The following is a 106,167-nucleotide window of genomic DNA, read 5'->3' as shown; positions in this document are numbered from 1 at the left end:
AGACTGAGAAATGGGGCCCTTGTCTGCCCACCCTGACTGTGTCCTCTCTTCAGGCTGGCCACTGTTTGGGGACCGCCCTGAGCTCCTGGGGGCTGCACTTCATGGAGGAGCATTCCCAGTCCACCATGGTAATCTCTGTGGGCTGCCCAGGGGGTGGGCCCTGATAAGCTTGCGGCTGTGTTCAGCCTCGCTGACACTTGTGTTATCTCCCATCCTGTGTAGCTGATGGGCATTGGAATCGGCGCCCTCCTTACGCTGGCCTTCGTTGGTCTCGCCGCCTTTTTCGTGTACAGAAAAGTGAGCAGATTCCGTGAGTACCTTGGTTTGGACTCTGGCTGAGCAGTGGGGATTCTGCTGCATTTGTGTCCTATGAGGTATTTAGAGCTTGTTGAAGCTTCCCTCGAATCCTTGTTGGAAAATGCTCACCTACTGGGGCCAGGTTGGTGATCCTAGTCTGTCATAGATCTTTTCTGTTCTCTCCAAAGCCAGGATCCAGTGAGAACAGAAGAAATTCCTTTGAAGCTGAGTCTCCTATGTTACTGCTTTCCCGACTGTCTGAGCAGTAGCCAGGGATAGGGTAGAGCGTGACTTGCTGTCAGCACCATCACATTCAGGGCCTGTTTTGTACTTGCACTCTATTGTAGTTGCAGCCATGTTCACCACACAACCATTCAAGGCTAGTTGCCCATATCCCTGTCATCTCACATGCTTCCTCTCTCCTTTCACAGGACGAGCAGAACCCACTCCTCAGTACAGATTCCGGAAGAGAGACAAAGTTATGTTTTATGGCCGGAAGATCATGAGGAAGGTAACTTGTATGGAAGCCCTGTGTTGCACAAGGTGGTGGTGAGTCTGTTCTAAACAGGCCTTTGTGGAGTGGGGATCTGCTGTCTGCCAGGCCCTCAAGCCCTTGCTCTCTGCAGCTCCTGACACATGCTGTCATCTGCTCTGGTCCCAGGGCTTCTGCTGCTGGACATAGGATTTAGGAGATGGTTTAAGTCATGCTGAATGTTATTTACCTCCCCTAAGAACCAATGCATTTACCTAGAGACACCTCACGTGCCCTGGAGGTGGCCAGGGAGGCATGGTGTTGATGGGTGTATATCTCTGGCTTTAAAATATGTGAACTGCTTTGATAACTGCTAAGGACGGGCACTTGGGCTTTCTAAAGTGCTGGTTTATGTTAATAAGAAATAGCAGGGGTTGGGGATTTAGCTCAGTGGTAGAGCGCTTGCCTAGCAAGTACAAGGCCCTGGGTTCAGTCCCCAGCTCCGAAAAAAAGAAAAAAAAAAAAAAAGAAATAGGATAGGAAACTGCTTTTCAGAAATATTCCTGGATACAGAATGGACAGGCACAGAGGGCATGGGTTTGCCCCAAGGTGGGTGGTCACTGAACGATTGGGAAAGGTGAGCCAAAGAAGGACCTAGCTCCCGGGAACGCTGGTAGGATGGTACGGTTCCCCAATGACCACATTTACTCTAAGGTAAAAACGTGTGGCTTCTTTTCTGTTTGTGGGAGTTGCAGATCATAACTCCTGCACTGAGGGTCAGTGGCTAGGGATAAGCAGGCTGGTCTGAATCCTTGTTCACCTCTGGTTAGTTGCTATAGCTGGTTCCGTCTGCTTTCTCCCTCTTCCCTCAGGCTTGGCCACTTGAGGGCAGTGAGGACTCTTCTGTGGGGTTTATGGGACTGTGTGGTGTGCTCTCGTCCAAATAGTATCCCTTTGTCCTTGATTGCTATATCTCTTTCAAGAAACCAGGTGGGTGGGGGTTGGCGAGTGCAGCCCCTAGTAGCTCAGGTCAGGGAGGTAGCAAATCATAGCCAGGTCCAGGGGACAGACTCTGAGGCTGAAAGCTTTCTCTTGGTTCTGCAGGTGACCACACTCCCCCATACCTTGGTTGGGAATACCGCTGCACCCCGGCAGCGAGTAAGGAAGAGGACCAAAGTGCTCTCTTTGGCCAAGAGGTACTGAGGATTTCCTTAAGGTCCCTACCACTGCTATGGCTCCTCCCATGTCGGGACACACCAAGGCAGAAGCTTCTTCAGGCCTCGAAGTGCCCATAGTGCTGGGTTTGCGCGCTGTGATTTCTTACTTAAATGTCTCTGCTTTGCAGGATTCTGCGCTTTAAGAAAGAATATCCTACTTTGCAGCCAAAAGAGCCCCCACCCTCCCTGCTCGAGGCTGACCTCACCGAGTTTGATGTGAAGAACTCTCATCTGCCGTCTGAAGTTTTGTACATGTTGAAGAATGTTCGGTAAGTCAGCGGATGGGCAGCCCGAGGGTCCATCTAGGGCGTGTGTCTGGAGACGTCTGCTTTCCTTCCTTGGATTGTGTCTGACGTAGCTTTCCTACATCAGGGATTGTTGGCAAAGCCTGTTTTCTTCCCACCTCGAGACTGGCTTCCATGCTTCATGGTAGCAGAAACGTTCAGCAGAGTCCGGGGTGCTTCCGGTGTGTGGAATCACCTTCTGAGCTGTTCCTTCCTGTTCTACTTACCAGTTGGCAGCATTTCTATCCCCCATGGCAAACTCCAGAATAAGGACGAGAAGTTGTGCATGGGTCAGAAGCTGCAAGCTGGCTTCCACACCCCACCCCATCACTCTCTCCCCCTTCCTGACAGGATTTTGCTGTGTAGCCTAAGCTGCCCTTCGCTTGCGATCCCATACCGTATCCTACTGAATGCTGACATCCATGTACCGTCTGTCAGCTCTCTTTTTTTAAGAGTACATTATTTTTAACTTTTGAAATGTATTATTGCTATTGTGGGGCAGGGTGTATAAGTGAGGCTGTGTACACATGTGTCACAGCACATGTGTGGAAACCGGGATAATTTTATGGAGTTAGTTCTCCTCTCACCATCTTTATGTGGTGTGGTGTGAATAAGAATGGTCCCAACAGGCTCATGTATTTGAATGCATAGTCATAAGGGAGTGGCACTATTTCAGAAGGATTGGGGGTGTGGCCTTGTTGGAGAGAGTGTGTCACTGGGGATGGACTTTGAGGTTTCAAAAGCCCCCCCCCCCATACATGTCTGTGGACCAGGATGAAGCTCTCAGCTCCTGCTCCTGCATCATGCATGTCACCATGCTTCCTACCATGATAATGCTATAAACCTTGGAAACTAAGCAAGCTCACAAATTATGTTATAAGAGTTGCCAGGGTAATGATGTCTCTTCATAGCCTTAGAACAGTGACTGACCTATGTGAGCTTTGAGGGTTGAACTTGAGGTTGTCAGGCTTGTGGGGCAAGTGCTTTCTTTCCCTGCTGAGCCCCTCAGAGTCCACTTCCCTTTCTTACACTTGTACATCATTGGTGGTGGGCATTGCCTTCTGTTTTCTGTTTGACTTACATTATTACTCACAGATTGAAAAGTTTTTGAGCTGATAATCATCTCAGAGGTTTAAAATTCTGATAGCCTAGAAGACTAGATAAGCTGAATCAGCCTTATAGAGGTCTAGGCCTCTATAATCATAACCAGGCCAAGGGACAGACTCTGAGGCCGAGAGCTTAGACCACTGTACAAAATGGCCTATGTCTTCCTCCCTGGAGAGCATATGTTCTGTTTGTTGCAGGGTTCTAGGCCACTTTGAGAAGCCACTATTCTTGGAACTTTGTAAACACATGGTCTTTGTGCAACTGCAAGAGGGGGAGCATGTATTCCAACCTGGGGAGCCTGACATCAGCATCTATGTGGTTCAGGATGGACGGCTGGAGGTCTGCATCCAAGATGCTGTGAGTCAGTGGCCAGGGTGGGGCAGGGTCCTGGGCTCTCACTTAGCTGTCTATCACTTTAAGGCTGTGAAAAGCTTGCTGTCAAGAAGTTAGTGTAATGGAGCTGAAAAGATTGCTCAATGGTCAAGAGCACTGGCTGCTCTTTCAGGAGGCCCAGGTTCAATTTGCAGCACCCACATGGCAGCTCACGACTGTAACTCCTGTCGGGGGATCCGACACTTTCACATAGACACACATGCAGTCAAATCACCAATGTACGTAAAATAAAAATTAAAAAAATTTTTAAAAAGTTAGTGTAGGGCTGGAGGGTTAAGAGCACCAACTGCTCTTCCAGAGGTCCTGAGGTCAATTCCCAACAACCACATGGTGGCTCACAACCATCTGTAAAGAGATCTGATGCCCCCTTCTGGTGTGTCTGAAGACAGCTACAGTGTACTCACATATAATAAATGAATAAATACTTAAAAAAAAAAGCTAGTGTAGAATTTTAACCTTAGTTGTTCAGAAAAAAAAAAATGAACGCTATCCCAGCGTTCAAACAGAGCTGCCATCCTTATTTTGGCAACACAATACACACACACACATTGAGGCACTTTCATTCATAGTCCAAGGACAACCTGGAACTCACTCCATAGCCCAGCTGTCCTTGAGCGCTGGGATTACAGCCCTAAACCAGCACACCTGACATGCCATCGTCACTGTTAGACCCATACACGTCTCTGACTCAAAGAATTATAAGTTTTATTGATAATAAAACTAAATTTGGTTACAGTTTTCTACAGTGGCCTCCTTTGTAGTCAGTCTCATTACTCCAGGTTTGGAGGACATAAGCAGTGTATTGGGAAGCCGTGGCTGGATTTGGCAGGATTATTTCCATTGGTCCTCGTGTGTGTGTGTGTGTGTGTGTGTGTGTGTGTGTGTGTGTGTGTGTGTGTGTGTGTGTGTACGTGCATGAGTGTGTGTGTTAACACTATGACTAAAAGCAACTTGGGAAGAAACGGTTTATTTTAGCTTATAGTTCCATATCACAGTCTGTCATCAAAGAAAGTCAGGACAGGAACTCAAGGCAGAAACCTAGAGGCAGGAACTGAGGCAGGAGCCATGGAGTAGTGCTGCTTACTGGTGTGTCTGAAGACAGCAACAGGGTACTTATATAACAAATTAATAAATCTTTAGAGAGAGAGAGAGAGAGAGAGAGACATTAGAACTTGTAGGCAGAGTTAATATACTGTGAGGTGACTTAAGACATTACTGATACCCTACTGTGCACGCGGCCTGTTTGTTTAGCCTACCTTTAAGAGAACAATGTTATAGCCAACCTTACTTGCCTTGGATTTACCATGTATTAACTTTTATAGACTAAGCTAATATATAGGTGCATTTTTCCAAATCTCTGACCCACAAATAATGCTAGTATGTATAAATAAATATCATGTGTTCAGGCCAATATGTAACCCCGGCTGGCTTGGAACTCACTATACAGACCAGGCAGACCTGTGATTCTCATAGATCTGCCTGCCTCTGCCTCCCAAGTGCTGGGGTTGAAGGCATGTGCTGCCACCACTACCCACCGTTCGTTATTTATTCACTGACTGCCTATGGGAAAAAGTCACCACAAAGGATGGTCAGTGCTCTTAACCACAGTGCCATCTCTTCGCCCCAAGTTCTAGTCTCTTAAAAGTAACATTTATTTTTATAATATTGAATTGCCACACATAGTAAGACTGTCCCCAGCTCAATTCTCCCCAAATGTCAAGTATGGCTCAGTGAGATGGCTCAGCAGTTAAAGGTTCTGCTCTGCAAGACTGACAACCTACCCCTGCAAGACTGACAACCTACCCCTGCAAGACTGACGACCTACCCCTGCAAGACTGAAAACCTACCCCTGGAGCCCCACAGAGAGAGGGCAAATTTCCAATCCAGCCTTTACACGTGCACACCATGGCACACACACACAGGAGTAATTGAAAATATTAAATGTCAGGTCTGTCAGTGTGGATCTGTGATGCAGTGTTGGTGACATGATGACAGTCAGATGTGTGGTGCTCACTGACAAGTCAGACTGGCACACTTGGGGAGTTCAGAAACCCTGTCTCAAAAAAACAAGGTAACCAGGCATGGTGGTGCCTGCATTTAATTGCAGCACATGGGAAGCAGAGGCAGCCGGATCTCTGGGTGTTCAAGACCAGTCTGGTCTACATAGTGAGATCCTGTCTCAAACTAAACTAAAATCAAAAAGGTGGACAGCCTCTGAAGAACAACATACACACACAAACACACAAGCAGAGTGTTGGTAGTCAAACGCCAACTTGACAACAAGCTAGAGTCACTCGGGAAGAGGGAGATTCAACTGAGCAAAAATTCTCCCACCAGATTGGCTGGTGGGCAATGCCTGAGAGGCACTTTCTTGATTGATGATTGATCGGAGAGGGCCCAGCTCACTGCTGCCAGTAGCCCTGGACAGGTAGTTTGAGATACTATTAAAAACACAAAACAAACAAAAGAACCGAAAAGGTTGAGCAAGCCATGAGGATCATTTATTCATTTATTTAAACATTTATCATCTTCTTTCAAGCTTATGGTATCTCTTTTAAAAAAATTACTTTGTATATTGGTGCATGTGTTACATGCATTCGAGGGTAGAGGTCCCCTGAACTGAGCAGGTAATTGTGAGCCCCCTGAAGTGGGTGCTGGGAGCCCAGCTTGGATCCTGCAGACGCTCAGCAGGTTCTGTGCTGTTGAGCATTTCTGCAGCCCTGTGTGTGGTATCTCTCAATCCTGCCGACTTGAGCAAGGATCCTGTGCTCTTGTCTGATGCCTGCTTTATAGCAGCTCAGAGATGAAATCTTGCCAACTGTCCCGGGTGCCGGCTGGGCCTCTCTGCTCTGTACTGACACCTGTTGTTCTGTTCTCTAAGCGCAGGATGGCACCGAGGTGGTGGTCAAAGAGGTCCTGCCAGGGGACAGTGTCCACAGTCTCCTCAGCATTTTGGATGTGATCACTGTGAGTACCCCCACTCTCTCCTTGCCATAAGTGTGCAGGCATCTCTGGCTAGCCCTCTGTGCTTCAGGTCTTGCTAGACCATGAGTCCTGTATCTACAAAGGTGAGAGGGGCTGTCTAGGATGAGAAGGGCCCTCTCATCCTAGTTAAGGAGGTGTCTGTGGGAACAACTTAGACATTGTGCTTAAAATAGAATGCATTTGGGGTTGGGGATTTGGCTCAGTGGTAGAGCGCTTGCCTGGGAAGTGCAAGGTCCTGGGTTGATTCCCCAGCCCCAGAAAAAAAAAAAAAAAAAACAAAATAGAATGCATTTAGTCAGGCTTTGGTGGTCCTTTCGATTTCTTCTTTGTCTATCTGTCTTTCTCTGGTTCTTGGACCTTATTGTGGATAGCCCAGGCTTGCCTCACACTCTTGTTCCTCCTGTCTCTGCCTCCTGAGTCCTGGGATTACAAGTATGTTACTGCCCCCAACATCCACATCCTCATCCTCTCCCTCCTCCTCCTCCTCTTCTTCTTGTTCTTGTTCTTCTTGTTCTTGTTCTTCTTGTTGTTCTTATTCTTCTCCTCCTCCTCCTCCTCCTTCTTCTAAGATTTATTTATTTTGTACTGTGTAGCTGTCTTCAGACACACCAGAAAAAGGCATCATCAGATCCCATTACAGATGGTTGTGAGCCACCATGTGGTTGCTGGGAATTGAACTCAGGTCCTCTGGAAGAGCAGTCGGTGCTCTTAACTGCTGAGCCATCTCTTTATTCTTTTGGTTTTTTTTTTCTTTTTCTATTTTTCAGAGCTGGGGACCGAACCCAGGGCCTTGCGTTTGCTAGGCAAGCACTCTACCACTGAGCTAAATCCCCAGCCCCATCTCCTTATTCTTTATGCCTTATTGTATCTGTTCACATACAGAAGTGAACAGAACAAGTCACCTCAGCCTGTATCTCTCTCATCTGCTGGGCCCGAAGGCTTAGGCCTCCACACCTGGCTAGTTACCTACCTACCTACCTTTCTTTCTTTCTTTCTTCCTTCCTTCCTTCCTTCCTTCCTTCCTTCCTTCCTTTCTTTCTTTCAAAGATTTATTTATTTATTTTATGTATGTGAGTACACTGTTGCTGTCTTCAGACACACCAGAAAAGGGCATCAGATCTTGTTACAGGTGCTTGTGAGCCCATGTGGTTGGTGGGATTTGAACTCAGGACTTTTGGAAGAGCAGTCAGTGCTTTAAACTGCTGAGCCATCTCTCCAGCCCCGTAGTTATATTTCTTGTTGCTAATGACAGAAAACCTGACAAAGGCAATTAAGGAAGGCAGGGCTCATTTCAGCTCACAGTTTAAAGGTATGGCCTATTGTGGAGGAGAAGGAATGATAGCAGAGTTGTGAGATCGAACCCCTGGCATAGCCCCACATTCAAGGTGGGGCTTCCCTCTTAGTTAAAACCTTTCTACACACCGTAGAGTGTGTTTCAATAGTGATGCCAAATCTATCCAAGTTCACAATGAAGGTTAACCCTCACACCTCTATTCTAGACCGTGCAGTGCAGAGAAGTTGAATCGAGCCTTATGTGGGGTATTCAGACATGTTGAACCCAGTAGCCCAAGCATGCATGAAGATATGCTGGGGTGTCTTGTGTGTCTACACTGCTGCCTATCAGATAGGCAAAGAATGCTTAGTCTTGTTTGGTGGCCTAGAGGCATAAATGGGACCTCTGTGTCTTACTGTGCCCCACTTGACCTGAGTTGGGGAGGTTGCTTGCCCAAGGGTTTTCCCCTTTTTAGACATCCATCTTTGAGTGTCTTTCAATTGTCTTTGAAAGACTGATGCTTGGCCTTGAAGAAGCTACTAACATGGGCTGATGGGGTTGACCAAGAGTTAGTGGTCATGTGTTCTTGGTGCTGGAGCTTGCTCTGAGGATGCTTCAGGTGTGTAGAAGGATGCTGGTCTATGTGGGGTAGGTAGACCAGGTAGCCACTTGGTATTTGCATCCTTCCTCCTAACCCTAACCCTAACCTTCAACTTTATTTTTAGATGTTTATTTTTAGCTAGTTTTTCTTTTAGCAAAAAATGTCATGTAAACTGTGGCACGGACCTTTCTTTGTTACTTGTTTTTGATCCTGGCCTCGTTGTGATTTTTAAACTGAATGTCATGTATTAAGCCTGCAATGACTATGGCAGGAAGTAGGTCATGGCTGTGGCCAGGGCCAGGGTTTCTCTTTAATTGACTATCCCACTGTGTACATATCAGGCTGGCCCACTTCCCTAAAGGAACAGTCCATCTTTCAAGACTGGACGAGGTAGGAAAGATAGAGGGATGGCACTGAAGAGAAGATGGCCACTGTAAGGCTATCACCTGGTCAGAGGTAGGAAAGATAGAGGGATGACACTGAAGAGAAGATGGCCACTGTAAGGCTATCACCTGGTCAGAGGTAGGAAGGATAGAGGGTGACACTGAAGAGAAGATGGCCACTGTAAGGCTATCACCTGGTCAGAGGTAGGAAAGATAGAGGGATGACACTGAAGAGAAGATGACCACTGTAAGGCTATCACCTGGTCAGAGGTAGGAAAGATAGAGGGATGACACTGAAGAGAAGATGACCACTGTAAGGCTATCACCTGGTCAGAGGTAGGAAAGATAGAGGGATGACACTGAAGAGAAGATGACCACTGTAAGGCTATCACCTGGTCAGAGGTAGGAAAGATAGAGGGATGACACTGAAGAGAAGATGGCCACTGTAAGGCTATCACCTGGTCAGAGGTAGGAAAGATAGAGGGATGACACTGAAGAGAAGATGACCACTATAAGGCTATCACCTGGTCAGAGGTAGGAAGGATAGAGGGATGACACTGAAGAGAAGATGACCACTATAAGGCTATCACCTGGTCAGAGGTAGGAAGGATAGAGGGGTGACACTGAAGAGAAGTTGGCCACTGTAAGGCTATCACCTGGTCAGAGGTAGGAACGATAGAGGGATGACACTGAAGAGAAGATGGCCACTGTAAGGCTATCACCTGGTCAGAGGTAGGAAAGATAGAGGGGTGACACTGAAGAGAAGATGGCCACTGTAAGGCTATCACCTGGTCAGAGGTAGGAAAGATAGAGGGGTGACACTGAAGAGAAGATGGCCACTGTAAGGCTATCACCTGGTCAGAGGTAGGAAAGATAGAGGGATGACACTGAAGAGAAGATGGCCACTGTAAGGCTATCACCTGGTCAGAGGTAGGAAGGATAGAGGGATGACACTGAAGAGAAGATGACCACTGTAAGGCTATCACCTGGTCAGAGGTAGGAAGGATAGAGGGGTGACACTGAAGAGAAGATGGCCACTGTAAGGCTATCACCTGGTCAGAGGTAGGAAAGATAGAGGGGTGACACTGAAGAGAAGATGACCACTGTAAGGCTATCACCTGGTCAGAGGTAGGAAGGATAGAGGGGTGACACTGAAGAGAAGATGGCCACTGTAAGGCTATCACCTGGTCAGAGGTAGGAAAGATAGAGGGATGACACTGAAGAGAAGATGACCACTGTAAGGCTATCACCTGGTCAGAGGTAGGAAGGATAGAGGGATGACACTGAAGAGAAGATGACCACTGTAAGGCTATCACCTGGTCAGAGGTAGGAAAGATAGAGGGGTGACACTGAAGAGAAGATGGCCACTGTAAGGCTATCACCTGGTCAGAGGTAGGAAGGATAGAGGGATGACACTGAAGAGAAGATGGCCACTGTAAGGCTATCACCTGGTCAGAGGTAGGAAAGATAGAGGGATGACACTGAAGAGAAGATGACCACTGTAAGGCTATCACCTGGTCAGAGGTAGGAAAGATAGAGGGATGACACTGAAGAGAAGATGGCCACTGTAAGGCTATCACCTGGTCAGAGGTAGGAAAGATAGAGGGATGACACTGAAGAGAAGATGACCACTGTAAGGCTATCACCTGGTCAGAGGTAGGAAGGATAGAGGGATGACACTGAAGAGAAGATGGCCACTGTAAGGCTATCACCTGGTCAGAGGTAGGAACGATAGAGGGATGACACTGAAGAGAAGATGACCACTGTAAGGCTATCACCTGGTCAGAGGTAGGAAGGATAGAGGGATGACACTGAAGAGAAGATGGCCACTGTAAGGCTATCACCTGGTCAGAAGTAGGAAAGATAGAGGGGTGACACTGAAGAGAAGATGGCCACTGTAAGGCTATCACCTGGTCAGAGGTAGGAAGGATAGAGGGATGACACTGAAGAGAAGATGACCACTGTAAGGCTATCACCTGGTCAGAGGTAGGAAGGATAGAGGGGTGACACTGAAGAGAAGATGGCCACTGTAAGGCTATCACCTGGTCAGAGGTAGGAAAGATAGAGGGATGACACTGAAAAGAAGATGACCACTGTAAGGCTATCACCTGGTCAGAGGTAGGAAGGATAGAGGGATGACACTGAAGAGAAGATGACCACTGTAAGGCTATCACCTGGTCAGAGGTAGGAAGGATAGAGGGATGACACTGAAGAGAAGATGGCCACTGTAAGGCTATCACCTGGTCAGAAGTAGGAAGGATAGAGGGGTGACACTGAAGAGAAGATGGCCACTGTAAGGCTATCACCTGGTCAGAGGTAGGAAAGATAGAGGGGTGACACTGAAGAGAAGATGGCCACTGTAAGGCTATCACCTGGTCAGAGGTAGGAAGGATAGAGGGGTGACACTGAAGGGAAGATGGCCACTGTAAGGCTATCACCTGGTCAGAGGTAGGAAAGATAGAGGGGTGACACTGAAGAGAAGATGGCCACTGTAAGGCTATCACCTGGTCAGAGGTAGGAAAGATAGAGGGGTGACACTGAAGAGAAGATGGCCACTGTAAGGCTATCACCTGGTCATCTTCAGCCTCACTGAATGTTTGTAGTTATTTCATTTTACAATTACAATTTTTTATTTATTTATTTATTTTGTTTTGTTTTTGTTTTTTGGGGGCAGTCTCCCTACTTAGCCCTGGCCATCCTGGAACTCACTGGCCTCCAACTCGCAGAGAACCCCTCTCACATGCCCATCATACTCTCACTGCTTCTCCCATCCCCTTGTTTCTAACCACAGGGCTTAAGCTAAGACTCCATGCATGTCTTTCACAGCTGAGATGCAGAGTGTCTGAGGGGAACTGGCTGCTTGTCAGGTTTTGTTCTCTTGCAGTTAACATTACAGAGGTTTGCCCTGGCTTGTGCTCCATGAAGAGCACTTTTCTCTGGGAAACTGTCCTCCCCCCATTCCCCTGCCTCTCCCATTCCCCCGCCTTCCCCATCCCGTCTCTCATGCTCCCTGGGATTTCCTGTACTCTGCTGGAGGGGCCTCTTGCTCCCTCCTCCTCCTCCTCCGTGTCCGTCCCCTTTCTCGTTTTGGTGAAGCAAACTCTCTGTTAGCTTCCTGAAGAAGCTGCAGGAGACACATATTTTTGAGATCCAACAAATATAGAACTAGTCCAGGCTGGAGAGATGGCTCAGCAGTTAAGAGCACTAACTGCTCTTCCAGAGGTCCAGAGTTCAAATCCCAGCAACTGCATGGTGGCTCACAACCATCTGTAATGGGAACTGATGCCCTCTTCTGGTGTGTCTGAAGACAGCTACAGTGTACTCATGTACACAAAATAAATAAAATAAATTTAAAAACAAATCAAATGAAACAAAAACAAAAAAATATAGAACTAGTCCAACTTATCTTTCTTTTAAACCTACTACTATATGTAATTTAGTATATGTAATTTCAATGTAATTTGTGTGTATGTGTATTTGTATGTATGTGTGTCAGACTTAGCCTGGTTTTCCATTGTCTTCCATCGAATTGCTTATTTTTCTTTTTAGTGTGTGCGCAATGTTTATGCCTGCAAGTATGTTTATGTGTGTGCCTGAGAGTATTTTTGTGTGCCACACATGTGCAGGATCCCATAAAGTTCAGAAGAGGGTTCCCATGGAACTGTTATAAGCAGTTGTTAGTGGCCATGTGAGTGACAGGATCCGAACCCAGGTCTTCAGCAAGAGCAGTAAGAGCGCCGAACCTTTTCTTTAGTCTCCTTTCATTGAGTTTGTAATTGTTTATTTCAACTTTATTTTTAGATGCTTATTTTTTGCATTTATGAGCATTTTTCTGCATGTATACACCTTGTATGCCTGGTCACTGTGGAGGCCAGGAGAGTCCTGAGTCTCATGGAACTCAGAGTACAGACAGGTCTGAGCCATCACGGGGATTGAACCCAGCAAGAGCAGCAAGTTCTCTTAAGCTCTTCATCATTTCTCTTGAACCTTCTTTTTAATGAAAGAAATTGATGTGTGCAATGTAGCGTATATGACCTTTTAATGTGGGTGTGTGTACATATCCTTTTTTTAAATTAAAATTACGGCATTGGCATGTGTGATGTTTGTCACAGCAAAGGGCAGATGCTAGGAGCCTTTTTCAATTCCTTTCTATCTTTAGTTCTGAGACAAGATTTCTCAGCCTAAGCTTACCAGTTACTTATTTCAGCTGGTTCCACTAGCTGACCAGTAAGCTTAGAGATCTGCCCATTTCTGCCCCTCACCTCCACCTCCATACCCTTTAAAAAAAAAAAAGATTTATTTAATGTATATAAGTACACTGTAGCTGTCTTCAGACACACCAGAAGAGGGCATCAGATCCCATTACAGATGGTTGTGAGCCACCATGTGGTTGCTGGGAATTGAACTCAGGACCTCTGGGAGAGCAGTCAGTGCTCTTAACCACTGAGCCATCTCTCCAGCCCCTCCACATTCTTTTTGTTAGAGTCAAGGTTGACCTGAAACTTGCCATATAACTCAGACTAGCTTCATACATGTCAATTCTCCTGCATCTGCCTCCCAAATATTAGAATTGTAGGTGTGTGGTGCCATACTTGGTTATAAGAGCTTACTCTGTTGTCCTCTGAATATGGATAACAGAGATGTCGCCAGCCTTCCTGAGTCCCCCGCACCTCTGTATACTTTTGCTCTGTCCTTGAGGTCAGGAGCTTCCCCGTCTCTTGCTGTCCATTTGTGTGAGACCGCAGATGGTGTTATAGGTGCGTTGTAGAACCACTCTCCAGACCTCGGGAGGACGTACTGTTATCTGTGTACACAATTCAAGTGAGTGCTAGAGAGCAGAGCTCAGCCTTCCCCCGAAAGGCTCATTGATAGATAGTTTAGCTGTATGATCTATCGACAGTACGTAATTAATGAGTGACACTGTGCTCAAAACACTCTTTTTTCTTCTCTTGCCCTTTTTTTTTTGTTGAGGCAGGGTTCCTGTGTGCAGCACTGACTCTCCTGGAGCTTGCTCTGTAGACCAGACTGGCCTTGAGCTCAGAGATCCACCTGCCCCATGGGCTGCCTCTAAAATATTGTTTTCAAACCCGGTGATGGGAGATTTGAGCCCAGGCTGCTTGTACTAGCTCTGTGGTTGAGATCAGATCAGTGGTGGCATGTCACAGGTTTGTGCTGGGTATTGACTTGGGGTGTCACAAGACACTCTGATTGCTAAAACTTGACTCAACTAGTAATTACATGGATTAATTATCAAAGAAAGAAGCCACTTAAAGACAGAGTACAGTAGGTATGATAGCACACCCTTTAATCTCAGCAGTCTAGAGGCAGATGGATCCTTGTGAGCTCGAGGCCGGCCTGGTCTACAGATGCCTGAGATGGGAAGCAGAGGCAGAAGAGGCTAGAAGCAGAGGCAAAGCAAGGTGCAGTGAAAGAGCTGCCCTGCACACTCACACTGCACCATTTGTGCTCTTGTGCTCACATGTGTGTGTTTGTCTATACACACTCACACATTGAAAAAAGACAAACTCATGGTTATGGTCCCAGTTGTCACCTGGGGAATCTGTGCAGGAAACAGGACAGTAAACTAAAAGATTCTTCCTTCAGGGGTTGAGAGCCCTAGACTACCGGTGTTTGTAGGCCCTTTGTATGTCTTTGTAGGCTCTTGTGGGTAGATAAGGATGAACCCAGTCCTCGCGTGCTAGGCAAGGGCTCTACTGTAGAGATAACATCTCCAGACTCTGTTTTGAGACAGTATTGCTCTGAATCCTCCTGCCTCTACTTCCACATACTGAGATGACTGTGTCCACCATACCTAACTGGATTTTTCTCCCAAGACAGAGTTTCTCATGCCCAGCTCTAGCTTTTGTCTTAACCCATGGGATCGTGACTATTTATATCTCTTAAGAGAGCAGAGACATCAGAAACAAAGACCCACCAATTCTGCCCATGAACCTCTTTAAATCTCAGGATAAGCCATAAGCAGCAGAACAAAGGAAATGAGAATTAGAATAATATTCAGACTTTAGCCTAGATCTCAGGCTAATTCCTGAGCAATATTTGGTAGTGGAGCAAAACATGAGACCTGAGGCTTTGGAGATTAGAACCCACAGCCCACAGATACATGCCATTGTGTGGACCCTACCCAGTTTGATATTCTACAATGTAACAGCTAAAAACCCAGCCTTCTAGAGAAGACCTACAAGGTGTAAGCACAACAGTAAGAGAAAGATTATAATGTTCTATGAATGTGGGGAAGCATCGTCAGACATCTTGTTAGCTCAGATAGGGTACCAATTATGGAATATATTCTACACAACCAGTGAGTTTATCTGGCTTATGTACGGGAGCCTGGAGCACCTTTCCTGACAAACTTAGTTACTTTTCTCACTGGTGTGATACAGTCCTTGGAAGGGAGGACGGCTGTATTTGGATTACATAATGGTAGAGAAAGCGTGATGACATGAAGGGGAGGTAGCTGGTCACATTGCATCCACAAAAGAGCGCAGAAGAAATGGGACCTATAAAATTTCAAGGCTCTGCCTCCTAAAATATCTTCAGCCTTTTTTGCTTCTTCTTGTTGTTGTCATTGTCGTTGTTGTCATTGTCGTCGTCGCTGTTGTTGTCTGGGAATTGCCACACAAACCACTCAAACACTGATCTCAGTCAAACAGGGATGGTTTATTGAATGCCATACCCCAAGACAGATCGATCGGGGCCACAGACCAGACTTGGGAGCTAGCTGTGACATTGAGTTAAGATTCTACAGAGGTTTTTAAGCCTAAAATCCACAAATAACTGTGCCAAGTTATCCCACCAATCAGGATTTAGGGATGGGGGTTTCCTTAGAAACATGCCTCTGTTGTACATTATCCTGTTTCCATTGGTTGGAGTATCCACCTGTGGCAGGGGACTTGCCTTGTTTAATATTCATGTCTTAACTTGCCAACCAGGTTGTCAGTTCCCATAGAGGTCTCGGGAATTAAACTTTGTTCAACTCCTACTCAAAGTGGAAGTCTTATTCCAAATGGCTTCTTATATTGGTACAGATGTCTTTCTCATTTTGGGGTTCATCCCAGGGGCAGCTTATAAAAGCAAAAACCAGAAAATCTTACCCATAGGTGCAGGAGGCGCTGCTTGACAGGTGCCTCAGGTCCAAGCTTATTGTAGCTAGTTGTACAAAGCAGCTCTAACAGACTTCTGTTGGCTTGGTTTCCAAGGACACCAAAGCACAGAACATAACAGAACCTGCAATTAACTAGAACGTGAGAAAGTTTCCTTATACCCTTAGCAACAGCATAAAACAGCAAGTTAGACAGGTAACAGGCAGGGTTTCTCTGTGTAGCCCTTGCCGTCCTGGAACTAGCTCTGTAGCTCTGTAACTCACAGAGATCCACCTGCCTCTGCCTCTTGAGTGCTGGGATTAAAGGCATGGACACCATACCCAGCCTCTTGAACCTTTCCTAATCTGCCATGAGGTATTTCGGTTATGCAGGAAGTTCTAAAGGTCTCCAAGCACTAGGGGCGGCTGCACTCTGTAATTCTGATAGTCGTAATATTGTAAGGACACAGGAGCAGGGACTCAACTCACTGCTGGTGGGAATTCAAAATGGCGGTCACTATGGAAGATAATTTGGTGTGGTTTTTGTTGGTGGTTTTGTTATCTGGTAGAAATTTGGCTCGGCTTTGTTTTGATTTTTACAGAGTTAAGAATGTAGATACCATGTGACCTAGGACACCCCTTCCCCCAATATTTAGCAAAAATAGGAACCTGGATGTGTGCATTACAGCATCCGTGCATGTGCTGTGTTCTGGAAGCAACGCCGTGGCTCCATGGGGACACCAGGACATGCATGGCGGCTCCAGCGAGTGTATGACAACTATTGTGTGACTATTTGATGGTGATGCTGTCTACTCTTGGTGACCTTTTCAGACAGCATATACATGGGTTGGGTCTTTTGTACCCTTTTGGCAAGGGTTTATAGCCAGGGTTGGATGTTGAAGAGCCAGGCCTTGTGAGTCTCAGGAGAGAGCATGAGAAGCATTACCCAGTAAACATGGAGGTCAGTGGGCCTGACCTACAACTCTTGTCAGCCAAACCTTCGCTACGTTTTGCTGTGACAGAGTTTGGCTTACATTAAAATTACCAGTGTTGAGGTTGGGGATTTAGCTCAGTGGTAAGGCCCTGGGTTCAGTCCCCAGCTCCAAAAAAAAAAGAAAAGAAAAGAAAATTACCAGTGTCCACAGCATGCCTGGTAAGGACACAGCTATATGAGTAGAAGCTAGACAGGACCTTAGAAACCTCTACGGTTGTAGAGATTCCCCGGGAGCTTTCTAGGTCCCTCATGAAGGGCTAACCAAGTCATTGTTACAGGGTCACACGGCACCGTACAAAACAGTTTCTGCCCGTGCAGCCGTTGCATCCACTGTCCTCTGGCTTCCTGCGGCAGCTTTTCAAGGAGTTTTTGAGAAATATCCTGAAACTCTGGTGAGGGTTGTGCAGGTGAGTTTCTTTGTAGCTGGCTTTTCTGCCTACCATTGCCATCTCAGGAGCTAGTGCTGATCCTGGCATGGAACCCATTGGGACTGAACACAGTCAGCATTGTAGGTGACCAGAGGATGCAGAACTGGCTTCGCTGGCAGGACTTACTGTTGTGCATGTGAATACTTGGGAGTGCTGCTTTAGAAAATTGTCAAAAAGCTAAAGGCACATGTCCTAAGGCCATGTTGGCCATCAGTGAGTTCCAGGTCTCAGGGAGAGACCCTGCCTTAAAACAAATGTAATGGCTGACTCCTAAGGAGCAATATCTGGGCCCTCCATGTGCATGTACACACATCTGTCTCTTGTTCTCACACACACCCACATGTGCACCCACACACGTGCATACTTGTACACACATGTGCATACATGCACTGCACATGTGCATACATGCACACACATGCATACATGCATAGTCACATGTGCACACATATGTGCATACATGCACACACATGTGTGTGCACACACACATGCACACACACTCACATTAATATGAATAACTGTGCAGATGCAAACCTCACATTCTCCCAAAAGAGATTTTTTTTAATTTGTAAGTATTTCATTTTAATTTTAGATTTATAGAAAAATTTCTATACTTGTGTCCCATTGTTCCTCATGTTAGCACCCTGCTCTACAAATGGTGGGTTGCTGGGCCCTGGAAAAGGTGAGCTGTGGCCTGTGCTGTGGGGCCCAGCAGGCATTTCAGGTGGCACTGCTGGTGCCCGGCCTAGACGTCTCACAGCCCAATGTCTCTTCCAGATCATCATGGTACGGTTGCAGCGGGTGACTTTCCTGGCTCTGCACAACTACCTGGGGCTGACTACCGAGCTCTTCAACCCTGTGAGTGCAGGCCTCGTGCATAGCCCACTGTCAGGATGGTAGATGTCTCACCATTCAGCACAGCCATCCTGCAAGTGGTCCTAGTTATGGAACTAGATGTTGAGAAGTGGTGGTGGGCTGGCTTCACATTCTCGCTTAAGTATTTGCACACTGGTGCACTGCATATGCTACTGACAGGACGTGGGGCGTGTAGACTTGCCAAACACTAGTGAGATTAGCCCGCTTTGTTGCCTGCCAGTAGTCCTGAAGTGCCTCTAAGGCCATAATTCTGGGTGAATCTGGTGCCCCCAGGTACTGAGACTGTGGGCTGGGTCATCAGTCCTTTCCCCATGTCCCTCTTGCCTTATCCTCTTGTCCTTGGCTCTGTTTGTGTGACTTAGAAGGATTTGGACGTTGCCAAGGTCTTGAATCTCCGATTTTGTACCTCCTGTTAAAATTGAAGCCAGTCATAGCCTGTGAAATGGGGCAAAACTGGTTCCCCTCTAGAAGGGCTTAGTAAGAAGGGAGCCAGTGGCTTCATTTACTGCTCTGTTCCTGTCCCTGAAGCCAGGGCAGAGGAAGTTACTGTGAAACACACAAGTAAAGCTGCAACAGAACTCCTCCCAGTTGGTAAGAAATGCTTGGTACCCATGAGTACCTATGACAGTCTCTAGTCATGCAAATTGCTGGTATCTTAGGGAATAGTCCTATGTTACACGATTCCCTACTAGTGAAGAGTTGAGGTTCTGACTGCATGAGGTTCCGGTGGCTGTATGAAGAGTTAGAGCCAAAAGGACACAACGAACCTTAGCCAGTTCGCCCATTGAGCTCAAGCATGCCAAGTGCCTGTCTTCTTCTGATAGCATGCTTCTAAGGAACCCAGGGGATTCCTCGAGCAGATCAAATGTTCTTCTCATCCATCAGGAGAGCCAAGCCATCCCTCTCTTGTCAGTAGCAAGTGTGGCAGGACGAGCCAAGAGACAGATGTCATATGGTCCAGAGGAGCAGCTTGAGAGGTCCCCAAGGCTGTCGGAGTTCAGCAGCTCAGGTACTGCTGCAGTTTAGGACCTCTCACTCCTCTGTCCAGGTCTCCCCCTGTCTCCAGGTCTCCCCCCTGTCTCCAGGTCTCCTCACTGTCTCCAGGTCTCCTCACTGTCTCCAGGTCTCCCCCCTGTCCCCAGGTCTCCCCCCTGTCCCCAGGTCTCCCCCCTGTCCCCAGGTCTCCCCCCTGTCCCCAGGTCTCCCCCCTGTCCCCAGGTCTCCTCACTGTCCCCAGGTCTCCCCCCTGTCCCCAGGTCTCCTCACTGTCCCCAGGTCTCCTCACTGTCTCCCAGGTCTCCTCACTGTCCCCAGGTCTCCTCACTGTCCCCCAGGTCTCCCTCCACTGTCCCCAGGTCTCCCCCTGTCCAGGTCTCCCCCTGTCCCCAGGTCTCCTCACTGTCCCCAGGTCTCCCCCCCTGTCCCCAAGTCTCCTCACTGTCCCCAGGTCCCCCCTGTCCCCAGGTCTCCTCCACTGTCCCCAGGTCTCCCCCTGTCCCCAGGTCTCCTCACTGTCCCCAGGTCTCCCCCCTGTCCCCAGGTCTCCTCACTGTCCCCAGGTCTCCTCACTGTCCCCAGGTCTCCCCCCTGTCCCCAGGTCTCCTCACTGTCCCCAGGTCCCCAGGTCTCCTCACTGTCCCCAGGTCTCCCCCCTGTCCCCAGGTCTCCTCACTGTCCCCTCCCCCACTGTCCCCAGGTCTCCCCCTCCAGGTCTCCTCACTGTCCCCAGGTCTCCTCACTGTCCCCAGGTCTCCCCCCTGTCCCCAGGTCTCCCCCCTGTCCCCAGGTCTCCCCCCTGCCCCCATCTCTCCCCCCTGTCCCCAGGTCTCCCCCCTGTCTCCAGGTCTCCCCCTGTCCCCAGGTCTCCCTCACTGTCCCCAGGTCTCCCCCTGTCCCCAGGTCTCCTCACTGTCCCCAGGTCTCCCCTGTCCCCAGGTCCCCCTGTCCCCAGGTCTCCCCCTGTCTCCAGGTCTCCCCTCACTGTCCCCAGGTCTCCTCACTGTCCCCAGGTCTCCCCACTGTCCCCAGGTCTCCCTCACTGTCCCCAGGTCTCCTCACTGTCCCCAGGTCTCCTGTCACTGTCCCCAGGTCTCCCCCCTGTCCCCAGGTCTCCCCCCTGTCCCCAGGTCTCCCCCCTGTCCCCAGGTCTCCCCCCTGTCCCCAGGTCTCCCCCCTGTCCCCAGGTCTCCCCCCTGTCCCCAGGTCTCCTCCCTGTCCCCAGGTCTCCTCCCTGTCCCCAGGTCTCCCCCCTGTCCCCAGGTCTCCCCCCTGTCCCCAGGTCTCCTCACTGTGTCTCCTCTCCAGGTCCCCAGGTCTCCTCACTGTCCCCAGGTCTCCTCACTGTCCCCAGGTCTCCTCACTGTCCCCAGGTCTCCCCAGGTCTCCTCACTGTCCCCAGGTCTCCCCCCTGTCCCCAGGTCTCCTCACTGTCCCCAGGTCTCCTCACTGTCCCCAGGTCTCCTCACTGTCCCCAGGTCTCCTCACTGTCCCCAGGTCTCCCCACTGTCCCCAGGTCTCCCCACTGTCCCCAGGTCTCCCCACTGTCCCCAGGTCTCCCCCCTGTCCCCAGGTCTCCCTCATTGTCTCCTGGTCTCCTCACTGTCTCCAGGTCTCCTCACTGTCAGGTCTCCTCACTGTCCCCAGGTCTCCCCCCTGTCCCCAGGTCTCCTCACTGTCTCCAGGTCTCCTCACTGTCCCCAGGTCTCCTCACTGTCCCCAGGTCTCCTCACTGTCCCCACTGTCTCCAGGTCTCCTCACTGTCCCCAGGTCTCCCCCCTGTCCCCAGGTCTCCCCACTGTCCCCAGGTCTCCTCACTGTCCCCAGGTCTCCTTTCCCCAGGTCTCCCCACTGTCTCCAGGTCTCCCTCACTCTCTCCAGGTCTCCTCACTGTCTCCAGGTCCCCCACTGTCCCCAGGTCTCCCCCCTGTCCCCAGGTCTCCCCCTGTCCCCAGGTCCCCCCTGTCCCCAGGTCTCCTCACTGTCTCCAGGTCTCCTCACTGTCTCCAGGTCTCCTCACTGTCTACAGGTCACCCCCCTGTCCCCAGGTCTCCCCCCTGTCCCCAGGTCTCCCCCCTGTCCCCAGGTCTCCTCACTGTCCCCAGGTCTCCTCACTGTCCCCAGGTCTCCTCACTGTCCCCAGGTCTCCCCACTGTCTCCAGGTCTCCCCCCTGTCTCCAGGTCTCCTCACTGTCCCCAGGTCTCCTCACTGTCCCCAGGTCTCCTCACTGTCCCCAGGTCTCCTCACTGTCCCAGGTCCCCACTGTCTCCAGGTCTCCCCCTGTCTCCAGGTCTCCCCCCTGTCTCCAGGTCTCCTCACTGTCCCCAGGTCTCCCCCCTGTCCCCAGGTCTCCCCCCTGTCCCCAGGTCTCCCCCCTGTCCCCAGGTCTCCCCCCTGTCCCCAGGTCTCCCCCCTGTCCCCAGGTCTCCCCCCTGTCTCCAGGTCCCCAGGTCTCCTCCCTGTCCCCAGGTCTCCCCCCTGTCCCCAGGTCTCCTCACTGTCCCCAGGTCTCCTCACTGTCCCCAGGTCTCCCCCCTGTCCCCAGGTCTCCTCACTGTCCCCAGGTCTCCTCACTGTCTCCAGGTCTCCCCACTGTGTCCCCAGGTCTCCTCACTGTCTCCAGGTCTCCCCACCTCCACTGTCCCCAGGTCTCCTCACTGTCCCCAGGTCTCCTCACTGTCCCCAGGTCTCCTCACTGTCCCCAGGTCTCCCCCCTGTCTCCAGGTCTCCTCACTGTCCCCAGGTCTCCTCACTGTCCCCAGGTCTCCTCACTGTCCCCAGGTCTCCCCCCTGTCCCCAGGTCTCCCCCCTGTCCCCAGGTCTCCTCACTGTCCCCAGGTCTCCCCACTGTCCCCAGGTCTCCTCACTGTCCCCAGGTCTCCTCACTGTCTCCAGGTCTCCTCACTGTCTCCAGGTCTCCTCACTGTCTCCAGGTCTCCTCACTGTCACTGTCTCCAGGTCTCCTCACTGTCTCCAGGTCTCCCCCCTGTCTCCAGGTCTCCTCACTGTCTCCAGGTCTCCTCACTGTCTCCAGGTCTCCTCACTGTCTCCTGGTCTCCTCACATGCCTCATGTCTCTTCACCTGTCCCTAGGTCTTATTACATGGTCCATGTCTTTTTGCCCTGAGGTTTCCTCACAGGTACCCAATAATCCCAGAGCTCCTCACACGGTTACAATTCTTATCTCTACCTTCAGTTCCCTTCACATATGCTCAGATTTCTTGGTCTACTATTTCCTTCTCTGTCCTCAGTTCTCTGAAGCTTCCCTCAGTTAATCTCCCATGCCCTGGGCCATGTTACTGGTGTCCACGAATCTCGCCTCTGTCTTTTGGTACTTCCCAGTGAGGGGCTTACTCGACAGGATGAGTTCTCAGCGTTGTCCTCTGATCCACATTGCTCCTGGTTCTCAAGAGTAAGAGGGATTGGGGATAAATTGCCCAGGCCTACTTGAGCAACATATATCGCCTATGCTAGATTACTTTGAAAGTAGATATACCTTCAGTGTCTTTTTTTTTTTTTTTTTTTTTTTTTTTTCGGAGCTGGGGGACGAACCCAGGGCCTTGCGTTTGTTTGGCAAGCGCCCTACCACTGAGCTAAATCCCCAACCCCCCTTCAGTGTCTTAATAGCCCATAATACTCTGTGAAGGATTCCAGGTAACTAAAAACGGTGTATGAAGTGAAGGGAAGCAGCCTATGGTCTGAGGTAGACTGGAACTGTCCCTTGGGTCCTGTATAAGACAAGACTTTGGGCCTTAGTGACCTTGAGATACATCCCTGGTTGATCTGGTTTTCCAAAGAAGTGTACTTTAAAATAGGTGTCATTTAAATCTATTTCCCAAGTAGCTTCTCTCTCTGAAATTTCAGTCACCTTAAGTGATGGAACTTTGAGTCTTGTCCTCTTGAAAACAATTGGTTGAGGGCAGCTCGCCGGTGTTCTCTTCACAGAGACTGGGGTGAGGCAGTCCAAAGGCCTCTTTGGAAGCAGACAGGACCACACGGTGTCCAGTGTGGTGGGCTAGGCCAGGGTTCTTTGAGGCTCAGGTGGAGCCTTCAAGCCCTGTTTGGCCACAGGTGTGCTAATGGTCATCGCTACAGGAGCCCATGGAAAAGGGGGCAGCCGGCAGGTCCCCTGCTTCCGGGCTTACCTTCAGAGCATGTGGGTAGTTGGCCCACAGAGAAAGATGGCCCAGAGGGAGGCAGGGCTGGAGGATCAGCCTGAGGCCACCCTTCTCCTGTTACTCCCCTGGCAGGCACTAACGTTGAGACTGCCTGAAGGCTCTGTTTGTGGGAAGTTATCTGCAGGCTCACAGCATACTTGGGAGGGCCTGGGTCATGTGCTTTTGCGTGGACCCTTCTCTGAGCCGTTGGTAGTAACTGGAACCTGACAGAGCTGCAGTAACTGCTTCCTGTCTCCCCCAGATCAGAGGAGCGTGGCAGTCTCTGGACCTCTGCTGAAGAGGAGCTGCTCTGTACCTCTGCCTCCCATCCATGGCGAGATAGATGAGCTCAGGCAGGCCCAAGGAAGTGGCTCTAACACTTCAGCCTTCCAAGGTAAAGGTCCCCTATTGCTGCAGCCGGCTCTAATATGTGGTTAGATGAGTTAAGCTGTTCCATCCCCCAGGGTCTTGTCCTGACCACAAAGGCGGACATCTTGAGCTCGGTACCATTTGTGATTGGATAAGAGCCTGTGGCCGAGGCACCCCTCTGCCTGGGCCTGAGCCATTGGAAGTCTTGCTGCTTTGTACATCCTGGTGAGCTCTACCAGCCCTGTCCATGACCCCTCCTCTGCTGAGCCCTGGGCCTGCCCACATCGATCAGTGGGTAACTGGCAGCCTGCTTCCTGTAAAGGGGGGTCAGATTTTCTCCTTTCCAACCTGCTTGATGGCCACTTGTGTTCTGCCTGGTTTCTGGTGCCTTTTTTGTTTTGCTTTGCTTTTTAATTTTTGAGGTCTTACTACATACTTACATGCCGGCCTGAAATTCACAATCTTCTTGCCCCAGTCTCCTTAACCTTAACTGTTGCAAATATTTTCTCCTGTCTCCATTTATCAGAGACTCAGCCAGGGCCCTTTCATGATCAGAACAATGTTTCTCTACTAAAAACAAGTCCTTTGCTGTGCTCAGTGACTCAGGCTTCTAATCCCAGCACTTGGGAAGCTGAGGCAGGAGAATTGCCTGGACCACAGAATAAGAATCTGTCTCAAAACCACCTGGATATGGTGGCATTCGTCTTTGGTCCCAAGACTCAGGAGACGGAGCCTGGGATCTCTGTGAATTCAAGGTCTACGTAATGAGTTCAGAGCCAGGGCTACATAGTGAGACCCTGCCTTGACAGAAAGGAAGGCAGGCAGAAAAGAAGGACGGAAGGTAGGAAGGCAGGAGGGAGAGAAGGAAGGAAGGAGGGAGGGAGGGAGTAAAGCACGAAAAGGAGGCAGGCAGGTGGGCAAACACTTGGCACTGTGCAGTCAGCTTTTTATGTTTTATTCTTGACTCAGTCTTGGCTCATACATGTATCCCAGCTGACTTTTGTTAGTTTCTATACTGAGGTCTTTATTCCTCTGTTACTCATTTTTACAATGTAAAGAAGTGAAATTTACCAGGCATGACTCTATATGATAGTCCACCCAACATTAATAGCGGAATGATCTGTCTCTTTAAAGAAGGGCCATCTGCATTAGGTATTACATTCTGAGTCCGTGGTTTTCACCCCTAAAGTATTAGCTTTTGGCTTTTTCATTTTGTTTGTTTTTGAGATGGAGGTGGGGCTGGCTAGCGGGTGCCAGAAATCTGCCTGTCTCTGTCTCCCAGCCCTGGGATTACACACATGTGCTGTCAGAGCTGTGGGCTTTAAGATGGCTGCCATAGCCCTGAACTCAGGTCCTAATATTTGCATAGCAAGTACTTTATCCACTTACGCACTTCCTAGGCTGCTTATTACAGCTGTGTCCCTTGGGTATAGGAAAGGTCACCACACATTATCTGTGTCTGTCTCTGTCTGCCTCTGTCTCTCCTCTTCCTCTTCCTCCTCCCTTTCACCACCCCTCCCCCTCTCTCAGCAGGTTCTTGTTGTGTAGCTGAGACTTGAACTCCTGACTATAACCTCCTAACTGCTCAGGTTACTGGTGTGGGTGGCCTGCTTGCCTGGCTTAGGTCATTTCATCAAACCTCAGCCCTGCCACCTGGGCATATGCTGTCACACTGCATGTGGCACATCTCAAGGGCTTCTCTCTGCACTCTTTGCCCTTTTCTCTGCTTCCGTCAGCACCCTGTGGCTGACTGCTCTGGACAGCATGTGCCTTCTGGTGCAGGTGTGAAACATCTGGCTATGGGCTCCCGAGCCTGGACACTTTGCAATGGCTTTCTTTCTAAGACTCAGCGTTGCCTTTGCTGACAGCTTCCTCATAGATTAATGCCAACCTCAGTGATTTCTCAGAGCTGCTTTCAAGATTAATTTTTATTTTACTTTTCAAAGTTATTTGTACATCTATGTGCGATGTTTGTGTTGGTGTTTGTGGAGGTCAGAGACGTAAGGTCTGCCTGGACCTTGGGCTACAGGAGCCTGTGAGCCAACCAGTGTGGATGCTTGAACGGAACACTACTTGCTCGTAATACTGAACCGTTTTCCCAGCTCCCAGAACTGCTTTCAGTCAGTGATTATAGTCCTTAAATTGTCCTTTCTGATTGGAAGACCATCTGGACACTCCATGGTCTCGGTCCTCAGGATCTGTGAGGCAGACTAGAGTCTAATGAGCAAGCCCCAAGGAGCTTCCTGTTTCCACCTCTCAACTAAAAGGATTTGTTTATTTGTTCTAAGATTTTCATGTTTGTTTATTTTATCTGTATGAGTGTTTTGCCTGCATGTTTAAATGTAATGCAAGTGTGCCTGGTACCTGCAAAGGTCAGAAGAGGGTGTTGGGTCGCCTGGAACTGGAATTTCAAATGCTTGTGAGACTCCATACGAGTGCTGGGAATTGAACCCCTTAAAGGCTGCAGGTGCTCTTTGACCTCTGAGCATCTCTCCAGCCCCTCTTATGTTAATTCTGTGTGTGTGATTGTTTTGACTCCATGTGAGTTGCATGTGTGTCTAGCGCTCACAGAGGCCAGTAGGTGGTGCTCTTCCCCAGAAACCGAGCTACCCATGGTTATAAGCCTCTCCCGCCTGATGCCTGAATTTTAATGTGCGCTGTGGACTAACTCAGCGGCTCAGCTTGTACAGCAAGTACTCTGTTGGCCAAGCGATCGCCCTAGTGCTAAGGTCTTTCTTTCTTTCTTTTTTCTTTTTTTTCAGAGCTGGGGACCGAACCCAGGGCCTTGCGCTTGCTAGGCAAGCGCTCTACCACTGAGCTAAATCCCCAACCCCTCTTTTTTCTTTTTTTAAAGATTTGTTTACTTATTATATATAAGTGCACTGTAGCTGTCTTCAGACACACCAGAAGAGGGCATCAGATCCCATTCCAGATGGTTGGGAGCCACCATGTGGTTGCTGGGAACTGAACTCAGGACCTCTGGAAGAGCAGTCAGGGAGTGCTTTTAACCACTGAGCCATCTCTCCAGCCCATGTTTCTTTTTAAATTAAAACAATTTTTAAAAAAATTATACACGCAAATAACATACACACTAAAATAAATAAATAAACAAACTAAAACATTTTTAAAAGGCAATGCTACTCCATTTGTTTGGTTCTTTGCGTGTAACTGCTTTTCTCTCTGCTATTTGGACTTCCTCTGATGAAATAAGAGCTCCTTCACTAGAGTTTTACCACCTCGAGCCAGACAGGCCTGGACTCCCAGCCTGGAAACCATGAGCTAAACAGACATCTTTGCTTTTTGTTTTTTTTGGTTTTTTTTTGGTTTTCTTAGTTTTTGCCTTGCCTTGCCTTGCCTTGCCTTGCCTTGCCTTGCCTTGCCTTGCCTTGCCTTGCCTTGCCTTGCCTTGTCTTGTCTTGTCCTGTCCTGTCCTGTTTTGTTTTGTTTTGAGAAAGGGTTTCTCTGTATAGCCTAGCTGTCCTGGAACTAGATTTGTAGACCAGGGTAGCCATGAACTCAAGAGATCCGCCTGCCTCTGCCTCCTGAGTGCTGGGATTGAAGTTTGCACCCCACACGTAGCTGCGTCTTTGCTTTTTATAGTAGCACCTTCAGATGTTCAAATCAAACAGTCTGATGGTGGTGTACAAAGACGCGAGCAGTGCAGCCTTGATGTCTAGAGATCTGAGTCTTGTCTACTCATCTGTACTGTTAGATGCTCGCCCGCCTGCCCTTTCTGTGCCTGTGCTTATGGGCCAGCAGCTGAGCAGTGAACCGAGTCTTCTTTTGTTTGTAGAAAGCCAGGAAGGGGCCACCTCAGACCTGGGGATGGCATACAACCGTGCCAGGATTTTGCCATACTCAGAGGAGCAACTTGGGAGCTCTTTGGCCAGCAAGGTATATCCATCCATGCCCTCCTCATTGTCCCTGGGGCCCTGCCTGCTGCCCTATTTACTAGTGCTGTGGGCGTGGCCACACCCACACCGAGCATCAGCCGTGATGGAGATGCTCGCATTCTTTCCTCAGTGCCGCCTTTCCTCGTCCCGCTTTTGATGACTTGTATCTGTGTTCTTTTCAAGTCCAAGAAAAGCGTTGTTGCAGAGACGTCTGCCGTCTTCCACTACTCGGAGAAGCCCAGGGATGAGCCTGGGCCTAGCGGGAGGACAGATGTTATCTTCAGGGCCGCCACAAAGGACCTCCTTACCCTGATGAAGCTGGATGTGAGTGTGGGGCTCAGAAACGGGGTGGCGGCGACTCCTGATCCTCGTGGAACCTGCTTCTTTCTGTCCTCCCCCACCCCACCCCCACCCCCGTTTTGGGTAGCACATCCCTCTAATGCTTCCTGGGGTATCTGTGACCTGCACAGTGGCCCTCTTCTTTCTCCAGGCCTGCCAGGAGTGGGGGTCCACATCTATAGGTGTAGCCTTGGCCCGAACCAGCGCATCTGTGGGCTTTTACAATCACCTAGGCACATCCAACTATATCCTCATATTACATGTTATTTTTCCCTTGTCTGTCTGTCTGTCTCTGTCTCTGTCTTTGTCTCTGTCTCTCTCTCCCTCTCCCTCTGTGTGTGTGTGTGTGTAGTCAGACTGGGTCCTGTCTCATCTTCCTGAGTGCTATAGTGAATAGGTTGTACAAAATACATGTGCCACCATGCCTGGCCCTTGTATTTTTTAATGCGTGAAAATAATACATGTGTCTTAGTCAGTGTTCTATTATTATTAAGATATGCCATGACTATGGAAATACTTATAAAAACACTTAATTGGGGCTGGCTTACATTCAGAGGTTCAGTCCATTATCATCATGGTGGGAAGCCTGGCAGTGTGCAGGCAGACATGGTGCTGGAGAAGGAGCTGAGAGTTCTACATCTGGATGGGCAGGCAGTAGGAAGACAGAGACACAGGGTGGGCCTGGCTTGAACATTTGAAACCCCAAAGCCTACCTGCCTTCCCCATCCCCTGTGACACACTTCTGCAACAAAGATACACCTCCTAATCCTTCTCAAGTAGCACCACTCCCTGATGACCAAGCTTTCAAATCTGTGAGCCCATGGGGGCCATTCTTATTCAGATCACTGCAGTGTGTGGAGTCTAGGAGAACAGCTTTGGGTGCGGGTGCGGTCCTCAGGAACACGCCCACCTCCTTTGAGGCAGGATCTCTCATTGACCTGAAGCCTGCTGGTTACACTGACCTGCAAGACTCCCTGGTCGCTGTCTCACTGACACTGGGATGCTAAGTCTACACCGCCGTGCGTCAGCCGTTTAAGGAGCAAAGTCAGGTCCTTGTGCTTCTAAGGCAAGTGCTTTATTGACATAGCCATATTCCTAGCCCATCTCGTGCTTTTAAACAATATGAAAACCTTGTGCACAGGCTAGGAAAGCGCCTGCATTCACCTTTCTGAGGATCCACAAAGCCAGCTGTTTTAGTTTCTTTCATAAAGATAAAACACCATGGCCAAGGCAAGTTATAGAAGGAAGAGTTTATTTGAGGCTTATAATTCCAGAGGGCTGGAAGCCCATCACCATCATGGTGGGAAGGAAAGCAGCTGCCAGGCAGGCACAGTGCTGGAGCCTCTGAGACCCACATCCTGACCCTCAAACAGGAAGCAAATAGGCACGAGGGTCTGAGTCTTTGAAACCTCAAAGCCTGCCCCTGGCGACAACCAGTCCAACAAGGCTACATCCTGCCCCTTCCCAGACAGCTCCTCAGTGGGGCCAAGTACTCAAATGTGAGCCTAAGACAGGTGCTCCGGCTTTCTGAGGAACGGGAGCCTGTCCAGGCAGCCAGCTTCTCTACAGCCTGGTTAAGTGTTAGAAGCTACGTTTTATGCTTTCTATATGTTCAGGTAATATTTAATTTGTTCTTGGATTTCTGACAGGATCGAAGACTAATTATATATAATCAAACTTAGGTTGTTTAATATTGAGGAAGATGATACTGATTTAAAAGAATGGTTTTCAGATGATAATATAATTCAGGTATAGAACTGTAAGCTCTTTAAAGATAAACGTTAGAGTAATATACATATTAGTTGTATATCATACTTTATAATTTATATAATTGTTATGATTGTGCTCAATTTATGTCTGAGAGAAAAGAGCCTTTTTTATTGGATGAAAAGGGTGAGATGTTGGAGATTGAATTTATGTTTACATGAGAATTCACACATCTGCTACGGGATCCCTGGCAACAGTTGGTTTGACTGGTCAGTAAAGAGCCAGCGGCCAATGGCTGGGCACGGGGCACAGAGGCGGGACTTTGGGGATTCCCAGAGAGGAAATGCAGGACAGGGAGAAGGAGAATAGCCAAGGCAGAAGGAAGGAAGCAGATATTAACATGACAACTATGGAACACAGAAACCCAACCATGTAAGAATCTGGGAAAAGGCCCCAGGCGCCACCCCCCCTCCATTTGGGTCTGGGGTATCAGAGATAAAGTATAGATTTTAGAAAGAAATAACTCAAGAATATTGGAGGGGAGTATGTTAGCCATGTGGAGGTGAGGAGTGGCCCACCCACCAAGCTAGTGTGTGTGTGTGTGTGTGTGCGTGCGTGTGTGTGTGTGTGTGGTTTGGTTTCTTTGAGCCAAATTTCTCTGTGTAACCGTGGCTGTCTTGGAACTCTGTAGACCGGGCTGGTCTCAAACTCAGAGATTCCCCTAGCCCCGCCTCCGGAGTGTTGGTGTGGGTACTACTGCTGGAGTCATTCTCATTCAGACCACCATACCAGCACATGGGCGGGATGCAGACTGTAAGCAGCCCTCAAGCCCACTGTGTATGTTCCAGGTCAGCCTGCTCCCCAAATAGGTCCATCTGTACCAGGCTGTACCTCTAGGTGCCCTGGTTGATTTCACCTGACCCTAGGCTAAGTAATTCATGCCACGTATGTTCTTTAGAGTGATTTCCGTATGTTCAGCATGATGATTGACTCACATGGTGGTCTGAGGTTGGAATTTGATCTCCATCATCACTGTCCACTGTCCATTCTGTGAGTACATTGGCCTTAGTCCTTCAGTCACCCGCATTGCTGGTGGGCACACAGACTGCCAGCAGTCATAGTGACCCAGTTGTTTCCAGTACACTGTGTGTACCTTGTTCACCCTTGATGAGGGCCTGGGCATGGATGCTGGGCCATGGAATGTCTCTAGGTTACTCTCAGAAACTGGGGCACACTCAAGGTTTAGTCAGTACAGCTCTTTTATGGCTCTCTGTCTCTCTGTCTCTCTGTCTCTCTGTCTCTCTGTCTCTCTCTCTCTCTCTCTCTCTCTCTCTCTCTCTCTGTGTGTGTGTGTGTGTGTGTGCTGCCTTTTTCCTTTTCTTTTTCTTTGTCACTCTTAGTTTGGGGCAGGGGCAATAATGACCACACATACCAGGGAGCACTACCTCTGAGCGGCACTCCAGGGCACTGAGAGCTTTTAAAGAGATTCAGAGGGGTTGGGGACTTAGCTCAGTGGTAGAGCACTTGCCTAGCAAGCGCAAGGACCTGGGTTCAGTCCCCAGCTCCGAAAAAAAGAAAAAAAAAAAAAAAGAGAGATTCAGAAACATACTAAGGATTGGGTCTTCAGGAGCCAAACTGTGGGAGTGGGAGAGTTCTGGGGGGAGGCGACCACCTGTTCTTCTGGCTGGCTTGGCCTACACTTGAACAGGGGATGTCCACCTGAGTTAGGGGCCCAAGTTTGGTTATTTTTTATGGCTCTATAATTTCTACTTCTTATAGAAATCTGCTATCACCATTAAGATGTTTCTAGTTTGGGGCTGGGAAGCTGGATGGGTCAAGCATGAGGACCTAGGTTTGGATCCCCAGCACTCAGAGTGGGAGTGGCTACCATAGCATAGGTAGCCATGTGTGTCTGTGCCCTAACCCTAGGGCAGTGTGGGGGCAGGGACAGAGACAGGCAAATTCTGGGGCTTTCTGAATAGCGTGCCCTGTGGAAACAGGGAGCTGCCTATTTACTGAGAGATCCAGTTTCAAAAAATAAAGTGGAGGACTAGAGAATGCTTGGCAAGGAAGAGCATTTGCTTCTCTTACAGAAGCCTGGGGTTCAGGTCTCAGCACTCACACGCTAATTTACAACTCCGTTATTCTGGTTCCAGGATATCTGACACCCTCTTTTGACCTCTGTTGGTACTGCATATACTTGGTAAACTTACATGCATGTAGACATAACACTCATAAACACAAAATAAAAATAAATAATTAAAAAATTTAATTTATGTGCATTGGTGTATCGCCTGCACGTGTGTCTGTGTGAGGGTGTCAGGTCCCCTGGAACTGGAGTTACAGGCACTGGGTACTGGGAACTGAACCAGGTCCTGTGGGAGAGCAACCAGGGCTTTTAACCACTGAGCCATCTGTCTGGCCCCAAACAAATTCAGACAAGCAAGCAAAAGGTGGGATGTGAAGGTGGTGCGTGGATAAAGGCACCTGCCACCAAGCCTGACGTTCGATCCCTGGGACCTCTGCCTTCACATGTGCACTGTTAGACGCCTGCTGCTGCCTCCCTGCAAAAACACACAAATGCAATGAACAGGTTCTCAGAGGAGCAGATTTATAGACACGGACACCTACTGCCAACCCAGCCTCTGGCCTTCCCATACACAGAGACAGGCCCCTGTGACACGCACACACACACTCACACGCACACACGCACGCACGCACACACACGCACACGCGCACATGCACACACACATGCACGCACACACACGCACACGCGCGCACACACACACGCGCGCACACGCACGCACACACGCACGCACACACACACACACGCGCACACACATGTGCACACGCACGCACACACACACGCACATACATGCACGCACACGCACACTCACACGCACACACACACGCACACACTCATGCACGCACGCGCACACGCACACACACGCACGCACACACGCGCACACGGGTGGCGGCGGGGGAGAGGCGGTTCTTGGTCTTGCTAAGTGCTTTAGAGTTTCGTCTCTCGGAGCCATGTGTGTCTAATCCCTCTGGGTCTTGCTCATCCCTCCTCCTGTGCTGACATTGGAATAGTCACTGTTGGCATCGTGAGAGCCCTAAGATGACACTCTCCTTTCTGCAGCAGACAGGACTGTTCAGCTAGTGTCCGACTTTCTGGTTATCTCAGTAACTCTGTAAATGGCGGAAACGCCCAGGTCGAGCTAGCTCATATGGCTCCACAGCTTTCCCCCTTGGTCCCCTTCTGTCCTGGCTGGTTTTGTGTCATCTTAACACAAGCTGGAGTTACCACAGGAAAGGAGCCTCCCTTGAGGAAATGCCTCCAGGAGATCCTGCTGTAAGGCATTTTCTAATTAGTGATCAAGCAGGGAGGGCCCAGCCCACTGTGGGTGGTCCTGGGTTCTATCAGAGAGCAAGCTGAGCAAGCCATGGGAAGCAAGCCAGTAAGTAACATCCCTCCATGGCCTCTGCATCAGCTCCTGCTTCCTGACCTGCTTGAGTCCCAGTCCTGACTTCCTTTGGTGATGAACAGAAATGTGGAAGTGTAAGCTGAATAAACCCTTTCCTCCCCAGCTTGCTTCCTGGTCGTGATGTTTGTGCAGGAATAGAAGCCCTGACTAAGACACCTTCCCTCTCTGGCTGACTTTTCATGGCCTCTTTTATTGAGCCAGCTTTCTTCCCTTGAGTTTGTAAAGGTTCAGAGGTGGCCTCTGTTGATTGAGCTACCGCGTAGGTACTTAGATCCAAACCTGGGTCCTCTGAAAGAGCAACAAATGCTCTTAAACACTGAGCCATCTCTCCAGCTCCTCACTGCCATTTTGTCATAGTGGCTAGTGACCTTTCTTACCTTCGTTACTAGTTTTGTTTTACCATCACTGAGAGCTGTGAATTCAAATTTATTTTCCCCCAGGCCTTTACAGGTGCCATGCTCATCTACATGCAGACACTCGATCCGTGCCAGCTCCCGTGTGCTTTGACAAGCCCCAGTTGTGCTAGATGGCAGGTTATTCCTGACCTCGTGAGGCGTGTAGGAAGGCCAGGGTTTGCAGGTGGCATGGATGGGAGATGGCACCCTAGGTAGATTTACCTGAGTTGGCTTTTTAAAGGAGCAGCCCATGTCTCAAGAAGAAGAGGGAGGAGGAGGAAGAAGGAGAGGGAGGGAAGGAGGAGAGGGAGACAGACAGACAGACAGAACTTTCGGCTGGACTTGAATTTGTTGGAGAGTTTCTTGTGTCTCAGTCTCCTGAGTTTTGGGCTATACCAGTTGATTAGTCTTTGTAATGCGTATGGAAAGGGTCCCACTATGGTGGCTTCTCTTTATGCCAGCGACCTTTATGAAATGAACTGCCTTTTCTTACTGAAATAATTCTGCCCTGTCCTGTGTAAATTTGTAAACATATTGGTCTGCATCTCTGCATTTTCTGCTGTGTTCCACTCATCTTTTGCACAGAATACGATCTTGTCCGTTAGTGCACAGGCCTCAGAGAAGCACGCGACACAGCCATACCCATGTTGCCTCTGTCCTTGCCTCTCAGGCTCCATCTTTTGTGCCTTCACTTAAGTATCTCGTCATATTCCTTCTTGAAATCTGTTCTGCGTTTTAGGACCCATCCCTGTTGGATGGCCGGGTGGCATTGCTTCATGTTCCTGCAGGCACCATAGTGTCAAAACAGGGAGACCAGGTAAGTTAAGAACCTCAGACTAGGAACTGCCTATCCCTGCAGCTCAGTGCTGGGTGGAGTGCGGGTGAGGGCACAATGCTTGGAAGTTGGCCCAGTGCCACACCACTAGACCTCTGGGCACTCACTGTCTTAGTCTCTGAGCAGCCCAGGGTTTAGGGGCTAGGCTTCTCCATGGTTGTGCCTGCTACCCTGGCACCTTTTCTGGAATCTGAGGGGTTTGGAGGAGAAGATTTGCAATGAGTTCTAGAATAGATACAAAGAAGTTGGGATTTGGGGTTGGGGATTTAGCTCAGTGGTAGAGCGCTTGCCTAGCAAGCGCAAGGCCCTGGGTTCAGTCCCCAGCTCTGAAAAAAAGAAAAGAAAAAAAAAAAAGAAGTTGGGATTTGGCCCTTCGTGGTTTTATGGATGTTGGATCAAATTATGTGACTTTGATGGGTAGCTCTGTAGAGCTTCCGAGTGACGGGCTCTTCCATTTCTGTGGGGAAATGGGCTGACATTTATGTAGAGCAGTGGAGGGCCACGTGAGGAGGGAGGGGACGTGTGTCTGAGACCGAGAAAGGAAATTTCTTGTAATTGATTAAAAAAACCCAAACAAACAAACAAACAGAACACAGAGGCACTGAAGAGCAAAGCTCTGGGACAGTTAGCAGTGTTCTTAGTGCAGACGTGTCCAAGGCTGGCTTCCCACCACCTAGAATAGACAGAGCAGCAGCTGCTGTACCAGTGTGACCCTGTGGGGTTCAGGAAACTTCCCTGGGTTCTGGGTCAGTGGGGCATTCCGGGCCACTCTCACATACATCGTGCTGAAGCTAACCTTCTCTGCTTTTCTAGGATGTCAACATTTTGTTTGTGGTCTCGGGGATGCTGCATGTGTACCAGCAAAAGATTGACAGCCTGGAGGACACTTGCCTGTTTCTCACCCATCCCGGGGAGATGGTGGGGCAACTGGCGGTGCTCACTGGAGAGCCCCTAATGTTCACCATCAGAGCCAACCGGGACTGCAGCTTTCTGTCCATCTCGAAGGCCCACTTCTATGAGTGAGTCTTCTCATTCCCTTTCTGTCCTGGGTCCTCCATCTCTGAGGGCTCTCAGGGATAGGCCTGCCGCTGGCTGCCCTGGCTCTTTAGCTCAGTAGCTGCATACACTGCTACCCATACACAGGTTCAGTCATTCATTCAGAGAGCCTCCGTGCGGCTTATGATATCTGACATTTGCTACTTACTCTGTTGCTGTATGGCTCTCACCCAGTCATATCTCGTTGTCGGTACATTCTGTGGCCACACATATCAGGGGATAGAGCTGGAATTAGTGTCTGGCTCATTACTTAGAAGCCTGTTCACAGTAGACTAGGTCTGGATGGAAAGGCATGATGGCCATGGAGTGGAGTGGCTTGTTCACTCTCCTTCCTTAAGTCAGAAGAGGTGGGTTTTATTGTTGTTGTTGTTGTTGTTGTTGTTGTTGTTGTTGTTTTGGGATGGGCTTTCTCTTTGTAGCCTTAATTGTCCTGGAACTCACTCTGTAGAGCAGGCTGTTCTCAAACTCACAGAGATCCCCCTGCATCTGCCTCCTGGGTGCTGGGATTAAAGTCATGTGCCACCACCATTCAGTATAGGTTGTTATATAGAACTCGGATCTACCCATCTACCAAATATGCCCTTCACCTCCAGTGATGTCCTCCTCAGCCTGAGAGACCACAGGCTGCGTCTTCTGCTGACCTTTCTACTTCTCCTTTGAGTCCCAGGCATAAGATTAAAAATTGTCTTAGTTTGTAGCTTGCTTTGCAGGGTGAGGGCAGAGAGGGGCTGCCCATCAGGGTCCACAGTTTTTCTGAGTCTAGTTGAGCAACCTCCCCTCACATTCGTCTGTCCTAGCCAGCATCCATCTTTGTATCCACATTGCTAGAAGGCCTCTTTTTCATCCATGCCTGATGTCTGCTCTGATCTTGTAGCTCTCCTGTCTGCAAGTTGAATAGATGCTCAGATAGAGGAGGTCAGGGGCCAGAAGGTCAAGGAAGCATAGCAGCTTAAAAATCATGTTTCAACTAAGGTGCTTTCAAAACAGTAGTAGAGGCCAGGGAAGGGAAGGCCTCCTCCAGATGTATCCTCCCTCTCCTAGGATTTGCTGGAATGCCTCTGGCCTGCTTCCCTGATGCTGTGCTCTCTGATACTTTCAGCATGCTGAGGGTAAGGACCTCATTTCACAGATGGCAGACATATAGAGGAGGTAGAACCGTGCCTCGGCCCCTCTACTAGAGTTCGCCATCCTCTTGAGCTGCATGGATCCTCTCAGAGACACAGAGCATGCTCTCAGTCTGCTGTCCCCAGCCCCTGCCCCTGTCCATCTGAACCAAGGCACAGCTCTAGAAGGATAGGCAGGAGGATGAACAGGACTCACCTTGTCTGTGTGGCTGCCAGGGCCCCATGGCCTTGCTCTTTTTCTCATTACTCCTCTGACCTTGGCATAGCCTGGTCCTCCCTTGCCCACACGTGTGCGTTTCTCTGTGCTCCTACAAGTCTATGTAGGACGTCTCCGTGAGCTCAATACTGTCCTTATGTCTGAGTGTGCCTGTACGTTACTGTCTGTGTATGCATGTTTGTGCTTCTCTCCATGTCCTTATCCATGTTTCTCTGTGAGCCTTTGTGTATTAGTCTGTCTGTATATCCTTGTCCTTGCCCACATCTGTATGTGTGCACATGTATGGACGTCCTTGTTTATACACACACACACACACACACACACACACACACACACACACATATATGTATGTATGTATATATATATATCTATATCTGTTACGTTTTTTTATTTATGTGACCTTGTTTGTGTGTTTTCATCTGTGCGTGCATGTATTTTGTGTCCTTGCCCATGTGTGTGTCTGTGTATCTTATTCTCTGAGTGTACACGCCTTTGGGTGTCCTTGTCTGCGTGCACGTGGTTGTGTGGGCATAAACCCTCCTGGTGCAGGTATCTCTCACTTTACAGACATGGTCCAGCAAATGTCACGGGGACCCCACCCAATCTTGGGGATAAAATTATATCGTTGGCCTCTCTGAAGCTCTCATGGTCTTGCATTTGCCTCACTGCCCCGGGATGGGAGAGGCACACTAGAGAACGGGCGCGTTATCAATGCACGCTGCTTCCCTGTTCCTGATAGACTGGCGTTCCATGCTGTTACTGCATCTAGGTCTGGAGGCCTTCCGCCTCAGTTCTCTCCTGCCCAGTGTATGTAAATAGCCCATGAGCTATATGTATCTATGGGGTGCTGACCCCCAGCCCTGGAGCTACCATGACATCCCTGCCATTGCCCTGTCTTCCGCAGTCTGTTCACACAGTCACCAGAGAGGTGGCAATGTTCTTGGGTCAGAAGCCTCAGCATTCTATGCCCACCCCAGGTAGACTCCATGCCTCTAGGTTCAAAGTCCCTGTGCATACACACAGACACAAACGGCCCTCCCCGCCTTGCATAACTCACTGTGCTGGCTGTCTACACTCATAAATCTGCACATGTGGAGGTTGAAACCCTGCTCCCACAACCTGGAGCTTAGGGGTGGCCCGTGCTCCAGGGGCCTTCATGAAGTGGACGGTCGTATGGGTACTCTCCTATCCCCCAAATCCATTGTTCCTGTGCAGCTGACAGCAGACGGCTGCCTGGACACCATCCTGTCTCAGCCCTCAGCGTCTCCCTCAAAGTAAACAATCAAGAGTCCTTCTGTGGTAGGTGGGGTTGAAAGTTCTGCTGTGACTCTTCTTGTGAGGAGTGGATCTAGTAAGGCTGGACGTAAAATGGAAGTTGAGAGGAGGCCTCATGGGAATGGAAATGACTGGAGATTACGTGACAGGATCATGAGGAAGCGGCCGGATGTCGTCCTGGGCGTGGCCCACACAGTTGTGAGGAGGATGTCGTCCTTTGTGCGGCAGATTGACTTTGCACTGGACTGGATGGAAGTAGAGGCTGGGCGTGCCATATACAGGTGAGACTCACAGATGTAGAGCATACAGGGAAAGCCACAGGTACACAGTATCTAAAGGCCCAGAGGCCTGGGGGGTCTCCATCACTGCACGTCCTTGCTGATGGATAGTGGTATTGCTAATAGACCACATCCATGCCTGGAAGGCTGTACAACAAAGAGGGTGAGTTTCCTTATCCACACCTCACTCCTGGCACCCGTGGAAACATTGACACCACCCTGGGTTCTGTGCTTATACACATAGGCACAAACACACTTTAGCAGACAGCTCTCCTCGTAAACCACACTATCCTATTGAAAGACCCACATGCACACACGTAAACCACATCGTCCTATAGAAAGACCCAAGAGCCGTCTAAAGTGTCTTTTCCTCCGACCCTAGCTGGGCTGCCTTTGCTGGCCTCACCTCTGCTCAGACCACAGAGAGACCTGGGTTATAGCTGTCAGTTTTTATGGTGCTTAGAATTCAAGCTGAGGAAAAGTCAGAATACATATTTGAAGTAGCAGTGAACCCATATGTGCTAGCACAAATATTTTAAAGTGAAAAGTAATTATATTATTTATTTACTTTTTTGAGACAGGGTCTCACTATGTAGGCTTGGCTGGTTGAGAATTCGCTCTGTAGACCAGGCTAGCCTCTGACTCAGAGAGATTCACCTACCTCTGCCTACTGAGTGCAGGAATTAGAGGGTTTTGCCACCGCAGCCAGCATAGTTAATTGCTTTACAAACCAAAGCACCCCGAGAAGTCTGCATGCTTTTTGTTGGTTGCATCCTGGGGTGTGGTTGGCTGGCTGTCATGGAGCTGGTTCTGTGAGCAGCATAGGCTGCTAAGCTGAGCTCCTTTGTGTCTATGCAGGCAAGGGGACAAGTCTGACTGCACATACATCGTCCTCAGCGGCAGGCTGCGGTCTGTGATCCGAAAGGATGATGGGAAAAAACGCCTGGCAGGGGAGTATGGCCGAGGAGACCTCGTTGGTGTGGTAGGTGCCAGCTACCCTCTCTGCCGTGCATGACACTCCAGGACCTGCCTGTCTAGTTACCTGAGGAGGAGGAAGCCCATGTGACTGCCAGAGCAGGACTGTCCCCCACCCCTCCCTCCCTGCTGGTCCTGCCTGCCTTTGTCTGGGGCCCTATCTTAGCCTTCTGGGCTAGTCAAGATTCTGGTCTCTGGTTTCTGGCTGCTGAAGCCTTGGTGGATAGTTTGCAAAAGATTTGACTGAGGGTAACTAACTAGGAGCTCACCCTGGCTTCCCCGTGCTGCCTACACAGGCAGCTTTCTCTGTCCTGACCTGTTAGTAACCAGCTTCAAGATGTTGCAGTGTTGGGCTTATAGAGCTCTCTGAGGATAGTTAATTCCATTCTGCGCCTCTGGCTTCAGCTGGCTGGTTGGCTGGCTGGCTGGCTGGTTGGATGGATAGATGGATAGATGGATGGATGGATGGATGGATGGATGGATGGATGGATGGTTGGCTGGCTGGTTGACTGGTTAGGTGGTTGGTTGGATGGATGGATGGATGGTTGGTTGGTTGGTTGGCTGGTTGGTTGGTTGACTGGTTGACTGGTTAGCTGGCTGGTTGACTGTTGACTGACTGACTGGTTGACTGGTTAGCTGGTTGGTTGGCTGATTGACTGTTGACTGACTGACTGGTTGACTGGTTGACTGGTTAGCTGGTTGGCTGGTTGACTGTTGACTGACTGACTGGTTGACTAGTTAGCTGGTTGCCTGGTTGGCTGGTTGGCTGGTTGGTTTTTCCCTTGAGACAGGGTATTACTCCAACCTAGGTGGGCTTGGAGCTACCAGTAGACATGAGCTGGCCTTGTACTTGTGCTGATCCTTTTGAATCTGCTTCCTAAAAATTCAGAGGCCTTTTTTTTCTTTTATTGGATTTTTTAAATTTACATTTTAAATGTTATCCCCTTTCCCAGTTTCCCGTCCAGAAACCTGCTATGCCATCCTCTCCCCTGCTTCTATGAAGGTGCTCCCTCACTCATCCACTTCCTCCTACCTCCCTGCCCTGTCATTCCCCTACAGTAGGGCATTGAACCTTCACAGAACCAAGAACCTCCCCTTCCACTGATGCCCGGCAAGGCCATCCTCTGCTACATATGCGGATGGAGCCATAGGTCCATCCCTATGTTCTCTTCGGATGCTGGTTTAGTTCCTGGGAGCTCTGGGGTGTCTGGTTAGTTGGTATTGTTGCTCTTCCAATGGGGTTGCAAAACCCTTCAGCTACTTCAATCCTTTCTCTAACTCTTCCATTGGGGACCCTGTTCTCAGTTCAATGGTTGGCTGCAAGCATCATCCTCTGTATTTGTCAGGCTCTGGCAGAGCCTCTCAGGTGACAGCTATATCAGACTCCCATCAGCATGCACTTCTTGGCATCCACAATAGTGTCTGGGTTTGGTGTCTGCATATGGGATGAATCCCTCAGGTGGGGCAGTCCTCAGAGGCCTGCAAAACAGTGAACCTATGTGCATTAGGACACACAGCTCGTCTCTCTCTCTCTCTCTCTATATATATATATATATATATATATATATATATATATATATATCTGTCTATAACTATATATCTATATATCTGTCTATAACTATCTATCTATATATCTACATATATTTATCTCTATATATGTCTATCTATCTGTCTAGAGAGGGGGGGGTTGTTTTTTAATGTGTATGAGTGTTTTGCCTGCAGGTATGTCTGCTTGTCCACAGAGGCCAACAGAAGGCATCAGAGGTTACAGTGGTGGCACGTGTCTTTAATCCCAGCACTTAGAAGGCTGAGGCAGGTGCATCTCTGTGACTTCTAGGCCAGCGTAGGCTATAGAGAAAAAAGAAAGAAAGAAAAGAGGATATCAGGTCCCTTGGAACTGGAGTTATAGATAACTGAGTCATTTTGTGGGTGCTGGGAATTGAACCTTGGTCCTTTGAAAGGTCAGCCAAAACTCGTTTGTTTTGTTTGTCTGCTTGCTTTTGGATTTTGTGGGTAGGGTTTAGTGGGGTTCTTTTTTGTTTTTGTTTTTTTTTTGCTTTTGTTTTCCAAGATAGGGTTTCTCTTTGTAGCCCTGGTTATTCTGGAACTCACTCTGTAGACTAGGCTGGCTTTGAACTCACAGAGATCCGCCTGCCTCTGCCTGCTGAGTGCTGGGATTAAAGTTGTGTGCCACCACTGTCCAGCTTGTTGGTTTTTTTAAGACAAGGTCTCACTGTCTAGTTTTGGCTGTCCTCATGCTGAAAATGACCTGAAAGACTGTATTCTTTACTTTGCCGCCCGCTAAGGTCTGGGTATGTCTTGTAACACATCCTGCTCAGTCTGCCCTGTACCCCAGCCCTGCCCTGCTTCTTCTTGGAGACAGGGTCTCACTGTGGAGTCCAGTGTCTTAGTTAGGCTTCCACTGCTGGAGTAAGTCACCCCATCAAGGGAACTGTGGAGGGAAGGGATTCTTTCACTTCTGCTTCCAGCAGTCTGTCACCGACCACAGTCGGAGCAGCAACTGAGGGCGGAAGTGTGGAGAAGCACTGTGTACTGACTGGTTCTCAGGGCTTGCTCGGCCTGATTTCCTATACACCCCAGGACCATGTTCTGCTGCTTTTAAGGAAGTTTTGGATCAATATTTTAGGCAGTTTAGGATCATTTTGCTGTCTGATAACAGGGTCGTAGGGAAACCTCCTAATGTTGCCAAGCATGTGCTAATGGCTGCTTTCCTCCTGTGCCACCTCCGTGCCAGGGCTACTCCCATCCTGCCTTCCCTGAGCTCGGCCTCACAGTGAGTCTTCCGTGTCAGAATGTGGGAGTCTCTGGCCTTAGGGTAGCTATGCTATATGTAACCTGTGCATCCAGTCACCAACTCCTACTTGGAAATTGCATCGCTGGCCAGATGCTGAAATAGGTGTCACCATGTTCCAGGGCTCACTTAGGCTCTGAGAGACACATCTAATGTGGCCACGAGTGGATGGCGTGTCTTCTTTAGAGGAGTTTCTATCTGAAGGAGTGTTCAGAATTCTCTGAGACAGCCTTGCTTGTGTCTGAGAACTGTCAGGGTTGCTAGGGATGCCTGTGACTTCTAGAACATTCCAGGGGTTTAGACAGTAGTCACATGTGAGAGCCCACCAGCTTCATGCAGAGCAAAGGCTTAGTTAAGTAATTTTGTTCCTTTTCTTGCTTCCTAACCACACAGGTGGCTCCTATAGGCTGCTGTTCTGGCTACATCTATGTCAACTTGACACAAGCTAGAGTCATTTTAGAAGAGGGGACCTCAATTGAGAAAATTCCCCCACCAGATTGTGGGCATTCTCTTGGTTAATGATTGGTGTCGGAGGGCCCAACTTTTGTTGTGGGTAGTTTAAGACAGCCAAGCGGAGCAAACCAATAAATAACATTCCTTCATGGCCTCTGCTTGAGCTCTTCCTCCAGGGTCTTGTCCTGTTTAAGTTCCTGCCCTGAATTCCTTCAGTGATACACTGTTACCTAGAAGTGTAAGGTGAAGGAAGCCCTTTCTTCCCCAAGGCACCTTTGGCCATTGTGATTTATCAGAGCAGTAGAGACTCTAAGACAGCTTGTGTGCACATGCCTTGGCTGGACTCCAGGCATCCTCAGTCTGGCCTCCTGGACCTTGGCTGGTCTTTGAGACCCCTGGGTTTGGCTCTTCTTCCTTAGGTGGAGATGCTAACCCACCAGGCCAGAGCAACCACAGTGCATGCTGTCCGGGACTCAGAACTGGCTAAGCTGCCAGCAGGAGCTCTGACGTCTATCAAGCGCAGGTACCCACAGGTGAGGCTGCTGCACAGGTGAGGTGAGCCTGCTGCACAGGTGAGGTGAGCCTGCTGCACAGGTGAGGTGAGCCTGCTGCACAGGTGAGGTGAGTCTGCTGCACAGGTGAGGTGAGCCTGCTGCACAGGTGAGGTGAGTCTGCTGCACAGGTAAGGTGTGACTGCTGCACAGGTGAGGTGAGCCTGCTGCACAGGTGAGGTGAGCCTGCTGCACAGGTGTGGTAAGCCTGCTGCACAGGTGAGGTGAGTCTGCTGCACAGGTGAGGTGAGCCTGCTGCACAGGTAAGGTGTGACTGCTGCACAGGTGCGATGAGCCTGCTGCACAGGTGTGGTAAGCCTGCTGCACAGGTGTGGTAAGCCTGCTGCACAGGTGAGGTGAGCCTGCTGCACAGGTGAGGCTTCTAGCTGTACTTCTGGCCCAGGTGAGAATTTAGTCAAGTATACACAGAAACACTGGAACAGGTAGGGAAGCTGTAAAAGTGGCACACAAGTCACACTCTCAGATGAAGACTCCTTTACCGCTATTGTGTGACACTATTTCTGGGGACACATGAGCAAAAACCAGACTTACCCCAAATACAGAACTGGTAATAGACAAAGTAAGGACACTGCCAAAGTGTAACTTGATAAACCAGTGATTTCTGTTGGGGTTCCTCTCAGGAATATGGCGGGAAGTTACTTACAGATGCAGAAATGACTCAAAGACCACTGCATCACAGAGGCCTACGCCAGCATGGCTGATGGTTCACAGAGCTGGGAACCTAGAGCCTGCAGGCAGCTCAGCAGGTTACACAGTGTCTTTTCCAGGCAGATCAGATGACTTGAGCTTCTCTCCGGCTGCTCTACTTGTCAGCAGCCCTTACTGCTGCTGTGCACTTAGGTAGAGAAGAGACCTAGTCTGGACGGTAAGTTCCAGGAGCCTCCTGCAGAATAGAGGTGCCCCGCTGTAGAATCTCCCGTCTTCGGGAGCTCCCCTCTGAGATGGAGGCTTCCTAGAGGAGGAGATTACTGCACCACACCACAGCTTAGGACGGCAACTTGAAGAGAGCTTTGGTAGCAGCCAGGGGTTGGCAGAGGAGGACTGAGGCTGCATCTCTGAGCTGTCAGTCAGCTGCCTTTTCTGTCCTCCCTGCCTGTGAGCGACAAGGTTATCACAGGAAAGAAGGGTCAACCCTACAGTTTGGACTAAAACCCCGGGGTCCTCTAGTGGTGTTTCCACTCAGCATTCTGTCCTGAGTCTTAAAACTGCTTCCTAATGTCTATGTTTGCTTTCTTTCCAACTCCTCACTTCCTCCTCTTCCCCTCCTCCTCCTCCTCCTCCTCCTCCTCCTCCTCCTCCTTCCTCCTCCTTCCTCCTTTGTGCATGTGTGCATGTGTGCACTGGGGATGAAACAAGGCCTTGTTGCTTGCTAATTGTCTATGGATGAACTAGTACAGAATACCTTTCTTGCGAATGGTCCAGCAGTCCCCACTGGACCTCAGTCTGTTTGTTCCCCAGTTGGTGGGTGTTGGAATGACTCCAGTCTAGGACTGTCAGGTTTAAAGGGCCGCTGCACACATTCTTGACAAATACTATACACACTCCTTTGTTCAGTTGCTAGGTCACAAGATGATGTGTGTTTGCAAACTGCAGACAGCTCTCCAGAGTGACACTGCTTCACAGCCCAGTGTGATGTGGCTCCTGAGCCTTGAGTGCTGGGCACACAGGCAGCTTCTTGTACCAACAGCTGTCATCGGCCTATCACAGTGCTATACCTTTGTGTGTCCTCCTATCACAGTGCTATATCTTTGTGTGTCCTCCTATCACAGTGCTGTACCTTTGTGTGTCCTCCTATCACAGTGCTGTACCTTTGTGTGTCCTCCTATCACAGTGCTGTACCTTTGTGTGTCCTCCTATCACAGTGATGTACCTTTGTGTGTCCTCCTATCACAGTGCTATACCTTTGTGTGTCCTCCTATCACAGTGCTATACCTTTGTGTGTCCTCAGTTCTTTAAGATGCCAGACACCTTTTCGTGGACTCATTGGCCTATTTTAAACCTATGCCACTTGGCGCAGAAATAATCTTTTAAAAGATTACCTTTAGTGACCAGACATACAGGTCTTATTTTAATTACAATACTTGGGAGTCAGAGCCAACCAAGGTTAAAGCCAGCCTAAGTCTACATAGTAAATTCCAGGGCAGCTGGGACTACAATAGTGAACCCCTGTCTCTAAAAATAAGTTAGTCTCACTTTAAATTTGCTTTTTTTTTTTAAAGCTTTATTTATTATATATAAGTATACTGTCCCTGTCTTCAGACACACCAGAAGAGGGCATCAGATCCCATTACAGATGGTCGTGAGCCACCATGTGGTTGCTGGGAATTGAACTCAGGACCTCTGGAAAAGCAGTCAGTGCTCCTAACCACTGAGCCATCTCTCCAGCCCCTGCTTATTCATTTTTAAATGTGACAACTTTACTTGTTTATTTGTGGTGCTAGAGATTAAGCTCAGGACCTTGCATAAACCATGCAAGCACCATACCACTGAATTGTATCCCCAGCCCTTTTCAATTTTTATTTTGAGACAGGGTGTTGCTAAGTTCCTAGGCTGGCCTTGAACTTGTCTTATGGTCCAGGCAGGACTCAACTTTCCTCATAGATCAGCCTCCCCCTGCTGGTATGAGAAGTGTATATTTAGTGTTTTGCTGGTTATAGGTGTTTGTTTTGACCCCTGGCCTCTAGAGAAACATCCAGGTACTTAGAATTCCCTGTGTGCTCCTGAGGGGTTGTTTATGGGGTCGGACTGCTGGGGCGGGTGACCATCTCCTTCCGGCTCACTTTCAGAGTTCTCTGCTCAGACTGGTTTTTGCTTTGTATGTGAAAGTCTGGACAGTTTCATTTAGATCTAACATGGGCTCTGACCCCACCACCCTGGGACAAATAAACAGCCCTACTTAGCTTCCTAGAGTGACCCCGATGCCACCTAATTGACGTAAAACCCAGCAGGTGCCCCGTCTGAGATCAGGCTGTCTTTGCCATGCCTGCGGCCATGGATGGGAGGTCCTTTAGGTCATTTGCCAGCTGGACTGTGAGGCTTAGGGCCACAGAGTGTGTACTCTGCTGCTTTTGTGTTTCACCACCACCCACCCCCCAACATGTCATCCCCCCCCACCCCCCAGGGAAGCTCCTTTTCCTTGGTGACTTAATTTCTTTTCCTTTTGTTGTGATGAAATACCATGACAAAAGAAACTCAAATGAATGCATCTTATTTTGCTCAAGGTCTCACATTCCTGTCTGTTTTCCTGTCTGTCGTAGTAGGGAAATCCCAGTGATTTCCCTGGAGCTAGAGGAGGCATTTGCCACACTATATTCATAATCCAGAACAGGAGCAACGAATGCGTGTGGCATGGCTCACCTCCCTTTCCTCTTAGAGAACCCAGGTCTGATCCACCACCGAGACAGGTCTTCCCACACCTAGCGTAGTTGCAACAATCCCAGTAGGCATGTAGGGCACAGGCCCTAGAGGGGCCCATGTCTGTGTTAGCCATGCTGGCCATACGCAGTCTCATCTGGAAGCCTGGACATCGTATGAGCCCTTGCCGTCGGCAGCCCGTGTTGATTTCCAGTCACTGACAGGTTTGGAAAAGCAAGCCCTGTGCGCTGTTTAACGTCATGTGACATTTCCTGGTCCCGGCATTTCACCCTTTAAACCCGACTTCTTCTTTTTCTGCCCCAAGGTTGTGACCCGACTGATTCATCTCTTGGGTGAGAAGATCTTAGGCAGCCTCCAGCAGGGATCTGGGACAGGTGAGTCTCAGCTCTGCCTTCCTCAGTCCCCCTGGCTGGGCAGACCTCTGGAGGGAGCATTGTGGGATACTGTGCTGTATGACTCCTGAGAACATCCGGGAAAGTCTCACCGAGCACAGCTCTGAGTAAGGAGGGTTAGCTTTTTAACAGTGCCGGTGTATTTTGCCAAACTGTGGCTCAGTGTGGGTGGCACAGAAGGACACTGTGACCTAGCTACCTTGTGTTTACAAAGAGGAAACAAGAGGATGAGGCCTCTGGAAGAGTGGTACAGCTGGGACTGCTGTTGTCTGTCACTGCCAAGTGTGAAAAGACGGTCTGAGAGGAGTGGGTGTCAGGAACTACAACTACCCCAGCATGTGTGTGTTCTTCTAGCTCTAAGAGTGGCCCTAATTTGGGCGCCACTGGTCACTGTGTTCCAGAGCTGCCTTCTCCCCTGAATCCCACATACTCCGACCTTGCTCTCACTGTTCTGTGCATAATTTGCCTGTGGCTGTCTCCTGCCTCCATCTCTGACTTCCTGGCCTGCGATACTGGTCTGTATTTGTGCACGCCTGTGGTCCATCCCACTCATTCTGCTCTTCTCATGTTTCCTCTTCCTCTAGTTCCCCAGGCTAGCTCACTTGTGTCCTGTCCCTCTGCGAGTATAAGCTTCCACTAGTTCCCCAGGCTAGCTCACTTGTGTCCTGTCCCTCTGCGAGTATAAGCTTCCACTAGTTCCCCAGGCTAGCTCACTTGTGGCCTGTCCCTCTGCGAGTATAAGCTTCCACTAGTTCCCCAGGCTAGCTCACTTGTGGCCTGTCCCTCTGCGTATATAAACTCTACATCCGTTGTCACCTCTGACCCTGGTTTACCGAACTGAATGTTTGTAAGGACAAATTCACAGGTAAACATGCTGTTTAACTCTTTACTCTCAGTACACCTGGTCATTTGGGTCACATCTGATATATATTTGTAAAGATCTCTTTATTATGTATACAGTGTTCTGCCTGTATGTACACCCGCATGCCAGAAGAGGGCATCGGGTGTCACTATAGATGGTTGTGAGCCACCGATTTGAACTCAGGACGTCTGGAAGAACAGCAATGCTCTTAACCTCTGAGCCGTCTCTCCAGCCCACATCCGGTGTTTTAGGTTTATGTTAAGCAAACTGTGCGCTTGCAATGCGTGCACAGCAACGGGAAGCTGTGATCCACACTGAATTCATCTTAACTTCATCCTCTCTAAGGCTCTCTCTGTGTGAGACCGTGTGCTGAAGTTCCGGGTGGACATGAGTTTTAGGAGAGAGCACACAGTTCACACATAGGATTTCTTTCTGTCTTTCCTTTCAGCCTATCCGACCATTGTGTCTGAAATATGTTTCTTAAAGAAAGATATAGAGAAGTCAAGTTTTTAATGAGCTCTTGTGGCGGTGTTTGCCTTACGTTAACCATGTGGACCGTTTAAACCTAACATGACCATTCTGTTAGGGTTTATGTCTGCTATCTTGTTTTTATTTCCTTCCTATATTAGCTTTGATTACTCAGCCGTTTTTTTGTTTGTTTTTCTGTCTTACAAACTTTATTAGTCTGGGAAAAGGGGGACAAGAAGCTCCTGTCTCTTCCGTCCACTACTGTTTACCATTGCCATTGACGGGACGGTTCACATGGTCGGGGGAGGACAGAAAGACCTTGATCTTGGGCCGAGCGCTGAGGCAAGCCACATACAGAGAGCAGGGGGAAGTTGTCCAGGCAGCCAGGGACCGGGTCTCAGCAGCAGGTCCAGCAAGTTGTAATCGGCAATGGAAATCTGGTCATCCATGATGAAAGCTTTGCCTCCCTGGTCCTGGGACAGCAGGGTCTCAAAAGGCTTCAGATGCCCAGGCAGGGCCCTCACATAGTCATCCTCACCATTCTCATAGTTAGTGTGGACGAGGGAGACACATTTGCAGCGAAGGTCGTCCACTCCATCCCCTACCATATCCACCAGGGCGGCCTCCCTCTGGTCTTTCCCATAAAACCCAGGAGCCTCAAGATGGCATTAGATTGGTAAAGGGTGAGGTCTCCATCCTCAAACTTGGGGAGCTGCCCATAAAGACAAGTGGGCTTGAGTGAGCCTTGCATCCAGACATCTATGGTAACCACCTCCTCCTTCCAGCTCTGGCCCTGGTCAGCCAGCAGCATGCGCATGGCCTCACAGCGCCCTGGAACTGGGACGTAGACAATGGTGTACGGCGGCATAGCTGCTGGGTAGACAGAGGTGTGGACTCAGAGCTGCACAGACAGCGAGATATCTCGGGCGCGGACGCGAATACTCAGCGTTTTTAAGCATCTTATTTGTATGAACTCTGATTTACACACACACTGTTGGACGAGCTCTGTGGTCACTCTAGGGAGAACAGTATTTTACATCCGCATCAGTGGTTTTCATCTTAGCTGGAATGAGAGTACCCGGTTGGGGATTTAGCTCAGTGGTAGAGCACTTGCCTAGCAAGCGCAAGGCCCTGGGTTCGGTCCCCAGCTCCGGAAAAAAAAAAAAAAAGAGAGAGTACCCGATCAGCTAGTGCTCAGGTCACGGCATTCTGTGGCCTGCTCTTGATGTGTTATGGGGTTTCATTGTTGTTGTTTGGTTTTTAAGATTTGTTTATTTTTGTCTTATGTGTCTGGGTGTTTTGCCTGCAGATGTCTGTACAGTACTGTATGCAGTACCCACGGGGGCCAGAAGAGGGCGTCAGATCCTCAGGAGCTGGAGTTAGAGACAGTTGTGAGCCATTGTGCTGGCAGTTGAGCTCGGTCCTGGAGGAAGTACCATCTCACCAGCCCCTGAGTTGTATCTTAGCCATCACTTCTACATGCCTTGAGAACCAAAGATGTGCTTTGAAAAGTCAGAAACTTCCTGAGTGTCGTGTCAGCATTTAGAAGTTCTGAATTTAGGAACATTTGCCACTTTCAAATTAGGAATGTTTGACCAGTAATCTGGAAATGTTCCAAAATCCGAAAAAGTCAGACCTCCAGCCCACTCCTCGGCCGCACGACCTGCCCTTCATCTGACCTCATCCTCAGTTTTCAAAGGCTTGATAGCTTGGTGTTTCTGCTGTCTGGGGTTACTTTTACTTTATTCTGTAGATTTGTATCTTTTTAGCAAACTCGGGGAATCGTTAGCCCTTTTTTCTTTACATCTTCTTTCAATCCTGTATTCTTTCTTTTCTTCTGGAAACAAAATGTCACAAATGCTGGGCCTTTTGTTATTGTCCTGAAGGAATCTGGGACACTGTTCACTATTTTATCTCTTTGTCCCCATGATGTTCAAATAGAATTTTCACCGTCCTCAGTGTCACCTGCTCTTTTCTGTCACCTCGATTCTCCTCTTAGCCCATATAAAGTGGTTTAAAACATTTTTTTGGTTATTATTATTTTGAGACAAGATCTTGCTGTGTATCCCAGGCTGGCCCTCAGACTCATTATATAGCCCATACTGACCTAGAACTGGCCAGTTTCCTCTGTAGTCTCATAATCCCCTGTTGGGTTTCCAGTGTATGCTGCTGTCACTCCTGCCATGTCTTGTCCATCTGTCCAACTGTGACTTCTGTCTGTCCTTGTCCCACCCACCCCCCACTCCCACCCTCAAAACTTTTCTTTGTTGTATTTTGGTTCTTCTTTGTTTTGCTGAGGTTTTCTGTGTTTAAAAGTGTTTGTGACTTCATGATTGCTGGCGGTAACTGGCTGTATTTCATTACTCCTGGCAAACAGCTCTGACCTTTGTGTTGTTATCCTGTGACTGACTTTTCTCATTCAGAGTAAGATTCTTTGCTCTAGAGGCACACACCTTTAATTCCAGCACTCTGGAAGCAGAGTTCAAGGTTAGCCTGGTCAACTAAGGGAGTTCCAAGACCAAGACTACACACAAACACACAAGAATGTTCTAGATGTAATCTGCCAGGAAATGTCCCTGTCTCCAAACAGACAATGCTCCCTGCTCTTGGTGTACCTAGTAATTAGTGTATACCAAATTCTTAATATAGTAAATAAAATAAGTATATACTTTTGAATATTGCATACTATTTAAATCTTCTGTGGCTGTGTGTGTGTGTGTGTGTGTGTGTGTGTGTGTGTGTGTGTGTGTGTGTGTGTATTCACAGCTCAAGTTCTGCCCTAGTTTTGTGGCTATGGTAGTTTGGTCACTCTGTGTGTCCTGAGCCAGGAGCCAGTAGCCGGTATGGTTGCTAGGACTCTGCACTGCTTTGTTCTGTCCTTCTGTGGGGACTGTGGAGAATGAGGTACCAAAGAGGGCCCATTATAGGCTTTCCTACTGGAACCATGGAGACCATTCGCTTCATTCCCACAGCTACCTCTTGGAGCTGAGGGCTGTGTGAGGAGGGGGTGGTGCCAGGCAGCAAGCGCTGAGGGCATTGGTCAGGGAAGATCAGGTGCCCAGTCCATGAATGTCAGGACATTGAGCAGGGCGGGCTTATTATCTCCTTTTCTGTTTGTTTAGACATCCAGGCACTTTGGTTTTGGACGGTTTGAGATGTTTATTTAGCAATAGAATTATTTTTTATAATAACTATAAAACTATAGGTGTTAACTAGCCATTTTGTTCAAATAGCTTTTCTCACCAATAGACCAGATGGTGTGCCACCACTACCGAAGAGGGTCATTCATTAGGCGTTTTCCCCACTACCAAGCGTCTCCCCTCAGCTCTATTTTTGTTTTTGTTATTGTTGTTGGGTTTCGTGTGTGTGTGTGTGTGTGTGTGTGTGTGTGTGTGTGTTTGCTCTTTTTTTATTAATCAATTTATTTACTTTACAACCCGACCTCACTTTCCCTCCTCTCTCCCTGTCCTTCCTTCCCACCTCCCCCATTCACTCTTCCTCAGAAAAGTGCAGGCCTCCCATGCATTGTCAGCCAAACATGGCACATCAAGCTACAGTTAGACAAGGTGTCTCATAATAAGACTGGACAGGGAGCCCAGTAGGAGGAAAAAGTCCCACGTGCTGGTAAAAGAGTCAGAGACAGCCCCTGCTCCCACTGTTAGGAGTCCCACAGAAGACCAAGCTGCGATACAACTGTAGCATGTATGTAGGAGGCTAGGTTAAGCCCATGCTGGACTCCTGGCTGTGAGCCCCTATGAGCCCCGATTAATTGATTCTGTGGGTTTCTTGTGTTCTTGACCTCTCTGGCTCCTACAGTCCTTCCTCCCTCTCTTCTACATGATTCCCTGAGCATCTCTGCCTAAGGTTTGGCTGTGGGTCCCTGCATCTGTTCCCATCAGTTGCTGGGTGAAGCCTCTCTGATGACAGTTGGGCTAGGCACTAATCTATGAGTTAGCAGAATATCATTGAGAATCATTTTTTATCCTAGGCCTCTGGGCTACCCAGCCTCTGCATCCTGCCCTCCAGGCAGTGTCAGGGTGGGCTCCCTCTAATGTCTAATGTCTGCACGAGCCATTGGTCAGCCACTCCCTCATGCACCGTGTCTTTACCCCAGCACATCTCATAGGCAGGACAAATTATAGGTCGTAGGTTTTGTGGCTGGGTTGGTGTCCCGATCCCTCTGTTGGAAGTTGTGCCTGAGGTGGCCGGTTCAGGGTCCATATTGCCCATTGCTAGGAGGCTGAGCCTGAGTCACCTTTGTGACTTCTGGGAGCTTTGTACTGGGTTTCTAGCTCATGTCTGAGATGCCCCCAGTCCAGCTGTATCTCCCAGTCCCCTCTTCCTCCATCCAGCTCCCACCAGATCCCTCTTATTCCCATCCCACCTGCCACCTGTCCACCTTCAATCTCTGTTCTAGTCTCCTTCCCAGGGAGATTTATCTGTCCCACCCCCACCCCAGCCCTCTTGCACTCTGTGTCCGAGGATTGAAACATGGCCATCTTTTACTTTACAGCTAATACACACTTATAAGTGAGTACAAGCCCTGTTTGTCTTTCTAGGCCCGGGTTAACTCACTCGGGAGGATTTTTTTTTTCTGGTTCCATTTATTTGCCTGCAAATCTCATGGTGTTATTTTTTTTAAACAGTTGAGTAATGCTCCACTGTGTAGGTATAGCACATTTTCTTTATCCACTCTTTGGTTGAGGGGCATCTAGATTGTTTCAGTGTCTGGCTTCTCTGGATAAAGCTGCTATAAACGTAGGTGAGCATGCGTTCTCGTGGTATAGAGGAGAATCTTAGGTCTGTGCTCAGGATTGGTGTAGCTGCCTGGGTTTTAAGGTAGATAGATTCCCAAATTCCTAAGAAACTACCTTTTCAAGGTAACTATACCAGTTTGCACTCCCACCAGCAATGGAGGGAAGGGTTTCTCTGTGTAGCTCTGGCTGTCCTGGAGCTTAGTACATAGGCCAGGCTAACCTCAAACCCACAAAGATCCTCCCGTCTCTGCTCCCAAGTGCTGGGATTACAGACTTGCAGCACTCTCCCTGGCCTTTCAACTCTTCAATGATCCTGCAGTGACTGTTTTTGTATATGTGTGTACATGAGGAATAGTGCATGTGGTATACGTAAGGTATATATGTAAGGCAGATGTATATGTTATATATGTGGTGTATGCATGGTACCTAGGTGGTATGTATGGGAGTTGTGTGTGTGTGATGTATATGATGTGTGTGAGATACGTATGTGAAGTATGTGTAGGGTATATGTGGTATATGTACGGCTCAGGAGGGTGCATGTAGTGTGTGTGGTATATATACGATGCAGCAGGGTGTGTATAGTGTGTGTGGTATATGTGTGATGTAGGAGGATGTGTATATTGCATGTGGATTATGTGTATTTAGTGTCTATGTGGTATATGTATGATGTAGGAGGGTGCGCGTATTGCATCTGTATTATGTATATGTAGTGTGTGTGTGGTATATGTATGATGCAGGAGGGTGTATGTAGTGTGTGTGTGGTATATGTATGATGCAGGAGGGTGTATGTAGTGTGTGTGTGGTATATGTATGATGCAGGAGGGTGTGTGTATTGCATGTGTATTATGTGTATGTAGTGTGTGTGTGGTATATGTATGATGCAGGAGGGTGTGTGTATTGCATGTGTATTATGTGTATGTAGTATGTATGTGAGGTACCTGTATTCTCTTAACAATGCAGACTTGTTTCTGCTTGTTACTGCCTCCTCTCCCCTGCTGTTAGGTTTGCTTGGTATGGCAAACCCTTCCTTAGCTCCCTTACTGCCTGAACCTGTGTCATCTGGAAACATGGTTGCTGTCTTGGCGTGGCCCAGCTTCACGAGTTGCTGGCTCTCCTTGTACAGATCACTGACCAGGGCTGCACATAGCACGGGGCTCCACCTGGACCTCTGCACCTGACTTCAAGTCAGTCTCTGCAGACGCATGTGCGTACCCTTGGGATCATGTATCTGACAGTGTCTGGAAGCTGCAGGAAAGACGCCAGCCATTTGGAAACTGCTTTTAAGGGAGACAGGGAGACAGGCAGCTCAGGCCTGAAGATGGGCATGTGTCTGTATCAGAGGAAAACAGAAGGTATGGGCAGGACTTTGTAGTGGGCCATCAGTGACCAGGGAGCCCGTAGCATGGCAGTGCCACAGGAAACCCTGGTCAAGTGGGGCTACGCCTACCAGGTGGCATGAGATGAGCTTAGCCATCTTCGTGGAAACAGGAAGGACACACACCAAAAGAAGAACCTATAGTAGGATCTTTTGCTGAAGGGTAGTGAAATAAAAGTCTTTGGTCTTGCACTGTGTTAGAGGGGTGGCCCCTTGTCCCCTGCAGCTGAGTAGAGCCTGGGGAGAAGAGCCCTGGGTGTCTAGGTAAGGAAATATGGACCTGTGGCCATCATGGCCTGGGGGAGGCTCTGCCTGCCTTGGTCTCTCCTCCCAGCATTCCTTCTGGGACCACCCAGCACAGCTGCCCCTGCCCAGCACAGCTGCCCCTGCCCAGCACAGCTGCCCCTGCCCAGCACAGCTGCCCCTGCCCAGCACAGCTGCCCCTGCCCAGCACAGCTGCCCCTGCCCAGAACTGTACTGATTCTCTGTTTCCTTTGGGTTTGAAAATCCACATGGATAAGAGATAATAAAGGTGTGTTTGTTGCTCTTCTAAATTTAGCATTTCTAGGTTCAAAAGATAAGAAACCAAAAAACTGTAAAGAGAAACAAGTCCTTCCCGGCATGGTAGCGTATATGCTATTAACACAGGCGGATTTGAGGCCAGCCTAGGCTTCGAGGGGAGGAGTGTTCTCAGCTGGCAAAATGTTTTCCAGATTTTCTTGCTCCTTGAGTTCCTAAGCTCTGGAGGGTCAACATGGTTTTGGTACTGCTTGAGGGACTGCTTTAGTCATTGGGAAACTGAGAGCAGACCCTGGTCATAGAGGGCGGCACTGTAACCATGGAAGCCGTGCTACTGGTGGCCCAGTCTTCCAAGGTCATTCCTGCTTCTATTCCTACAGGTCACCAGCTTGGATTTAACACAGCAAGCACCAAATGGGACTTGGGAAACCCCCCTGGCAACTTGTCCACGGTGGCAGCAATGCCTGTCTCTGAAGATGTGCCCCTAACTGCCTTTGCCCTGGAGCTCCAGCATGCCCTCGGTGCCATTGGTAAGCCACATAGACGTCCTGAAGGTGAAAGTTACCAGTGGCCTCTGCCCTGGGGCTGAGTGCTGAGTCAGGGAAGGCTCTAGGCTAAGGGAACTCTACAAGTAAGGGCTGTCTGAGGCTCTGAGAGCTGCATGGGCAGAGTGTATAGTAGTGTGTAGTGTGTGAGAAATCCTAAAGATGGGGGGCCAGAGGCATGACACTGCCGGTTACAGAGCTGTAATTTTGGGCTCTGAGTAAATGCCAGCACTCTGCTCGTTGGAGAGGGTGTTAGAGTACATGGCTATGTTGACCAGCTAGAAAACGCCCTTGGGCGGGACGTGGTCGCTCTGGTAGGGTGGCCTTAGAAGGGGAGCACTCTCCGGGCTGCTGGAGTATATTAGTCCTGGGGTGAAGCCCAGAGAAGTCACCAGTCAGGAAGATGCTGTTGAGTTTTAGAGCCTAGGGCTGACGAGATGGCTCAACAGTTAACGGAGTGCTTTAAGCCTGACAGCTTAAGTTTGATCCCCACTCCCTGTGTGGTGAGAGGAAGAGGCAGCCCCCATAAGCTGTACTTGGCTCTGCATGCTCATGTGTACCCCACACATGATGAATAAAGATATGTATGGTTAACATTTTCGAATCTAAGAATCCACAACTCAGGAGGCGTCCTGAGAATTTCCAAGTTGGTAAAGTGTTCTGTATTTCTTAATATCTTTTTTTACAAGTGTTTATGTAATTTCGAGTGAACATATGATAAGACCCTCACTTTCTCTGGTGGGTTATAGGGGAAATGTCAGGACTGTCTCTGTAAAACGGCATAATAGTGATGGAGACAATATGTCCAATAAGCATAAACAAGACGTTATGATCAGAAATCCATTTTATTATGGCACATATATGTCCATATAAAAATTATATAAAATAGTGGTTATCAACCCTAGGGTCATGGCCCCTTTGGGAGGTCACACATCAGACATCCTGCTTATCAGATATTTACATTACAATTTATAACAGTAGCAAAATTATAGTTATGAAGTAGCAACAAAATAATTCTATGGTTAGGGGTCACCACAAGGAGAGGAACTTCCAGCCTGAGGAAGGTTGAGAACCACTGATATAAAACATTAAATAATGCAAACCAAAGATCTGTAAAGTTGAAAGATAACACAGTATATTATTTATAAATTATTTTTAAAATAAAAACTTAATGTAGTAGTATATAGTATATATAGTTTAAAATTTTGTTGTTTTTCTTCCGTTTCATTTTTGAGACAGAGTCTTTCCATGTGGCTTTGGCTGTCCTGGAATTCTCTATGTAGACCAGGCTGGTTTTGAACTCACAGAGATCAGTCTGCCTCTGATTCCAGAGTGCTGGAATTGAAGGCATGCGTCCCCCATGCCTGGACTGTTTGATATTCTTGAACCATACTACAGGTGTATAGAAAGTCCTGTTCTTTTGAGGTGACACTGGTCAGATAGTTAGGCTGAGTCCAGTGCAATGTCGACTTGCTCAGTGGAGGAAACTTTTTTATTTTGAGACAATTTTGAGATTACAAGAAATGACAAACCAATGAGGAAAGGCCCCATGGCCTTTCCCAGTGTCACCTATGATGACACCATACATGAGGCTAAGACGGGCAACATGGTATTTTGTATACTCTAAAGGCCAGTTCCAGATTCATTAGCTGTTCTTGTGTATGTATATGCACAAGTATATATATATGCACATTCGCCCCCTCATTTGACACAGGCATAGCCTGGTAGGGTCACACCAAAGCCACAAAACTCTCATTGTCATAGAAACCTTGCAGCTACCACTTTGAAGCCACCACATTCTGGTGATTCCCTACTCACTGTAGTCTACAGCGCTGTCCTTGATACCTGACTGCCGTCCTTGGAGGCTGGGAAATTTATACACATTGAATTATAGCATGTGGCCATGCGATTTCCTTTTTCAAACATGGCACCCTTCACACATTGGCACGTCATCTTCGTGGGGGGGCCGTGCTAATTTTTGTAGTTCTTCAGTTTTAGTGCCAAAGCGAGCATGGCTTGCTCTCTTCACTGCTAGCCCATATTCGCACCACTAAAGGCATCACTCAGCTCACGCACTCAGTCATTATTGGAGGGACTGGACGGTTTCCAGCTTGGGAATATTGTGCACTAAACTGCTCTGCTCTTTTGTGTGATGGTTGTGTTGGGGTCCAGGAGTTGCCCCACAAGCCACATGAACACCAATCCCAGTTAAAGGGGGATGGTTTATTGAATGCACACCCCAAGACCGATCGACCAGGGCAACCGCTCAGACTGGAGAGCTGGAAACTGCAGTTTATAAAGGGTGGAAATGCAAAAACCACAGTGAGCCCAGAATCGGGTGTCACCTGCTGGTCGGCTCTGACTCAAGCTATTTTAGACAAACAGTCCACATTTACCTTTAATCTGATGAGTCTGATGTGAGGCTTATGGTTGTGGAATTTCTTAAGATTAACAAAGCTCACACAGAACATATCAGGGCATGTGGTCAACATGACCTTGCTCTGAGTCAGGTCACTTCTGTGTCAGTGACTGGCGGGCATGTTACAGCAACAATATGGAATAGCTGGGGGCATGGAACAAAATGGCTGTGGCTATGCTGGGGAACAGGCCTCAACAGATGGGTTTTTTCATATAAATTTTCATTTTTCTGGAGTCTAAGAGTATGTTCAGTCTAATAGGAAACTGCCAGGCTTTCTCCACAATATCTAGACCGTTTTGTATTCCCATGAGCAATGTGTAAAGGGCCAGTGTCCCCACATCCTTGCCAATATTCTATGTCATTAGTATTTTAATTTTAACTATTCTAATAGGGGCATAGTGATAGCCTAATTTTATGCATCTATTTATTTATTTAATCTTATTTTTTGGAGACAGGATCTCACGATGTTGTCTTGGCTGGCCTGAAGCTCACTCTGTAGACTAGGCTGGCCTTGAACTCACAGAGATCTGCCAGCCTTTGCCTCCTAAGTATTAGAATCAAATGCGTGCACCACCACCACCCAGCTTCTTTTTCTTAATTCCTGATTGAGCTATTTCTTTTCTAACTGGGGAGGCTGGCTGGTATGTTTAGGTGGGCAATTATATCTTTTTAAACCAAGTATATCTTATTAAAACAAGTATGGTGGCACATACCTGTCGCAGACCACCCAGGGGAGTGTGTCAGCAGAGGGACCATGGCTTGGATTTCAGGTAGAGAATGGATTCGGCGTGACAGACAGACACAAATTTGAGATGTGTGCTGCTGCAAAAGGCTTTACTTCTTGGCACAGATTTAAGCAGTTAGAACAGGAACATCATAATTGGCAATCATCCAGCTCTTATTCATCACCCCACCAAATGTCCCTTGCAAGGAGGAAAGCTGAACGTACAGTCTAGAAAACAATTCTCAGCCGCAGACAATAGTTTAGAAAACTGCAGTTACGCTGCCAGACTTGTGGGCACCAGATATGCATTCAACATTTACCTTTGTTTTAATAAAGTTTAAAGTCTATGTTTATGGTCCCTCAAGATAATATGGAAACTTTTGTAACCATTCTATAATTTCTTTCATTTCTTGCTCAGTGTTAGTTTCTCTTTTCCTTCTAGTTAACTCTTGATAAGTTTGCTCAGCTTGTTGGGACTTATCCATGATCTTTCTAAAAGAGTCACTACTATGCTGAATCATGCTAAATAAAACTTTCCCAAAAGGGGGAAAGGCTTTTCTGGAACAGTCATGTTCTTAATCGCTGTAATTAATTTCTCTCCTATTTGCTGGGAACTAATGGGTACAGCAGTTGAATTCATTGCAGCCATTGAATTCATCAGGATCATGATGGTGTGAGACGTTTCCGTCTCTGAACTTTCAGTTCCTGAAACATCTAAAGGTACAAGACCATCTTCCCACACTGCTATATTCTTAAAATCAGATATTATTGACAGCTTAAAGTTGCTAAGATCACCAAGGCTAGAACACAGAAGGCACCTCCACCGCAAGCATAGACCCTGGTCATCATCTATTTGTAGGGAGACGGCCAGGGACCTCCAGGAGCCCAAGCCATTCCAGGCACAGGCCTCTGTTCTGGATGGAAACGCTTCACGTCACACAGGCTCCACTGGAGTGGGCGTGGCACATACCTGCAGCGCCAGCACCTGGGATGCAGAGGCAGGAAGATTGCTGCAAATTGAAGGCGAGCCTGGTTTTCAGTGAGTTGTAGGCCAGTCACAGCTACATAGAAAGACCTTGGCTCACAAAACCAAACCAAAACAACAAAAACCAATAAAAACCCTTGGTTTTTGAAGAGTAGTAGAATCAAGCAAATTGGGAAGAAACCTGGATTGCACAGGCTTTCCCTGCCCTTTCCATGCCCAGCTACCCCACAACTGTCACCCCTGCCAGATGGGACCTCTGTCCTGTCGGAATTGCACAGGAGGGCTCAGTCCTGTGGTGGCTCTGTGGGCAGATGTGTGTGACGGATGCTCACTGCGCAGGGTCACATCAGGTATTGTCAACAGTCCCCAGGGGCCTCTGCGCTCTGCGTATCGCTCTGCGCAAGCCCTCGTGGCTGCTGGTCTTTGTTTCCCTAATTTAGCTATTTTTCAGAGGGACACACGGTTGGCATTTGTATTTGAATTCCTCTATGTCTTTTAGTGATTTGATAACTTCTTGTGTGGTTTGTTTTGTTTTTCTGTTTTCTTTTGTTTTGTTTTCAACTCGGGGTCTCTCTGTGTAGCCCTGGCTGCCCTAGAACTCACTCTGTAGACCAGGCTGGCCTTGAACTCAGAGATTCACCTGCCTCTAGGCATGTACCACTATCACCCAGCCTGATAACTTTTTTTATTTTCATTTTTGTAATGATCTATTTATTTTTTATTTATTTGCGTTTTATGTGCATTGGCATTTTGCCTGCATGTATGCGTGTGTGTGAGGGTATCAAATTCCCTCAAATTGGACAGTTGTGAGCTGCCATGTGGTTGCTGGGAATTGACATTCGGGACCTCAGGAAGAGCAGCCAGTGCCCTTAAACACTGAGCCAGCTCTCCAACCTAAGAGTTGTCTTTTTTTTTTTTTTAAAAAAAAAAGAATTACTTATTTTATGTATGTGAGTACACTTGCTCTCTTTAGACACTCCAGAAGAAGGCGTCAGATCCCATTACAGATGGTTGTGAGCCACCATGTGGTTGCTAGGAATTGAACTCAGGACCTCTGGAAGAGCAGTCAGTGTTCTTAACCACTGAGTCATCTCTCCAGCCCAAGACTTGCTTTCTTAAAACTTTTTTTTTAAAAAGGAGAGGTGAATAGTTTTCCTTTGTTCAGTTGGCTGGCAGTTTATCCTCCTGGCGGGGGACATGTTGAGGACTTCCAGTTTTGGTGGTAATGACTGTAGCATCTATGTGCAGATTTTGGTATGGACATGTTCTCAGCTTCTTTGGGTAAATACCAAGGAACGTGATTCCTGGATCATATGGCAAATTATTATTTAGCTTATAAAGGAAACTGCCAGGCTGCCTTCCCAATCCATTAACTGGCAGAGCTTCTGTGGTGCCATGCCCCCATCCTGCCTTCTCACAGTATTTGGTGGTGTTAGTGATAGCTAGCAAACTCCGGGATCCTTCTGTTTCTGACCCACCAGTGCTGGGACAGCAGGAGAGCCGGACTTCTTCATGGGCACTGTGGATGTGAGTTCTGGCCCTCAGGCTCATATGACAAGTGCTTTGCCAACTGAGCCATCTCCCCAGCTCCTGGTTGTTTTCATATTGTTGAAATTTAAGACTCTTTTGTATATATTTTAGATAACAGTTTTCTATTACACAGTTATTTTTGTGAATATTTTCCTGGTCAGTATCTTGTCATTTCTTACCTATTTTATGTATATGAGTGCACTGTCACTGTCTTCAGACACACCAGAAGAGGACATCGGATCCCATTACAGATGGTTGTGAGCCACCATGTGGTTGCTGGGAATTGAACTCAGGGATTCTGGAAGAGCAGTCAGTGCTCTTAACCACTGAGCCAGCTCTCCAGCCTAAACAATGTCTCTCCTCCTCCTCCTCCTCTTCCTCCTCCTCATCCTTCTCTTCTTCCTCCTCTTCCTCCTCCTCTTCCTCCTCCTCATCCTTCTCTTCCTCCTCTTCTTCCTCCTCCTCCTCTTCCTCCTCGTCCTTCTCTTCTTCCTCCTCTTCCTTTTCCTCTGCCTCGCTTCCTCTGCCTCCTCTTCCTCCTCTTGTTCCTTTTCCCCTCCTCCTCTTTCTCCTCCTCTTCCCCTTCTTCCTCCTCCTCTTCTTCCTCCTCTTCCTCTACTTCTTCCTCCTCCTCTTTTTCTTCTTCTTAAAATGTACTTATTTTTATTTTATGTGCATTGGTGTTTTGCCTGCATGTGTAAGGATGTTGGAGTCCCTGGAACTGGAATTGCAGACAGTTATGAGTTGATATGCGGGTCCTGGGAGTTGAACCTGGGTCCTCTGGAAGAACAGCCAGTGCTCTTAACCACTGAGACATCTCCTCAGGTCCCAACACTGTCTTTCATGGAGAAGGAATTTTTATAGAATGCAAGTACAACTTACTGGTTATTTAATTTCATAGGTCACATCTTTGGGTTCTCATCACCAAACAACGAGCGAGAATACTCACACACCACATGCATGTGATCCTACTCCTGGAGAGACATAATACATAGCTGGCTGTCCCACCCAGATGGGACCAATGACAAACTAAAGGCCACCAAAGCCTCACATCGTGAACTAGTGAGTTTTACTGGGGCTACTTACAGGTGCAGAAGTGACTCAGAGACAGCTGCATCACACAGGTGCAGAAGTGACTCAGAGACAGCTGCATCACACCGGTGCAGAAGTGACTCAGAGACAGTTACATTACCAAGGCCCACCCAAGCATGAGTGACAGCCACAACAGCTGAAAACCTAAAGCAAGCAATAGGGCCTAACCTGTCGGCAGCCCTACATGATGCTGAATGTCCTTTCCAGACAGCTCAGCTGCTCTCTGACCCCTTCAGACAGCGTGCTTGGCTGATCTGCCTCTCCAAGCCACGAGAGGCTCTCAGCAGTCCTTGTTGCATGTGTGCACTGGGGAAGAACCTGGTGAGTCTGGTTAGTGTCAGTGACTTCCTTAGTTTAGCTAGCTTCCCTATAAGATGGAAACTTCTCTCTCTTGTTGTCTCACATTTTAATATTATGTCTTTTTTTTCTTAATGGTTTTTTAAGACAGAGTTTCCTCTGTGTAACATAACCCTGGCTGTCCAGGATTCTCTTTGTAGACCAGGATGGCCAGGAACTCACAGAGATCCACCTGCCTCTGCTTCCCAAGTGCTGGAATCAAAGGTGTGCACCACCACGCCCAGCTAATATCCTGTGTCTTAATGTCCTCTAAGATGGACAGTTTTGTCTAGGAGAAAAATGTATTGGAGTGGGCAGCAAGGAACAACAGGTGTCCAGTGTCAGCTGGTTGCTGGGGCTCGGGAACCCGGAAAGCAGCCTGACTTGTGTCTTATACCCCATGGGGCAGGACTGTCTAGGTCAAGGTCAAGATGTTGGAGAATATCCTGTGTCTAAGAGCTAGAGCTGAACCCAGCTCTCTTGACCTTCCCCGCCCCCATCCCTCAATCTTGGGAATCAGCACATCCTGTGGTGATTCTTGAGAGCTACAAGTAAGAAAGGGAGAAGTGGGTAGTGCGCCCCAGGCCACCTGCGAAACTGTCCTGTCAGTTGAGTCAGCACCTTATTCGAGAAGCCACCTCGTGCCACCTTTGCCCTGAGCCTCTGGTAGGTTCCTTTCATTTCCAAGGGTGTCGTGCTTGTGAAGAATCCACAAAGAAAAGTGAGAAGTTTTCTTTTTTTCATGGGAAGTGTTGTTCCTTTGTTCTCTGGCTTCCTGGGATCCAGGAGTCTAGAACAGAAGCTATCAGGCAGCCAGCGACTGGATGCCGCCTGTAAGCCGTCCTCCATAGCGCTGATGAGCCTCCTGACCTTTGGGATACTTGGTTCCAGTGAGTCCCGAGGCTGTGCTCACCTAGCCTTGCCTACCTCGTGCTCTGTAGGAGGGAGTATCCCCTCCCTGCACAGTACCAGAGCTTTTGCAGACATGGTCGCCACTCACGGGCTTGATGGCAAGAGCTGGAAGCTTTGGCTGTGAGAGCCTAGACTCTGATCTCTAAGGAGCTCCACACTTCTTTTATAGCTCCCAAATGTAGCAGGAGAACCTAGACAGCAGAAGTACCCCAAGGGTAGGTAGACCCAGCCGGGGTCAGGCGGGCCAGCATTTCCCTGTTTTGTTTTTTTGTTTTTGTGTGTTTGTTGTGTATGTAATGTTTTTAATATTTATTTGTTTGTTTGTTTAATGTATGAATGCTCTATCTGCATGTATACCTGCATGCCAGAAGTGGGCACAGATCCACTGGATCCCAGTATAGATGGTCATGAGCCACCATGTGGTTGCTGGGAATTGAACTCAGGACCTTTGGAAGAGCAACCGGTACGCTTAACCATTGAGCCATCCCTCCAGCCTGCACCTGCATGTCGTGTAGCAAGATCTCATTATGTTATGCAGGATGGCCTCTTAGCAGGGACAGATAGAGAAAATATGTGGCCCTATCTCCTGCTACTGTCCAGGTTGAAGGAGCAGTGGCCTCAAGGTGCATATGGACCTACTGTCCTTCGCTCTTCACTTCTGTAGTGGGCCATGTTTGCCTGCTTCAAAAGTTCCTACTCCCTTTTCACCCCCAGACGGGGTCTTCTGTGAAGCCTGGCTGTCCTGGAAGTCACCTTGTAGACCCCGCTTTCTTCAAACTCAGAGATCCACTTGCCTCTGCCTCCCCAGTGCTAAGATTAAAGACAAGTGCCACCAAAGGTCTCACTTTGTATCTCTGACCGACAGCAGGTACCACCATGCCTGGCTGCACGTGTACAGTTTAACTTGGAGTTGTGATAGTCACATTCCAACTGTAAAGGTCCCTGATTCTGGGAGCCTCGAAGAAACGGCTGCTAATTAAAATGTGATATTGCTGCCAGATGCATGGAGTTTGCCTACAGTCCCAGCTTCTTAAAAGGCAGAGCTGGTTCAATTGCTTGAACTTCTGTCGTTCCAGGCCAGCTTGAGACCCTGTCTTGAGGGAGGGCAGACTCTTACAAAGTATCTCTTTATTGCACACTCTTGGAAGAACTTGTTTAGAATAATTTTTGTTGCTTGTTTTTTGAGACAATGTCTCACTATGTGGCTCTAGCCTAGCAGATCTGGAAGCATGTAGACCAGGCTCGCCTTGAACTTATAAAGGTCCTGATTGGTTTGTTAAGAATGATTTAAGTCTCCTTGTGTATTGTTTTTGGCTTTCCCATGGCTAGGCCCTTTTCCACCTGTGGCCATGTGAGGCCGTTTCCTGAGGTGCCCACTGCTCTTCACTCTGCCTTGCTTCTGAGCCACATGCGACCTTTCCTTGGCTAACTTGAGAAGCATGGATGTAAAAGCTTGTCACCTGCATGTGAGTGAACTAGATTTAGATCCAGGCCACTTTTGATGTGGCTTTGAGCAATTACAGGATTCCAAGCTTTGCTGTTGCATGCTGTCCATGTCACCACCATGTGTCCACATACCTGATTGCAGGTAGGATTGGTTCATATGTCAACAGGAGACCCAGCCTAAAAGCTTGACTCGTCCCTTGCCAGCTATCCCTCCCAGGGAGCTGACCCCAGCACAAGGTGTAAGAATGGATCACTTGCTTTTCCTAAGAGGTGGCTGCTGGCTCAGACTTCTGAAATGGGTGGTTGTTTTCAGGTCCTGTCCTGCTGCTGACCAGTGACAACATCAAACAACGCCTTGGTTCTGCTGCTCTAGACAGGTGCGCCCCTGACCCCCTTGTGTCTCGCGTGGAGAAATTTAGCCAACCTCAACTTAGCTGTCCTGGCATGGTCCTGAGATGGAACTCATTATCCCAGGGTCTTGGTGTCCGCACATAACAGCATGTCCCTAGTCCAGCTATCCTTTCCACATATGTCCTTGGGGACCACTAGAGGTCCAGGAGACAGCAGGCGCCTCTTTGACATACAGGTAGCTCTGCATCTCACTTTCTCTTGAACCCCCAACCTCTGTCCAGCTGCTCAGCTCCAAGCCTCCTCTGCTGCTCTGTGGGAGGGAAGCTAATGAAGGGAGGAGCCTTAGAGCCCATAGAAGGTGAGAGAGGCCAGCAATCAGGAGGCAGAGGTAGGCCAATTTCTGTAAGTTCAAGGCTAGCCTAGCCTACAGAGTGAGTCCCAGACCAGCCAATGCCATCCACTGAGATACTGTTATAAAAAACCAAACATATATATATTTGGGCATATGAGAGGCCTCAGTGGTTAAGAGCACTGGCTGCTCTTCCAGAGGTCCTAAGTTCAATTCCCAGCAACCACATGGTGGCTCATGACACCTATAAAGGGATTTATTGCCCTCTTCTAGTGTGCAGGTGTACATGCAGACAGAGCACTCAGAGTACATGAATAAATATTTAAGATTACTTTAAGGGGGTGAGGTGCTGCCCTGTGTATTGCAGCATCCATGAGTACCGGCTGTCCAGCTGGCTGGGGCAGCAGGAGGACATCCACCGGATTGTGCTGTATCAAGCAGACAGCACACTCACACCCTGGACCCAGCGCTGCATTCGTCAGGCTGACTGCATCCTCATCGTGGGCTTGGGCGATCAGGAGCCCGCACTGGGTGAGGTGAGTGTTCAGAGGGACTTGCATTCCCGGAACCCTGTTCATCTTCCCTCTGGTTAAAATGGTACTCAGAAGGGGACCCACACGTCTCCCACCCACCCTTCGGATGCCTTTGCCGTATTCACCCCTAGAGATTGGACACAAACAGGGGTCTGTTTTATATCATTCTGAAATTACTTTTTGGTGTTTTGGGACACGGTTTTGCTCTGTAGCCCTGGCTGTCCGAGAACTCACTCTGTAGACCAGGCTGGCCTCTGAACTCATAGAGATCCTCCTGCCTCTGCCACCCAAGCGCTGGGATCCAAGGTGTGTACCACCTCCACCCGGCATGAAATTTGCTTTTCCGTCAACAGTAGGATTTGGACACAGGTCCTACGGCTTGGTCCGTTTTGCCAACTGTTAATTTTTCCATTTGTGAGCGCCCCACCATGTGTCTCTGCCATCTTCTGCCAGTTCCTTCATGGTAACGAGCTAGGCACAAGTTGTCTCCAGAGGCTTTCGAGTTCTTGACCCCAGGGGTGTACTTGTCCCTACCAAACGCCGCCAGAGTGCTGTGCTGCTTGTTTTCGCGGTTTTCCTTTGTGGGTGGCTGCAGGCATGGCCGTGTCCTTCCAGAGAAGAAAGCTCTGAGAAGCAATACGTCTTCATTTTAGTTAGTGTTGTTCCCGTCTCCTCTCTGGTCTACCTGCTCAGCTCTCATTTCAGTAAGGGCCGTTCCCCAGAAGCTGTGCACCACTTGTGAGGGTCGGAGCACACATTCACAAAGTAGTGTTTGAGACACAGGACACACTCCTGTCTCGTACCCCGAGCGCCCTTACAGCCATATTGGCCACCCAGCATACACAGTTGAGTGGAGCATGTGGTCAGGGTATTAGCAACCCCAACGCCCATTCTACACTGCCCTCTCTGGGTCTGGATCCAGCCATCAGGGAAGTGTCGAGTGTAGATCTCGGGGACAGCTCTGTGAATGTCCTCGGTTCTGTACTGTGCTCAGTGCTCAGGCTGACCAGGCCCCACTCTTCCCCCAGCTGGAGCAGATGTTGGAGAGCACAGCCGTGCGTGCCCAGAAGCAACTGATCTTGCTGCACAAGGAGGAGGGCCCAGCGCCCTCCCGCACCGTAGAGTGGCTCAACATGCGGAGTTGGTGTTCTGGCCATTTGCACCTCTGCTGCCCGCGTCGTGTCTTCTCTAAGAGGAGCCTGCCCAAACTGGTGAGGCCTGGTGGTCTGGCTCAGAAGGACTTGGCCCCGACTACATCATCTCGGGCCTCCAGCTATATATTCAGAATGTCTTCCTCCTCCTTTGTTAGCATCAGGGCTTGTGGGTTCTGACTGGCCTTGTCTCATCAACTGCCGAACTCTGACCATGACCTTAACTCTTGGGCTGCCTTGCAGATGAAGAAAGAAAGGCACAGCATGGTGGGGGCACAAGATAGAGGCCATCAAGACCTGGGAACCTGAGCCCAAGAATCTGTGCTTGACTGAGGGTCACAGTGCAAGGCTGAGAGCCTCACATAGTGAACCCTAGAGAGATCTCATGGTCAGGTCCCTGTGCTATCCCTTCGGGGCAGAAGCAGACACCTTTTCCTTGGGTCAGCTTTAGTTCTTTGGGCCCAGTGTGAAAGCTAGGTGGTGCCCACATGCCATAGCCCATTCAACCCCCATAGCTCAAAGGACAGCATTCTGTCAGCTGCATCTCTCTCAGGACTCAATGCCCCTGAGGGTACTGTCTGCATACAGGGCCAGTGGAGAGACTCCGGTGGGACATCCTGGGGTGCTGTGGTCTTAGGTAGTCTAGAAGCTCCCTCCTGGTCTGTCTGTCTTCTGCCAGCACCCCCAAGTGAGTTTGAAGCTCCCTCCTGGTCTGTCTGTCTTCTGCCAGCACCCCCAAGCGAGTCTGGATGCTTTCAGACACTTTTGTGCTAACAGGGCTGTGTTCTGGAAAGGATAGGACCTGAGGCAAAGGATAGGACCTGAGGACATGCAGAGTTTTAGCTGCAGAAATGCACAAACCTCTGTCTTCCTTTGGCTCCTCTCAGGTTGAGATGTACACACGCGTTTTCCAACGACCACCAGACCGTCATTCCGACTTTTCCCGCCTGGCACGGATCCTGACAGGCAATGCCATTGCCTTGGTGCTTGGAGGGGGTGGAGCCAGGTGAGTCCCCGTCCGACTGTGTGCTATGTGTGTTTGTGTGTGGGGGGGTGACAGTTATTCCCACCGGCTTTACCCTGAGCATGAGGAATATGGTAGTGTGGTGCCATAGATGGAGACCCTTGGGCCACTCTAGTATCCTCAGGAAGGAGTCCACATGGATGGCGAGGGTGTGGTCTGTATCTGGGTACATGGATGTTTATAGCCCAGATGTTCTGGATTTCATGATGCCAGTTAGGCAGAAGAAAATGTGTGTGTTATCCGAGCATCTGTGCTTAGCAGCATTTGTCTGGTTGGCCATATGTTTCCTCTTTGAACACTGCCTGTCATTTGCTGGTTCCCCATTGGGCTCCCATGAAGTTCTTCCCACTTTAATACACTCTCAGTGGAAGAATGACCTGATGTGCTCATGAACTAGAGAAATAGCCTTTAGTTCGTTGGTCTCTGCATTCTTTAAAGGATTTTTAGCCCATGTAATTCCTACCCTGAGTTGTCTTCTGATCCTTCTGAGCTGAAAGAAGTGGGGGCCCAGGGCATCACAGGGAAGAGGAAGTGGTGATCCAGACGTGAGCAAAGGGTAGCATCAGACCACACATCTCCCAGGAAGAGGGTGCCCCTCCCAGAGCCAAATCTACAGACTCCCCAGAAGTAACTCTGTTCAACAATGTACATGTGGGGCTCTTCGTGCACGCTCCTGGTCTGTGGCTCTGCTTCTGTCTCTTGTCCTCATCACCCTCATGAGGAACCAGCACTGGGACAGCCAGCACTGGGACAGCCAGCACTGGGACGGCCAGCACTGGGACAGCCAGCACTGGGACGGCCAGCACTGGGACAGCCAGCACTGGGACGGCCAGCACTGGGACAGCCAGCACTGGGACGGCCAGCACTGGGACAGCCAGCACTGGGACGGCCAGCACTGGGACAGCTCCTTCAGAGATAAATCCTATCCATGGGGCTCTGACACTATTTCCTTCTTAGGAATTTCTGACTGCCGTGTTTGCTTCAGCCCCATTTCCGGTGTTTTCGGTATACTGGCAAAGACTGGCAGAGCAGTCACAGCTTCTTTGTCCAGAACGTCTCTATTTGAGTTTTCTAGGGTTGCACACCCACTAGCCTCAAGTCCCTCATCGTCACTGATCTCCTTCCAGCTGACTGTTGGACCTGAGATTTTTCTTTGCCACCATCCTAACAAATGCCTTTGTTTTATTCCCTTGTTTAGCTCCACTTTCTGCATCTCCTGTCTTCCTCTTTGTTGAAATCTCCTGGAGAGGCTGTGTGGGAGGTGACAGTGTTAGCACTGGGCCTGTCCACAGACCTTCCGTCTGCTCTCTCAGACTTGAGCGAGGGTTTGGCTAGGCCTAGAATTCAAGATGAAGATAATCTCTGAGAAGTTCTGTCACAGCTGTACTGCGTGCGTAGCTTGGGCACTGTGGAGATGACTGATAACTGGTTCTACTCACCGCCCTTACTCTCTGCTTGTGGAGACTCAGGGCTTCTCTTAATCTTGTTCTGAAAGGATGTGGTGGTGTCTCAGTGCTGCTGCTGGTCTCCAGCTGGACTGGAGTCCCCCAAGGCCCTTCCACATTTGGAAATGCGTGAGATTGAGACTCTGGGAAATGTTTCAGCTTTACTTATTTTATTTTATGTATGTATGTTATCTGCATGTGCAGTTTATTGTCTGCAGAGGCCGGAGAGGGTGTCGGATCCCCTAAACTGTAGTCTCGGACGGTTGTGAGCTGATGTGTAGGTGCTGGGAGTTAAACCCGGACGCTCTGGAGGATCAGTCAGTCAGCTCTTAGCCACTGAGCCCTCTCTCCTCAATTGTATCTTTCAACTTAATTTTCTACTAATCTTTTAATACTTTGAATTTTATTTTTGTTTATTTTGTTTTCTTTGAGACAAATTCTCTTTACCTGACCCAAGCTGGCCTGGGGCTTGAGATTGTCCTGCTCCTCACCAGTGCTGGTGTCACCAGCTGGTTTGTTCCATGTGCCATGCGGGGACAGCCCTTCCTCCCACAGCGTTCTCCTTCACTAACGTGCTATGCTTGGAGGCGCCAGAAACACATCTTTCGTTTATTGCTCTGTTTGCTTGCTTGGAATTTCCTATGTGTGTGTAGGTTTGTCCACTCGGAGTGATGACTGACACGTGGTGTCACTCAGAGTGATGTTCCAGGTGGGGCACGAGATGCTCTCTCATCGCTGGATTTTGGCAGCCTTCTTTCTGTTTAGATGTTCCAGTTTTTTGGTTCCAGTTATAAGGAGCAAAACTACAATATCTTTTTTTAGTGGATGTATGTTTCTCTTTCCTCTTGGACAAATATAGGAGTGGGGTAGTGAGACCGTTTACACCCCACCAGCCATGTGTGAGAGCTCCGTTTCCTTTTCTAGTTTACCCTGGATGTTGTTGGAGCCACTCTGGTGGGTGTGCAGCGCTGGTCTGCAGGCTGTTCTACCAGACACTGCACTCTCAGGCTGTCCCGCCTTTTTCATTGTCCTTGCTGCCTTTGTTGAGAAGGAGCCATTTGAAGTCTTCTCAGTAGATTGTCTCTTATTCTTGAGTTGGGAAAAGTCTTTATTTATTCTTCCTGAGAGTCTTTCCAGGTGCATTTATGCCAGCATTTCCCCTCAGTCTCTGGTTCTCTCTCAGTGGCAGCTTTGAAGGAAGGCACTAAGCCTCACATCATTGTCTCTGTCTCTATCTCTGCATCTCTGTGTCTCTGCCTCTGTCTGTCTGTCTGTGTGTGTGTGTGCATGTGTGCGTGTGCGTGTGTCTGTGCGTGTGTGCGTGTGCGTGTGCGTGTCGTGGCAGTGGTTCCAGAGGGCAACCTCAAGTGTCATTCCTCAGGTACCTGTACCATCTACGTTGCTTTTTGAGACAGGGTCGTTTACCTCAGAGTTTGCCAAGCAGGCTAAGCAGTGCTCCCCTCAGTGCTGCTACTCTCCAGGCCCCAAGCAGCTCAGTAACTATGTAGCTAATACCTTACTTCCAGCCATCTGCAGTGATCTTTTGAATCTATATTGACTCTACTTCCAGTAAAGTCTTTTAAATCCTTTTGTAGCTATTCTGTAATGCAGGCAGGCACCCACCCGCGCGCGCGCGCGCGCGCACACACACACACACACACACACACACACACACACACACACGTGCGCGCACACACGCACATACACAGACACACATACAGGCACATACACAGACACACACACACACACACACACACACACACACGCACATACACAGACACACGCACTGGTGTGAGAGCATGGGACAGCCAGCTATCCTGGGAAATTAGGACTACTTGATAAATTGCTGCCAATGAACCAGCTTGTGAGTTTATTGTTTACTGAGTAAATTCTCGACATTGAGAAGGAGGATGGTGAATTTGAGGCCAGCACAAGCTATGGTGTCTCAGAAAATAGACAAGAGCAGACATAAAAGACCTGAAATCTAAGCAGACATCAGAAAGTGTCAACAAAGCAAAAATGTGGGCTTTGAAAGGACAGTTGAGGAAAGGAGCAGGATGCAGGAAGTCCCCGCTGTGAGACGTGTGTCAGGGAGGCTGGCACAGCCGCTCTGATTTCAGGACAGTGGATCCGTGCTGTACATCGACTGCGTCTGCCCTGCTGTTAACTCGCTTGTCAGTGTCTGCATTGCAGTTATGCATTTCATGTCTGTAATCCCGGCTTGATCCTGATGTCATGTCTGTAATCCCGGCTTGATCCTGATGTCATGTCTGTAATCCCGGCTTGACCCTGTGTATAGTTCCCATTCTATGTCAGTCACCAGTTGCCTTAATTTCTTCAGCTCTTGTTTTTTGTTATTTGCTTGTTTGCAGTTTGGGTTGTTGTTGTTGTTTCTTTCTTCTTTTGAGAAAGGGTCTCAGTATTTAACTCTGACCGGCCTGGATGTAGACCAGGCTGGCTTTCAGCTCACACAGATCCACCTGCTTCTGCCTCCCAAGTAGTAGAATTAAAGGCGTGTGCCACTATGCCCTCTCTCAGCAGGAGGTAGGTTTGGTTTGGTTTGGTTTGGTCTGGTTTTTTGTTTTTTAAGGAAACTGGTCTCTCTGTTCCTGGAACTTACTATGTAAACAAGGCTCCAGGGGTAACAGAGAAGGCTCAGTGGTCAAAGCTACTGGCTGTTCTTCCAGAGGACCCTGTTCAATTCCCAGCAACCACATGGACTAATTTTTTCTAGGTTTTCTCATTCCCACTTCTCCTAACCACAGTAAGCTAAAAAAGCCTGCTCATTTCCCCAGACTCTGGTGCTCTGGTGGACTCAGCAGTGCATAGACAAGGCCACCCTGGCTCTCCTTAGTAAAGCCTGCCTTCCCATTTGGACCCTATAGTCACCTGGGCACCTCCAGAGAGAGAGATTCTAAGTCATATACAGACTTCTCTCTCAGCCTTTTGTCTCCTTGCCCCATTGTCTGTGGTCATGCAAACTCCGGGTTCTGAGGAGGGAGAGTGGTCAGATAATCTGGGCAGCTGCCTCTCAGGCCTTATAGGGCATAGAGCTCAAGGGCTGGCCTGGCTGTAGTCTTATGCTCTTTCTCTGTTCTTATTGGTGAAGGGGGTGTGCCCAGGTAGGTATCCTCAGGGCACTAGCAGAATGTGGCATCCCCGTGGACATAATCGGAGGGACATCCATTGGGGCTTTCATGGGCGCTCTGTTTGCTGAGGAGCGAAGCTACAGCCAGATACGGATCCGGGCCAAGCAGTGGGCAGAGGTAAGCAGGCAACCGCCCTCAGGAAGGCTCCCTTTCAAGCAGACAGGCATGGAGGTCCACGTATGGCCTGTGTGGCAAAGGGAGAGCATGAAGCAGTAAACAACCGGGCACGTGGTGGGAGATGGCCAGAGGCAGGTGGCAGAAGGGCACCTGAGGAAGGTGGGGACGGTGGCCCTAAGGCAGGTAGTGGGAGCTGGTTGATTTGGGCTCTAGCCTTAACTGATGGAGGTTTACCTAGTGACAACATGGAGGGCCATGTCACTGAACAGGGAGCTAGTGGTCCCTATAGTCTCTGGAAACGGGGCACAGCCACATCAGGACCTACAGTGGACAGGAAGACAAGCGGGAACGAGAGTCACTCAAGACCAGGAGTCAGTCAGTGCAAGCCTCAGACTTCTCTTTTAAAATTTATTTTTATTCTTGAGAATTTAGTGTGCATGTACAATACAGTAGGGTCATATCTACCTCCCACTTACCCTCTCCAACCCCATAATCTCCCAACATATCCTCTTCCCAACTTCATGTCTTTTTACCTTTTTTATTAGTTCTCTGAGAATTTTGATCACATTCTGCCCCTCCCCCAATTCCTCCACTGTCCGTCCCCCCCCCAACTATGCCTTAGGCTTCTGAGGCAAAGGCAAGAAGGGGTTCAGCTTCAGGTCGGTTAGCCTGGCTCACTCCAGCAGGCTTCGGGGGGTATTGCCTGGCCCCTGGCACACCAGGGAGGGGCTGGGTGTGGGCTACAGACTGCACAGGAAATAGAACTACTCCCCTGTTAGTCCAGCCTTGTCATAAATGGACAGCAGCAGCAGAGCCAGAACATCAAACAAAGCCAGAGGAGACAACAGGTTCCCTTAGCTCCTTGCTGCCAGCGGGCAGCTCATAGCCTCCTCGGCGAGGCTGGGCTGCGCCCGTGGAGCGAATGGAGCTCTGCCGAACTCGTGCGTGGGATCAAAGGGTTGTGTGCTCTCCTTCTTCAAAGAAAAGAAAGTTGGTCAGCCTTCATGCTGAGGCTGAGGAGTGGGCTCTTTGCTGCCTTCACAAAGGGAAGGGCAAAGCCTGAGGCTCTCTGTCCAGAAATATTTCTCCCATGGAATGAGTGGCAGTCAAAAAAGAGAGTGAGCATGGATGACGCATGCTGTCCTTAGTGATATGTCAGCAGTCCCTGGGGGTGGCCTCTCAGATCCGTGACCACCGGGAAATGTGCTCAGTTGGTATGAACGGCTCCGTTCTAGGCTGGGAGCCCGGGACCTGTGAGAATGCTCTCCCATCCCTCCTGCTCATTTACTGTGGCAGTTCAGAGTGTCAGGGCGCTTTGGGCTGAACCGCCCACTGTCCTGAGGGTGAACTAGGCTGCGGTACCATGCCAAGGTCACCACCCCGGAGGAGGCTACTGCTGGGCCCAGTGGAGATGGAGCTATGGACATATGAAGAGCTGGGTGACGTTGGGGATGACATTGGCGGCCATCTGTCCAGCAGCCTCCCTGGCACAGCCTGTCTCAAGCTGTGTTAGTCCTGTGACCTTTGTCACCCCCTTGTCTTATGGAAAGGTCCATACAGAGCTTCTGAGCCTCAGGCTCTGGGCTCTTCCCGAGTTAACCTTCCCAGATCTGGTGGCTCTACCCAGCCTCATGCTTCCGCTCCTGTATAGTAGCACAAAAGTCTGCTGGAGCCCCCAGGACCTCAAGGTCTGGCTGGGTGAGGGAAGGACGGGAGGCACGGAGCTGTGTGAGGCTGCGTCTTGACTTCAAAGCCTTGGGAGCTTCTGCTGCCCTTGCCTATACTAACGCTCCGCCTCACAGAGAGTGCTCGCCTGAAATTGCAGGCAGCTGGACCTGTGGATCCTTTTGGCTTCCTGTGTTCTGAGGCAGAAAGCATGTGCTGCGCCTGAATCCTGCCTTAGCAGGGTCTCACAGGCCAGAGTGTGATTTCCTCAGTAGAGGTCTTCCGTGTCTCTAGGATATGACATCAATGGTGAAGACTATACTGGACCTGACCTACCCAATCACATCTATGTTCTCTGGCACTGGCTTCAACAGCAGCATCAGCAACATCTTCAAAGACCGGCAGATTGAGGTGTGTCCCCCGCATACCTGGCTTGCACTGGCTGCTCAGTGGCCTTGGTACTGTCTTGCTTTCTCCATGTTCATTTGTCCCCAGATGGACAGGGAACAGTGTGAGAGGAGGTGTCTCCTGATCCCTGTCCTCTCCACAGGACCTGTGGCTCCCCTACTTTGCCATCACCACCGACATCACGGCCTCTGCCATGCGGGTTCACACAGATGGTGAGAGCCTTCTCCAACCCAAAGCACCATAGGGTCAGCTCAGGCAGGCCAGCGGCTCTAGGACAGCAGGCCAGTGTAGGAGTGTGGACAGGTGGTTCCGCGAGACTGTCGAAGGCACTGAGGGTCTTACAAAACAAGCGAGAGTCACAGGCACATGCAGAGAAGGTAGAGGGTGCCTCTGCCACAGCAGCTCTCAGTGAGTCAGGGCAGTCAGGAACAAGGCTAGCTAGTGGGTAAAGGAGCTTCTGGGAAGGGAGCAAAAGGAGGCGTAAGGGTCTTCCCTTGGGCAAAGCGGGATTTCTGGGGACCACAGAGGAATACTTCAGTGCCGTCTGTTTTTGAGGCAAAGCGCTTTGGGGATAAGAGGTCTGGAGGTCTGCCAGGCTGTGTTCTCCCTGGAGGTTGGACCTGTCCGCTCTCAGGAGGACAGAGCTACAGCTCTGATTCTCCAGTGCAGGACAAGGACCACAGAGGGCAGAGAAAGGCTTCTTCCTGGCTGGCCCCTTTCCCACCAGATCTCTTTGCTGCTCCAGGCTCTCTGTGGAGGTATGTCCGTGCAAGCATGTCCTTGTCAGGCTACATGCCCCCACTCTGCGACCCCAAGGATGGACACCTGCTGATGGATGGCGGTTACATCAACAACCTCCCAGGTACTGCAGAAGACGCGGGAGTGCCCCCATGCTGGTACATAGTTCTTTGGTCATTCTGCCCTGTGGCTGTCTGCCACAACCGCCTCCACACCAGGAAGGCTGGGGTGGTACACGTTTTCCTTGGAGTATGCCAAGAGAAAATGTCAGGTTGGCATCAGCTGCTAGAGAACACAGCGCGCATGTGCCCATGCATGCGCATGCGCACAACACGCTCCTAGCATATGGCTCTGCCTGTTAGCACAGCAGCAACTTAGCAAAGGCCAAGGAGACAAACCAGGGGCAATTGATTTCCATCTGTGCCCACAGTTGGAAGCTAAGAGCCTGCAGGTGCCGAGTGTGCAGTGAGTGAGTGTGGCCACACCTACTACCTGTTGGCCACATTCTCAGAGGGGCTCCAACACAGTTCTGTGCACGTGGCTGCACACAAGCTGAGATGTTTGATCTCCTGCCTCCGTGGGCCCAGGAAGGATACTAGAGAGGGTCCCCTGGTGGAACCACCAAGAGAAACAGAAGCCCTCTCGTCTGTTTTCTCCTGGAATGCTGCCCCACATCCTGGTTTCACCTGGGTGGTAGGTAACCAGGCACCTTTTTCTCTGTAGCGGATGTGGCAAGATCCATGGGGGCAAAGGTTGTGATTGCCATCGATGTTGGCAGCCGGGACGAGACGGACCTCACCAACTACGGTGATGCTTTGTCTGGATGGTGGCTGCTTTGGAAACGCTGGAACCCCTTGGCCACAAAAGTCAAGGTAGATTTGGTACCAAATGGACTAGATACCCTCTCTGGGGCTTATCTCTTGTCCCCCAAGTTCAGAGTCCAGCAGATCTGGGTCACCTGTATGTACAGCTCCCCAGATACTGGGACTAACTTTGGGACAGGATGGGCTGAAACGGGGTTTCATGGATAACAAAGGTCACATCTTCAGGACTCTGGCTTAGACCCCATCATGTTCTTGGGCCAGGAGGGACAGAGGAGGGAAGGCCAGGGTAGGAGGCTCAAGCACTCTTGGCAGGTGTTGAACATGGCAGAGATTCAGACACGACTGGCCTATGTGTGCTGCGTCCGGCAGCTGGAGATGGTGAAGAACAGCGACTACTGTGAGTACCTGAGGCCTCCCATCGACAACTACCGAACCCTGGACTTCGGCAAGTTTGATGAGATCTGTGTGAGTATTACCAGCTGGCTACGAGAGCAGAGGACCTGGGAGTCAGTTCTGATGGTGGTTACCTCTCCGGCCTCTTTTCTGAGAGCACTAGGAGGGGCTTCCTCATGTCCCTGATGGGGCTTCCTCTGCACACAGGAAGTTGGGTATCAACATGGGCGGACAGTATTTGACATCTGGGTCCGGAGCGGGGTCCTAGAGAAGATGTTGCAGGACCAGCAGGGGACAAGCAAGAGGAAGGACTGTGGGGTGAGATGGCTGGACGGGCAGGTGGGCGGGGCAGGGCAGGGGTCCGGTGCACCAGCAGCATCCCCTGCAGGTGTACAGCCCGAGACAGGTGGCATGCCTCACGCACCTGCCTTTCTCCAGGTGTTCACCTGTCCCAATTCCTCCTTCACGGACCTCGCTGAGATTGTGTCACGGATTGAGCCGGCCAAAGTGGCTGCAGTGGATGGTGAGTTAGATCTCGGGAAAGTGGGACAGGAGAGAGGCGGTCGGGCCTCCACTGTGCTAGACCCTCACTCTTGCCCTTGAAGAGATCACCCACTCTGAGCTCTCCAAGCCAAGAAGCTCAGGGCTGCTTCTCCATTGTGTGAAGACCCAGAGCCCACCTGTCCAGCGTAGGGTTCCCGCAGCATGGGGATGCCTCCTAGGCCGCTCGGCTCCATCTCTCTATATAGCATCCTAGCCACACCACAGACCTTAAGGGGAGCCACTGGTAGAGCTTATAGGAGACCTGAGGGCCACATCCAACAGCCACCGCTCTGACCTACAGCCCTGCACAGGGGCCATCAACCACCATCCCCACCCCTATCTTGCAACCGAGCAGCATGTCCTGCAGAATTCCCTGCTGCATGTTCCACCTTAAAGAAGAACTTGAAAGGTGCCCTGGAGTCTTTCCAGGGTGAGAGCCCCAGGCACTGAACTGAGTTTGTGTTGGTGTCTCCTTATACAACCCTGACCAGCCCTCCATGCACGGTTAGGGAGTAGGGAAGGAAGGCCAAGTTACTCCATGTTTTTGTGGGAAACACACAGGACACATTGTGGAGTGAGATGAACAAAGGCAAATGAGATGTGGGGACTGTCACCATGGGGCCAGCATGGCCATGTGAGATGTGTTGCTGGCCCTGCTGCAGCCTCCTCTGGTAGCCCTGGGACTGAATGGCTGTGTGTAGGGACTATCACCATGGGACCAGGATGACCATGTCCTGCCTCAGCATTAGCTTTGCTGGGCACAGCCACTGTCCTTGGAGAGAAGACCAATGTAGCCCTTTCTTCTGCTCCAGATGAGTCTGACTATCAGACAGAGTACGAGGAGGAGCTGCCAGCCTTCCCCAAGGAAACCTATGCTGACTTCCAGAGCACTGGGATTGAGCTGGACTCTGACTCGGTGAGGTGCTGGGCCCCGCCTTGCCTGTGCTCACTCCCAGGTCCCCTGTCCCGACTCTGGGCTAGCTACTTCCCACTCGAGGTGACGCAGCCCGGGGTCTGGCAAGCCCCCACTTTGCACACCTTGACCATGTATGATTTGCTTCCAGGAGTGTGAACCTTCGATGTCGCAAGGGCCCCACCGCTTGACTTCCCCAAAACAGTCCCAGGATTCCTTCCCTTGGCTTTCTAATCAAGATAACCAGGGGCCAAGACTGTATCGTCCTTCCTGACCGGATTAACACAACACAGGACCTGGGCCTCACCTTAGACTGAGGCTGCACGCACTCGTTGGAGGCTACTTCAGTTGCCTGACAAGATCGAACTGGGTGGTACACCCATCTGGGTTCTTACAGGGGCATGGGCTGTGCATTGGAGTCATGGGCCTCTTCTCTTCCCTGGTACCCCTTGTATCCCCACAGCAATACTGAAGAGCACTGAAGCCTCTGTGAGGCTTGGGAGTGTGGGATTGATATATTAATAAACGTCAATCTGATTGTGTTGCTATTTTACTGTGCTGTAAAGGTTGCAGGGGCAAAGAGCTAGGTGGACCTGAGGTCCAGAAAGTCAGCGGGGTGGTTGGTCTTCATGGTCTCTCAGGACCCTTTTGCTGGTGCCTGCAACCTTCCAGGCAGCAACTGGAAGGCTGGTAGGATGCCCCGGGTCTGGAGGGAACTATAGTTTTCTCCCCAAAACAACGGTTTCTTATGGCATACATGGGCAAACGTGGGCCCTGGCCTAAGTGGAAGGGCTTCAGTTTTACACCCCCAGGAAGAAAGCCTGCGGGAGGAGCCGCCTTTTGGCCACGCCCATATCTGTCATCCTGGGGGCGGCGCCAACTCAGTCTTGGCGTCAGGAGGCGGAGCACCGCCCCCGGGTCCAGCCGCGCTCTCCTACAGTGGCTGGACGCGCTGGGCGCTGGGTGCGGCCATGCGGGGCCCGGGCCTAAGTGTGACCCTGACCCTGAGGCCGAGACCTAGCGCGACCTCAGGCACCGTACGGCTCCCCCGGCAGAGGCGGCGGGCGCGGGGCGCGCTCTGAAACCCGGGGGATGCGCGGGCGCCGTGACCATGGGTGCCGCCGCCTCCAGGAGGAGGGCGCTGAGGAGCGAGGCCATGTCCTCGGTAGCGGCCAAAGTAAGGTGAGTGCGGCTGGCTGATCGGGAGGTCAGGTAGCGGCTGCCGGCTCCCCTCTGTGATCTGTGCTGCTGCCCCGGTACCCTGTGGTTTTCCTGTCCCACTGGAGTGGGCCTCAGGCCTTAAAACCTGCCGCCCACAGGCTGGGCAGGTTGGCCAAAAAGCAGTTGGAGGTCTGTGATCAGGATGCCCTGACTCTGTGGTGGGTGGAGAGAGCCCACCTCTTCTCATGTTGATGTGGGAGGGCCTGGGTGGCGGGGAGGTCTGGTAGGGAGGGTCTTGCCAGTGTCAAAGACTGGTAGCCAGCATGTACTGACAGTGTTCCCTCTGCCTACCCTGCAGAGCAGCCCGAGCGTTTGGAGAGTACCTGTCCCAGAGTCACCCTGAGAACCGCAACGGTGCAGGTAGGGACACCGGAAACACACTGTGCTGGGTGAGCCCTCCGCCCCAGGTCAGGGCCAGGGCTAGGGGAGTGTGAACCAGCCAAAGTACCTTGCTGGTCTGTCTGCCTCACATCCTCTGCCCTCCAGGGCCCAGAACCCTAGGAGGAGCTCCAATCACCCATCTCCATGGCGCCCTCCCAGCCTGGGTTGTTGGCATGGCAACAGGCCTCTTGGCACCCCCAGGGCTGGCACCACTGTCTGGGGGCCAGCTGGTGGGGGGAGGGGAGAAGTTGGCACCAGGCAAATGGGTGTATCTGCAGGCTCTTGGGGGGTGGGTATCTGCCTGTCTGTTCTTAGTTCTGATGATTATACACAGGTAGTAAGGCCTGCCTGCCGCCCCAATCCTCACTTTCACAAGGGCTTCAGGCCCAGAGAAGCAGAGAAACAGGCCTCCTGGCAGAACCTTTTCTAGCAGTCACAGCCCCCTCAGTAAGCCTGGTGCTTGTTGGGTGTGTATTACCTTTCCTGTGCCAGAGGACTGGGAGGGTAGACTGTCAGGCGGAAGGTTCACCTGCTGCCTCTCCCTTAGACCACCTGCTGGCCGACGCCTACTCTGGCCACGAAGGGTCCCCAGAGATGCAGCCTGCACCCCACAACAAGCGCCGCCTCTCCCTCGTCTCCAATGGCCGCTATGAGGGCAGCATCTCAGATGAGGCAGTCAGCGGGAAGACGGCTACAGAGGGCCCCCAGCCCCGTGTGTACACCATCTCTAGAGAGCCAGCCCTGCTGCCTGGCTCTGAAGCCGAAGCCATTGAGCTAGCAGTGGTGAAAGGGAGGAGGCAGCGGGAGCGGCACCCTCACCACCACAGCCAGCCCCTGCGCGCCAGTCCAGGCAGCAGCCGTGAGGACATCAGCAGGCCCTGCCAAAGCTGGGCAGGAAGCCGCCAGGGCTCCAAAGAATGCCCCGGATGTGCCCAGCTGGTCCCTGGTCCCTCCCCTCGGGCCTTCGGGTTGGAACAGCCACCTCTACCTGAGGCTTCCGGCCGTCACAAGAAGCTGGAAAGGATGTATAGTGTTGATGGAGTGTCTGGTGAGGGCCTTATCTCTGGGCCTGGGCAGGCTTGGGGTGCCCGCTGGCCTTCAGCAGCAGCAGCAGTCACTAAAGCAGGGTGCTGTGGTGTGATAGCAGTCAGGTGAAATCCCTTCCATCTGAGCTCATCTCTTAGCCCAGATCCTGTGAACTGTGGCCTCTCTCAGTTTATCAAGGATACTTCCTGAAGGAGAGGGCCCAGAGGATCTTGAAGACAGAAAATGTGGTTTAATGGAAGATCAGGCTGTCTTCAGAAACTACAAGGGAGGGGAAGTTGTTTGGACCCCAAGATTACGGATGTCAAGTTGGAAGGGAGGAGGGTTGAGGTACCCTGAGGCATGCTGTACCTAGTAACTATTCTTCCCCACTGAGCACCCACCTTAGGACAGTCCAGCAGCCATGTGTGGGCTGCAGAGAACAGCCCCAGGGGACCCTGGGAGGTGACAACCCAGCAAGGTAGTCTGCATGTTAAGGACCTCTTACCCTCTGTGGGGATAAAAGGAGGGAAACGTCTGGCCAGCTGGCAGCTGAGAAGGGCTACCTCACATCCAAGGGGGACAAAATGTGACAGTGCAGAGACACCTCTGAGAGTGTTCCTCATACTGAGCTGCTAAATGGAAAGTTAAACAGAGAACACCTGAAGCCAGGGCATAGGAAGAGCTCAGGGCCTAAGAACACTCCCTACTAATGCAACAGGACCTGACTTTGGTTCTTAGCACTCACATTAGACAGCTCACAGCCAACATGAGCCCCACCAGGGCCAGGCACCTCTAGCCTCCCCTCCCCTCCCTCTCCTCTCAGAGAAATTAAAATGAGTCTTTGTGGGGGGGTACAAGTCAGAGAGGGTGGATGGGCAGTTATGTCCCAGAACCCCACCCTGAGCCAGCTTTTCTCTCTCCTTGAGAGTCACCTTGCCCCTGGGCCCAGAGTCTCTTCAAAACAGAGAGGGGATTGGGCCTCAGGACTCCCGTCCTTGCCAGCCATAGCCTCTTTTCTTCTTTCAGATGACGTCCCCATCCGTACCTGGTTCCCCAAGGAAAACCCTTTCAGCTTCCAGACGGCAACCACAACTATGCAAGCGTGAGTTCAGTGTCCACTGCCAAGACTCCATGGCTTGGTTGTCCCTTCCCAGGGCTCAGGAAGTAGCCTGGGCTCTGGTTCAGCCCAGGGCTTCTTGTGAACAGCCGCATGTGCCAGACGCTGCTGGGTCTGTGGATGGGCCAAGCCGAGCTCTGAGCCCCAGGAGGCAGGCCTACCCGCTCCCTTAGGCCATATCCTACCCCTGCCTCTCCCTGCATTTCCTCACTCTCTTCCCCTCACGGCATTCCCTGCATTCAGGCTGCCCACTCAGTCATGGCCGTTATCTTCAATCTTACCAGGGGACCTGACCCAGAGTCGCAGCTGATAGCATCATCGCTAGGTAGTTTTGGGTGGGGCTGGGGGTTCTGGTCCTCGTGTGTACCCCGAACTCCAATCTCATGCTGCTTCTGTGTGGCAGGTGACTATTATCAGGATCTCTTGGAGGTCTGCTCTTTACCAGATATGCATGGAGATTTTCCCAGAGTCCCTCATCAAAACAGCCCTCCCCCAGCCCCAACTGCTATGGCACAGTGCACAGGGCACAGTGCGCAGGGCATGAACAAGCTTCTGTAGGACCAAGTCCCAGCCTTGCCTGGCTAAACCCCGGCACCTGGTGATGTGGGCCAGCGGCTCAGCCTCTAGGCTGCTGAGGGGAAACCACCTTCAGGGGACCTGGGGGGCCGAAGGAAGACAGATCCACACTCACGCTGTCTTCTTTCTCTTGCTGCCTCTTGACATTGTGGCTTCAGCATCTCGTAAGTATGCCATGCAATGTGCACTTAGGGGCACAGCCATTGTCCTGGGGGACCCTCCTACCCTTGGATAGAATTCTGCAGGTCAGGGACCCTGGGCCTGGGCAGTAGTAGTAGTGCTTGAGCTCCCATTAGTCCAGCTTCCTGTGCACAAGTAGGCCGCAGCAGGGCCTGCTGGGAGCTGGGCCTGGGATGCCCCACTGGGCCCCCGTGCTTGCACCTCTGTCTCCACGTCTGTGTCCCTCCTGCCTTCAGCCAAGGGCAGTGCTGACTTGCGGCGGTTTCTCAGGGTATTCAGGGGCTACGCGGAGAGGAAGCGTCGGAAACGGGAGAATGATTCCGCGTCTGTAATCCAGAGGTAGGGCCTGCCAGCCACTCGCCACCAGGGTCTGTCTCTGGTCTGCACTGGCCTGTTCAGGGCCCTCCCGGCCCTGGAAGACCTGATGGGGGAAGGGTGGTGGCGACCACTGGCCTGGCCCTGCTCTGGGGACGTGGCAGGCAGGAGGCCATGTGGCCAGGCTGCATTTCAGCCCCTGGACCTATACTTTGAGGGTACATTGATAGTCGTACTGAAGCCAGCTGGCCCCTCCGTGTCTGTGTAGCCCTGAAGCCCAGAGCTGTTCATCCAGTGGCACAGCCTACCCTCTCCAACTCCCACCCACCTCAGAGGTGTGTCTGGGAAACTGGACATGGGGCCTTGGCAGGGCACAAAATTCAGGGGAAAAAACCGAATCTGTCTTCCTCATGGGGAAGGGATACTTTGAAACCCCCAGACCAACTTGCGGGCGTGGGTTCAGGTAGAGGACGTTAGGATGTCTGCTACAGAGGAGGTGCCTCTGAGAAGCTTCAGCAGGAAACAAAGGTGGAAGGAAAGAGGCACCGTGCCTCTGCTCCAGAGTTCTGGATGGGGCTCAGGAGCAGGCAGGCCTTGTTCGGGAGCCTCGGGGAGATTGTTCTGTGTCCCCTCAGTGTGGTCAGGGACGAGGTTGGCAGGAGCCAGCACCCACTGCTGTGGACCCTCACCACCTGTGCTTTCTCCTCCAGGAACTTCCGCAAACACCTGCGCATGGTTGGCAGTCGGCGGGTGAAGGCCCAGAGTAAGAGGGGTGCAGGGAGGGGCGTCGCTGCGCTTGGCAGTCTGGGGCTTCTTGGCAAGCTGGCTTTGCATGCTGGCAGTCCGCCTCCATCAGCCTGTTCCGGCCCCACATACACACACAAGCACCGCCACCGCCCATTGGCCTGTTCTGCCTTCCCCTCAGCTCTTGCCCCTTCTCTGGTGTTCTGCTCCTGTCCATCTCTGTCTCAGTGTTCTGTCTTGTCCCCAGCAGTGTTCTGCCTCACCTAGGCCCTACTTGACCAGTCCCCTAACCTAGTGTTCTGCCTGGCTTAGGCCCTGCCCTGAGCCCACAGTAGTCCACACTGTGCCCCTTTGCCTCCACCCTCATGTCCTCCAAGTCCAGACTCCGCTCCTAGTATGCTGTGCCTCTATTCAAGTCTCACCGTTGGTCTTAGTCCACTCTCTGTGACCTCAGGCCTGGTCCTTGTCAGCTTCTGCCTCTCCGCACACCCCAGCCCCCATCCCAGGGCCTGAGTCTGCTCTGTTCTTGCCCTCTCTGACTAATAGGGGTTTTGCTCTCACTCACTGCAGCGTTCGCTGAGCGGCGCGAACGGAGCTTCAGCCGGTCCTGGAGCGACCCCACCCCTATGAAAGCCGACACCTCCCACGACTCCCGAGACAGTAGGTGTCCAGGTGCAGGCTGGCCCACTTCCCTGACAAGTTCCTTAGGCTCCATATCCCTGTCAGAGTCCCAATGCCAGTACCGCCAGGCTTCTGCGCTTTTGCTCTCTGAGCCTCAGTTTACCTGTCTATGAGATGGGAGTACTTGGAATCTCCTATCTCTTAGGCAGGATTAACTAATGGCTAAGCAGTGCTGACAGGGGCATTTGTAAGGTGGTACCCACTTCTCTCAGGGAATACTTGGCCTCAGGTGATACCTGTGCTGGGTCCCAGCTTCACATGTCTCTCCTCTTCCTATGTGGGGGCTGCTTCCCACTGGTGTCAGTGGCCTGGCTCTGCAGTTTGACTGTGACTGTAGCCTTCACACCTACCCAAAGACCCTCCAGGACATGGTTGGGCTCTATGGGTGGTATGCCACTCTCCTGGTGACCCCTCCTGCCTCCAGGCAGTGACCTACAGAGCTCACACTGCACCCTGGATGAGGCTTGTGAGGACCTGGACTGGGACACAGAGAAAGGCCTGGAGGCCACGGCCTGCGACACTGAGGGCTTCTTGCCACCCAAGGTCATGGTGAGGCCTACCTCTGGGTGTACCCCCATGGCACCTGGGTGGGGCACAGCCTTGTCCTCTCCTCCCCACTGTACCCACACTCCATCCTTGGCTTGGGGAGGGGTCTCCAAGGCTCCACCTCAGTGGTAGAAGTCCTTAGGGTCTCAGCCTTCTGCTTCCTGGGGAGGTTCAAAGGTTAGGGTTGCAAGAGAGTTGGGATTTCTCTCTTGACTATGAGCTGTACCTCACAGGGCTTTCCCTGTCCCCACAGCTAATCTCCTCCAAGGTGCCCAAGGCTGAGTACATCCCAACCATCATCCGCAGAGACGACCCATCCATCATCCCCATCCTCTATGTGAGTGTCCTTCCCAGCTCTGCACCCATACAGACCCTGGGTATGCCTCTCCCTCCCCGGCCTCCCTCCCAGTGTCTGAATGCCCTGGGGGACCAGCAAGGGCTCTGATGTGTGGCCTCTCTGTTCTCAGGACCATGAGCACGCAACGTTCGAGGATATCCTGGGTGTGTATCTCGTTCCCTTCGTCTGGTGTCTGTCAGGACAGGTGGGTGTGCATGGGGAGGGACAGTGCTCATAGCCCTCTGTCCACAGAGGAAATAGAGAAGAAGTTGAACATCTATCACAAGGGGGCCAAGATCTGGAAGATGCTGATTTTCTGCCAGGTAGAAGCATCTTTGCCCTTCTTCCCCAGGAGAAGAGGTCAGTGAGGCAGGGGGAGGGGACCCAAGATTTTACTCCGTGTGGGGGTGTCCGTGTGGCCCATCTGTGGACTGGGTATGTGGACACCTCATCCTAGCCTCCCTCTAGCGCCCCTGAGGCCTGACCATGACCTCTTTCAGGGCGGCCCTGGGCACCTTTATTTGCTCAAGAACAAGGTGGCCACCTTTGCCAAAGTGGAGAAGGAAGAGGACATGATCCAGTGAGAGCGGAGGGTGCCCTGGGCGTGGGAGGGAAGTCTTGAAACCAGTGCATTCCTGCCAATGCCCTCCCTCCACTGTGCTTTTGGAAGCTCAGTCCTGGGGCCATGAGCCCTGAGCTGAGGCCATCTGCAATCCCCCCAGCTTCTGGAAGAGGCTGAGCCGTCTGATGAGCAAAGTGAACCCTGAGCCGAATGTCATCCACATCATGGGCTGCTACATCCTGGGGAACCCTAACGGGGAGAAGGTAGGGCTCCATCACGGGCTGCTACATCCTGGGGAACCCTAGCAAATGGGGAGAGGGTAGGGCTCCATCACGGGCTGCTACATCCTGGGGAACCCTAACGGGGAGAGGGTAGGGCTCCATCACGGGCTGCTACATCCTGGGGAACCCTAACGGGGAGAAGGTAGGGCTCCATCACGGGCTGCTACATCCTGGGGAACCCTAGCGAACGGGGGGAGGGGAGGGCTCCATCGCGGGCTGATACATCCTGGGGCACCCTAACGGAAGGGGGGGAGGGCTGTATCCCGGGCTGGTACAACCTGGGGAACCCTAGCGAACGGGAGAGAGGGTAGGGCTCCATCACGGGCTGCTACATCCTGGGAACCCTAACAGGGGAGAGGGTAGGGCTCCATCACGGGTTTGTACATCCGAAGGCACCCTAACGGGGAGAAGGTAGGGCTCCATCACGGGCTGCTACATCCTGGGGAACCCTAGCGAACGGGAGAGAGGGTAGGGCTCCATCACGGGCTGCTACATCCTGGGGAACCCTAGCGAACGGGAGAGAGGGTAGGGCTCCATCACGGGCTGCTACATCCTGGGGAACCCTAACGGGGAGAGGGTAGGGCTCCATCACGGGCTGCTACATCCTGGGGAACCCTAACGGGAGAGAGGGTAGGGCTCCATCACGGGCTGCTACATCCTGGGGAACCCTAGCGAACGGGGAGAGGGTAGGGCTCCATCACGGGCTGCTACATCCTGGGGAACCCTAACGGGGAGAGGGAAGGGCTCCATCACGGGCTGCTACATCCTGGGAACCCTAACGGGAGAGGGTGGGGCTCCATCACGGGCTGCTACATCCTGGGAACCCTAACGGGAGAGAGGGGGGGGCTCCATCACGGGCTGCTACATCCTGGGAACCCTAGCGAACGGGAGAGAGGGTAGGGCTCCATCACGGGCTGCTACATCCTGGGGAACCCTAACGGGGAGAGGGTAGGGCTCCATCACGGGCTGCTACATCCTGGGGAACCCTAGCGAACGGGGGGAGAGGGTAGGGCTCCATCACGGGCTGCTACATCCTGGGAACCCTAACAGGGGAGAGGTAGGGCTCCATCACGGGCTGCTACATCCTGGGAACCCTAACGGGAGAGGGTAGGGCTCCATCACGGGCTGCTACATCCTGGGGAACCCTAGCGACAGGGGAGAGGGTAGGGCTCCATCACGGGGCTGCTACATCCTGGGGAACCCTAACGGGAGAGGGTAGGGCTCCATCACGGGCTGCTACATCCTGGGAACCCTAACAGGGGGGAGAGGGTAGGGCTCCATCACGGGCTGCTACATCCTGGGGAACCCTAGCGAACCGGAGAGAGGGTAGGGCTCCATCACGGGCTGCTACATCCTGGGGAACCCTAGCGAACGGGGGAGAGGGTAGGGCTCCATCACGGGCTGCTACATCCTGGGGAACCCTAGCGAACGGGAGAGAGGGTAGGGCTCCATCACGGGCTGCTACATCCTGGGAACCCTAACGGGAGAGGGTAGGGCTCCATCACGGGCTGCTACATCCTGGGGAACCCTAGCGAACGGGGAGAGGGTAGGGCTCCATCACAGGCTCCTACATCCTGGGGAACCCTAGCGGACGGGAGAGAGGGTAGGGCCACATCCCGGGCTGCTCCGTCCTGGGGAACCCTAACGGGGAGAGGGTAGGGCTCCATCACGGGCTGCTACATCCGGGGGAACCCCAACGGGGAGAGGGTAGGGCTCCATCACGGGCTGCTACATCCTGGGGAACCCTAGCGAACGGGAGAGAGGGTAGGGCTCCATCACGGGCTGCTACATCCTGGGGAACCCTAGCGAACGGGGAGAGGGTAGGGCTCCATCACAGGCTGCTACATCCTGGGGAACCCTAGCGAACGGGAGAGAGGGTAGGGCTCCATCACGGGCTGCTACATCCTGGGGAACCCTAACGGGGAGAGGGTAGGGCTCCATCACGGGCTGCTACATCCTGGGGAACCCTAACGGGGAGAAGGTAGGGCTCCATCACGGGCTTCTACATCCTGGGGAACCCCCTAACGGGAGAGGGTAGGGCTCCATCACGGGCTGCTACATCCTGGGGAACCCTAGCGAACGGGGGAGAGGGTAGGGCTCCATCACGGGCTGCTACATCCTGGGGAACCCGAACGGGGAGAGGGTAGGGCTCCATCACGGGCTGCTACATCCTGGGGAACCCTAACGGGGAGAAGGTAGGGCTCCATCACGGGCTGCTACATCCTGGGGAACCCTAGTGAACGGGGAGAGGGTAGGGCTCCATCACGGGCTGCTACATCCTGGGGAACCCTAGCGAACGGGAGAGAGGGTAGGGCTCCATCACGGGCTGCTACATCCTGGGGAACCCTAACGGGAGAGAGGATAGGGCTCCATCACGGGCTGCCTGTCTGGGGTACCGTAGCGTACTGGTGAGAGGGTAGGGCTCCATCACGGGCTGCTACATCCTGGGGAACCCTAGCGAACGGGGAGAGGGTAGGGCTCCATCACAGGCTGCTACATCCTGGGGAACCCTAGCGAACGGGAGGGAGGGTAGGGCTCCATCCCGGGCTGCTACATCCTGGGGACCCCTAACGGGGAGAGGGTAGGGCTCCATCACGGGCTGCTACATCCTGGGGAACCCTAACGGGGAGAGGGTAGGGCTCCATCACGGGCTGCTACATCCTGGGGAACCCTAACGGGGAGAGGGTAGGGCTCCATCACGGGCTGCTACATCCTGGGGAACCCTAGGGCTCCCGATGGGTGAGACGGGGAGCAGGGGCAAGGTCTTGCCCCAGCTTTCCCTCTGCCCTAGCCCTCCTGTGAAAAGCTCTCAGGCCTCGGGTCCTAATCAAGGAGGGTGGGTCATGCTCTTAACCTCAGACTTACGCCCTTGCCTGCCCTTCCTGAAGCTATTCCAGAACCTCAGGACCCTCATGACCCCTTACAAGGTCACCTTTGAGTCGCCCCTGGAGCTCTCTGCCCAAGGTGAGTTATCTCAACTGCCCACTGAGAGGACTGCCCAGGTTTCACTCTTCCGGCTCCTCGTCAGGCCTGATCCCCTCGCCCTCTCTCTCTCCTGCGCAGGGAAGCAGATGATTGAGACCTACTTTGATTTCCGGCTGTACCGCCTGTGGAAAAGCCGCCAGCACTCCAAGCTGCTGGACTTTGATGACGTCCTGTGAGAAGCATGGGTCATGTCCAGGCACCACCAGGCCATTTCCTCTGGGCTGGGAACCTAGAGCTGGGCCACCTCTTGCTCCTAGGACCGTGTGGCCCTGCCCTTGCCCACAGCCGCTTCAGGGACCCTCAGACGTTGCTCAGGTTCTCGTAGAGTCTGGTCCTCACTGCACCAGTGGGCCACAGAGGCCACGGTCCTGGTGCCTGGATTAACAATCTCAGCTCATGGCCGGTGGCCACTTAATGGCTAGGGCATTGACCTGTCGCGCCTCGCCTGGAGGCTGCAGCATTGGGGACCCCTCCATGGGGTTTCATAGAAATAAGTGCAATTTTTTTACACCCCTGAAACAATCTGAAGGGAAGCAGCATTACTAACTAGTTAAGCACTCTGCTACTAGTTACAGTGTAGACAACTGGCCCAGTGTGTGTTCAGGTCCCCCGTCCCCCAGCCTCTCAGCCCTGCTGTATTTGATCACCAGCACCAGGATGGCCCATCAATGTGGGGCTAGCTCTGTCAGGCCGCCTAGCCTGGCCCGGTCTACACTGGCCAAATCTGGCCTGCTTTCACCCCTCTTGTCATCCCTGGCTTACTTTGACCTCGTCCTGGCAAGGGGTAGCCTGGGCACTGGAAGGGAAGAGCCTCACGGTCCCTCTTGTCAGGGAAGGCACTGGGTTGCCACCTGTTGCCCACCTCCTCAAGCCAACTCGTTTCCCTTGCTGCTGTTGAACTCAGCTTTTCCCAGCCTTGGTCTGAAAGCCACATCCCAGAGCAGAGGCTTAGGGGTGTGGTAGGGCCAACTGGGGCTGGAGGCAAGAACCTCACCAACATTGTGGTAGGGGGCCTAGATCTGTCACCCCAGGCTGGAGAGTCAAGTAGCTGGTGAACTGTGAGATCCCCATGACTCCCTTCAGTCTTGCCCAGGGTCTAGCAGGGTGGGCTCTCTTGTACATAGTTGGAGCTTGGGGGCAGGCCCCCCTTTTGTAGAGCCTGGGGTCTGAGGACACCTGGCTGTGTTCCTGTCCCAGAAGAGTTAGGATTGGGCGCTGAACAATGTACGATATCCCTTAGAGTGACCATTAAACTCGACCCTTTGCTGCAGCTGCTGTGTGGGTCTTCTCATTTGGGACTTACATGTACATGCTCACCCAAAGTCACTGCTGCATGGCTTCCTTCAGACCCGGGCCATCAGAACAGCCACCTTAAGGCTATATATCATGGGAAGATAATGGTAGGGATCCCCCAGAATGTCCACCAGCCAGCACAGGTGTAGTGTAGGAGTCAGGCAGGGAACTGTGGTCCTAGAACAGGGTTAAGCAGTGTCTGAGGTGAGCAGAATCCATCTGTATCCCTGCCCCAGCCCAAGGTATGGAAGAGAGGGCCGCTCCCAACCTCTTTCAGGCCACCCTGTTCATTTGGCCAGAGCAAGAAGCCAGAGGGTGGCTACAGCCTCAGTCGTGAACCACATGCCCTTCATGTCCAGGGCACAACCAGACTTAGCTACTTGACCATTACCTGTCCAGTGACAGGGACCCGAGCCGCTGGGCAGTTCAAGGGCTAGGGATGGGCTGGCGGTGCCGTATATATGCAGCATGGCAAAGCCTGGTGGGTTTGAGGCTAAGGGCTGGGACCTGCCCTTCTGAGGAGCTTGCCACCAGGACACTCCAGGGAGTGGAAGAGGAAGAAGGCATGGTTTCGGTGCCATCATGAACATAGTTTTGGAAGGTTGGACTAGGTTAGTCCCTAAACTCTGAAAGTAATATAAATCACATGATGATCACGTGTGTGTGTGTTTTTCTAGTCACTGCTACATTAAGTCTACATGCTGGTGGTGTGCAAGTGGGATAGTGTTTGTGGTTCCAGTCTCCCAACACTGCTGTTTAGAAGGCACATTTAATGCTGTAACCCTGACCTTAACCCTACAGCAGGCAAACATTTGCTCTGGCCCTGCAGGCTCAGCCCAGGGGCGGGGGTGGGGGTAGCAGAGGTGCATGCTTAGAGCCCCGAGAGTGGTTAGACCAGTGAGCGGGGTTCCTGTGGGCCACAGCCTAAGGTGTCCTTGAACCCTTCTGAAGCTTCTACCTACTCACTTTCCTCAGTCAGAGTTAGCAGACAGCCACCTAACACTCGGGCAGAAGTCTTTGAAGAAATACACAGTGTTGGGTTGGGGATTTAGCTCAGTGGTAGAGCGCTTGCCTAGGAAGCGCAAGGCCCTGGGTTCGGTCCCCAGCTCTAAAAAAAAAAAAAAGAACCAAAAAAAAAAAATACACAGTGTTGAGTATATATATATATATATATATATATATATATATATATATATATATATATATATTTTAAATTCCCAGATAGGGCATTCTCACTGTGTAGCCCTGAATGGCCTAGAACTGGCTGTCCTTAAACTAACGGAGACTCTCCTCCCTCTGCCTCCCAAGTGCTAGTATTAAAGGCATTCGGCACTACACTCAGCAAGAGTGTTTTATTAGTGTCTTAGGGTTTTATTGACACCATGACCAAGGCAACTTTCATAAAGGAAAAATTTAATTGGGGCTGGCTTACAGTTCCAGAAGTTTAGTCCATTATCATCATGGCAGGAAGCATAGCAGTCTGCAGGAAGACATGGTTCTGGAGAAGGAGCTACGAGTTCAATATCTTGATCTGAAGGCAACCAGAAAGATTCTGTCTTCTACAAGCAGTAAGGAGGGTCTGGATCACACTGACCAGACTTGAGCCATATATATGAGACCTAAAGCCCCACCTCCACAGTGAAGGACTTCCTCTAACAAGGCCACTCCTCCTAATAGTGCCACTTCCCATAGGCCAATCATACTTACACCATCACACTCCACTCCCTGGTACCCACTGGCTTGTTCAAGTCTAAGGGGGCCATACCTTAGCCAGAGCATAATGCAAAATACATTTATTCCAACTTCAAAAATCCCCAGTCTTATCACAGTCTCAACAATGTCTAGAAGCTCAAAGTTTCTTCTGAGATTCATGCAATCTCTTAATTGTAATCCCCTATAAAATCAAGATCAAAAGGCAAACCACATACTTCCAACATCACAGGACATACAATGAGGAAATACTAGACCAAAGCAAGACCAAAACAAGCTGGGCAAACTCCAAACTCTGCATCTCCTTGTCTGATGTCCAACTCCTTTCAGCTTCGTTGACTGCAACACAATTCTTTCTCCTCTGCTGGTTCCACTCCCACTTAGCAGCTTTCCTCAGCAGGTATCCCACAGCTCTGATGTCTCTAACACCTTGGGGTCTCCAAGGCAACTTCAGCTTCAGTTTCTTATTCCAGTGTCTGGGGTTCATATGATCTGGGCTCTTCTTCCAAAGGCCTTGCGTCACTCCTCCAGCTCTGCTCTCTGTAGCGCTCTAGGCTCTGGCTGACTCCACTCCACTGCTTCTGCTGTTCTTGGTGATCATCTTAATTACTGACATCTCCAATACTCTGATAATGGACTGAACCTCTGAAACTGTAAACCAGCTTCAATGAAATGTTTGCCTTTATAAGAGTTGCCTTGTTCATGGTGTTTTTTCATAGTAATAAAACCCTAAACAGAAGTTAGAACCAGGAATGGGGTCTCATTTGTACTGGGTAGGGCCTGAGCATATATATGAAACCTCAAAGCCCCGCCTCCACAATGACACACTTCCTCTAACAAGGCCACACCTCCAATAAGGCCACAGCTCCTAATAGTGCCACTTCCCACGGGTCAAGTATATCCAAAGCACCACAGGAAGTGGCTGTGAGTTTGTGTTGCCAAGGGATTGACTCTAGCAAAGGCTTCAGGCATGCTAATGTATGGCATTCCACCCCTAAGGCACAGCTCTAATCTCTACCCCTTTAAATCTTTTTTTTTTTTTTCCGGAGCTGGGAACCGAACCCAGGGCCTTGCACTTGCTAGGCAAGCGCTCTACCACTGAGCTAAATCCCCAACCCCTGCCTTTAAACCTTATTTTGAGACAGGGTATCACTACGTCATGCTAGCTTTGAAGCTATTCATTCTGTAATTCAGGTCGATTTTGAATTTACAGCCCTACTGGACAGCCTCTCTAGCGACTGTTAAGTACAGCTTGTTAGCTTCAACATATAAAAAGCTTTTTTAGTTAAAAATACTTTATGGTTGTGTGTGTGTGTGTGTGTGTGTGTGTGTGTGTGTGTGTGTGTGGACACACATGCTCATGCATGCAGGAAATCAGAAGACACCAAGAAGAGAAGAGGCAACTGTGCACTGCCTAACACAGGTGCTGCCCTAGTGTCATCTTGACACAAGCTAGACGCATCTGAAAAGAAGGACGCTCGATTGAGAAAATGCCTCCATGAAATCCAGCTGTAAGACATTTTCTTAATTCGTGATTGATGGGGGAGGGCCCTGCCCACGATAAGTGATGGCATCCCTGGGCCGGTGGCCCTGGGCTCTGTAAAAAAGCAGGTTGAGCCAGCCATGGGGAACAAGTCAGGAAGCAGCACCCTGCATGGGCCTCTCCATCAGCTCCTGCCTCCAGCTTCCTGCCCTGTTTGAGTTCCTGTCCTGACTTCTTCCTTCAGTGATGAACAGCAATGTGGAAGTGTAAGTCAAATAAACCTTTTCCTCCCCAAGTTGTTTATTGGTCATGGTCTTTCGTCACAGCAATGGAAACCCTAACTAAGGTGCTAAGAGTGTAAGTAAGAGTGTAAGTAAGGTGACAGCCACCTCCACAGCCTCTAAAAACACTTTTATACAATGACACAATGATCTATAGAGGAGAATGAGCTAAGACCTGAAGACACAGAAATCGTAAGGGAGTCACAGCACAGCCACAGGCAGCAGTGGCTTCTCTGCTGGGTCTCATGGAGGCGTTTTCTCAACTGAGTTTCCTTCTTTTCAGATGCGTCTAGCTTGTGACAAGTTGACAGAAAACTAGCCAGGGCAGCACCCGTGTTAGACAGCTCACAGTTGCTTGCGATTTCTGTAAGGACCTGCACAGTACAGTCATAGCCACGAGCAGCAGTGACTGACCCTCTTCTCCATTCTCAGAGTTAACTGCTAAGAGCTCTGCAATGCAGGCGACAAGCTCTGCACTCTCTTCCTTCGCTGTCCCAACGTCCACACTGTGCCCTGGAAGCAGGGTATTGCCAGGTCATCCAGGTAGTGCCTTGAAGGAAGGACAGATGGATAATTCAAAGGATTTGGGAGGCGGGATCAGTTGGTTTTTAGTTTTTCAAGACAGGGTTTCTCTGTGTGGCCTTGGAACTCTCTCTGTAAACAAGGGTAGCCTCAAACTCACAGAGATCCAGAGATCTGCCTGCCTCTGCCTCCCGATGCTGGGATAGAGGCGTGCACCACAGCTGCTGGCTACTCAAAGTTCTTAGGATTCCAGAGGAAGCATGACTTGGCAACCAGAACCCTGAATGGAATCTATTAGATAATGCTGAAGGCTGATAATGACCCCCCATCCACTAACTCGATGCACACACCTCCCTAATTGTCTGAAGGGCTTTGGAACAACAAACAGCACGAGGTCATTCAGCCTTCACCCATGCCTTGTTTGGTGGCGGTGGTCTCCATGCAGGCCTTATGCTCTCAAGTATGGACATACTGGCCTTCATGTTCTTTGACCTGATGTGCACCCCAGCAGAGCACATACCTTAGGAAGAACCAGGCTTGGGTATGGGAGCCATGCCACTGGGGTTGGAGCATTAAGGACCTTGCTACTGGTGCTGAGAATAAATGTTTAGATGCTGCAGCAGTCACACCCTCTGTTGGGAACCTTGCTTGCTGGGGCAGAAAAGACATGGGACATGTTTCCTCAGGGGCCCCAGCACCTACAGGAAGGCAGACCAGCTCTTCCACTTGCAGAAGCACCTACTTCTATGTGAGTTGTTACCGACTCCCCCGTACTTGGGGCTTGGGAAGCAAAAATGGGAACTATAAAGTTTCAGAAGCCACTCTGCCCCACTTCCAGGTCTACTTATGCACAGCTTACATGAAACCAGAACGGACCCTGGTGATCCATCTGACACATCCCCAGGTCCCTACTGTGGGACCTAATGCTGCCAAACGAGACAGTGCCCCCACAGGCTGGGAAGGGGCACTGGTCTTGAGCTCACAACCCACTGAGGGTGAAACTCAACATCAGAATCTCAAAAATAAGATTCAAAAGATGCTACAAGCAGAATTACTTTGCTACCAAAGAACCATAAAAAGCAGACACCAAGGACAGGAACACAGGTGTGTGGATAAAGCTATGCTCAAAATGCTAGGAAGTTCCAGCAAAAAGAAGAACTAGAACTAGAATAAAAACAGAAGAAGAAGAAGAAGAAGAAGAAGAAGAAGAAGAAGAAGAAGAGGAAGAGGAAGAAGAAGAGGAGGGGGAGGAGGAAGAGGAAGAGGAAGAGGAAGGAAGAGGAAGAGGAAGAGGAGGAAGGAAGGGAAGGGGAAGGAAGGGGAAGGGAAGAAGGGAAGGGAAGGGAAGGAAGGAAGAAGGAAGGAAGGAAGGGGAAGAAGGGGAAGAAGGGGAAGGGGAAGGAAGGAAAGAAAGAAGGAAAGAAAGAAGGAGGGAAGGAAGAAAGGAAGGAAGGAGGAAAGGAAGGAAGAAGGAAGGAAGGAAGGGGAAGGAAGGGAAGGAAGGAAGGAAGGAAGGAAGGGAAGGGAAGGAAGGAAGGGAAGGAAGGAAGGGGAAGGGAAGGGAAGGGAAGGGGAGGGGAGGGAAGGGAAGGGGGAGGGGGAAGAAGGGGAAGGGGAAGGGAAGGGGAAGGGGAAGGGGAAGGGGAAGTGGAGGAAGGGAAGGGAAGGAGAAGAGGAAGAGGAGGAGGAGGAGGAGGGGGCAGGAGGGGGGCAGGAGGAGGGGCAGGAGGGGCAGGAGGGGAGGAGGGGAGGACGGGAGGAGAAGAACTAGAATAGCAAGAAGAAGAGAAAGAAGAAAGAAGAAAAGAGGAAGAGGACAAGGCTGGAGAGATGACTGGTGATTAAGAGACTCTTCTCTTCAGGTTCAATTCCCAGCAAACATGGCAGCTTCTGTAACTACAGTCTCAGGGGATCTGACTCCCTCTCCTGACTCCCACAGGCACCAGGCACTCACATGGTACATAGACATACACACAGACAAAACCCTCATACACATAAATAATCTTCTTTTAAAGATTTATTCGTTTATTATATATAAGTACACTGTAGCTGTCTTCAGACACACCAGAGGAGGGCATCGGATCTCTTTACAGATGGTTGTGAGCCACCATGTGGTTGCTGGGAATTGAACTCAGGACCTCTGGATGAGCGGTCAGTGCTCTTAACCACTGAGCCATCTCTCCAGCCCCTAAAATAATCTTTTTTTTTTCTTTTCTTCTTTTTTCTTTTTTTCGGAGCTGGGGACCGAACCCAGGGCCTTGCGCTTGCTAGGCAAGCGCTCTACCACTGAGCTAAACCCCCAACCCCTAAAATAATCTTTTAAAAAGAAGAGAAAAACTGATTTTTTTTTTATTTTATTTTTTTTTTTTTGTGGTCCTAGAGGCTAAAGCGAGAAATCCAGGAATCAGAGTCTGGTTCTTCTGGGGTCTGTCCTCTGTTTACAGACACCATCTATCCTGCATTCATTCTCACACGGTCAGTCAGTCCTCTGTGCCTCGAGTGAATGCACACCAGTCCCATTCACTACAGCAGGGGCCATGGAAGTCCCCAAGGATGTCCACATCCGATTTGGATTCTGGTTGTATGCCCTGAGTTACATTTCCCCATACTTCTGGCTATGAACCCAGGTTCTCACAAAACCCTTTTTAAAGTGCACGTGTGCATGTGCCTCTGTGTGTGTATATGTGTGTGGGTGTGTGGGTGTGCGTGCATGCAAGTGTGTGCACATGCACACACACACGTGCCACAGTGACAGACAACTTGTAGGAGCTGACTCTGTCCTTCACTCATGGGATCCAGGGTTGACCTCAGGTCATGAGCAAGCACCTCATGGAGCCTCCACGGAGCCACCACCCCAGTCCCTCTCCTCAGTTTTGTTGGTTTGCTAGAGTGGCTCGCAGAATCCAGAGAAGCACATTGCCTGAGGAACACATTTCCTGGTATATTACAAAAGACGTGAGCAAGGATACGAATGAAGGAATGCGGGTGACAAAGCTCAAGGAAGAGACACTGAAGCAAGCGCCATGGGCTCCCTGCATGGAGATTGCCTCAGGCCCTGCCTCCATGTGTTCAACTTTCCTGAAGCGAACTGAATGCTTTCAAGCAGCAATTCTAATTTCTATGGCTTGTGATGGAGAGTGAATCATAGGAACAATAAACGAAAACCAAACTACAGGTAAAACCCCAGACCACCTCTGGCTTTTAAGCACAGAATCCTTACATCACAGGGACACAACTCCAAAGATTCCGGGACATTAGGAGAATGCTATTTAGGGGATAATTAGCCACACCCTTCCTTCTATCGACTATGTCTCCCCAGGCGAGGCCACTGGTATTTGCAGGTTTTGTTAGATCTTTTTAGGCTCCAGAAGCTACTATAGTCTCAGCAAACAGCCTCACCTCTCTAATCATCTGGTACAACTGAGCACAGACAGTGCTGTCCCCTGCTCTGTGCCTCTAAGAACATTATGCAGCCTTTGGCTTCCCCCGCTCCTTATCTGTTTATCCATTACTGCTAGCTACTAGTCTCCTTTATTAATATAAAAATCGCCTCTGAAAGGGGCAGTAGGTATGGCCACTGCTGGGCCAGACTGCAAGCGACCGCACTCAGTCAGCAGATGCCTCCCCTCGCCTGCTCCATTCAGATAAGGTGGGCTGACAAGCTCGGGCTATGTGGGCTGTGTTCACCACAAGCATCCAGTGCTATGAGCTTTCTCTGATGACTGAAGGGTGCACAGCCTGGGGTGTTCTGACTTAAAGGGCTGAGAACACAGCTGTAGCTGTCTGCATAGACATCGTCCTAAGCTCCTTCAAAGTCTGGGTCCCAGAACCACTGTACCTGGCATGGGGAGAGGGAGCATGTATACCCCTTTACTCCTTCAATTGGACTATGCGGCCACTGCCCACAAGTCAGCAAGACCCCAACACAGGTGTCAACCACTGCCTAGGTCTTCATGGGGCTGCCTTGGCATACTTTCTTTCACCAGAGCAGAAGCATTCACAAACCCAAGAGCTCCAATGGTCAGAAGAAAGCTGTTCAATAGGACACCATCTCTGGACAGGCAGAACCCGGTCACTGCTCCAGGTAGTTCTGGGTGTTTGTGGCTCTCAGCTCCTGAAGATGTCCTTTGATGGGCTACATACATAACCCTGTGCAGCCATTTCCCTCTTCCATGGAACTCCCGTGGGCGTGGGTGTTCCTCAGAGTTCCCATGACGTCCCTCAAGAAGTTCAGTCCATCCCACTCCAGTTTCAGGATTACCAGGGCCTTCATTCAGTGCATCTCAGTCCCAGAGCAAAGCTCCCGTCACTGCTGCTGGCCTCCAAGGCTCTTCATGAAGTCCCGGCAACTCTTCACTGAGGGCTGTCACGTGGAGACTCTGTCCCTTGCAGCTTCTGCTCTGTGCTGTGGGCTAACGGGAATCCCCAGGGCCTGCAAAGCAAGTCCAGCTAATTTTATCTGAAGGGCAGTTTACGTGCATTCGTTTCCAGTGCAAGGTAAGAAGAGTCCCCAGTCAGAAGCAGTGTCCCCCCTTAATACAATGGGGTAAGAGGGACACCGCTATTTACAGGGTGTGGGTCCAAGTACACAGGCTCTCCCACAGCTCTCACCTAAAACCCTTCCTCCAACTTCCCTGAGTTCTCTCATTAGGACCCGACCAACTGCTATCCACATTATTCATCACAATTCTCAGTAATTACCTGGAGGTTCCTTTAATTCTTTCTTCATTTACCTCATTTCTTCTTTCTGTGGTACTGAAGGTCTAACCCAGGGCTTCCCACATGCCAGCCTGGTCACAGAGCTTTATCTCTAGCCCACCTCACTTTTTCACCATATCTTTTACAATGCTACCTTCCTGAGGTAAGCAGGACTCACTGTAGGTTTATAACTGGCACCAACTGTAGGTTATTGGGTCCTGTATCCACTCTACCACAGGACTTGGCCACTCGGGGAGGCAGGACGCTGGAAGTTGACCATGCTTACCCCTCACTGTCACTGGGCAGGTGTCCGGCTGTGGGAAGCCTCCCTCTGGGGGTGGGGAACGCAGTCTGAGCGTGGGACACAGCTGGAGCTGGCTCAGGGGTCCCCCCACCCCCAGGCTGCAAAGAAGCTGAGGTCATTGGGTTCTCAGGCTCTTGGGCATCCAGGCACGGCTATGAAAGAGCTGAGAACAGAGTTGGGGTCTGCAGATTGGATCTAGCCTGGGGCCAAGGGGGAAAAGAAGGGGGAGCTCCGGCTGGCCCTGCAGGGGTAGTCCTTGGCTGCTGGCTTGGTGGTGGAGGTGTGGCTGGGAGCTCAGGGGTACCTCATTATAATGGAGATCTGTCTTGAGTCTACGTGACCTGTGGTCACATCCTCTACCGGTAGAGGGGCTTCTGGTGTTGACCTTACATGACTGATGGCCACAAGTCTATGGAGGGCTGCAGCTAGTGACGGACTTGGTTTCCTGGGAATCAGACAAAACGCCTACGGTCCCTTTCAGGGTACCGGGGTTTCAAGCCTCTGCTCAAGGGAACCAGGGTGCCTTTCACTGTCCTACACTCACTACAGTCTTTTCCCATCTCTTGTTAATTTAGTTGGTGTTCTGTTATCATTTCTAGGCCCTAAGGAGGCTGAGGCTAAAGATTTAATAAGTCTTCTTGAACTGTTTTCGTTTTGCAGATGGGCCTTCGAACTAAAGACCTTCCTTGTGCACAGAATTGGCCATGACCTGAGGTCATAGTTTCATTGTAAGCCAATTCCATTTAGCTTGTCCACTGCTAAACCAAACACTCAAAACAGAGGGATCTCTGAAATAAAGGGTTTATTCAGTCATTAGAGGTGCTGGTCAGAAGGGGGCCAGGCTTAAACAGGTCCTACAACTTCTAGGAGCACAACAGGATCAGTGTGAGGGTTTCTCTCCAGGATCAGTGCTGAGAACATTTCTTTCTGGTGAGAATTGGACGCAGTAAGTGGGGTTATAAGGATTATTATATTTTTATCAACGAGAGGATGAGGTAGCAAGAGAGACCTGAAGAGATGCCTCAGTGGTTTAGACCACTTGCTGGTCTTATAGAGGAGCCGGTATCTTATTCAGGGTCTTGTTTATTAGTATCTTATTTATTGCTGTGATGAAACCCATGACCAAAGCAACGTGGGAGGACAGGGTTGATTTGGTTTACTTTTCCGTATCACTGTTCACGATTGAAGGAAATCAGGGCAGAAACACAAACGGGGTGGGACCTGAGGCAGGAGCTGATGCAGAGGCCATGGAGGGTGCTGCTCACTGGCTTGCTCCCATTGCTTGCTCAGCCTGCTTCTTAGAGAACCCAGGACCACCCACGATGGGCTAGGCCATCCCTGACCAATCACTAACTAAGAAAATGCCTTAAGGCTGCATCCTGTAGAGGCATTTTCTCAATGAGCCCCCTCCTTTCCAGTGACTCTAGCTTGTGTCAAGTTGACATAAAACAGGCCACGACATCCAAGTTCTGTGTCCAGCTCCTGTATGGCCTCCTCTCACAACCACCGGTAACTCCAGTTCCAGAGGATCCCACACCTTTTGGCCTTCATGGCACCACCACACATATGCTGCCCAGACGTACATACAAAAACCCATACACATAAAATAAAATACATACACAACCACTCCCTCCTCCCCCCAAAAGTAAGAGTCTCTGACGTGATGGTGCATGCCTTTAGCCCTAGAGCTTAGGGAGTAGAGGCAGGCAGATTGCTACGAGTTTGAGGCCAGCATGGTCTATATAACAAGTTCCAGGACAGTTAAGGCTACCTAGTGTAACCCAGCTACACACACACACACACACACACACACACACACACACACACACACACACACACACACACACACACAAAACATGTGGAGGTACCGGGGCGGGCCGACCATCGAAAGTACTGTAGCTCTGGGCTGGGCTGGCTGGCTGGGTTAGTAGGGCACCTAGAGGTCTCCATCAAAAATGCAGCACACTGGCTTTTGCTGACTCCCTTATTTATTCCCCACCTAGTCTTGGGACTTTGTAATGTACATTTAAGATGTCTGGGGTGATGACAATGACGGTGGTGGTGGTGGTAATCAATGCGGAACACATCCACTGCTTCGTCTTGGCGAAGCATCCACAGGTAGAAACAGGGACCCCTTTCTTGGAAGCTGGCTTCTCAATGGCTTCTATTGAGTCTTCCTAGCTGGCAGCTCCCTAGGATAACTTGTGTGTCCCAACCATACTCACATGGAGACCTGTGGATTCCAGATCGACTCGAACAAGCTCTTCAGGGCCCAGAACCTGGTCTAAGTCAGTTACTCTACTGCTCCCTTTAGGGACCGATGGCTTCCTCGTACCAACCCACCAGATTCCTAGTTTCCCCCAGCCATCCTCCCTGACATGCTGGCCATCTCCTGGAGGACCATACATCTTAGAGATACTGTCACTGTTCTGGCGGTGGTAGGAGAATGGAGTCCATAAATGAGGTGAACGACAGGATCATGCAGTAGCAGACTTTAAGAGCCCCAGATGATTTCTGCTCTGAGGGTTAAGAAAGCTTATATGAGAGTTCTCATGAGTTCAGGCTACAAGCAACCACCAGGACAAGCCACACATGGCAAAATGTCTTCCCATAGACGCAGCACTCCTGTCTGTTACACCTGGGAGGGGCATGAAGACACATTCTAGGAATTAGTCTGGGTTTTGAGGAAACTGATATCCAAGACTTGTTTTCTTGGAGTTCTCTCACAAGTGCTGGGAAGTCTCAGACAAGTCCATTCTTGGGCCATGTTCTGGTGAGGCTCTTTCTACCAACACAATTTCCTTTTTATGGGTGTCCTGAGCTCAGACAAGTTTTCTGGTGTGACGCAGCCCAGAGTCCACTTTTGTGTTCTCTCTCACTTCCCTTTAAACCCTGGCAGATGCTAGTGACCACAAGAGGGCATTGAGCCTTGAAGCCAAAGTTAGAGGAGATTGTGTTGTTTTCCTCTGTGTAGCCCCAGCCGTCCTGGAACTCACTCTGTAGACCAGGCTGGCCTCAGACTCAGAGATCTGCCTGGCTCTGCCTCCCCAGTGCTGGGATTAAAGGTGTGTGCCACCGCCACCTGGCTTCCTCCTCTTCTTTTAAAAACAGGATCTCACCACATAGAATTCACAATGCAGATGAGGCTTATCTCCGTTTCTCCTGAGTGCCAGGATAAAGGCTATGCCACCCTGCCTGGCCCCTGCTTCTACTTCCCCAGTTCAGATACAGTGTTACCAGCCGCCTCGGGTTCCTGGTCCTCTGACTTCTCCAACATGAACTACAAACCAAATAAACTGATCCCTTAACTTACTCTTGTCAGAACAGAACACTAACACTCTGGGAGAAAATAATATAAAGTCACTTATCCAAGAACCTGTATCAAGACTATGTAGGATCCTCTAAACAGTATTAAAGTAAGTACTTGAATTAAAGCTCAAACAAGAGGACAATTAACCCAAGCGTTGTGATAAATGCAGTAGGCCCACGAACAGATGCTCAACATCTCAATCCTAAGGAAAATGCAACTGAAATCCACACAATATCTTTTTTTAAAGAATTATTTATTTAGTTTATGTATATGAGTACATTATAGCTGTCTTCAGACAGCAGAAGAGGGCATCAGATCTCATTACAGATGATTGTGAGGCACCATGTGGTTGCTGGGATTTGAACTCAGGACCTCTGGAAGACCAGTCAGTGCTCTTAACCGCTGAGCCATCTCTCCAGCCTGTGTCTCTTCTTCTAATATTGTCTATATTTGCAGTCGTTGCCGGCTGGGCTTATATCAACGTTCAACCTAGAGTTTATTTTGAAAGAAGTCACCTCATTTGAGAAAATATCCCGAGCCTGCCCTGGTTAGCTGGTTCGTGGACAAGCCCGCCCTGGTTGGCTGGCTCGTGGACAAGCCCGGCCTGGTTGGCTGGCTCCTGGACAAGCCCGCCCTGGTTGGCTGGCTCCTGGACAAGCCCGCCCTGGTTGGCTGGCTCCTGGACAAGCCCGCCCTGGTTGGCCAGCCCGTGACTGATGAATGATGTGGGAGGGCCCAGATCCTATGGGCAGTGACACCCCTGGACGCTATAAGAAGGAAGGCTGAGCAAGCAGTGGAGCTAGGAAGCAGCACCCCTCCTTGGCCCCCGCATCCATCCTGCCTCTGGATTCCTGCCCTGCTTGAGTTCCTTCCCCGACTCCCCTAGCTACGGACTGTTGTGGGAAGTGTGAGGGAAATAAACTCTTTCGTCAAGTTGTTTTTGGTCATGCTGCTCTATCACAGCAGCAGAAGCCTTGAGGAACTAGAGAGAAAGTGGCGCCGGGAAGGAGGTGCTGGGCATGTGCCCGGGGAGGCATCTGAACTTTGGGAAGAAAAGACCGATGAGTGCTTACGGCTCCATGGATTGTTCTTCATGAGCTTGGAAGATAAGAGTGTGGAGAGATATTTAGACAGTGGAAGCCCGCCATGTAAAATTTAATCGGGAAGTTTGAGAGTCCCTCATAGATTTACCAGGACCATTCACATGATACTTTGAATTAAGAGCCACTAAGGTGCCAGCTTGCTACAGAGCGGGTTCCAGGACAGCCAGGGCTACACAGAGAAACCCTGAATCGAAACTTTATTTTTTTCAAAGCCTATTTTAATGATGGTTCTTAATTTCGTTAATCTCCCTTCTAGTCCACCACCCACCAGAGGTACCAGGAAAGAAAGGATATAGGGGAAGAAAGTGGACCTCTTTAGAAAGGTTTTTTTTGGGGGGCTGAGAGATGGCTCAGTGGTTAAGAGCACCGACTGCTCTTCCAGAGGTCCTGAGTTCAATTCCCAGCAACCACATGGTGGCTCACAACCATCTGTAATGGGATCTGACGCCCTCTTCTGGTGTGTCTGGAGATAGTGACTGTGTATACATATACATAAAATAAATAAATCTTAAAAAAAAAAAAAGAAAGGTTTTTTTTGGAGTAACTCCTACCTGTGTTGTCAGAAAATTAGCAGTTCAGTTCACAGGTCAGCAGTGGCGGCCTGATCCACTCACAAACACTCCACGGATACACCAGCAGTCCAGTTTGGGAGAGTCGGGATGGCACTAGAGACAGCAGCTAGGTCGCAGATGAATCAGGATGAGTCAGCAGGAGGGACCAGGACCACCAGGAATGCCTGGAGAAGTTCTTGGCTGTGCCTCTCTTGGTGAAGCAAAGATCACCGAGGACATGAGACCAAAGAGTGTTGCACAGTTAGCTCTACCAGCGAGCCAAGCCCAGCTTCTGTCACAGAAGTCTTTTATACCCCTCTAAACATCACCTGTCTGTCTCAGCCGACATCACTCTGCCACTCAGCCCGAGTCTGAGGAAGCAGCTCTCTCTCTCTCTCTCTCTCTCTCTCTCTCTCTCTCTCTCTCTCTCTCTCTCTCTCTCTCTCTCTCTCTCTCTGTGGAGTCCTGACAAATGGAACTCAACTACAGAATGTAAGGCAGACCAATATATGTATGTCATTAGCAAAGATTCTCCATCACGGATCCTTCCACATAGCAGAGTGTTCTTTCACCTGTGTCTGCTTCAGCGAAATGATCCTTCATGCGTTTGCCCCAGCAAAACACCATCCAACACAACCGACATACTTAAGTTTCCACATCACTGTCTCAAAGCAAACAACAAACAATGACCAATCAAACAAACAAACAAAAAGAGACCAGCATCAGTGAGGCAGAATCTCCTGGGAAGTGTTTCCTCGGGGTCAGCGGAGAGACGCTCTGGTCCAGAGGCAGCCAAGGCTACCTTCTGCTGGCAGCCAAATATGATATTGTAAAGACAGGTGATGGTGGCGCATGCTTTTAATTCCAGCACTCAGGAGGCGGAGGCTCTCGGAGTTCGAGGCCAGCCTGGTCTACAGAGCGAGTTTCAGGACAGTTGGGGCAACACAGAGAAACTCTGTCTCAAAAAAAGAAAGGGAAGAAAAGAAGGAAGGAAGGAAGGAAGGAAGGAAGGAAGGAAGGAGGGAGGGAGGGAGGGAGGGAGAGGAGGGAGGGGAGGGGAGGGGAGAGGAGGGGAGGAAGAAAATGGGGGTTATAAAGATGGTTTAGTGGTTAGTGGTTAAGTGTACTGGGTGCTCTTACAGAGGTCCTGAGTTCAATTCCCAGCAACCACATGGCCTATGACCATCTATTGTCATAAGATCTGATGCCCTCTTCTGGCATGCAAGTATATATGTAGATAGAGCACTAAAATAAATATATAACAAAATTA

General features: G+C 50.4%; 2 protein-coding genes and 1 pseudogene across 5 annotated transcripts; 2 read left to right on the top strand and 1 right to left on the bottom strand.

Annotated features, from left to right (window-relative positions):
- Positions 1-206: 206 nt before the first annotated feature.
- On the top strand, positions 207-79,228 carry Pnpla7 (patatin like phospholipase domain containing 7). The gene is made up of 34 exons (XM_032903144.1): positions 207-310; positions 729-808; positions 1,874-1,965; positions 2,115-2,255; positions 3,575-3,734; positions 6,657-6,737; positions 17,384-17,512; positions 18,308-18,388; positions 19,292-19,415; positions 23,554-23,569; positions 23,832-23,953; positions 27,722-27,822; positions 28,005-28,145; positions 34,493-34,570; positions 35,402-35,607; positions 38,410-38,541; positions 39,397-39,520; positions 43,198-43,311; positions 47,030-47,099; positions 55,479-55,628; positions 65,401-65,464; positions 66,155-66,323; positions 67,349-67,531; positions 68,359-68,477; positions 73,050-73,206; positions 75,166-75,282; positions 75,422-75,491; positions 76,025-76,141; positions 76,741-76,889; positions 77,154-77,306; positions 77,442-77,552; positions 77,673-77,757; positions 78,590-78,693; positions 78,842-79,228. Exons 1-34 carry the CDS (start codon positions 226-228, stop codon positions 78,962-78,964), a joined length of 3,948 nt encoding a protein of 1,315 aa, XP_032759035.1. The 5' UTR covers positions 207-225; the 3' UTR covers positions 78,965-79,228.
- Positions 48,706-49,317, bottom strand: LOC116901326 (annotated as a pseudogene).
- A 364-nt stretch (positions 79,229-79,592) lies between the features above and the next one.
- Positions 79,593-90,912, top strand: Nsmf (NMDA receptor synaptonuclear signaling and neuronal migration factor). Of its 4 annotated transcripts, XM_032903139.1 has the most exons (16): positions 79,594-79,872; positions 80,210-80,271; positions 80,840-81,340; positions 82,345-82,420; positions 83,170-83,175; positions 83,462-83,530; positions 84,217-84,269; positions 84,821-84,910; positions 85,356-85,480; positions 85,731-85,814; positions 85,945-85,978; positions 86,067-86,137; positions 86,315-86,394; positions 86,537-86,639; positions 89,546-89,621; positions 89,721-90,912. In XM_032903139.1, exons 1-16 carry the CDS (start codon positions 79,802-79,804, stop codon positions 89,816-89,818), a joined length of 1,599 nt encoding a protein of 532 aa, XP_032759030.1. In that variant the 5' UTR covers positions 79,594-79,801; the 3' UTR covers positions 89,819-90,912. The 4 variants fall into 4 exon arrangements, with proteins under 4 accessions (XP_032759032.1, XP_032759033.1, XP_032759030.1 ...); XM_032903141.1 differs by lacking the exon at positions 84,821-84,910 and having other exon boundaries at positions 79,593-79,872; XM_032903140.1 differs by lacking the exon at positions 83,462-83,530.
- Positions 90,913-106,167: the final 15,255 nt, after the last annotated feature.

This window comes from Rattus rattus, chromosome 5 (genome assembly GCF_011064425.1).
Source record: "Rattus rattus isolate New Zealand chromosome 5, Rrattus_CSIRO_v1, whole genome shotgun sequence".
Lineage (NCBI taxonomy): Eukaryota > Metazoa > Chordata > Mammalia > Rodentia > Muridae > Rattus > Rattus rattus.
The sequence above is the reverse complement of the archived record's forward strand: the minus strand, read 5'-3'. Positions and strand labels throughout refer to the sequence as shown.

Excerpts from the sequence above, each read along its gene's own strand:
- Nsmf (XM_032903139.1), top strand. The coding sequence starts at position 79,802 with ATGGGTGCCGCCGCCTCCAGGAGGAGGGCGCTGAGGAGCGAGGCCATG. Across the intron at positions 84,270-84,820 it reads TCGGCGGGTGAAGGCCCAGA|CGTTCGCTGAGCGGCGCGAA; the intron begins GTAAGAGGGGTG and ends CACTCACTGCAG. Across the intron at positions 86,138-86,314 it reads AGATGCTGATTTTCTGCCAG|GGCGGCCCTGGGCACCTTTA; the intron begins GTAGAAGCATCT and ends GACCTCTTTCAG.
- Pnpla7 (XM_032903144.1), top strand. The coding sequence starts at position 226 with ATGGGCATTGGAATCGGCGCCCTCCTTACGCTGGCCTTCGTTGGTCTC. Across the intron at positions 39,521-43,197 it reads GAGGAGACCTCGTTGGTGTG|GTGGAGATGCTAACCCACCA; the intron begins GTAGGTGCCAGC and ends CTTCTTCCTTAG. Across the intron at positions 47,100-55,478 it reads CCAGCAGGGATCTGGGACAG|GTCACCAGCTTGGATTTAAC; the intron begins GTGAGTCTCAGC and ends CTATTCCTACAG.